Here is a 144,179-nt window from a genome sequence, read left to right as displayed (position 1 = left end):
CCTAGACTTGCAGTAGAGGCCCAATGGTGCCCCCTGGCCCTCCACCTAGGTGCCTCTGACACAAGAAAGCTCCCCAGGGGTCCACCTCTCTCCCTGGATTTGCAGGATAGGCACCAGGGTACCCCCTGGCCCTCCACCTAGTTGCCTCTGACCCCAGCAAGCTACCCAGGGGCCCACCTCTCTCCCTGGACATGCAGTAGAGGCCCCAGGGTGCCCCTTGGCCCTCCACCCAGGGGCCTCTGACCCCAGCAAGCTACCCAGGGGTCCACCTTCCTCCCTGGACTTGAAGTATTTGCCCCAGATTGCCCACTGGCCCTCCACTTAGGGGCCAAAGACCCCAGCAAGCTACCCAGGGGTCCACAACTCTCCCTGGACTTGCAGTAGAGGCCCCAGGGTGCCCCCTGGCCCTCCACCTAGGGGCCTCTGACCCCAGCAAGCTGCCCAGGGGTCCACCTCTCTCCCTGGACTTGCAGTATAGGCTCCAGGGTGCCCCCTGGCCCTCCACCTAGGGGCCTAAGACCCCAGCAAGCTACCTAGGGTTCCACAACTCTCCCTGGACTTGCAGTAGAGGCCCCAGGTTGCCCCCTGGCCCTCCATCTAGGGGCCTCTGACCCCAGCAAGCTACCCAAGGGTCCACCTCTCTCCTTGGACTTGCAGTACAGGCCCCAGGGTGCCCCCTGGCCCTCCACCTAGGGGCCTAAGACCCCAGAAAGATACCCAGGGGTCCACCTCTCTCCCTGGACTTGCAGTAGAGGCCCCAGGGTGCCCCTTTGCCCTCCACCTAGGGGCCTCTGAATCCAGAAAGCTACCCAGGGGTCCACCTCTCTCCCTGGACTTGCAGTAATGGCCCCAGGGTGCCCCATTTGCCCTCCACCTAGGGGCCTCTGAATCCAGAAAGCTACCCAGGGGTCCACCTCTTTTCCTGGACTTGCAGTAAAGGCCCCAGGGTGCCCTTCTGGCCCTCCACCTAGGGGCCTCTTACCCCAGGAAGCTACCAAGGGGTCCACCTCTCTCCCTGGACTAACAGTAAAGGCCCCAGGGTGCCCTTCTGGCCCTCCACCTAGGGGCCTCTTAACCCAGGAAGCTACCCAGGGGTCCACATCTCTCCCTGGACTTGCAGTATAGCCCCCAGGAGCCCCCTTGCCCTGCACCCAGGGGCCTCTGACCCCAGCAAGCTACCCAGTGGTCCACAACTCTCCCTGGACTTGCAGTAGAGGCCCCAGGGTGCCCCCTTGGCCTCCACCCAGGGACCTCTGACCCCAGCAAGCTACCCAGGGGTCCACTTTCTCCCTGGACTTGAAGTATAGGCCCCAGGGTGCCCACTGGCCCTCCACCTTGGGGCCTAAGACCCCAGCAAGCTACCCAGGGGTCCACATTTCTCCCTGGACTTGCAGTAGAGGCCCCAGGGTGCCCCCTGGCCCTCCACCTATGGGCCTCTGACCCCAGCAAGCTACCCAGGAGTCCACCTCTCTCCCTGGACTTGCAGGACAGGCCCCAGGGTGCCCCCTGACCCTCCACCTAGGGGCCTCTGACCACAGCAAGCTACCCAGGGGTCCACCTCTCTCCCTTGACTTGAAGTATAGGCTCCAGGGTTCCCCCTGGCCCTCCACCTAAGGGCCTAGGACCCCAGCAAGCTACCCAGGGGTCCACTTCTCTCCCTGGACTTGCAGTAGAGGCCCCAGGGTGCCCCCTGGCCCTCCACCTAGGGGCCTCTGACCCAAGCAAGCTACCCAAGGGTCCACCTCTTTCCCTAGACTTGCAGTAGAGGCCCAATGGTGCCCCCTGGCCCTCCACCTAGGTGCCTCTGACACAAGAAAGCTCCCCAGGGGTCCACCTCTCTCCCTGGATTTGCAGGATAGGCACCAGGGTGCCCCCTGGCCCTCCACCTAGTTGCCTCTGACCCCAGCAAGCTACCCAGGGGCCCACCTCTCTCCCTGGACATGCAGTAGAGGCCCCAGGGTGCCCCTTGGCCCTCCACCCAGGGGCCTCTGACCCCAGCAAGCTACCCAGGGGTCCACCTTCCTCCCTGGACTTGAAGTATTTGCCCCAGGTTGCCCACTGGCCCTCCACCTAGGGGCCAAAGACCCCAGCAAGCTACCCAGGGGTCCACAACTCTCCCTGGACTTGCAGTAGAGGCCCCAGGGTGCCCCCTGGCCCTCCACCTAGGGGCCAAAGACCCCAGCAAGCTGCACAGGGGTCCACCTCTCTCCCTGGACTTGCAGTATGGGCTCCAGGGTGCCCCCTGGCCCTCCACCTAGGGGCCTAAGACCCCAGCAAGCTAACTAGGGTTCCACAACTCTCCCTGGACTTGCAGTAGAGGCCCCAGGTTGCCCCCTGGCCCTCCATCTAGGGGCCTCTGACCCCAGCAAGCTACCCAAGGGTCCACCTCTCTCCTTGGACTTGCAGTACAGGCCCCAGGGTGCCCCCTGGCCCTCCACCTAGGGGCCTAAGACCCCAGAAAGATACCCAGGGGTCCACCTCTCTCCCTGGACTTGCAGTAGAGGCCCCAGGGTGCCCCTTTGCCCTCCACCTAGGGGCCTCTGAATCCAGAAAGCTACCCAGGGGTCCACCTCTCTCCCTGGACTTGCAGTAATGGCCCCAGGGTGCCCCATTTGCCCTCCAACTAGGGGCCTCTGAATCCAGAAAGCTACCCAGGGGTCCACCTCTTTCCCTGGACTTGCAGTATAGCCCCCAGGAGCCCCCTTGCCCTGCACCCAGGGGCCTCTGACCCCAGCAAGCTACCCTGGGGTCCACAACTCTCCCTGGACTTGCAGTAGAGGCCCCAGGGTGCCCCCTTGCCCTCCACCTAGTTGCCTCTGACCCCAGCAAGCTACCCAGGGGTCCACTTCTCTACCTGGAATTGCAATAGAGGCCCCAGGGTGCCCCTCTGGCCCTTCACCTAGGGGCCTCTGACCCCAGCAAGCTACCCAGGGGTCCACAACTCTCCCTGGACTTGCAGTAGAGGCCCCAGGGTGCCCCCTTGGCCTCCACCCAGGGGCCTCTGACCCCAGCAAGCTACCCAGGGGTCCACCTTTCTCCCTGGACTTGAAAAATAGGCCCCAGGGTGCCCACTGGCCCTCCACCTAGGGGGCTAAGACCCCAGCAAGCTACCCAGGGGTCCACATTTCTCCCTGGACTTGCAGTAGAGGCCCCAGGGTGCCCCCTGGCCCTCCACCTAGGGGCCTAAGACCCCAGCAAGCTACCCAGGGGTCCACCTCTCTCCCTGGACGTGCTGGATAGGCCCCAGGGTGCCCCCTGACCCTCCACCTAGGGGCTTAAGACCCCAGCAAGCTACCCAGTGGTCCACCTCTCTCCCTTGACTTGAAGTATAGGCCCCAGGGTGCCCCCTGGCCCTCCACATAGGGGCTTATGACCCCAGCAAGCTACCCAGGGGTCCACCTCTCTCCCTGGACTTGCATTAGAGGCCCCAGGGTGCCCCTGGCCCTCCACCTAGGGGCCTCTGACCCCAGCAAGCTACCGAGGGGTCCACCTCTCTCCCTAGACTTGCAGGATATGCCCCAGGGTGACCCTTGGCCCTCCACCTAGGGGCCTGTGACCCCAGCAAGCTACACAGGGGTCCACCTCTCTCCCTGGACATGCAGTAGAGGTGCCAGGGTGCCCCCTGGCCCTCCGCCTACTGGCCTTTGACCCCAGGAAGCTATCCAGGGGTCCACCTCGCTCCCTGGACTTGCAGTAGAGGCCTAAGAAGGCCATCTGGCCCTCCATCTAGGGGCCTAGGACCCCAGAAAGCTACCCAGGGGTCCACCTCTCTCCCTGGACTTGCAGTAGAGGCCCCAGGGTGCCCCCTTGCCCTCCACAAAGGAGTCTTTGACCCCAGCAACCTACCCAGTGGTCCACCGCTCTCCCTGGACTTGGAGGATAGGCCCCAGGGTGCCCCCTGGCCCTCCACCTAGGGGCCTTTGACCCCAGCAAGCTACCCAGGGGGTCCTCCTCTTTCCCTAGACTTGAAGTAGAGGCCCTAGATTACCTCCTGGCCCTCCACCTAGGGGCCTCTGACCCCAGCAAGCTACCCAGGGATCCAAAACTCTCCCTGGACATGCAGTAGAGGCCCCAGGTGCCCCCTTGCCCTCCACCCAGGGGCCTCTGACCCCAGCAAGCTACCCAGGGGTCCACAACTCTCCCTGGACTTGCAGTATAGGCCCCAGGGTGCCCCTTGGCCCTCCACCTAGGAGCCTCTTACACAAGAAAGCTCCCCAGGGGTCCACCTCTCTCCCTGGATTTGCAGGATAGGCACCAGGGTGCCCCCTGGCCCTCCACCTAGTTGCCTCTGACCCCAGCAAGCTACCCAGGGGTCTATCTCTCTTTCTGGACTTGCAGTAGAGGCCCTAGGGTACCTCCTGGCCCTCCACCTAGGGGCCTCTGACCCCAGCAAGCTACCCTGGGGTCCACAACTCTCCCTGGACTTGCAGTAGAGAACACAGGGTGCCCCCTTGGCCTCCACCCAGGGGCCTCTGACCCCAGCAAGCTACCCAGGGGTCCACCTTTCTCCCTGGACTTGAAGTATAGGCCCCAGGGTGCCCACTGGCCCTCCATCTAGGGGCCTAAGACACCAGCAAGCAACCCAGGGGTCCACAACTCTCCCTGGACTTGCAGTAGAGGCACCAGGGTGCCCCCTTGGCCTCGACCTAAGGGCCTCTGACCCCAGCAAGCTACCCAGGGGGTCCACCTCTTTCCCTGGACTTGCAGTAGAGGCCCTAGGGTACCTCCTGGCCCTCCACCTAGAGGCCTTTGACCCCAGCAAGCTACCCAGGGGTCCACAACTCTACCTGGACTTGCAGTAGAGGCCCCAGGGAGCCCCCTTGGCCTCCACCTAGGGGCCTCTGACCCCAGCAAGCTACTCAGGGGTCCACAACTCTCCCTGGACTTGCAGTAAAGGCCCCAGGGTGCCCCCTTGGCTTCCACCTACGGGCATCTGACCCCAGCAAGCTACCCAGGGGTCCACCTTTCTCCCTGGACTTGAAGTATAGGCCCCAGGGTGCCCACTGGCCCTGAACCTAGGGGCCTAATACCCCAACAAGCTACCCAGGGGTCCACAACTCTTCCTGGACTTGCAGTAGAGGCCCCAGGGTGCCCCCTGGCCCTCCACCTAGGGGCCTTTGACCCCAGCAAGCTACCCAGGGGTCCACCTCTCTCCCTGGACTTGCAGTATAGGCCCCAGGGTGCCCCCTGGCCCTTTACCTAGGGGCCTAAGACCCCAGCAAGCTACCCAGGGGTCCACCTCTCTGCCTGGACTGGCAGTAAAGGCCCCAGGGTGCCCCTTGGCCCTCCACCTAGGGGCCTCTGACACAAGAAAGCTCCCCAGGGGTCCACCTCTCTCCCTATATTTGCAGGATAGGCCCCAGGGTGCCCCCTTGCCCACCACCTAGTTGCCTCTGACCCCAGCAAGCTACCCAGGGGCCCACCTCTTTCCCTGGACATGCAGTAGAGGCCCCAGGGTACCTCCTGGCTCTCCACCTAGGGGCTTCTGACCCCAGCAAGCTACCCAGGGGTCCACCCTCCTCCCTGGACTTGAGGTATTTGCCCCAGGGTGCCCCCTGGCCCTCCACCTAGGGGCCTAAGACCCCAGCAAGCTACCCAGGGTTCCACAACTCTCCCTGGACTTGCAGTAGAGGCCCTAGGGTGCCCCCTGGCCCTCCATCTAGGGGCCTCTGACCCCAGCAAGCTACCCAAGTGTCCACCACTCTCCTTGGACTTGCAGTATAGCCCCCAGGGTGCCCCCTGGCCCTCCACCTAGGGGCTTAAGACCCCAGCACGATACCCAGGGGTCCACCTCACTCCCTGGACTTGCAGTAGAGGCCCCAGGGTGCCCCTTGGCCCTCCACCTAGAGGCCTTTGACCCCAGCAAGCTACCCAGGGGTCCACAACTCTACCTGGACTTGCAGTAGAGGCCCCAGGGAGCCCCCTTGGCCTCCACCTAGGGGCCTCTGACCCCAGCAAGCTACTCAGGGGTCCACAACTCTCCCTGGACTTGCAGTAAAGGCCCCAGGGTGCCCCCTTGGCTTCCACCTACGGGCATCTGACCCCAGCAAGCTACCATGGGGTCCACCTTTCTCCCTGGACTTGAAGTATAGGCCCCAGGGTGCCCACTGGCCCTGAACCTAGGGGCCTAATACCCCAACAAGCTACCCAGGGGTCCACAACTCTTCCTGGACTTGCAGTAGAGGCCCCAGGGTGCCCCCTGGCCCTCCACCTAGGGGCCTTTGACCCCAGCAAGCTACCCAGGGGTCCACCTCTCTCCCTGGACTTGCAGTATAGGCCCCAGGGTGCCCCCTGGCCCTTTACCTAGGGGCCTAAGACCCCAGCAAGCTACCCAGGGGTCCACCTCTCTGCCTGGACTGGCAGTAAAGGCCCCAGGGTGCCCCTTGGCCCTCCACCTAGGGGCCTCTGACACAAGAAAGCTCCCCAGGGTTCCACCTCTCTCCCTATATTTGCAGGATAGGCCCCAGGGTGCCCCCTTGCCCACCACCTAGTTGCCTCTGACCCCAGCAAGCTACCCAGGGGCCCACCTCTCTCCCTGGACATGCAGTAGAGGCCCCAGGGTACCTCCTGGCTCTCCACCTAGGGGCTTCTGACCCCAGCAAGCTACCCAGGGGTCCACCCTCCTCCCTGGACTTGAGGTATTTGCCCCAGGGTGCCCCCTGGCCCTCCACCTAGGGGCCTAAGACCCCAGCAAGCTACCCAGGGTTCCACAACTCTCCCTGGACTTGCAGTAGAGGCCCTAGGGTGCCCCCTGGCCCTCCATCTAGGGGCCTCTGACCCCAGCAAGCTACCCAAGTGTCCACCACTCTCCTTGGACTTGCAGTATAACCCCCAGGGTGCCCCCTGGCCCTCCACCTAGGGGCTTAAGACCCCAGCAAGATACCCAGGGGTCCACCTCTCTCCCTGGACTTGCAGTAGAGGCCCCATGGTGCCCCTTTGCCCTCCACCTAGGGGCCTCTGAATCCAGAAAGCTACCCAGGGGTCCACCTCTCTCCCTGGACTTGCAGTAAAGGCCCCAGGGTGCCCTTCTGGCCCTCCACCTAGGGGCCTCTTACCCCAGGAAGCTACCCAAGGGTCCACATCTCTCCCTGGACTTGCAGTATAGGCCCCAGGGAGCCCCCTTGCCCTCCACCCAGGGTCCTCTGACCCCAGCAAGCTACCCTGGTGTCCACAACTCTCCCTGGACTTGCAGTAGAGGCCCCAGGGTGCCCCCTTGCCCTGCACCTAGGGGCCTCTGACCCCAGCAAGCTACCCAGGGGTCCACATCTCTCCATGGACTTGCAGTATAGGCCCCAGGGTGCCCCTTGGCCCTCCACCTAGGGGCCTAAGACCCCAGCAAGCTACCCAGGGGGTCCACCTCTCTCCCTGGACTGGCAGTAGAGTTCCCAGGGTGCCCCCTGGCCCTCCACCTAGGGGCCTCTGACACAAGAAAGCTCCCCAGGGGTCCACCTCTCTGCCTGGACTTGCAGGATAGGCCCCGATGTGCCCCCTGGCCCTCCACCTAGTTGCCTCTGACCCCAGCAAGCTACCCAGGGGTCCACCTCTCTCCCTGGACTTGCAGTAGAGGCCCCAGGGTGCCCCTCTGGCCCTTCACCTAGGGGCCTCTGACCTTAGCAAGCTACCCAGGGGTCCACCTTTCTCCAAGGACTTGAAAAATAGGCCCCAGGGTGCCCACTGGCCCTCCACCTAGGGGCCTAAGACCCCAGCAAGCTACCCAGGGGTCCACCTCTCTCCCTGGACGTTCAGGATAGGCCCCAGGGTGCCCCCTGACCCTCCACCCAGGGGCTTAAGACCCCAGCAAGCTACCCAGGGGTCCACAACTCTCTCTGGACTTGCAGTAGAGGCCCCAGGGTGCCCCCTTGGCTTCCACCCAGGGGCTTCTGACCTTAGCAAGCTACCCAGCGGTCCACCTTTCTCCAAGGACTTGAAAAATAGGCCCCAGGGTGCCCACTGGCCCTCCACCTAGGGGCCTAAGACCCCAGCAAGCTACCCAGGGGTCCACCTTTCTCCCTGGACTTGAAGTATAGGCCCCAGGGTGCCCACTGGCCCTCCACCTAGGGGCCTAAGACCCCAGCAAGCTACCTAGGGGTCCACCTCTCTCCCTGGACGTGCTGGATAGGCCCCAGGGTGCCCCCTGACCCTCCACCTAGGGGCTTAAGACCCCAGCAAGCTACCCAGTGGTCCACCTCTCTCCCTTGACTTGAAGTATAGAACCCAGGGAGCCCCCTGGCCCTCCACCTAGGGGACTAGGACCCCAGCAAGCTACCCAGGGGCCCACCTCTCTCCCTGGACATGCAGTAGAGGCCCCAGGGTACCTCCTGGCTCTCCACCTAGGGGCTTCTGACCCCAGCAAGCTACCCAGGGGTCCACCCTCCTCCCTGGACTTGAGGTATTTGCCCCAGGGTGCCCCCTGGCCCTCCACCTAGGGGCCTAAGACCCCAGCAAGCTACCCAGGGTTCCACAACTCTCCCTGGACTTGCAGTAGAGGCCCTAGGGTGCCCCCTGGCCCTCCATCTAGGGGCCTCTGACCCCAGCAAGCTACCCAAGTGTCCACCACTCTCCTTGGACTTGCAGTATAGGCCCCAGGGTGCCCCCTGGCCCTCCACCTAGGGGCATAAGACCCCAGCAAGATACCCAGGGGTCCACCTCTATCCCTGGACTTGCAGTAGAGGCCCCAGGGTGCCCCTTTGCCCTCCACCTTAGGGCCTCTGAATCCAGAAAGCTACCCAGGGGTCCACCTCTCTCCCTGGACTTGCAGTAAAGGCCCCAGGGTGCCCTTCTGGCCCTCCACCTAGGGGCCTCTTACCCCAGGAAGCTACCCAGGGGTCCACATCTCTCCCTGGACTTGCAGTATAGGCCCCAGGGAGCCCCCTTGCCCTCCACCCAGGGTCCTCTGACCCCAGCAAGCTACCCTGGTGTCCACAACTCTCCCTGGACTTGCAGTAGAGGCCCCAGGGTGCCCCCTTGCCCTGCACCTAGGGGCCTCTGACCCCAGCAAGCTACCCAGGGGTCCACATCTCTCCATGGACTTGCAGTATAGGCCCCAGGGTGCCCCTTGGCCCTCCACCTAGGGGCCTAAGACCCCAGCAAGCTACCCAGGGGGTCCACCTCTCTCCCTGGACTGGCAGTAGAGTTCCCAGGGTGCCCCCTGGCCCTCCACCTAGGGGCCTCTGACACAAGAAAGCTCCCCAGGGGTCCACCTCTCTGCCTGGACTTGCAGGATAGGCCCCGATGTGCCCCCTGGCCCTCCACCTAGTTGCCTCTGACCCCAGCAAGCTACCCAGGGGTCCACCTCTCTCCCTGGACTTGCAGTAGAGGCCCCAGGGTGCCCCTCTGGCCCTTCACCTAGGGGCCTCTGACCTTAGCAAGCTACCCAGGGGTCCACCTTTCTCCAAGGACTTGAAAAATAGGCCCCAGGGTGCCCACTGGCCCTCCACCTAGGGGCCTAAGACCCCAGCAAGCTACCCAGGGGTCCACCTCTCTCCCTGGACGTTCAGAATAAGCCCCAGGGTGCCCCCTGACCCTCCACCCAGGGGCTTAAGACCCCAGCAAGCTACCCAGGGGTCCACAACTCTCTCTGGACTTGCAGTAGAGGCCCCAGGGTGCCCCCTTGGCTTCCACCCAGGGGCTTCTGACCTTAGCAAGCTACCCAGGGGTCCACCTTTCTCCAAGGACTTGAAAAATAGGCCCCAGGGTGCCCACTGGCCCTCCACCTAGGGGCCTAAGACCCCAGCAAGCTACCCAGGGGTCCACCTTTCTCCCTGGACTTGAAGTATAGGCCCCAGGGTGCCCACTGGCCCTCCACCTAGGGGCCTAAGACCCCAGCAAGCTACCTAGGGGTCCACCTCTCTCCCTGGACGTGCTGGATAGGCCCCAGGGTGCCCCCTGACCCTCCACCTAGGGGCTTAAGACCCCAGCAAGCTACCCAGTGGTCCACCTCTCTCCCTTGACTTGAAGTATAGGCCCCAGGGTGCCCCCTGGCCCTCCACCTAGGGGCCTAGGACCCCAGCAAGCTTCCCAGGGGTCCACCTCTCTCCCTGGACTTGCAGTAGAGGCCCCAGGGTGCCCCCTGGCCCTCCACCTAGGGGCCTCTGTCCCCAGCAAGCTACCAAGGGGTCCACCTCTCTCCCTAGACTTGCAGGATTTGCCCCAGGGTGCCCCTTGGCCCTCCACCTAGGGGCCACTGACCCCAGGAAGCTACCCAGGGGTCCACCTCTCTCCCTGGACTTGCATTAGAAGCCCCAGGGTGCCCCCTTGCCCTCCACAAAGGAGTCTTTGACCCCAGCAACGTACCCAGTGGTCCACCTCTCTCCCTGGACTTAGAGGATAGGCCCCAGGGTGCCCCCTGGCCCTCCACCTAGGGGCCTTTGACCCCAGCAAGCTACCCAGGGGGTCCTCCTCTTTCCCTGGACTTGCAGTAGAGGCCCTAGGGTACCTCCTGGCCCTCCACCTAGGGGCCTCTGACCCCAGCAAGCTACCCAGGGATCCACAACTCTCCCTGGACTTGCAGTAGAGGCCCCAGGGTGCCCCCTTGGCCTCCACCCAGGGGCCTCTGACCCCAGCAAGCTACCCAGGGGGTCCACCTCTTTCCCTGGACTTGCAGTAGAGGCCCTAGGGTACCTCCTGGCCCTCCACCTAGGGGCATTTGACCCCAGCAAGCTACCCAGGGGGTCCACCTCTTTCCCTGGACTTGCAGTAGAGGCCCTAGGGTACCTCCTGGCCCTCCACCTAGGGGCTTCTGACCCCAGCAAGCTACCCAGGGGTCCACCTCTCTCCCTGGACTTGCAGTATAGGCCCCAGGGTGCCCCCTGGCACTGCACCTAGGGGCCTAAGACCCCAGCAAGCTACCCAGGGGTCCACCTCTCTCCCTTGACTTGAAGTATAGGCCCCAGGGTGCCCCCTGGCCCTCCACCTAGGGGACTAAGACCCAAGCAAGCTACCCAGGGGTCCACCTCTCTGCCTGGACTTGCAGTAGAGGCCCCAGGGAGCCCCCTTGGCCTCCTCCTAGGGGCCTTTGACCCCAGCAAGCTACCCAGGGGTCCACAACTCTCCCTGGACTTGCTGTAGAGGCCCCAGGGTGCCCCCTTGGCCTCCACCCAGGGGCCTCTGACCCCAGCAAGCTAACCAGGGGTCCACCTTTCTCCCTGGACTTGAAGTATAGGCCCAAGGGTGCCCACTGGCCCTCCACCTAGGGGCCTAAGACCCCAACAAGCTACCCAGGGGGTCCACCTCTTTCCCTGGACTTGCAGTAGAGGCCCTAGGGTACCTCCTGGCCCTCCACCTAGAGGCCTTTGACCCCAGCAAGCTACCCAGGGGTCCACAACTCTACCTGGACTTGCAGTAGAGGCCCCAGGGAGCCCCATTGGCCTCCACCTAGGGGCCTCTGACCCCAGCAAGCTACTCAGGGGTCCACAACTCTCCCTGGACTTGCAGTAAAGGCCCCAGGGTGCACCCTTGGCCTCCACCTACGGGCATCTGACCCCAGCAAGCTACCCAGGGGTCCACCTTTCTCCCTGGACTTGAAGTATAGGCCCCAGGGTGCCCACTGGCCCTGAACCTAGGGGCCTAATACCCCAACAAGCTACCCAGGGGTCCACAACTCTTCCTGGACTTGCAGTAGAGGCCCCAGGGTGCCCTCTGGCCCTCCACCTAGGGGCCTTTGACCCCAGCAAGCTACCCAGGGGTCCACCTCTCTCCCTGGACTTGCAGTATAGGCCCCAGGGTGCCCCCTGGCCCTTTTACCTAGGGGCCTCTGACCTTAGCAAGCTACCCAGGGGTCCACCTTTCTCCAAGGACTTGAAAAATAGGCCCCAGGGTGCCCACTGGCCCTCCACCTAGGGGCCTAAGACCCCAGCAAGCTACCCAGGGGTCCACCTCTCTCCCTGGACGTTCAGGATAGGCCCCAGGGTGCCACCTGACCCTCCACCCAGGGGCTTAAGACCCCAGCAAGCTACCCAGGGGTCCACAACTCTCTCTGGACTTGCAGTAGAGGCCCCAGGGTGCCCCCTTGGCTTCCACCCAGGGGCTTCTGACCTTAGCAAGCTACCCAGGGGTCCACCTTTCTCCAAGGACTTGAAAAATAGGCCCCAGGGTGCCCACTGGCCCTCCACCTAGGGGCCTAAGACCCCAGCAAGCTACCCAGGGGTCCACCTTTCTCCCTGGACTTGAAGTATAGGCCCCAGGGTGCCCACTGGCCCTCCACCTAGGGGCCTAAGACCCCAGCAAGCTACCCAGGGGTCCACCTCTCTCCCTTGACTTAAAGTATAGGCCCCAGGGTGCCCCCTGGCCATCCATCTAGGGGACTAGGACCCCAGCAAGCTACCCAGGGGTCCACCTCTCTGCCTGGACTTGCAGTAGAGGCCCCAGGGTGCCCCCTTGGCCTCCACCCAGGGGCCTCTGACCCCAGCAAGCTACCCAGGGGGTCCACCTCTTTCCCTGGACTTGCAGTAGAGGCCCTAGGGTACCTCCTTGCCCTCCACCTAGGGGCCTTTGACCCCAGCAAGCTACCCAGGGGTCCACAACTCTCCCTGGACTTGCAGTAGAGGCACCAGGGTGCCCCCTTGGCCTCCACCTAAGGGCCTATGACCCCAGCAAGCTACCCTGGTGTCCACAACTCTCCCTGGACTTGCAGTAGAGGCCCCAGGGTGCCCCCTTGCCCTGCACCTAGGGGCCTCTGACCCCAGCAAGCTACCCAGGGGTCCACATCTCTCCATGGACTTGCAGTATAGGCCCCAGGGTGCCCCTTGGCCCTCCACCTAGGGGCCTAAGACCCCAGCAAGCTACCCAGGGGGTCCACCTCTCTCCCTGGACTGGCAGTAGAATTCCCAGGGTGCCCCCTGGCCCTCCACCTAGGGGCCTCTGACACAAGAAAGCTCCCCAGGGGTCCACCTCTCTGCCTGGACTTGCAGGATAGGCCCCGATGTGCCCCCTGGCCCTCCACCTAGTTGCCTCTGACCCCAGCAAGCTACCCAGGGGTCCACCTCTCTCCCTGGACTTGCAGTAGAGGCCCCAGGGTGCCCCTCTGGCCCTTCACCTAGGGGCCTCTGACCTTAGCAAGCTACCCAGGGGTCCACCTTTCTCCAAGGACTTGAAAAATAGGCCCCAGGGTGCCCACTGGCCCTCCAATTAGGGGCCTAAGACCCCAGCAAGCTACCCAGGGGTCCACCTCTCTCCCTGGACGTTCAGGATAGGCCCCAGGGTGCCCCCTGACCCTCCACCCAGGGGCTTAAGACCCCAGCAAGCTACCCAGGGGTCCACAACTCTCTCTGGACTTGCAGTAGAGGCCCCAGGGTGCCCCCTTGGCTTCCACCCAGGAGCTTCTGACCTTAGCAAGCTACCCAGGGGTCCACCTTTCTCCAAGGACTTGAAGTATAGGCCCCAGGGTGCCCACTGGCCCTCCACCTAGGGGCCTAAGACCCCAGCAAGCTACCCAGGGGTCCACCTCTCTCCCTGGACGTGCTGGATAGGCCCCAGGGTGTCCCCTGACCCTCCACCTAGGGGCTTAAGACCCCAGCAAGCTACCCAGTGGTCCACCTCTCTCCCTTGACTTGAAGTATAGGCCCCAGGGTGCCCCCTGGCCCTCCACCTAGGGGCCTAGGACCCCAGCAAGCTTCCCAGGGGTCCACCTCTCTCCCTGGACTTGCAGTAGAGGCCCCAGGGTGCCCCCTGGCCCTCCACCTAGGGGCCTCTGTCCCCAGTGAGCTACCAAGGGGTCCACCTCTCTCCCTAGACTTGCAGGATATGCCCCAGGGTGCCCCTTGGCCCTCCACCTAGGGGCCACTGACCCCAGGAAGCTACCCAGGGGTCCACCTCTCTCCCTGGACTTGGATTAGAAGCCCCAGGGTGCCCCCTTGCCCTCCACAAAGGAGTCTTTGACCCCAGCAACGTACCCAGTGGTCCACCTCTCTCCCTGGACTTAGAGGATAGTGCCCCCTTGGCCTCCACCTAGGGGCCTTTGACCCCAGCAAGCTACCCAGGGGGTCCTCCTCTTTCCCTGGACTTGCAGTAGAGGCCCTAGGGTACCTCCTGGCCCTCCACCTAGGGGCCTCTGACCCCAGCAAGCTACCCAGGGATCCACAACTCTCCCTGGACTTGCAGTAGAGGCCCCAGGGTGCCCCCTTGGCCTCCACCCAGGGGCCTCTTACCCCAGCAAGCTACCCAGGGGGTCCACCTCTTTCCCTGGACTTGCAGTAGAGGCCCTAGGGTACCTCCTTGCCCTCCACCTAGGGGCCTTTGACCCCAGCAAGCTACAAAGGGGTCCACTACTCTCCCTGGACTTGCAGTAGAGGCCCCAGTTGCCCCCTTGGCCTCCACCTATGGGCCTCTGACCCCAGCAAGCTACCCAGGGGTCCACCTCTCTCCCTGGACTTGCAGTATAGGCCCCAGGGTGCCCCCTGGCCCTCCATCTAGGGGCCTAGGACCCCAACAAGCTACCCAGGGGTCCACCTCTCTCTATGTACTTGCAGTAGAGGCCCCAGGGTGCCCCCTGGCCCTACACCTAGGGGCCACCTACACCTAGGGGCCTCTGACCCCAGCAAGCTACCCAGGGGTCCACCTCTCTCCCTAGACTTGCAGTAGAGGCCCAATGGTGCCCCCTGGCCCTCCACCTAGGGGCCTCTGACCCCAGCAAGATACCCAGGGGTCCACCTCTCTCCCTGGACTTGCAGTAGAGGCCCCAGGGTGCCCCTTTGCCCTCCATCTAGGGGCCACTGAATCCAGAAAGTTACGCAGGGGTCCACCTCTCTCCCTAGACTTGCAGGATATGCCCCAGGGTGCCCCCTGGCCCTCCACCTAGGGGCCACTGACCCCAGGAAGCTATCCAGGGGTCCACATCTGTCCCTGGACTTGCAGTGGAGGCCCCAGGGTGCCTCTTTGCCCTCCACAAAGGATTCTTTGACCCCAGCAAGCTACCCAGTGGTCCACCTCTCTCCCTGGACTTGCAGTATAGGCCCCAGGGTGCCCCCTGGCCCACCACCTATGGGTTTCTGACCCCAGCAAGCTACCCAGGGGTCCACCTCTATCCCTGGGCTTGCAGTAGAGGGCCCAGGGTATCCCCTTGCCCTCCATCCAGAGGTCTAAGACCCCAGCAAGTTACCCAAGGGTCCACAACTCTCCCTGGACTTGCGGTATAGGCCCCAGGGTGCTCCTTGGCCCTCCACCTAGGGGCCTCTCAGCCAAGCAAACTACCCAGGGGTCCACCTCTCTCCCTGGACATGCCGGATAGGCCCCAGGGTGCCCCCTGGCCCTCCACCTAGTTACCTCTGACCCCAGCAAGCTACCCAGGGTTCCAATTCTATCCCTGGACTTGCAGCAGGGGCCCTAGGGTACCTCCTGGCCCTCCACCGAGGGGCCTCTGACCCCAGCAAGCTACCCAAGGGTCCACCTTTCTCCCTGGATTTGCAATAGAGGCCCCAGGGTGCCCCCTGGCCCTCCACCTAGGGGACTAGGACCCCAGCAAGCTACCCAGGGGTCCACCTCTCTCCCTGGACTTGCAGTAGAGGCCCAATGTTGCCCCCTGGCCCTCCACCTAGGGGCCTCTGACCCCAGCAAGATACCCAGGGGTCCACCTCTCTCCCTGGACTTGCAGTAGAGGCCCCAGGGGACCCCTTTGCCCTCCACCTAGGGGCCTCTGAATCCAGAAAGCTAGCCAGGGGTCCACCTCTCTCCCTGGACTTGCAGTATAGGCCCCATGGTGCCCCCTTGCCCTCCACCCAGGGGCTTCTGACCCCAGCAAGCTACCCCGGGGTGCACCTTTCTCCCTGGACTTGCAGTAGAGGCCCAAGGGTGCCCCTTGGCCCTCCACCTAGGGGCCACTGACCCCAGGAAGCTACCCAGGGGTCCTCCTTTCTCCCTGGACTTGCAGTAGAAGCCCCAGGGTGCCTCCTTGCCCTCCATCTAGGGGCCTCTGACCCCAGCAAGCTACCCAAGGGTCCACCTTTCTTCCTGGAGTTGAAGTAAAGGCCCCAGGGTGCCCCCTGGCTCTGCATCTAGGGGCCTCTGACACTAGCAAGCTACCCAGGGGTCCACCTCTCTCCCTGGACTTGCAGTTGAGGCCCCAGGGTGCCCACTGGCCCTCCACCTGGGGGCCTCTGAATCCAGAAAGCTACCCAGGGGTCCACCTCTCTCCTTGGACTTGCAGTATAGGCCCCAGGGTGCCCCTCTGGCCCTCCATCTAGGGGCCTCTTACCCCAGGAAGCTACCCAGGGGTCCACCTCTCTCCCTGGACTTGCAGTACAGGCCCCAGGGTGCCCACTTACCCTCAACCTAGGGGCCTCTGACCCCAGCAAGCTACCCAGGGGTCCACAACTCTCCCTGGACTTGCAGTTGAGGCCCCAGGGTGCCCACTGGCCCTCCACCTAGGGGCCTAAGACCCCAGCAAGCTACCCAGGGGTCCACAACTCTCCCTGGACTTGCAGTTGAGGCCCCAGGGTGCCCCCTGGCCCTACACCTAGGGGCCTCTGACCCCAGCAAGCTAACCCAGATCTCCACCTATCTCCCTGGACTTGCAGTGTAGGCCCCAGGGTGCCCCTTGGCCCTCCACCTAGGGGCCTAAGACCCCAGAAAGCTACCCAGGGGTTCACCTCTCTCCCTGGGCTTGCAGTAGAGGCCCCAGGGTGCACCATTGCCCTGCACCTAGGGGCCTCTGACCCCAGCAAGCTACCCAGCGGTCCACCTCTCTCCCTGGACTTGCAGTATAGGCCCCAGGGTGCCCCCTGGCCCACCACCTATGGATTTTTGACCCCAGCAAGCTACCCAGGGGTCCACAACTCTCCCTGGACTTGCAGTAGAGGCCCCAGTGTGCACCCTGGCCCTCCACCTAGGGGCCTCTTACCCCAGCAAGCTACCCAGGGGTCCACCTCTCTCCCTGGACTTGCAGTATAGGCCCCAGGGTGCCCCCTGTCCCTCCACCTAGGGGCCTAAGACCCCAGCAAGCTACCCAGGGGTCCACCTCTCTCCCTGGACTTGCAGTAGAGGCCCCAGGGTGCCCCCTGGCCTTCCACCTAGGGGCCTCTGACCCCAGCAAGCTACCCAGGGGTCCACCTCTCTCCCTAGACTTGCAGTATAGGCCCAATGGTGCCCCCTGGCCCTCCACCTAGGGGTCTCTGACCCCAGCAAGATACCCAGGGGTCCACCTCTCTCCCTGGACTTGCAGTAGAGGCCCCAGGGTCCCCCTTTGCCCTCCACCTGGGGGCCTCTGAATCCAGAAAGCTACCCAGGGGTCCACCTCTCTCCTTGGACTTGCAGTATAGGCCCCAGGGTGCCCCTCTGGCCCTCCATCTAGGGGCCTCTTACCCCAGGAAGCTACCCAGGGGTCCACCTCTCTCCCTGGACTTGCAGTATAGGCCCCAGGGTGCCTCCTTACCCTCCACCTAGGGGCCTCTGACCCCAGCAAGCTACCCAGGGGTCCACAACTCTCCCTGGACTTGCAGTTGAGGCCCCAGGGTGCCCACTGGCCCTCCAGCTAGGGGCCTAAGACCCCAGCAAGCTACCCAGGGGTCCACAACTTTCCCTGGACTTGCAGTTGAGGCCCCAGGGTGCCCCCTGGCCCTCCACCTAGGGGCCTCTGACCCCAGCAAGCTACCCAGATCTCCTCCTATCTCCCTGGACTTGCAGTATAGGCCCCAGGGTGCCCCTTGGCCCTCCACCTAGGGGCCTAAGACCCCAGCAAGCTACCCAGGGGTTCACCTCTCTCCCTGGGCTTGCAGTAGAGGCCCCAGGGTGCACCCTTGCCCTGCACCTAGGGGCCTCTGACCCCAGCAAGCTACCCAGCAGTCCACCTCTCTCCCTGGACTTGCAGTATAGGCCCCAGGGTGCCCCCTGGCCCACCCCCTATGGGTTTTTGACCCCAGCAAGCTACCCAGGGGTCCACAACTCTCCCTGGACTTGCAGTAGAGGCCCCAGGGTGCCCACTGGCCCTCCACCTAGGGGCCTAAGACCCCAGCAAGCTACCCAGGGGTCCACAACTCTTCCTGGACTTGCAGTAGAGGCCCAATGGTGCCCCCTGGCCCTCCAACTAGGGGCCTAAGACCCCAGCAAGCTACCCAGGGGTCCACCTCTCTCCCTTGACTTGAAGTATAGGCCCCAGGGTGCCCCCTGGCCCTCCATCTATAGGACTAGGACCCCAGCAAGCTACCCAGGGGTCCACCTCTCTCCCTGGACTTGCAGTAGAGGCCCCAGGGTGCCCCCTTGCCCTCCATCTAGGGGCCTCTGACCCCAGCAAGCTACCCAAGGGTCCACCTTTCTTCCTGGAGTTGAAGTAAAGGCCCCAGGGTGCCCCCTGGCTCTGCATCTAGGGGCCTCTGACCCCAGCAAGCTACCCAAGGGTCCACCTTTCTTCCTGGAGTTGAAGTAAAGGCCCCAGGGTGCCCCCTGGCTCTGCATCTAGGGGCCTCTGACACTAGCAAGCTACCCAGGGGTCCACCTCTCTCCCTGGACTTGCAGTTGAGGCCCCAGGGTGCCCACTGGCCCTCCACCTGGGGGCCTCTGAATCCAGAAAGCTACCCAGGGGTCCACCTCTCTCCTTGGACTTGCAGTATAGGCCCCAGGGTGCCCCTCTGGCCCTCCATCTAGGGGCCTCTTACCCCAGGAAGCTACCCAGGGGTCCACCTCTCTCCCTGGACTTGCAGTACAGGCCCCAGGGTGCCCACTTACCCTCCACCTAGGGGCCTCTGACCCCAGCAAGCTACCCAGGGGTCCACAACTCTCCCTGGACTTGCAGTTGAGGCCCCAGGGTGCCCACTGGCCCTCCACCTAGGGGCCTAAGACCCCAGCAAGCTACCCAGGGGTCCACAACTCTCCCTGGACTTGCAGTTGAGGCCCCAGGGTGCCCCCTGGCCCTACACCTAGGGGCCTCTGACCCCAGCAAGCTAACCCAGATCTCCACCTATCTCCCTGGACTTGCAGTGTAGGCCCCAGGGTGCCCCTTGGCCCTCCACCTAGGGGCCTAAGACCCCAGAAAGCTACCCAGGGGTTCACCTCTCTCCCTGGGCTTGCAGTAGAGGCCCCAGGGTGCACCATTGCCCTGCACCTAGGGGCCTCTGACCCCAGCAAGCTACCCAGCGGTCCACCTCTCTCCCTGGACTTGCAGTATAGGCCCCAGGGTGCCCCCTGGCCCACCACCTATGGATTTTTGACCCCAGCAAGCTACCCAGGGGTCCACAACTCTCCCTGGACTTGCAGTAGAGGCCCCAGTGTGCACCCTGGCCCTCCACCTAGGGGCCTCTTACCCCAGCAAGCTACCCAGGGGTCCACCTCTCTCCCTGGACTTGCAGTATAGGCCCCAGGGTGCCCCCTGTCCCTCCACCTAGGGGCCTAAGACCCCAGCAAGCTACCCAGGGGTCCACCTCTCTCCCTGGACTTGCAGTAGAGGCCCCAGGGTGCCCCCTGGCCTTCCACCTAGGGGCCTCTGACCCCAGCAAGCTACCCAGGGGTCCACCTCTCTCCCTAGACTTGCAGTATAGGCCCAATGGTGCCCCCTGGCCCTCCACCTAGGGGTCTCTGACCCCAGCAAGATACGCAGGGGTCCACCTCTCTCCCTGGACTTGCAGTAGAGGCCCCAGGGTCCCCCTTTGCCCTCCACCTGGGGGCCTCTGAATCCAGAAAGCTACCCAGGGGTCCACCTCTCTCCTTGGACTTGCAGTATAGGCCCCAGGGTGCCCCTCTGGCCCTCCATCTAGGGGCCTCTTACCCCAGGAAGCTACCCAGGGGTCCACCTCTCTCCCTGGACTTGCAGTATAGGCTCCAGGGTGCCTCCTTACCCTCCACCTAGGGGCCTCTGACCCCAGCAAGCTACCCAGGGGTCCACAACTCTCCCTGGACTTGCAGTTGAGGCCCCAGGGTGCCCACTGGCCCTCCAGCTAGGGGCCTAAGACCCCAGCAAGCTACCCAGGGGTCCACAACTTTCCCTGGACTTGCAGTTGAGGCCCCAGGGTGCCCCCTGGCCCTCCACCTAGGGGCCTCTGACCCCAGCAAGCTACCCAGATCTCCTCCTATCTCCCTGGACTTGCAGTATAGGCCCCAGGGTGCCCCTTGGCCCTCCACCTAGGGGCCTAAGACCCCAGCAAGCTACCCAGGGGTTCACCTCTCTCCCTGGGCTTGCAGTAGAGGCCCCAGGGTGCACCCTTGCCCTGCACCTAGGGGCCTCTGACCCCAGCAAGCTACCCAGCAGTCCACCTCTCTCCCTGGACTTGCAGTATAGGCCCCAGGGTGCCCCCTGGCCCACCCCCTATGGGTTTTTGACCCCAGCAAGCTACCCAGGGGTCCACAACTCTCCCTGGACTTGCAGTAGAGGCCCCAGGGTGCCCACTGGCCCTCCACCTAGGGGCCTAAGACCCCAGCAAGCTACCCAGGGGTCCACAACTCTTCCTGGACTTGCAGTAGAGGCCCAATGGTGCCCCCTGGCCCTCCAACTAGGGGCCTAAGACCCCAGCAAGCTACCCAGGGGTCCACCTCTCTCCCTTGACTTGAAGTATAGGCCCCAGGGTGCCCCCTGGCCCTCCATCTATAGGACTAGGACCCCAGCAAGCTACCCAGGGGTCCACCTCTCTCCCTGGACTTGCAGTAGAGGCCCCAGGGTGCCCCCTTGCCCTCCACCCAGGGGCCTCTGACCCAAGCAAGCTACCCAGGGGTCCACAACTCTCCCTGGACTTGCAGTAGAGGCCCCAGGGTGCCCCCTTTGCCCTGCACCTAGGGGCCTCTGACCCCAGCAAGCTACCCAGGGGTCCACCTCTCTCCCTGGACTTGCAGTAGAGGCCCCAGGGTGCCCCCTTTGCCCTGCACCTAGGGGCCTCTGACCCCAGCAAGCTACCCAGGGGTCCACATCTCTCCATGGACTTGCAGTATAGGCCCCAGGGTGCCCCCTGGCTCTGCATCTAGGGGCCTCTGACACTAGCAAGCTACCCAGGGGTCCACCTCTCTCCCTGGACTTGCAGTTGAGGCCCCAGGGTGCCCACTGGCCCTCCACCTGGGGGCCTCTGAATCCAGAAAGCTACCCAGGGGTCCACCTCTCTCCTTGGACTTGCAGTATAGGCCCCAGGGTGCCCCTCTGGCCCTCCATCTAGGGGCCTCTTACCCCAGGAAGCTACCCAGGGGTCCACCTCTCTCCCTGGACTTGCAGTATAGGCCCCAGGGTGCCCACTTACCCTCCACCTAGGGGCCTCTGACCCCAGCAAGCTACCCAGGGGTCCACAACTCTCCCTGGACTTGCAGTTGAGGCCCCAGGGTGCCCACTGGCCCTCCACCTAGGGGCCTAAGACCCCAGCAAGCTACCCAGGGGTCCACAACTCTCCCTGGACTTGCAGTTGAGGCCCCAGGGTGCCCCCTGGCCCTACACCTAGGGGCCTCTGACCCCAGCAAGCTACCCAGATCTCCACCTATCTCCCTGGACTTGCAGTGTAGGCCCCAGGGTGCCCCTTGGCCCTCCACCTAGGGGCCTAAGACCCCAGCAAGCTACCCAGGGGTTCACCTCTCTCCCTGGGCTTGCAGTAGAGGCCCCAGGGTGCACCCTTGCCCTGCACCTAGGGGCCTCTGACCCCAGCAAGCTACCCAGCAGTCCACCTCTCTCCCTGGACTTGCAGTATAGGCCCCAGGGTGCCCCCTGGCCCACCACCTATGGATTTTTGACCCCAGCAAGCTACCCAGGGGTCCACAACTCTCCCTGGACTTGCAGTAGAGGCCCCAGTGTGCACCCTGGCCCTCCACCTAGGGGCCTCTTACCCCAGCAAGCTACCCAGGGGTCCACCTCTCTCCCTGGACTTGCAGTATAGGCCCCAGGGTGCCCCCTGTCCCTCCACCTAGGGGCCTAAGACCCCAGCAAGCTACCCAGGGGTCCACCTCTCTCCCTGGACTTGCAGTAGAGGCCCCAGGGTGCCCCCTGGCCTTCCACCTAGGGGCCTCTGACCCCAGCAAGCTACCCAGGGGTCCACCTCTCTCCCTAGACTTGCAGTATAGGCCCAATGGTGCCCCCTGGCCCTCCACCTAGGGGTGTCTGACCCCAGCAAGATACCCAGGGGTCCACCTCTCTCCCTGGACTTGCAGTAGAGGCCCCAGGGTCCCCCTTTGCCCTCCACCTGGGGGCCTCTGAATCCAGAAAGCTACCCAGGGGTCCACCTCTCTCCTTGGACTTGCAGTATAGGCCCCAGGGTGCCCCTCTGGCCCTCCATCTAGGGGCCTCTTACCCCAGGAAGCTACCCAGGGGTCCACCTCTCTCCCTGGACTTGCAGTATAGGCCCCAGGGTGCCTCCTTACCCTCCACCTAGGGGCCTCTGACCCCAGCAAGCTACCCAGGGGTCCACAACTCTCCCTGGACTTGCAGTTGAGGCCCCAGGGTGCCCACTGGCCTTCCAGCTAGGGGCCTAAGACCCCAGCAAGCTACCCAGGGGTCCACAACTTTCCCTGGACTTGCAGTTGAGGCCCCAGGGTGCCCCCTGGCCCTCCACCTAGGGGCCTCTGACCCCAGCAAGCTACCCAGATCTCCTCCTATCTCCCTGGACTTGCAGTATAGGCCCCAGGGTGCCCCTTGGCCCTCCACCTAGGGGCCTAAGACCCCAGCAAGCTACCCAGGGGTTCACCTCTCTCCCTGGGCTTGCAGTAGAGGCCCCAGGGTGCACCCTTGCCCTGCACCTAGGGGCCTCTGACCCCAGCAAGCTACCCAGCGGTCCACCTCTCTCCCTGGACTTGCAGTAGAGGCCCCAGGGTGCCCCCTTTGCCCTGCACCTAGGGGCCTCTGACCCCAGCAAGCTACCCAGGGGTCCACCTCTCTCCCTGGACTTGCAGTAGAGGCCCCAGGGTGCCCCCTTTGCCCTGCACCTAGGGGCCTAAGACCCCAGCAAGCTACCCAGGGGTCCACAACTCTTCCTGGACTTGCAGTAGAGGCCCCAGGGTGCCCCCTGGCCCACCCCCTATGGGTTTTTGACCCCAGCAAGCTACCCAGGGGTCCACAACTCTCCCTGGACTTGCAGTATAGGCCCCAGGGTGCCCACTGGCCCTCCACCTAGGGGCCTAAGACCCCAGCAAGCTACCCAGGGGTCCACAACTCTTCCTGGACTTGCAGTAGAGGCCCAATGGTGCCCCCTGGCCCTCCAACTAGGGGCCTAAGACCCCAGCAAGCTACCCAGTGGTCCACCTCTCTCCCTTGACTTGAAGTATAGGCCCCAGGGTGCCCCCTGGCCCTCCATCTATAGGACTAGGACCCCAGCAAGCTACCCAGGGGTCCACCTCTCTCCCTGGACTTGCAGTAGAGGCCCCAGGGTGCCCCCTTGCCCTCCATCCAGGGGCCTCTGACCCCAGCAAGCTACCCAGGGGTCCACAACTCTCCCTGGACTTGCAGTAGAGGCCCCAGGGTGCCCCCTTTGCCCTGCACCTAGGGGCCTCTGACCCCAGCAAGCTACCCAGGGGTCCACCTCTCTCCCTGGACTTGCAGTAGAGGCCCCAGGGTGCCCCCTTTGCCCTGCACCTAGGGGCCTCTGACCCCAGCAAGCTACCCAGGGGTCCACATCTCTCCATGGACTTGCAGTATAGGCCCTAGGGTGCCCCCTGGCCCTGCACCTAGGGGCCTAAGACCCCAGCAAGCTACCCAGGGGGTCCACCTCTCTCCCTGGACTGGCAGTACAGGCCCCAGGGTGCCCCTTGGCCCTTCACCTAGGGGCCTCTTACACAAGAAAGCTACCCAGGGGTCTACCTCTCTCCCTGGCTTTGCAGGATAGGCACCAGGGTGCCCCCTGGCCCTCCACCTAGTTGCCTCTGACCCCAGCAAGCTACCCAGGGGTCCACCTCTCTCCCTGCACTTGCAGTAGAGGCTCTAGGGTACCTCCTGGCCCTCCACCTAGGGGCCTCTGACCCCAGCAAGCTACCCAGGGGTCCACAACTCTCCCTGGACTTGCATTAGAGGCCCCAGGGAGCCCCCTTGGCCTCCACCCAGGGGCCTCTGACCCCAGCAAGCTACCCAGGGGTCCACCTTTCTCCCTGGACTTGAAGTATTGGCCCCAGGGTGCCCACTGGATCTCCACCTAGGGGCCTAAGACCCCAGCAAGCTACCCAGGGGTCCACCTCACTCCCCGGACTTGCAGTAGAGGCCCCAGGGTGCCCCCTGGCCCTCCACCTAGGGGCCTCCGACACAAGAAAGCTCCCCAGGGGTCCACCTCTCTCCCTGGATTTGCAGGATAGGCACCAGGGTGCCCACTGGTCCTCCACCTAGGGGCCTCTGACCCCAGCAAGCTACCCAGGGGTCCACAACTCTCCCTGGACTAGCAGTAGAGGCTCCAGGGTGCCCCCTTGGCCTCCACCCAGGGGCCTCTGACCCCAGCAAGCTACCCAGGGGTCCACCTTTCTCCCTGGACTTGCAGTAGAGGCCCAATGGTGCCTGCTGGCCCTCCACATAGGGGCCTCTGACCCCAGCAAGCCAAGCTATCCAGGGGTCCATCTTTCTCCCTGGACTTGAAGTATAGGCCCCAGGGTGCCCACTGGCCCTCCACCTAGGGGACTAGGACCCCAGCAAGCTACCCAGGGGTCCACAACTTTCCCTGGACTTGCAGTAGAGGCCCCAGGGTGCCCCCTGGCGCACCACCTAGGGGCCTCTGACACCAGCAAGCTACACAGGGGTCCACCTCTCTCCCTAGACTTGCAGTAGAGGCCCAATGGTGGACTCTGGCCCTCCACCTAGGGGCCTTTGACCCCAGCAAGATACCCAGGGGTCCACCTCTCTCCCTGGTCTTGCAGTAGAGGCCCCAGGGTGCCCCTTTGCCCTCCACCTAGGGGCCTCTGAATCCAGAAAGCTACCCAGGGGTTCACCTCTCTCCCTGGACTTGCAGTATAGGCCCCAGGGTGCCCTTCTGGCCCTCAACCCAGGGGCCTCTTACCCCAGGAAGCTACCCCGGGGTCCACCTCTCTCCCTGGACTTGCAGTATAGGCCCCAGGGTGCCCCCTTGCCTTCCACCCAGGGGCCTCTGACACCAGCAAGCTACCTCGGGGTCCACAACTCTCCCTGGACTTACAGTAGAGGCCCCAGGGTGCCCCCTTGCCCTGCACCTATGGGCCTCTGACCCCAGCAAGCTAACCAGGCGTCCATATCTCTCCATGGACTTGCAGTATAGGCGGCAGGGTGCCGCCTGGCCCTCCACCTAGGGGCCTAAGACCCCAGCAAGCTACCCAGAGGGTCCACCTCTCTTCCTGGACTGGCAGTACATGCCCCTGGGTGCCCCCTGGCCCTCCACCTAGGGGCCTCTAACACAAGAAAGCTCCCCAGGGGTCCACCTCTCTCCCTGGACTTGCAGGATAGTTCCCAATGTGCCCCCTGGCCCTCCATCTAGTTGCCTCTGACCCCAGCAAGCTACCCAGAATCCACCTCTCTCCCTGGACTTGCAGTAGAGGCCCCAGGGTGCCCCTCTGGCCCTCCACCTAGGGGCCTCTGACCCCAGCAAGCTACCCAGGGGTCCACAACTCTCCCTGGACTTGCGGTAGAGGCCCCAGGGTGCCCCCTTGGCCTCCACCCAGGGGCCTCTGACCCCAGCAAGCTACCCAGGGGTCCACCTTTCTCCCTGGACTTAAAATATAGGCCCCAGGGTGCCCACTGGCCCTCCAACTAGGGGCCTAGGACCCCAGCAAGCTACCCAGGGGTCCACATTTCTCCCTGGACTTGCAGTAGAGGCCCCAAGGTTGCCCCCTGGCCCTCCACCTATGGGCCTCTGACCCCAGCAAGCTACCCAGGGGTCCACATCTCTCCCTGGACTTGCAGTATAGGCCCCAGGTTGCCCCCTGGCCCTCCATCTAGGGGCCTAAGACCCCAGCAAGCTACCCAAGGGTCCACCTCTCTCCCTTGACTTGAAGTATAGGCCCCAGGGTGCCCCCTGGCTATCCACCTAGGGGCCTAAGACCCCAACAAGCTACCCAGGGGTCCACCTCTCTCTCTGGACTTGCAGTAGAGGCCCCAGGGTGCCCCCTTGCCCTGCACCTATGGGCCTCTGACCCCAGCAAGCTACCCAGGCGTCCATATCTCTCCATGGACTTGCAGTATAGGCCGCAGGGTGCCGCCTGGCCCTCCACCTAGGGGCCTAAGACCCCAGCAAGCTACCCAGGGGGTCCACCTCTCTTCCTGGACTGGCAGTACATGCCCCTGGGTGCCCCCTGGCCCTCCACCTAGGGGCCTCTGACACAAGAAAGCTCCCCAGGGGTCCACCTCTCTCCCTGGACTTGCAGGATAGTTCCCAATGTGCCCCCTGGCCCTCCATCTAGTTGCCTCTGACCCCAGCAAGCTACCCAGGGGTCCACCTTTCTCCCTGGACTTAAAATGTAGGCCCCAGGGTGCCCACTGGCCCTCCAACTAGGGGCCTAGGACCCCAGCAAGCTACCCAGGGGTCCACAACTCTCCCTGGACTTGCAGTAGAGGACCCAGGGTGCCCCCTGGCCCTCCACCTAGGGGCCACTGACCCCAGGAAGCTACCCGGGGGTCCACCTCTCTCCCTGGACTTGCAGTAGAAGCCCCAGGGTGCCTCCTTGCCCTCCACCTAGGGGCCTCTGACCCCAGCAAGCTACCCAGGGGTCCACCTTTCTTCCTGGACTTGAAGTATAGGCCCCAGGGTGCCCACTGGCCCTCCACCTAGGGGCTGAAGACCCCAGCAAGCTACCCAGGGGTCCACAACTTTCCCTGGACTTGCAGTAGAGGCCCCAGGGTACCCCCTGGCTCTGCACCTAGGGGCCTCTGACCCTAGCAAGCTACCCAGGGGTCGGCCTCTCTCCCTGGATTTACAGTAGAGTCCCCAGGGTGCCCCCTGGCCCTCCACCTAGGGGCGTGTGACGCCAGCAAGCTACACAGGGGCCCACCTCTCTCCCTGGAAATGCAGTTGAGGCCCCTGGGTGCCCCCTGGCCCTCCACCTAGTGGCCTTTGACCCCAGGAAGCTACCCAGGGGTCCACCTCACTCCCCGGACTTGCAGTAGAGGCCCAAGAGGGCCACCTGGCCCTCCACAAAGGAGTCTTTGACCCCAGAAAGCTACCCAGGGGTCCACCTCTCTCCCTGGACTTGATGTAGAGGCCCCAGGGTGCCCCCTTGCCCTCCACCTAGGGGCCTTTGACCCCAGCAAGCTACCCAGGGGGTGCACCTCATTCCCTAGACTTGCAGTACAGGCCCCAGGGTGCCCCCTGGCCCTCCACCTAGTTGCCTCCGACCCCAGCAAGCTACCCAGGGCTCCACCTCTCTCCCTGGACTTGCAGTAGAGGCCCTAGGGTACCTTCTGGCCCTCCACCTAGGGGCCTCTGACCCCAGCAAGCTACCCAGGGGTCCACAAGTCTCACTGGATTTTCAGTAGAGGCCCCAGGGTGCCACCTTGGCCTAAACCTTGGGGCCTCTGACCCCAGCAAGCTACCCAGGGGTCCACAACTCTTCCTGGACTTGCAGTAGAGGCCCCAAGGTGCCCCCTTGGCCCCCACCCAGGGGGCTCTGACCCCAGCAAGCAACCCAGGGGTCCACCTTTCTCCCTGGACTTGAAGTATAGGCCCCAGGGTGCCAACTGGCCCTCCACCTAGGGGCCTAAGACCCCAGCAAGCTACCCAGGGGTCCACCTCTCTCCCTGGACTTACAGTATAGGCCCCAGGGTGCCCCGTGGCCCTCAACCTAGGGGCCTAAGACCCCAGCAAGCTACCCAGGGGTCCACCTCTCTCCCTTGACTTGAAATATAGGCCCCAGGGTGCCCCCTGGCCCTCCACCTAGGGGACTAGGACCCCAGCAAGCTACCCAGGGGTCCACCTCTCTCCCTGGACTTGCAGTAGAGGCCCCAGGGTGCCCCCTGGCCCTCCACCTAGGGGCCTCTGACCCCAGCAAGCTACCCAGGGGTCCACCTCTCTCCCTGGACTCTCAGTAGAGGCCCAATGGTGCCCCCTGGCCCTCCACCTAGGGGCCTCTGACCCCAGCAAGATACCCAGGGGTCCACCTCTCTTCCTGGACTTGCAGTAGAGGCCCCAGGGTGCCCATTTGCCCTCCACCTAGGGGCCTCTGAATCCAGAAAGCTACCCAGGGGTCCACCTCTCTCCCTGGACTTGCAGTATAGGCCCCAGGAAGCCCCCTGGCCCTCCACCTAGGGGCCTAAGACCCCAGCAAGCTACCCAGGGGTCCACCTCTCTCCCTTGACTTGAAGTATAGGCCCCAGGGAGCCCCCTGGCCCTCCACCTAGGGGACTAGGACCCCAGCAAGCTACCCAGGGGTCCACCTCTCTCCCTGGACTTGCAGTAGAGGCCTCAGGGTGCCCCCTGGCCCTCCACCTAGGGGCCTCTGACCCCAGCAAGCTACCCAGGGGTCCACCTCTCTCCCTAGACTTGCAGTAGAGGCCCAATGTTGCCCCCTGGCCCTCCACCTAGGGGCCTCTGACCCCAGCAAGATACCCAGGGGTCCACCTCTCTCCCTGGACTTGCAATAGAGGCCCCAGGGCACCCCTTTACCCTCCACCTGGGGGCCTCTGAATCCAGAAAGCTAGCCAGGGGTCCAACTCTCTCCCTGGACTTGCAGTATAGGCCCCAGGGTGCCCTTCTGGCCCTCCACCTAGGGGCCTCTTACCCCAGGAAGCTACCCAGGGGTCCACCTCTCTCCCTGGACTTGCAGTATAGGCCCCAGGGTGCCCCCTTGCCCTCCACCCAGGGGCTTCTGACCCCAGCAAGCTACCCCGGCGTGCACCTTTCTACCTGGACTTGAAGTATAGGCCCCAGGGTGCCCACTGGCCCTCCACCTAGGGGCCTAAGACCCCAGCAAGCTACCCAGGGGTCCACAACTCTCCCTGGACTTGCAGTAGAGGCCCCAGGGTGCCCCCTTGCCCTCCACAAAGGAGTCTTTGACCCCAGTAAGCTCCCCAGTGGTCCACCTCTCTCCCTGGACTTGCAGGATAGGCCCCAGGGTGCCCCCTTGCCCTCCACCTAGGGGCCTTTGACCCCAGCAAGCTACCCAGGGGGTCCACCTCATTCCCTGGACTGGCAGTACAGGCCCCAGGGTGCCCCCTGGCCCTCCACCTAGTTGCCTCTGACCCCAGCAAGCTACCCAGGGGTCCACCTCTCTCCCTGGACTTGCAGTAGAGGCCCTAAGGTACCTTCTGGCCCTCCACCTAGGGGCCTCTGACCCCAGCAAGCTACCCAGGGGTCCACCTCTCTCCCTAGACTTGAAGTAGAGGCCCATCGGTGCCCCCTGGCCCTCCACCTAGGGGCCTCTGACCCCAGCAAGATACCCAGGGGTCCACCTCTCTCCCTGGACATGCAGTAGAGGCCCCTGGGTGACCCCTTGCCCTCCACCCAGGGGCTTCTGACCCCAGCAAGCTACCCCGGGGTCCACCTTTCTCCCTGGACTTGAAGTATAGGCCCCAGGGTGCCCACTGGTCCTCCACCTAGGGGCCTAAGACCCCAGCAATCTACCCAGGGGTCCACAACTCTCTTTCTGGACTTGCAGTAGAGGCCCCAGGGTTCCCCCTTGCCCTCAACCCAGGGGCCTCTGACCCCAGCAAGCTACCCAGGGGTCTACAACTCTCCCTGGACTTGCAGTAGAGGCCCCAGGGTGCCCTCTGGCCCTCAACCTAGGGCTCTCTGACCCCAGCAAGCTACCCAGGGGTCCAACTCTCTCCCTGGACTTGTAGCATAGCCCCAGTTTACCCCCTTGCACTCCACCTAAGGATATCTGACCCCAGCAAGCTACCAAGGGGTCCACCTCTCTCCCTGGACTTGCAGTATAGTTCCCAGGGTGCCCTCTGGCCCTCAACCTAGGGCTCTCTGACCCCAGCAAGCTACCCAGGGGTCCACCTCTCTCTCTGGACTTGCAGTATAGGCCACAGGGTGCCCCCTTAACCTCCACCTAGGGATCTCTGACCCCAGCAAGCTACCCAGGGGTCCACCTCTCTCCCTGGACTTTCAGTATAGGCCCCAGGGTGCCCCCTTGCCCTCCAACTAGGGATTTTTGACCCCAGCAAGCTACCCAGGGTTCCACCTCTCTCCCTGGACTTGCAGTATAGGCCCCAGGGTGCCCCCAGGCCCTCCACCTACGGGCCTCTGACCCCAGCAAGCTACCCAGGGGTACACCTCTCTCCCTGTACTTGCAGTAGAGGCCCCAGGGTGCCCCCTTGGCCTCCAGCCAGGGGCCTCTGACCCCAGCAAGCTACCCAGGGGTCCACCTTTCTCCATGGACTTGAAGCATAGGCCCCAGGGTGCCCACTGGCCCTCCACCTAGGGGCCTAAGACCCTAGCAAGCTACCCAGGGGTCCACAACTCTCCCTGGACTTGCAGTTGAGGCCCCAGGGTTCACCCTGGCCCTCCACCTAGGGGCCTCTGACCCCAGCAAGCTACCCAGGGGTCTACCTCTCTCCCTGGACTTGCAGTACAGGCCCCAGGGTGCCCCCAGGCCCTCCACCTAGGGGCCTAAGACCCCAGCAAGCTACCCAGGGGTCCACCCCTCTCCCTTGACATGAAGTATAGGCCCCAGTGTGCCCTCTGGTCCTCCACCTAGGGGACTAAGACCCCAGCAAGCTACCCAGGGTTCCACCTCTCTCCCTGGACTTGCAGTAGAGGCTCAATGGAACCCCCTGACCCTCCACCCAAGGGCCTCTGACCCCAGCAAGATACCCAGGGGTCCACCTCTCTCCCTGGACTTGCAGTTTAGGCCCCAGGGTGCCCCTCTGGCCCTCCACCTAGGGGCCTCTTACCCCAGGAAGCAACCCAGGGGTCCACCTCTCTCCCTGGACTTGCAGTATAGGCCCCAGGGTGCCCCCTTGCCCTCCACCTGGGGCCTCTGACCCCAGCAAGCTACCCAGGGGTCCACAACTTTCCCTGGACTTGCAGTAGAGGCACCAGGGTGCCCCCTTGGCCTCCACCCAGGGGCCTCTGACCCCAGCAAGCTACCCAGGGGTCCACCTCTCTCCCTGGACTTGCAGTAGAGGGACCAGGGTGCCCCTTTGCCCTCCACCTAGGGGCCTCTGAATCCAGAAAGCTACCCAGGGGTCCACCTCTCTCCCTGGACTTGCAGTATAGGCCCCAGGGTGCCCCTCTGGCCCTCCACCTAGGGGCCTCTTACCCCAAGAAGCTACCCAGGGGTCCACCTCTCTCCCTGGACTTGCAGTATAGGCCCCAGGGTGCCCCCTTGCCCTCCACCTGGGGCCTCTGACCCCAGCAAGCTACCCAGGGGTCCACAACTCTCCCTGGACTTGCAGTAGAGTTCCCAGGGTGCCCCCTTGGCCTCCACCCACGGGCCTGTTACCCCAGCAAGCTACCCAGGGGTCCACCTTTCTCCCTGGACTTGAAGTATAGGCCCCAGGGTGCCCACTGGCCCTCCACCTAGGGGCCTAAGACCCCAGCAAGCTACCCAGGGGTCCACAACTTTCCCTGGACTTGCAGTAGAGGCCCCAGGGTGCCCCCTGGCTCTGCACCTAGGGGCCTCTGACCCTAGCAAGCTACCCAGGGGTCCGCCTCTCTCCCTGGATTTGCAGTATAGGCCCCAGGGTGCCCCCTTACCCTCCACCGAGGGGCCTCTGACCCGAGCAAGCTACCCAAGGGTCCACCTTTCTCCCTGGACTTGCAATAGAGGCCCCTGGGTGCCCCCTTAACCTCCACCTAGGGGCTTCTGACCCCAGCAAGCTACCCAGGGGTCCACCTCTCTCCCTTGACTTGAAGTATAGGCCCCAGGGAGCCCCCTGGCCCTCCACCTAGGAGCCTAGGACCCCAACAAGCTACCCAGGGGTCCACCTCTCTCCCTGGACTTGCAGTAGAGGCCCCAGAGTGCCCCCTGGCCATCCACCTAGGGGCCTCTGACCCCAGCAAGCTACCCAGGGGTCCAACTCTCTCCCTGGACTTGTAGCATAGCCCCAGTTTACCCCCTTGCACTCCACCTAAGGATATTTGACCCCAGCAAGCTACCAAGGGGTCCACCTCTCTCCCTGGACTTGCAGTATAGTTCCCAGGGTGCCCCCTGGCCCTCAACCTAGGGCTCTCTGACCCCAGCAAGCTACCCAGGGGTCCACCTCTCTCTCTGGACTTGCAGTATAGGCCACAGGGTGCCCCCTTAACCTCCACCTAGGGATCTCTGACCCCAGCAAGCTACCCAGGGGTCCACCTCTCTCCCTGGACTTTCAGTATAGGCCCCAGGGTGCCCCCTTGCCCTCCAACTAGGGATTTTTGACCCCAGCAAGCTACCCAGGGTTCCACCTCTCTCCCTGGACTTGCAGTATAGGCCCCAGGGTGCCCCCAGGCCCTCCACCTACGGGCCTCTGACCCCAGCAAGCTACCCAGGGGTACACCTCTCTCCCTGTACTTGCAGTAGAGGCCCCAGGGTGCCCCCTTGGCCTCCAGCCAGGGGCCTCTGACCCCAGCAAGCTACCCAGGGGTCCACCTTTCTCCATGGACTTGAAGCATAGGCCCCAGGGTGCCCACTGGCCCTCCACCTAGGGGCCTAAGACCCTAGCAAGCTACCCAGGGGTCCACAACTCTCCCTGGACTTGCAGTTGAGGCCCCAGGGTTCACCCTGGCCCTCCACCTAGGGGCCTCTGACCCCAGCAAGCTACCCAGGGGTCTACCTCTCTCCCTGGACTTGCAGTACAGGCCCCAGGGTGCCCCCAGGCCCTCCACCTAGGGGCCTAAGACCCCAGCAAGCTACCCAGGGGTCCACCCCTCTCCCTTGACATGAAGTATAGGCCCCAGTGTGCCCTCTGGTCCTCCACCTAGGGGACTAAGACCCCAGCAAGCTACCCAGGGTTCCACCTCTCTCCCTGGACTTGCAGTAGAGGCTCAATGGAACCCCCTGACCCTCCACCCAAGGGCCTCTGACCCCAGCAAGATACCCAGGGGTCCACCTCTCTCCCTGGACTTGCAGTTTAGGCCCCAGGGTGCCCCTCTGGCCCTCCACCTAGGGGCCTCTTACCCCAGGAAGCAACCCAGGGGTCCACCTCTCTCCCTGGACTTGCAGTATAGGCCCCAGGGTGCCCCCTTGCCCTCCACCTGGGGCCTCTGACCCCAGCAAGCTACCCAGGGGTCCACAACTTTCCCTGGACTTGCAGTAGAGGCCCCAGGGTGCCCCCTTGTCCTCCACCCAGGGGCCTCTGACCCCAGCAAGCTACCCAGGGGTCCACCTCTCTCCCTGGACTTGCAGTAGAGGGACCAGGGTGCCCCTTTGCCCTCCACCTAGGGGCCTCTGAATCCAGAAAGCTACCCAGGGGTCCACCTCTCTCCCTGGACTTGCAGTATAGGCCCCAGGGTGCCCCTCTGGCCCTCCACCTAGGGGCCTCTTACCCCAAGAAGCTACCCAGGGGTCCACCTCTCTCCCTGGACTTGCAATATAGGCCCCAGGTTGCCCCCTTGCCCTCCACCCATGGGCCTCTTACCCCAGCAATCTACCCAGGGGTCCACCTTTCTCCCTGGACTTGAAGTATAGGCCCCAGGGTGTCCACTGGCCCTCCACCTAGGGGCCTAAGACCCCAGCAAGCTACCCAGGGGTCCACAACTTTCCCTGGACTTGCAGTAGAGGCCCCAGGGTGCCCCCTGGCTCTGCACCTAGGGGCCTCTGACCCTAGCAAGCTACCCAGGGGTCCGCCTCTCTCCCTGGATTTGCAGTATAGGCCCCAGGGTGCCCCCTTACCCTCCACCGAGGGGCCTCTGACCCGAGCAAGCTACCCAGGGGTCCACCTTTCTCCCTGGACTTGCAATAGAGGCCCCTGGGTGCCCCCTTAACCTCCACCTAGGGGCTTCTGACCCCAGCAAGCTACCCAGGGGTCCACCTCTCTCCCTTGACTTGAAGTATAGGCCCCAGGGAGCCCCCTGGCCCTCCACCTAGGGGCCTAGGACCCCAACAAGCTACCCAGGGGTCCACCTCTCTCCCTGGACTTGCAGTAGAGGCCCCAGAGTGCCCCCTGGCCATCCACCTAGGGGCCTCTGACCCCAGCAAGCTACCCAGGGGTCCAACTCTCTCCCTGAACTTGTAAAATAGCCCCAGTTTGCCCCCTTGAACTCCACATAAGGATATCTGACCCCAGCAAGCTACCAAGGGGTCCACCTCTCTCCCTGGACTTGCAGTATAGTTCCCAGGGTGCCCCCTGGCCCTCAACCTAGGGCTCTCTGACCCCACCAAGCTACCCAGGGGTCCACCTCTCTCTCTGGACTTGCAGTATAGGCCACAGGGTGCCCCCTTAACCTCCACCTAGGGATCTCTGACCCCAGCAAGTTACCCAGGGGTCCACCTCTCTCCCTGGACTTTCAGTATAGGCCCCAGGGTGCCCCCTTGCCCTCCAACTAGGGATCTTTGACCCCAGCAAGCTACCCAGGGTTCCACCTCTCTCCCTGGACTTGCAGTATAGGCCCCAGGGTGCCCCCAGGCCCTCCACCTACGAGCCTCTGACCCCAGCAAGCTACCCAGGGGTACACCTCTCTTCTGGACTTGCAGTAGAGGCCCCAGGGTGCCCCCTTGGCCTCCAGCCAGGGGCCTCTGACCCAAGCAAGCTACCCAGGGGTCCACCTTTCTCCATGGACTTGAAGCATAGGCCCCAGGGTGCCCACTGGCCCTCCACCTAGGGGCCTAAGACCCTAGCAAGCTACCCAGGGGTCCACAACTCTCCCTGGACTTGCAGTTGAGGCCCCAGGGTTCACCCTGGCCCTCCACCTAGGGGCCTCTGACCCCAGCAAGCTACCCAGGGGTCTACCTCTCTCCCTGGACTTGCAGTACAGGCCCCAGGGTGCCCCCAGGCCCTCCACCTAGGGGCCTAAGACCCCAGCAAGCTACCCAGGGGTCCACCCCTCTCCCTTGACATGAAGTATAGGCCCCAGTGTGCCCTCTGGCCCTCCACCTAGGGGACTAAGACCCCAGCAAGCTACCCAGGGTTCCACCTCTCTCCCTGGACTTGCAGTAGAGGCTCAATGGAACCCCCTGGCCCTCCACCCAAGGGCCTCTGACCCCAGCAAGATACCCAGGGTTCCACCTCTCTCCCTGGACTTGCAGTATAGGCCCCAGGGTGCCCCTCTGGCCCTCCACCTAGGGGCCTCTTACCCCAGGAAGCAACCCAGGCGTCCACAACTCTCCCTGGACTTGCAGTAGAGGCACCAGGGTTCACCCTGGCCCTCCACCTAGGGGCCTCTGACCCCAGCAAGCTACCCAGGGGTCCACCTCTCTCCCTGGACTTCTGGACTTGCAGTATAGGCCCCAGGGTGCCCCCTTGCCCTCCACCTGGGGCCTCTGACCCCAGCAAGCTACCCAGGCGTCCACAACTCTCCCTGGACTTGCAGTAGAGGCACCAGGGTGCCCCCTTGGCCTCCACCCAGGGGCCTCTGACCCCAGCAATCTACCCAGGGGTCCACCTCTCTCCCTGGACTTGCAGTAGAGGGACCAGGGTGCCCCTTTGCCCTCCACCTAGGGGCCTCTGAATCCAGAAAGCTGCCCAGGGGTCCACCTCTCTCCCTGGACTTGCAGTATAGGCCCCAGGGTGCCCCTCTGGCCCTCCACCTAGGGGCCTCTTACCCCAAGAAGCTACCCAGGGGTCCACCTCTCTCCCTGGACTTGCAGTATAGGCCCCTGGGTGCCCCCTTAACCTCCACCTAGGGGCTTCTGACCCCAGCAAGCTACCCAGGGGTCCACCTCTCTCCCTTGACTTGAAGTATAGGCCCCAGGGTGCCCACTGGCCCTCCACCTAGGGGCCTAAGACCCCAGCAAGCTACCCAGGGGTCCACAACTTTCCCTGGACTTGCAGTAGAGGCCCCAGGGTGCCCCCTGGCTCTGCACCTAGGGGCCTCTGACCTGAGCAAGCTACCCAGGGGTCCGCCTCTCTCCCTGGATTTGCAGTATAGGCCCCAGGGTGCCCCCTTAACCTCCACCGAGGGGCCTCTGACCCCAGCAAGCTACCCAGGGGTCCACCTTTCTCCCTGGAATTGCAATAGAGGCCCCTGGGTGCCCCCTTAACCTCCACCTAGGGGCTTCTGACCCCAGCAAGCTACCCAGGGGTCCACCTCTCTCCCTTGACTTGAAGTATAGGCCCCAGGGAGCCCCCTGGCCCTCCACCTAGGGGCCTAGGACCCCAACAAGCTACCCAGGGGTCCACCTCTCTCCCTGGACTTGCAGTAGAGGCCCCAGAGTGCCCCCTGGCCATCCACCTAGGGGCCTCTGACCCCAGCAAGCTACCCAGGGGTCCAACTCTCTCCCTGGACTTGTAGCATAGCCCCAGTTTACCCCCTTGCACTCCACCTAAGGATATCTGACCCCAGCAAGCTACCAAGGGGTCCACCTCTCTCCCTGGACTTGCAGTATAGTTCCCAGGGTGCCCCCTTGCCCTCCAACTAGGGATCTTTGACCCCAGCAAGCTACCCAGGGTTCCACCTCTCTCCCTGGACTTGCAGTATAGGCCCCAGGGTGCCCCCAGGCCCTCCACCTACGGGCCTCTGACCCCAGCAAGCTACCCAGGGGTACACCTCTCTCCCTGGACTTGCAGTAGAGGCCCCAGGGTGCCCACTGGCCCTCCACCTAGGGGCCTAAGACCCTAGCAAGCTACCCAGGGGTCCACAACTCTCCCTGGACTTGCAGTTGAGGCCCCAGGGTTCACCCTGGCCCTCCACCTAGGGACCTCTGACCCCAGCAAGCTACCCAGGGGTCTACCTCTCTCCCTGGACTTGCAGTACAGGCCCCAGGGTGCCCCCAGGCCCTCCACCTAGGGGCCTAAGACCCCAGCAAGCTACCCAGGGGTCCACCCCTCTCCCTTGACATGAAGTATAGGCCCCAGTGTGCCCTCTGGTCCTCCACCTAGGGGACTAAGACCCCAGCAAGCTACCCAGGGTTCCACCTCTCTCCCTGGACTTGCAGTAGAGGCTCAATGGAAACCCCTGGCCCTCCACCCAAGGGCCTCTGACCCCAGCAAGATACCCAGGGGTCCACCTCTCTCCCTGGACTTGCAGTATAGGCCCCAGGGCGCCCCTCTGGCCCTCCACCTAGGGGCCTCTTACCTCAGGAAGCAACCCAGGGGTCCACCTCTCTCCCTGGACTTGCAGTATAGGCCCCAGGGTGCCCCCTTGCTCTGCACATGGGGCCTCTGACCCCAGCAAGCTACCCAGGGGTCCACAACTCTCCCTGGACTTGCAGTAGAGGCACCAGGGTGCCCCCTTGGCCTCCACCCAGGGGCCTCTGACCCCAGCAAGCTACCCAGGGGTCCACCTCTCTCCCTGGACTTGCAGTAGAGGGACCAGGGTGCCCCTTTGCCCTCCACCTAGGGGCCTCTGAATCCAGAAAGCTACCCAGGGGTCCACCTTTCTCCCTGGACTTGCAGTATAGGCCCCAGGGTGCCCCTCTGGCCCTCCACCTAGGGGCCTCTTACCCCAAGAAGCTACCCAGGGGTCCACCTCTCTCCCCGGACTTGCAGTATAGGCCCCAGGGTGCCCCCTTGCCCTCCACCTGGGGCCTCTGACCCCAGCAAGCTACCCAGGGGTCCACAACTCTCCCTGGACTTGCAGTAGAGGCCCCAGGGTGCCCCCTTGGCCTCCACCCAGGGGCCTCTTACCCCAGCAAGCTACCCAGGGGTCCACCTTTCTCCCTGGACTTGAAGTATAGGCCCCAGGGTGCCCACTGGCCCTCCACCTAGGGGCCTAAGACCCCAGCAAGCTACCCAGGGGTCCACAACTTTCCCTGGACTTGCAGTATAGGCCCCAGGGTGCCCCTCTGGCCCTCCACCTAGGGGCCTCTTACCCCAAGAAGCTACCCAGGGGTCCACCTCTCTCCCCGGACTTGCAGTATAGGCCCCAGGGTGCCCCCTGGCTCTGCACCTAGGGGCCTCTGACCCTAGCAAGCTACCCAGGGGTCCGCCTCTCTCCCTGGATTTGCAGTATAGGCCCCAGGGTGCCCCCTTACCCTCCACCGAGGGGCCTCTGACCCCAGCAAGCTACCCAGGGGTCCACCTTTCTCCCTGGACTTGCAATAGAGGCCCCTGGGTGCCCCCTTAACCTCCACCTAGGGGCTTCTGACCCCAGCAAGCTACCCAGGGGTCCACCTCTCTCCCTTGACTTGAAGTATAGGCCCCAGGGAGCCCCCTGGCCCTCCACCTAGGGGCCTAGGACCCCAACAAGCTACCCAGGGGTCCACCTCTCTCCCTGGACTTGCAGTAGAGGCCCCAGAGTGCCCCCTGGCCATCCACCTAGGGGCTTCTGACCCCAGCAAGCTACCCAGGGGTCCAACTCTCTCCCTGGACTTGTAAAATAGCCCCAGTTTGCCCCCTTGCACTCCACCTAAGGATATCTGACCCCAGCAAGCTACCAAGGGGTCCACCTCTCTCCCTGGACTTGCAGTATAGTTCCCAGGGTGCCCCCTGGCCCTCAACCTAGGGCTCTCTGACCCCAGCAAGCTACCCAGGGGTCCACCTCTCTCTCTGGACTTGCAGTATAGGCCACAGGGTGCCCCCTTAACCTCCACCTAGGGATCTCTGACCCCAGCAAGTTACCCAGGGGTCCACCTCTCTCCCTGGACTTTCAGTATAGGCCCCAGGGTGCCCCCTTGCCCTCCACCTAGGGGACTAAGATTCCAGCAAGCAACCCAGGGTTCCACCTCTCTCCCTGGACTTGCAGTAGAGGCTCAATGGAACCCCCTGGCCCTCCACCCAAGGGCCTCTGACCCCAGCAAGATACCCAGGGGTCCACCTCTCTCCCTGGACTTGCAGTATAGGCCCCAGGGTGCCCCTCTGGCCCTCCACCTAGGGGCCTCTTACCCCAGGAAGCAACCCAGGTGTCCACCTCTCTCCCTGGACTTGCAGTATAGGCCCCAGGGTGCCCTCTTGCCCTCCACCTGGGGCCTCTGACCCCAGCAAGCTACCCAGGGGTCCACAACTCTCCCTGGACTTGCAGTAGAGGCACCAGGGTGCCCCCTTGGCCTCCACCCAGGGGCCTCTGACCCCAGCAAGCTACCCAGGGGTCCACCTCTCTCCCTGGACTTGCAGTAGCTGGACCAGGGTGCCCCTTTGCCCTCCACCTAGGGGCCTCTGAATCCAGAAAGCTACCCAGGGGTCCACCTCTCTCCCTGGACTTGCAGTATAGGCCCCAGGGTGCCCCTCTGGCCCTCCACCTAGGGGCCTCTTACCCCAAGAAGCTACCCAGGGGTCCACCTCTCTCCCTGGACTTGCAGTATAGGCCCCAGGGTGCCCCCTTGCCCTCCACCTGGGGCCTCTGACCCCAGCAAGCTACCCAGGGGTCCACAACTCTCCCTGGACTTGCAGTAGAGGCCCCAGGGTGCCCCCTTGTCCTCCACCCAGGGGCCTCTTACCCCAGCAAGCTACCCAGGGGTACACCTTTCTCCCTGGACTTGAAGTATAGGCCCCAGGGTGCCCACTGGCCCTCCACCTAGGGGCCTAAGACCCCGGCAAGCTACCCAGGGGTCCACAACTTTCCCTGGACTTGCAGTAGAGGCCCCAGGGTGCCCCCTGGCTCTGCACCTAGGGGCCTCTGACCCTAGCAAGCTACCCAGGGGTCCGCCTCTCTCCCTGGATTTGCAGTATAGGCCCCAGGGTGCCCCCTTACCCTCCACCGAGGGGCCTCTGACCCCAGCAAGCTACCCAGGGGTCCACCTTTCTCCCTGGACTTGCAATAGAGGCCCCTGGGTGCCCCCTTAACCTCCATATAGGGGCTTCTGACCCCAGCAAGCTACCCAGGGGTCCACCTCTCTCCCTTGACTTGAAGTATAGGCCCCAGGGAGCCCCCTGGCCCTCCACCTAGGGGCCTAGGACCCCAACAAGCTACCCAGTGGTCCACCTCTCTCCCTGGACTTGCAGTAGAGGCCCCAGAGTGCCCCCTGGCCATCCACCTAGGGGCCTCTGACCCCAGCAAGCTACCCAGGGGTCCAACTCTCTCCCTGGACTTGTAAAATAGCCCCAGTTTGCCCCCTTGCACTCCACCTAAGGATATCTGACCCCAGCAAGCTACCAAGGGGTCCACCTCTCTCCCTGGACTTGCAGTATAGTTCCCAGGGTGCCCCCTGGCCCTCAACCTAGGGCTCTCTGACCCCAGCAAGCTACCCAGGGGTCCACCTCTCTCTCTGGACTTGCAGTATAGGCCACAGGGTGCCCCCTTAACCTCCACCTAGGGATCTCTGACCCCAGCAAGTTACCCAGGGGTCCACCTCTCTCCTTGGACTTTCAGTATAGGCCCCAGGGTGCCCCCTTGCCCTCCAACTAGGGATCTCTGACCCCAGCAAGCTACCCAGGGGTACACCTCTCTCCCTGGACTTGCAGTAGAGGCCCCGGGGTGCCCCCTGGCCATCCACTTAGGGGCCTCTGATCCCAACAAGCTACCCAGGGGTCCACCTCTCTCCCTGGACTTGTAGCATAGCCCCAGTTTGCCCCCTTGCACTGCACCTAAGGATATCTGACCCCAGCAAGCTACCAAGGGGTCCACCTCTCTCCCTGGACTTGCAGTATAGTTCCCAGGGTGCCCCCTCGCCCTCCACCTTGGGCTCTCTGACACCAGCAAGCAACCCAGGGTTCCACCTCTCTCCCTGGACTTGCAGTAGAGGCTCAATGGAACCCCCTGGCCCTCCACCCAAGGGCCTCTGACCCCAGCAAGATACCCAGGGGTCCACCTCTCTCCCTGGACTTGCAGTATAGGCCCCAGGGTGCCCCTCTGGCCCTCCACCTAGGGGCCTCTTACCCCAGGAAGCAACCCAGGTGTCCACCTCTCTCCCTGGACTTGCAGTATAGGCCCCAGGGTGCCCCCTTGCCCTCCACCTGGGGCCTCTGACCCCAGCAAGCTACCCAGGGGTCCACAACTCTCCCTGGACTTGCAGTAGAGGCACCAGGGTGCCCCCTTGGCCTCCACCCAGGGGCCTCTGACCCCAGCAAGCTACCCAGGGGTCCACCTCTCTCCCTGGACTTGCAGTAGCTGGACCAGGGTGCCCCTTTGCCCTCCACCTAGGGGCCTCTGAATCCAGAAAGCTACCCAGGGGTCCACCTCTCTCCCTGGACTTGCAGAATAGGCCCCAGGGTGCCCCTCTGGCCCTCCACCTAGGGGCCTCTTACCCCAAGAAGCTACCCAGGGGTCCACCTCTCTCCCTGGACTTGCAGTATAGGCCCCAGGGTGCCCCCTTGCCCTCCACCTGGGGCCTCTGACCCCAGCAAGCTACCCAGGGGTCCACAACTCTCCCTGGACTTGCAGTAGAGGCCCCAGGGTGCCCCCTTGTCCTCCACCCAGGGGCCTCTTACCCCAGCAAGCTACCCAGGGGTACACCTTTCTCCCTGGACTTGAAGTATAGGCCCCAGGGTGCCCACTGGCCCTCCACCTAGGGGCCTAAGACCCCAGCAAGCTACCCAGGGGTCCACAACTTTCCCTGGACTTGCAGTAGAGGCCCCAGGGTGCCCCCTGGCTCTGCACCTAGGGGCCTCTGACCCTAGCAAGCTACCCAGGGGTCCGCCTCTCTCCCTGGATTTGCAGTATAGGCCCCAGGGTGCCCCCTTACCCTCCACCGAGGGGCCTCTGACCCCAGCAAGCTACCCAGGGGTCCACCTTTCTCCCTGGACTTGCAATAGAGGCCCCTGGGTGCCCCCTTAACCTCCACCTAGGGGCTTCTGACCCCAGCAAGCTACCCAGGGGTCCACCTCTCTCCCTTCACTTGAAGTATAGGCCCCAGGGAGCCCCCTGGCCCTCCACCTAGGGGCCTAGGACCCCAACAAGCTACCCAGGGGTCCACCTCTCTCCCTGGACTTGCAGTAGAGGCCCCAGAGTGCCCCCTGGCCATCCACCTAGGGGCCTCTGACCCCAGCAAGCTACCCAGGGGTCCAACTCTCTCCCTGGACTTGTAAAATAGCCCCAGTTTGCCCCCTTGCACTCCACCTAAGGATATCTGACCCCAGCAAGCTACCAAGGGGTCCACCTCTCTCCCTGGACTTGCAGTATAGTTCCCAGGGTGCCCCCTGGCCCTCAACCTAGGGCTCTCTGACCCCAGCAAGCTACCCAGGGGTCCACCTCTCTCTCTGGACTTGCAGTATAGGCCACAGGGTGCCCCCTTAACCTCCACCTAGGGATCTCTGACCCCAGCAAGTTACCCAGGGGTCCACCTCTCTCCTTGGACTTTCAGTATAGGCCCCAGGGTGCCCCCTTGCCCTCCAACTAGGGAGCTCTGACCCCAGCAAGCTACCCAGGGGTACACCTTTCTCCCTGGACTTGCAGTAGAGGCCCCGGGGTGCCCCCTGGCCATCCACTTAGGGGCCTCTGACCCCAACAAGCTACCCAGGGGTCCACCTCTCTCCCTGGACTTGTAGCATAGCCCCAGTTTGCCCCCTTGCACTGCACCTAAGGATATCTGACCCCAGCAAGCTACCAAGGGGTCCACCTCTCTCCCTGGACTTGCAGTATAGTTCCCAGGGTGCCCCCTCGCCCTCCACCTTGGGCTCTCTGACACCAGCAAGCTACCCAGGGGTCCACCTCTCTCCCTGGACTTGCAGTATAGGCCACATGGTGCCCCCTTGCCCTCCACCTAGGGATCTCTGACCCCAGCAAGGTACCCAGTGGTCCACCTCTCTCCCTGGACTTTCAGTATAGGCCCAAGGGTGCCCCCTTGCCCTCCAACTAGGGATCTCAGAACCCAGCAAGCTACCCAGGGTTCCACCTCTCTCCCTGGACTTGCAGTATAGGCCCCAGGGTGCCCCCAGGACCTCCACCTACGGGCCTCTGACCCCAGCAAGCTACCCAGGGGTCCACCTCTCTCCCTGGATTGCAGTATAGGCCCCAGGGTGCCCCCTGGCCCTCCACATAGGGGCCTCTTACCCCAACAAGCTACCCAGGGGTCCACCTCTTTCCCTGGACTTGCAGTAAAGGCCCCGGGGTGCCCCCTGGCCATCCACTCAGGGGTCACTGACCCCAGCAAGCTACCCAGGGGTCCACCTCTCTCCCTGGACTTGCAGTCTAAGCTCCTGGGTGCCCCCTGGCCCTCCACCTAGGGCTCTCTGACCCCAGCAAGCTACCTATGGGTCCACCTCTCTCCCTGGACTTGCAGTATAAGCACCAGTTTGTCCCCTTGCACTCCACCTAAGGATATCTGACGCCAGCAAGCTACCAAGGGGTCCACCTCTCTCCCTGGACTTGCAGTATAGTTCCCAGGGTACCCCCTTGCCCTCCACCTAGGGGCTTCTGACCCCAGCAAGCTACCCAGGGGTCCACCTCTCTCCCTTGACTTGAAGTATAGGCCCCAGGGAGCCCCCTGGCCCTCCACCTAGGGGCCTAGGACCCCAACAAGCTACCCAGGGGTCCACCTCTCTCCCTGGACTTGCAGTAGAGGCCCCAGAGTGCCCCCTGGCCATCCACCTAGGGGCCTCTGACCCCAGCAAGCTACCCAGGGGTCCAACTCTCTCCCTGGACTTGTAAAATAGCCCCAGTTTGCCCCCTTGCACTCCACCTAAGGATATCTGACCCCAGCAAGCTACCAAGGGGTCCACCTCTCTCCCTGGACTTGCAGTATAGTTCCCAGGGTGCCCCCTGGCCCTCAACCTAGGGCTCTCTGACCCCAGCAAGCTACCCAGGGGTCCACCTCTCTCTCTGGACTTGCAGTATAGGCCACAGGGTGCCCCCTTAACCTCCACCTAGGGATCTCTGACCCCAGGAAGTTACCCAGGGGTCCACCTCTCTCCTTGGACTTTCAGTATAGGCCCCAGGGTGCCCCCTTGCCCTCCAACTAGGGATCTCTGACCCCAGCAAGCTACCCAGGGGTACACCTCTCTCCCTGGACTTGCAGTAGAGGCCCCGGGGTGCCCCCTGGCCATCCACTTAGGGGCCTCTGACCCCAACAAGCTACCCAGGGGTCCACCTCTCTCCCTGGACTTGTAGCATAGCCCCAGTTTGCCCCCTTGCACTGCACCTAAGGATATCTGACCCCAGCAAGCTACCAAGGGGTCCACCTCTCTCCCTGGACTTGCAGTATAGTTCCCAGGGTGCCCCCTCGCCCTCCACCTTGGGCTCTCTGACACCAGCAAGCTACCCAGGGGTCCACCTCTCTCCCTGGACTTGCAGTATAGGCCACATGCTGCCCCCTTGCCCTCCACCTAGGGATCTCTGACCCCAGCAAGGTACCCAGTGGTCCACCTCTCTCCCTGGACTTTCAGTATAGGCCCCAGGGTGCCCCCTTGCCCTCCAACTAGGGATCTCTGAACCCAGCAAGCTACCCAGGGTTCCACCTCTCTCCCTGGACTTGCAGTATAGGCCCCAGGGTGCCCCCAGGCCCTCCACCTACGGGCCTCTGACCCCAGCAAGCTACCCAGGGGTCCACCTCTCTCCCTGGATTGCAGTATAGGCCCCAGGGTGCCCCCTGGCCCTCCACATAGGGGCCTCTTACCCCAACAAGCTACCCAGGGGTCCACCTCTTTCCCTGGACTTGCAGTAAAGGCCCCGGGGTGCCCCCTGGCCATCCACTCAGGGGTCTCTGACCCCAGCAAGCTACCCAGGGGTCCACCTCTCTCCCTGGACTTGCAGTCTAAGCTCCTGGGTGCCCCCTGGCCCTCCACCTAGGGCTCTCTGACCCCAGCAAGCTACCTATGGGTCCACCTCTCTCCCTGGACTTGCAGTATAAGCCCCAGTTTGTCCCCTTGCACTCCACCTAAGGATATCTGACGCCAGCAAGCTACCAAGGGGTCCACCTCTCTCCCTGGACTTGCAGTATAGTTCCCAGGGTACCCCCTTGCCCTCCACCTAGGGGCATCTGACCCCAACAAACTACCCAGGGGTCCACCTCTCTCCCTGTACTTGCAGTATAGGTCCCAGGTTGCCCCCAGGCTCTCCCACTAGGGGCCTCTGACCCCAGTAAGCTACCCAGTGGTCCAGCTCTCTCCCTGAACTTGCAGTATAGGCCCCAGGGTGCCCCCTGGCCCTCTACCTATGGGCCTCTTACCCCAACATACTACCCAGGGTTCCACCTCTCTCCCTGGACTTGAAGTAGAGGCCCCAAGGTGCCCCCTTGCCCTCCACCTAGGGGCATCTGACCACAGCAAGCTACCCAGGGGTCAACCTCTCTCCCTGGACTTGCAGTTTGGGCCCAGGGTACCCCCTTGCCCACCACCTAGGGGTCTCTGACCCAAGCAAGCTACCCGGGATTCCAACTCTCTCCCGAGACTTGTAGTATAAGTCCCAGGGTGCCCCCTTGCCCTCCACCTAGGGCTCTCTGACCTCAGCAAGCTACCCAGGGGTCCACCTCTCTCCCTGGACTTGCAGTAAAGGGCCCAGGGTGCCCCCTTGCCCTCCACCTAGGAGTCTCTGACCCCAGCAAGCTACCCAGGGGTCCACCTCTCTCCCTGGACTTGCAGTATAGGCCCCAGGGTGCCCCCTTGGCCTCCACCCAGGGGCCTCTGACCCCAGCAAGCTACCCAGGGGTCCACATCTCTCCCTGGACTTGCAGTAGAGGCCCCAGGGTGCCCCTTTGCCCTCCACCTAGGGGCCTCTGAATCCAGAAAGCTACCCAGGGGTCCACCTCTCTCCCTGGACTTGCAGTACAGGCCCCAGATTGCCCCCTGGCCCTCCACCTAGGAGTCTCTGACCCCAGCAAGCTACCCAGGGGTCCACCTCTCTCCCTGGACTTGCAGTATAGGCCCCAGGGTGCCCCCAGGGCCTCCACCTACGGGCCTCTGACCCCAGCAAGCTACCCAGGGGTCCACCTCTCTCCCTGGACTTGCAGTATAGGCCCCAGGGTGCCCACTGGCCCTCCAAATAGGGGCCTCTGACCCCAACAAGCTACCTATGGGTCCACTTCTCTCCCTGGTCTTGCAGTATAGGCCCCAGGGTGCCCCCTGGCCCTCCACCTACGGGCCTCTGACCCCAGCAAGCTACCCAGGGGTCCATCTCTCTCCCTGGACTTGCAGTATAGGCCCCAGGGTGCCCCCTGGGCCTCCACCTAGGGGGCTCTGACCCCAGCAAGCTACCCAGGGGTCCACCTCTCTCCCTGGACTTGCAGTAGAGGCCACAGTGTGCCCCCTAGATCTCCACCTAGAGGCCTCTGACCCCAGCAAGCTACCCAGGGGGCCACATCTCTCCCTGGACTAGCAGTATAGGCCCCAGGGTGCCCCCTTGCCCTCCAACTAGGTATCTCTGACCCCAGTAAGCTGTCCAGGGGTCCACCTCTATCTCTGTACTTGCAGTATAGGCCCCAGGGTGCCCCTGGCCCTCCACATAGGGGCCTCTTACCCCAACAAGCTACCCAGGGGTCCACCTCTTTCCCTAGACTTGCAGTCAAGGCCCCGGGGTGCCCCCTGGTCATCCACTCAGGGGTCTCTGACCCCAGCAAGCTACCCAGGGGTCCACCTCTCTCCCTGGACTTGCAGTAGAGGCCGCAGGGTGCCCCCAAGCCCTGCATCTATGGGCCTTTGACCCCGGCAAGCTACCCAGTGGGTCCACCTCTCTCCCTGGTCTTGCAGTCTAGTCCCCAGGGTGCCCCCTGGCCCTCCACCTACGGCTCTCTGACCCCAGCAAGCTACCTATGGGTATACCTCTCTCCCTGGACTTGCAGTTTAGGCCCCAGGGTGCCCCCTGGCCGTCCACCTACGGGCCTCTGACCCCAGCAAGCTACCCAGGAGTCCACCTCTCTCCCTGGACTTGAAGTATAGGCCCCAGGGTGCCCCCTGGCCCTCCACTTAGGGGGCTCTGACCCTAGCAAGCTACCCAGGGGTCCACCTCTCTCCCTGGACTTGCAGTAGAGGCCACAGTGTGCTCCCTAGCCCTCCACCTAGAGGCCTCTGACCCCAGCAAGCTACCCAGGGGTCCATCTCTCTCCCTGGACTTGCAGTATAGGCCCCAGGGTGCCCCCTGGGCCTCCACCTAGGGGGCTCTGACCCCAGCAAGCTACCCAGGGGTCCACCTCTCTCCCTGGACTTGCAGTAGAGGCCACAGTGTGCCCCCTAGATCTCCACCTAGAGGCCTCTGACCCCAGCAAGCTACCCAGGGGGCCACATCTCTCCCTGGACTAGCAGTATAGGCCCCAGGGTGCCCCCTTGCCCTCAAACTAGGGATCTCTGACCCCAGTAAGCTGTCCAGGGGTCCACCTCTATCTCTGTACTTGCAGTATAGGCCCCAGGGTGCCCCTGGCCCTCCACATAGGGGCCTCTTACCCCAACAAGCTACCCAGGGGTCCACCTCTTTCCCTAGACTTGCAGTCAAGGCCCCGGGGTGCCCCCTGGTCATCCACTCAGGGGTCTCTGACCCCAGCAAGCTACCCAGGGGTCCACCTCTCTCCCTGGACTTGCAGTAGAGGCCGCAGGGTGCCCCCAAGCCCTGCATCTATGGGCCTTTGACCCCAGCAAGCTACCCAGTGGGTCCACCTCTCTCCCTGGTCTTGCAGTCTAGTCCCCAGGGTGCCCCCTGGCCCTCCACCTACGGCTCTCTGACCCCAGCAAGCTACCTATGGGTATACCTCTCTCCCTGGACTTGCAGTTTAGGCCCCAGGGTGCCCCCTGGCCGTCCACCTACGGGCCTCTGACCCCAGCAAGCTACCCAGGAGTCCACCTCTCTCCCTGGACTTGAAGTATAGGCCTCAGGGTGCCCCCTGGCCCTCCACTTAGGGGGCTCTGACCCTAGCAAGCTACCCAGGGGTCCACCTCTCTCCCTGGACTTGCAGTAGAGGCCACAGTGTGCTCCCTAGCCCTCCACCTAGAGGCCTCTGACCCCAGCAAGCTACCCAGGGGGCCACATCTCTCCCTGGACTAGCAGTATAGGCCCCAGGGTGCCCCCTGGCCCTCCACCTAGAGGCCTCTGACCCAAGCAAGCTACCCAGGGGTACACCTCTCTCCTTGGATTTGCAGTAGAGGCCCCGGGGTGCCCCCTGGCCATCCACCTAGGGGCCTCTGACCCCAGCAAGCTACCCAGGGGTCCACCTCTCTCCCTGGACTTGTAGCATAGCCCCAGTTTGCCCCTTGCACTCCACCTAAGGATATCTGACCCCAGCAAGCTACCAAGAGGTCCACCTCTATCCCTGGACTTGCAGTATAGTTCCCAGGGTGCCCCCTGGCCCTCCACCTAGGGCTCTCTGAACCCAGCAAGCTACCCAGGGGTCCACCTCTCTGCCTGGACTTGCAGTATAGGCCACAGGGTGCCCCCTTGCCCTCCACCTCGGGATCTCTGACCCCAGCAAGCTACCCAGGGGTCCACCTCTCTCCCTGGACTTTCAGTATAGGCCCCAGGGTGCCCCCTTGCCCTCCAACTAGGGATCTCTGACCCCAGCAAGCTGTCCAGGGGTCCACCTCTATCCCTGGACTTGCAGTATAGGCCCCAGGGAACCCCCTTGACCTCCACTTAGGGGTCTCTGACCCCAGCAAGCTACCCAGGGTTCCACCTCTCTCCCTGGACTTGCAGTAGAGGCCCCAGGGTGCCCCCTTGCCCTCCACCTAGGGGCTTCTGACCATAACAAGCTAGCCAGGGTTCCACCTCTTTCCCTGGACTTGCAGTAGAAGCCCCAGGGTGCCCCCTGGCCCTCCACCTAGGGGTCTCTGAACCCTGCAAGCTACCCAAGGCTCCTCTCCTCTCCCTGGACTTGCAGTAAAGGCCCCGGGGTGCCCCCTGGCCATCCACCTAGGGGCCTCTGACCCCAGCAAGTTACCCAGGGGTCCAACTTTCTTCCTGGACTTGTAGTATAGCCCCCAGGGTGCCCCCAGGCCCTCCAACTACGGGCCTCTGACCCCAGCAAGCTACCCAGGGGGCCAACCTCTCTCCCTGGACTTGCAGTCTGGGCCCCAGAGGGCCCCCTTGCCCTCCACCTAAGGGGTCACTGACCTCAGCAAGCTACCTCGGGGCCCCCCACTCACCCTGGACTGGTTTTCTGGGACCCAGAGTTTCCCCCCTGCCATCTAACTAGTTGTCTTTAACACCAGCAAGCTACCCAGGGGCCCACCTCGCAATCTGGGCTCCTTACCCTTCACCTAAAGGGTACTTGCCCCCAGCAAGCTACCCAGGGGACAACCTCTCTTCCAGGACTTGCAGTCAGGGCACCAGAGGGCCCCTTGCCCTCCACCTAAAGAGCTCCTGCCCCTAGCAAGCTACCCATTGCCTACCCTCAATATCTGGACTTGCAGTCTGGGCCCCAGAGGGTCCCTTGCACTCCACCTAAGTGGTCCCTGCCCCCAACAAGCTACCCATGGGCCACGCTTTATCCCAGGACTTGCAGTCTGGGCCACAAAGAGTCCCTTGCCCTATACCTAAGGGGTCTTTGCCCCAAGCAAGCTACCCAGGGGCCAACCTCTCTCCCGGGACTTGCAGTCTGTGCCCCATAGGGCCCCTTGTCCTCCACCTAAAGGGTCCCTGCCCCCAGCAAGCTAACCATGGGCCATCCTTTATCCCAGGACTTGCAGTCTGGGCCCCAGAAGGTGCCTTGCCCTCCACCTAAAGGGTCATTGCCCCCAGCAAGCTACACAGGGGCCAACCTCTCTCTCTGGGCTTGCAATCTTAGCACGTTAGGGCCCCTTGCCCTCCATCTAGGGGGTGCCTTAAACCTGCAAGCTACCCAGGAGCCAACCACTCACCATGGATTTGCAGTCAGGGCCTCATAGGGCCCCCTTGCCCTCCTTCCCTTGGTCCCTGACCCCAGCAAACTACTTAGGGGCCCACCTGTCTCCCTGGACTTGCAGTGTGGGCTCTTTAGGGCCCCCTTGCCCTCCACCCAAGGGGTCCCTTGCCCCAGGAAGCCACTCAGGGACCATCCTTTCTCCCTGGACTTGCAGTCAGGGCACCTGAGGGCTCCTTGCCTTCCACCTACAGGTCCTCTGGGCCCAGCAAGCTGCCCACGATTCCAGCAACTCTCCCTGGGCTTGCAGTCTGGGTCTCTGAAGGCCCAGTTGCCTTCCAACTATTGGGCCTCTAACCCCAGCAAACTGTCCCTGGCATCAGCCACCCTCCCCCGGCTTGCAGTCTGATAATCTTGAGTGTTTCTTGCCCTTCACCTTAAGACTCTTCGACACAGTGAGCTGCCCGAGGAAACAGTTACCCTCCCTTGTTTATAGTTTGAGCTCTTGAGGGACCCTTGTCTTCCAGCTGCAGGGTCTCTGACCCAAGCGGTAAGCCCCAAGGGTCAGCCACTCTCCCTGGTCTTGCATTTTGGGTTCTTGAGAACCCCTCACCCTCCAGGTCTAGGGTCTCTGACCCCGGCGGGCTGCCCCAGGGGCCAGCCACTCTTGATGGACTTGCAGTCTGAGCTCCAGAAGGCCCCTTGCCTTTCACCTGCAGGTCTTCTGACCCAGGCAAGCTGTCCCTGGGGCCGGACTCTCCCTGCGCTTGCAATCTGGGCTATTGAGTGCCCTTTGCCGTCCACCTCAATGCTCCCTGGTACAGCGGGTTGGGTCTTCCTGGGTTTTCAGTTTGGTATCTTGAGGGCCCCTTGCCTTCCAAGTCCATGGTCTTTGACCCCAGCGACTGTCCCAGGAGCCAGCCACTCTCAATGGGATTGTAGTCTGGGCCATGAGGGCTCCTAGCCTTCCTCCTACAGGGCCTCTGACCCCAGCAAAGCTGTCCTTGGGGCCAGAGACTCTCCTTGGGCTTGCAGTCTGTGCTCTTGGATTCCCCTTGCCCTCCACCTAAAGGCTATCTGGACCAAAGAGCTGTCCAAGGGGCCAGACACTCTAAATGGGCTTGCAGTCTGGCCTCCTGAGGGCCCCTTGCCTTCCAACTAAAGGGCCTCTGATGCCAGTGAGCTGTCCCTGGGTCCAAACACTCTCCATAGGCTTGCAGTTTGGGCTCTTGATGGTCCCTTGCCCTACAGCTCCAGGGTCTCTGACCGCAGTGGGATGCCCCAGGGGCCAGCCACTCTCCCTCAGCTTGCAGTCTAGGTTCCTGTGGGACCATTGCCTTCCACCTACAGGTCCTCTGTGCCCAGCAAGCTGTCCCTGGGGCCACTCTACCTGGGCTTGCAGTCTGGGCTCCTGAGTACCCCTTTCCTTTCGACAACAGAGCCTCTGGTGCTAGCCACTTTCCCTCAGCTTGCAGTATGAGACTCTTAAGTGCTCCCTCTCCTCTACCTCAAGCCACTTTGGCCCAGGGAGCTGCCCCAGGGGCCAGCCACTCTCCCTGGGCTTGCAGTTTGAGGTTTTGTGGGCCCTTTGCCCTCCAGCTACAAGGTCTCTGACCTAGGGGGCAGCCCCAAGCGCCAGCCACTTTCCCTTGGATTGCAGTCAGGCTCCTGAGGGCCCCTTGCCTTCCACCTACAGGGTCTCTGACCCAGCAAGCTGTTCCTGGGGCAAGAGACTCTTTTTGGTCTTGCAGTCTTGGTTCTTAAGTGCCTATTCTGCCCTCGTAAGATTTCCCCTTCTTCAACTTGACAGATAGACAACTCTTTCCACTGATATATTGAACTGTAATATGGAATTTATTGTGACCACCACTTCCAATGTATATCGAACAGAGTAAAACTGAAATACAGAGAGAAAACAAACGTAACAAAATGGGAATTTAAGAAATATTACTGTACAATCGAAAGAAACGCACATACAGTAACACTATAATGATGTGGATGCTTGAACTGCTGATCAAAAGCAGTCTTACTAAGTAAATAAAATATGTCCCCAATATTAGTTTTTAATGCACACAAAATCCTTATGAAATATTTTGGTACTTACAGACAAAGCTTCTATAAGAGAATACAAAATGAATAGACAGATTGAGGTCTGAGAGACTGTGTGGCTGTCAGCATCGACTGAATGTTTCAAAATGGTTGGTGTTTAGGTGAAAGGTCACTTCTTAATATAATGATAAAATTAACAGAACACTACCACCAAGTGGATCAAAATGGTATAACACTGGAACCAGCACAGTGTCTCTTGCCCTCCACTTTAAGGCACTCTGGCCCAGCGAGCTGTTCTTGGGGCCAGCCACTCTCTCTGGGCTTGCAGTTTGGGCTCTTGAGGGCCCCTTGCCCTTCAGCTGCATGGTCTCTGACCCCAGCAGAGTGCCCCAGGGGCCAGTCACTCTCCCTGGGTTTGCAGTTGGGTTCTTGAGGGTCCTTTGCCCTCCTGCTCGAGGGTCTCTGACCCCAGCGGGCTGCCCCAGGGGCCAGCTACTCTCCCTGAGCATGCAGTCTGGGACTTTCACCTGCTACCTGCCATCCACTTCAAGCCTTTTTGGCCCAGCAAGTTGCCCCAGGGCAATCCACTCTACTCGGGATTGCAGTTTGGGCTCTTGAGGGCCCCTTGCCCTCCAGCTGCAAGGTCTCTGACCCCCACGGAGTGCCCCTAAGGTCAGCCACTGTCCCTGGTCTTGCATTTTGGGCTCTTGAGGAAACCTTGCCCTCCAGCTCTAGGGTCTCACCCCAGTGGGTTGCCCTAAGAGCCAAAAACTCTCCATGGGCTTGCAGTCTGGGCTCCTGAGGGCCCCTTGTCTTTTACCTACTGGTCCTCTGACCCCAGCAAGCTGTCCCTGGGGCCAGACACTCTCGCTGGGCTTGCAATCTCGCCTCTTGAGTTTTCTTGTGTGCTCTTAAATCAGAGGCTCTTGAGTGCCCCTTGCCCTCCACCTCAAAGCTCTCTGGCCCAGCGTGCTGCCCCAGGGGCCAGCCAATCTCCATGGGCTTGCTGTCTGGGCTCCTGAGGGACCCATGTCTTCCACCTACAGGTCCTCTGACCCCAGCAAGCTGCCCCAGGGACCAGCCACTTTCCCTGGGCTTGCAGTTTTGGCTCTTGTAGACCCGTTGCACTCCAACTCCAAGGTCTCTAATGCCAGTGGCCTGCCCCAAGGTTGCTCCAGGGACAAGCCACTCTCCCCCCTGGACTTGCAGTCTGGGCTCTTAAGTGCCCCTTGCCCTTCACTTCAAGGTGCTCTTGCCAAGTAGGCAGCCCTAGGGGCCAGCCACTTTCCTTGGGCTTGTAGTTTTGGCTCTTGAGGGCCCCTTGCCCTCCAGCTCCAGGGTCTCTGACCCCAGCGGGCTGCCCCAGGGGCAAGCCACTCTTTCTGGGTTTACAGTCTGGGCTCATGAGTGCCCCTTGCCTTTCATCTACAGGGCCTCTGGCCCCAGCAAGCTGTCCCTAGGGCCAGCCACTCTCCAGAGGCTTGCAGTCTGGGCTCTTGAGGGCTCCTTGCCCTCCACCTTAAGGCTCTCTTGCCCAGCAAGCTGCCCCTGGGGCCAGCCACTCTCCCTGGACTTGCATTCTGGGCTGTTGAGGGCCCCTTGCCCTCCAGCTCTAGGTTCTCTGACTCCAGTGGGTCACCCAAGGGGCCAGCCACTCCCCCTGGACTTGATGTTTGGGCTCTTGAGGGCCCCTTTCCCTCCAGCTCCAATCTCTGGCCCCAGCAGGCACCCCCAGGGGCCAGCCACTCTCCATGGGCTTGATTTTGCTCTTAAAGGCTCCTTGCCATTCACCTCAAAGCTCTCTGGCACATCGAGCTGTCCCTGGGGCCAGCCACTCTCCCTAAGCTTGCAGTCTGGGCTCTTGAGTGCCCCCTGCCCTCCACATTAAGGTTTCCTGGCCCAGCGAGCTGTCCCTGAGGCCAGACACACTCCCTGGGCTTGCAGTCAGGGCTCTTGAGTGCCCCTTGCCCTCTACCTCAAACCTTTCTGGCCCAACGAGCTGTCCGTGTGGCCAGACATTCTCCCTGGGCTTGCAGTCTGGGCTCTTGAGGGCCCCTTGCCTCCCACCTAAAGGCTATCTAGCCCAGCGAGCTGTTCCAGGGTCCAGCCACTTTCCCTAGGCTTGCAGTCTGGGCTCTCAAGTGCCCCTCCACTTTAAGGCTTTGCCCTGCACTTTAAGGGCTCCTTGCCATCCACCTCAAGGCTCTCTGGCACATCGAGCTGTACCTGGGGCCAGCCACTTTCCCTAGGCTTGCAGTCTGTGCACTTGAGTGCCCATTGCCATCCAGCTCAAGGATCTCTGGCCCAGTGAGTAGCCCCAGGGGCCTGCCACTCTCCCTAGGCTTGCAGTCCAGGCTCTTGAGGGCCACTTGCCCTCCAGCTCCAAGTTCTCTGACCAAAGCTGGTTGCCCAAGGGGCCAGCCATTCTCTTTAGGCTAGCAGTCTGGGCTCTTAAGTGCCCCTTGCCCTCCACTTCAAGGCTCTTTGGCCAGGTGAGCAGCCCCAGGTGCCAGCCACTCTCCCTGGGGTTGCAAATTGGGCTCTTGAGAGCCCCTTTCCTTCCAGCTGCAAGGTCTCTGACCCCAACGGGTTGCTCCAGGAACCAGCCACTGTCCCCCTGGACTTGCAGTCTGGCCTCTTGAGTGCCCCTTGCCCTTCACTTCAAGGTCGCTTGTCTTCCACTTACAGCTCCAATCTCTGACCCCAGAGGGCAGCCCCAGGGGCCAGCCACTCTCCATGGGCTTGCATTCTGGGATCCTGAGGGCCCCTTATCCACCAGCTCCAAGGTCTTTGAGCTCAGCGGATTACCCCAGGGGCCATCCACTCTCCCTGTGCTGGATTTGGGCTCTTAAGGGCCCCTTGCCATCCACATCAAGGCTCTCTGGCACATCGAGCTGTCCCAGGGGCCAGAGACTCTCTTTAGGCTAGCAGTCTGGGCTCTTGAGTGCCCCTTGCCCACCACTTCCAGACTTTCTGGCCCAGTGAGCTGCCCCAGGGGCCAGCCATTCTCCCTGGGCTTGCAGTTTGGCCTCTTGAGGACACTTTGCCCTTCAGCTCCAGGGTCTGGACCCAGCGGGTTGCCCCAAGGGCCATCCACTCTACCTGGGTTTGCAGTCTGGACTCCTGAGGGCCCCTTGCCTTCCACCCACAGGTCCTCTGACCCCAGCAAGCTTTCAGCAAGCTTTCACTCTCTCTAGGCTTGTAGTCTAGGCTCAAGAGGGCCCCTTGCCCTCCACCTCAAGCCTGTCTGGCCCAGCGAGCTATCCCTGGAGCCAGCCATTCTCATTGGGCTTGCAGTCTGGGCTCTTATGTGCTCCTTGCCCTACACTTCAAGGTTCTCTTGCCAAGCAAGCTGCCCCAGGGGCCAGCCACTTTTCCTGGGCTTGCAGTTTAGGCTCTTGAGGGCCCCTTGCACTCCAGCTGCAGTGTCTTTGACCCGAGCGGGTTGCCCCAGGGGGCAGCCCCTCTCCCTGGTGTTGCAATTTGGGCTCTTGAGGACCCCTTGCCCTCCAGATCCAGGGTTTCTGAGCCCAGCAGGCTGCCTCAGGGTCCAGCCTCTCTCCCTGATCTTGCAGTCTGGGCTCCTGAGGGCCCCTTGCCATCCACATTAAGGTTTCCTGGCCCAGCGAGCTGTCCCTGGGGCCAGACACTCTCCCTGGGCTTGCAGTCAGGGCTCTTGAGGGCCCCTTGCCCTCCACCTCAAACCATTCTGGCCAAACGAGCTGTCCCTGTGGCCAGACATTCTCCCTGGGCTTGCAGTCTGGGCTCTTTAGTGCCCCTTGCCTCGGTGCTCCTGCCACACATGTGCTTCCCTCCAATGCCATGGCTTTGCCTTCCACAAATGTATTTTCCTTCACTGCCATGGCTTAGCCCACCACACATGTGCCTCCCTCCACTGCCACGACTCTGCCTGCCACACATTTGCCTCCTTTCACTGCCACATCTCTGCGTGCCACACATGTGCTTCCCTCCACTACCATGGCTCTGCTCAATGCACATGTGCCTCCCTCCATTGTTACGGCTCTGCCCGTCACACATGTGCCTCTCTCAAATTCCCCTGCTCTGTCTGCCACACATGTGCCTCTTTGCACTGCCATGGCTCTGCCTGCCACAAATGTGCTTTACTCCACTTTAACAAAAATAAAACTAAGCTTGAAAAGTTGTCTCTAGCAGGGTTGTGTTGACATCACAGGCGAGCGCCCCGAGGGCATTGTAGTCTGTTTATAGCCTAATGTTTAGCTATTCAATTCTTGCATTTGCATTTAAGATCTAAAAGTGCTAAAAGTTGTATTTTCGTGTGAGGATTATCTGGCTGGACAAAACGTGTAAATGTAATAAACAGTGTTTGAACACAGAGCTTATTATTTGCAATCTTCGAAAAGCCTATGGGAAAATCCTTTAGGAATTTTATCGAGGTATTAGTTTTATGCTAGCAGCTGATTAGCCTACAAGGTGACGTCATAGTTCCTCCACTCTATATAGAATTTTGAGAATTTGAGGATACGTTTTGAGGATTTCATTCATCATTTGCAGTGTCGGTTTGAGAATTTGATTAATCATTTGCGATGTCAGTTTGAACTTTTTAATTCACCATTTGCTGAGTCAGTTTAAGGATTTGATTCACCATTTGCTGAGTCGGTTTGAGGATTTGATTCAGCCATTTGCTGAGTCGGTTTGAGGATTTGATTCAGCCATTTGCGAAGTTGGTTTGAAGATTTGATTTACCATTTGCCATGTCGGTTTAAGGATTTGATTTATAGTTTGAGCATTTGATTTATCAATTGATCTTTTAAACATTTGAATTTTCATTTTAATTTTGTTAGGAAAAAAATTCTATACAAAACGACTCATCTAGCAACAGGACACATTTGCTCCACATGTTTGTGACTCATTTAATTGCAAATAACAGACTTATTTTTCAATTCTGTAAGATTTATTATAGTTAATATTCAGATTCTTTAGGATATTTTGTCTCTTTGTGATTTTTTTAAACTTGTGAATCTGAAAAATGGATTTTTGAATTTAAAATACGTTTAATAGACGTCTAATACACATCTTAACATCATCGGCTTGACTAAAACAAGGTTAAATTTGGTCTGCCAAAGAAAATTTAATAGACGTCTAAAAATAGCCCAAAACTTGTCTAGTCTTCAAATGCACACACTCACACGGTAAAACCGAACAGTCAACTCTATCAAATTTAAATGAGTGTAGTGAAAATTAGTTCTACTTATTTGAAAAGAGTTTTGAAGTCAGTGTGGAAGGTAATGAGTTAATTATGTACCTTATTACTTAATACCCACCCTCTCTGTCTCTCTCTATCTCTCTCTCACTCACACACACACACACACACACACACATCAATGCTGATGGCTCATCGTGGGCTGTGCGGGTTTTTTCATGTCCTGGTGAGCACCAAGGAAGAAAGAAAAGCTGTGGAATAATACAGTCTGCCCTTTACTATGTGAGATCTTTTTTTATAATCTTCCTTGTTAAGATGTGTTCATGCTTTACCCTTTTTATAGTTTTATACTTACTTAATATGCCGGACGAATCATTCGGCGAGATGTTCACTTCGATGTTGAGCGTGAATCAGGCTGTTTCTGCAGAAAGAAAACTCATCGATCACTTAATAATATACATTGAACACGAGGCACAAAGACTGGAAGATATTAAACGGTAAGACAGCGACATATTCATTTATATATGAATGTATTTAAATAGGGATTCATTTTTTTAAATAATTTAATAATTTATAAATTTTCTTATTACTATAACAGTTGTTTGACAGAGCCATGCTTATACTTACAACAACAAGTAACATGATATCAGCAAATAGCGGACATCACGGTTGCCTTAAATTCAACCAAAAACTGTTCTTTTACTCGTTACTAACTTTCAAGTGGTTTAAAACTTTTATGAGTTTCTTAATTGAGTTGAAAGAAAACATTTTGAAAACTGGTATCTTCAAAATATCTTCGTTTGTGTTAAACGGAACAAAGAAAATCAAACAGGTATGTGATGTGTGATTAAATGATGACAGAACGTTTAGTTTTGGGTAGCTTGTTTCTTCCGTGAAACAAATTAATATACTTTAACAGTTCTTAACTGGGTCAAATAAATAAAAATGACAGAAAATTTAAATGTCTGACACTGGAATTTATACTATACTTGATATGCGGTGTGTACAGCAATACCTGTTCTGTTATTGCCATTAAAACCATGTTATTGTTTAGTAATTAATGTTATTAATTAAAGATGTTATTAATTAAAATAATAGATATCCATTTGACCACCCCTATAATGTTACCATTGTGATTAGCATAATTCAGTCTATGTGAGAAAAAAAAGTAACTCAACAGTCTAAATCAGCAGATTCAGAGCACTTGTACACACTGTAAAAGTTCACAAGGCTTTTTTTCTCATGAAATATTGTTTGTTTCTACATATAGCCTAAAAGTAAATTCAAATTAGATGAATTTGTATACCCTGCTGGAAAAAAAACTGCTTAAACCAGCCCCGGCTGGTTGGCTGGTTTTCGCTGGTTGACCAGCCTGATTTTAGAGTGGATTTTGCCAATTTCCAGGCTGGTTTCCAGCCATTTCCAGCCGGGTCTTAGCTAGTCAGGCTGAAAAATGACCAGCTAAATCCAGCTAAAACCAGCTTGACCAGCCTTGTTTAAACTAGAAATGGTTTTGGCTGGGCTACCAGCCTTGCAAGGCTTGTCAAGCTGGTTTTAGCTGGTCATCTCCCAGCATGACCAACTAAGACCATGCTGGAAATGGCTGGACACCAGCCTTGAAATGGCCAAAACCCCTCTAAAACCAGGCTGGTCAACCTGCCTAGGCTAGTTTAAGCTGTTTTTTTTTTCAATAGAGTAGTTTGGCCTAAAGTAAGCTAAAATAGCTAATCAGGTCAGAATACACTAAACAGCCTATCCCACAAAACATTGACAACTTAATTACATTTATTTATTTATAAATCATCATAATACATTCATTTATTAATAAATTAGGTGTTACTTAAATAAATACATACATTTGATTCACTGAAGCATGCATCACACAAACTGACATTACTGAAACATTAATTGTTTCAGTTTTAATTCTTCACATTAAGAAATAAATAGTTCTTTATAGAACTGTTGACAAAGCAAAAAACGTTTTTGTAACCTTTATTTTCTTGCAGGTATTTAAAAGTAATCATTACTTATTTGAGTGATTATGTGATAATATCACCTTCAAATAATTTGTTTATGTTTTTTAATGATACATTTTTGTTTCATGTTTTCAACTACTGTACACCACCAACAGTGAAAAGTGTCCCCTTTTTTAATTTGGTTGATTTAAATTTACACGCATTTAAATTTAATAATCCCTTTTCAGGTTCTTTTCGAGAGTCACATCATTGCATGATGGGATATACAACGAGCCATCAGATCCCATAGCCAATCCAATTGCTGCATTTAAACTGGTCAAAAGACTTAAATCCGAATGGTTGAATGTTGTCCATAGCACTGAAGCTGAAGAAAACATTAAAGGTAGTTTGCAGATCTTCACACACTAAATCAAGTGAAAGCTTTTCCATACTTTACTTTGGGCTTGATTTGCTCGCTTCACAACCCCCATGTACTGTTTTTGTAAGTCCTTAGGGAGGACTACAGGAGGATGGAAAGCAGTTTGCCCAAACTGGAGGACCTTCGGGGGGCAGCGCATGGGCTGATGAGACTTCAGGATGTGTACAATCTGCACGTAGAGAGCCTTGTGCGAGGTCACTTCCAGCAAATATCTGATCCTGTTGACTTTTACAAACTCTCTGTGTCCGATATGCTCTCCGGGGATGATTGCTTTCTTGTTGGAAAGGTAAGTGTTGAGAAAACACTAGCAGTCATGCTCTGAAAGTTTTGTGAATCTCTGGGAAAGCCTCTTGAAAAAATGTGGTCCCGCTTGAGCACTTTTACTGATGTAGATTCCATAGGCCTACTGCTCAATTTATTTAGTGACTGATGCCTTTTTTTTTTGCATTCTTGTATTAAACAACATCTGTTCATTTCACCACTGTTCAGTGCAACTACTAAGTAAAATGGGCCATGTTAAAAATCATTTAAGTGACAGACCAATTTACTAAAACTTTAACCTAAATGAATATTCATTTATTTGTTCATTCATTCATTTACTTTTTGGCTTAGTCCTTTTATTAATCAGGGCTCGCCACAGCGGAATGAACCAGTGACTTATCCAGCATATGTTTTACTCAGCGAATGCCCTTCCTGCTGCAACCCATCACTGGGAAACACCCGTACATGCTTGCATTCACACACAATTTAGCTTATTTAATTCACCTACAGCATATGTTCGTGAACTGTAGGGGAAACCGGAGAACCTAAAGTGAACTCACACAAACACGGGGAGAACATGCAAACTACACACAGAAATGACAACAGACCCAGCCAGGGCTTGACCCAGCGACCTTTTGCTCTGCTGCAATTCTGCTACCCACTGCGCCACCAAGACGCCCCTTAAATGAATAAGAAAACTGAAAATGTTGATATAAAAATATTGTTTAAAACTATTAATACTGCAGTGACCCAAATCCAAGTAAAAATCATAATCTAAAATGGTAACATCTGAATTAGCTGCTTTTATTTTCTGCAGAAGGACTTGTTTAACATCATTCAAGGGTTAGTTCACCCAAAAATGAAAATTCTATTATAAACTACTCACCCTCATGTTGTTCTAGTTCTACCAGAAAGACTCTAGGAGGCAGACAAACGTTTGAACATTTATTGTGAATTGTTTGCATGAATGAGAGTTCGTTACAGTCCTTTCATAAAGTTCTTTGGCATAAGCCCCGTCTATAGTGCAGAACTCTGGATGAGCTGGCAGATCCTGCCTGAAGATGAAGGCAGGGCGAAGCCAACCCCCTGAGTGGAGACGAGGCCAACCTGGTGGTGGTGGTGATGGGGAGGATGGAGGGAAACTTCCGCAACGTCACCTGAATACAGCGAAACAGATTGTTTAGATGAGCTTTTATACATGGCTTGCTTGGTTGTTATAGGCTGACGAGATAATTATTATGAATGACGTGACATCTCAGTCTTCCTGGTAGAACCTTCGCTAAAGCTTTCATTTCTACCAGAAAGACTCTAGGAGGCAGACAAACGTTTGAACATTTATTGTGAATTGTTTGCATGAATGAGAGTTCGTTACAGTCCTTTCATAAAGTTCTTTGGCATAAGCCCCGTCTATAGTGCAGAACTCTGGATGAGCTGGCAGATCCTGCCTGAAGATGAAGGCAGGGCGAAGCCAACCCCAAAAAGGCAAAACTGTATGGTTCAGTTTTGTAGCAATCCTAAAACAGAATGACAATAGATGAGATATCTTACATTGTATATTCATGCAAATCGCGCAAGGTAAAAATGGAGATTAAATAGTGCCCTGACGGGCAGAGAGGTATATAAGAGATCCAATATGAAGATAAAACGAAGCACGCGATTAGGCTAATAGATGCTAGAAGCCCTAATGAAGATAAGAGAGAGAGAGAGAGCATACCCTGCCGGGTAGAGGAGAGAGCATGCCCCGACGAGCAGAGGAGGGAGAGAGAGAGAGATTGCCCCGATGGGCAGAAAAGAAGAAGCGTTCCCCGACAAGCAGACGAGAGAGTGCGTGCCCCGACATGCCAAGGAGGGAGAGAGAGAGAGAGCCCCAACAGGCAGAAAAAAGCATGCCCCGACGGGCAGAGGGGGAGAGAAAGAGCCCTGACGGGCAGAGGAGAGAGAGAGTGCCCCGACAGGCAGAGGAGAGAGAGAGAGTGCCCCGACGGGCAGAGGAGAGAGAGAGAGAGAGAGAGAGAGAGAGAGAGAGAGAGAGAGAGAGAGTGCCCCGACGAGCAGAGGAGAGAGAGAGAGTGCCCTTAAAGCAGAGGGGGAGAGAGAGAGAGCCCCTACGGCAGAGGAGAGAGAGGTTGACTCGACCAGCAGAGGAGAGAAAGATTGCCCCAACGGGTAGAGGAAGGAGAGCGTGCCCCGACGGGCCGAAGACATTGAGAGCGTGCCCCGATGGGCCGAAGACATTGAGAGCATGCCCTGACGGGCCGAAGACATCCGGAGTGTTCCCCCACGGGTCGAAGACATTCAGACCGTACTCACACTAGGTACAGTTGCCTTGAACTGGGCCAAAGCACGATTGACCCCCTTCCCGTCTCTCCCGACAGCCCGCACTCACACCACGAACGGGCCTCGGCACACTTACGTCATCGCTGCTGCGCTGTTCAGTGAGAAGCGCTCTCACTCAGCCACACAGAGGAGATTTCTCTAGTTATATTGTGTCAGTCGTTTGATATGCAGTGACATCCAGTCAAATATTTCACCAAACAGTCCTTAGGGATGCGGAGACACGCAGTCAGATATTTTGCCGAACAGATCCGCCACTTTTGGCGCTCAGAAACAATAATAAGGCTCTCGTGCTGCTGCTGCAGGAATGAGGTGGTCTGCTGAAGGTGCAGGGCTGTCGTGCAGTGAGAAGTTTGCGTCTTTAATAAATCTACTGCAGTTTGCGTTCACTGAACAGTAAGATTGAATAATAAATCCATATGAAACAATCACTTAAAAGTCGCGTCTCGTTTTCAGTTTCTGGCTTTGGCGCGTTTCGCACTCACACACAAGCGTACCGCGCCAAAGCCCAATGAACCGCACTCAGGCCCACCTCTTCCAACCGGGCCAGGGCCAGCCAAGTGAACCGTGCTTGAAGCAGATTCAGCACGGTTGGCATAGTGTGAGTAGGCCCTCAGAGCGTGCCCCGACGGGCCGAAGACATTGAGAGCGTGCCCCGACGGGCCGAAGACATGAGAGCGTGCCCCGACGGGCCGAAGACATTGAGAGCGTGCCCCGACGGGCCGAAGACATTGTGAGAAGGAGCCCCATTGGGCTTGCGGTGCGAGAAGGAGCCCCATTGGGCTTGCGGTGCGAGACGGAGCCCCATTGGGCTTGCGGTGCGAGACGGAGCCCCATTGGGCTTGCGGTGCGAGACGGAGCCCCATTGGGCTTGCGGTGCGAGACGGAGCCCCATTGGGCTTGATCGGGGTTACCTTGTATGAAACCCATGAAATTAAGGATCTATTGTGATTTACGACAATTAATGTCTAGCTGTTTAGAAAATCTGAGTAAATATTGAATCCCCTGAATTATGATTGGGTCCTGTCTGGGGCTAATAGTAGGCAATGACTACCCCCAAAAATAAAATATCCAACAGTTAAGATTTTCCTTGTTGGGATTTTTATATAGACGATAAGTTGTAGCGCAGCCCTGTCCTGCTGATGTTTTTATATGGTCGATTACATTGCTTTCGTTCTTCTAAAAATGTGATAGCAATATCGGTTAGCTTACTCTGCAGTCACATTCTACACGCTGTTGTACATAAGAGAGCAGAAACAGCAGTACGTTGAGCTAAACAGAACTTGGGGATTTAGGTAATGAAAATTTCAGTATGGTATAATTTAGAGCTGCACAATCAATCGAAAGAATTTGAGAGAGTGTGCCCCGACGGGCAGAGGAGGGAGAGTGTGCCCCGACGGGCAGAGGAGGGAGAGTGTGCCCCGACGGGCAGAGGAGGGAGAATGTGCCCCGACGGGCCGAAGACATTCAGAGTGTGCCTTGACGGGCCAAAGACTTTGAGAGCGTGCCCCGACGGGCCGAAGACATTGAGAGTGCCCCGACGGGCCGAAGACATTGAGAGTGCCCCGACGGGCCGAAGACATTGAGAGTGCCCCGACGGGCCGAAGACATTGAGAGTGCCCCGACGGGCCGAAGACATTGAGAGTGCCCCGACGGGCCGAAGACATTGAGAGTGCCCCGACGGGCCGAAGACATTGAGAGTGCCCCGACGGGCCGAAGACATTGAGAGTGCCCCGACGGGCCGAAGACATTGAGAGTGCCCCGACGGGCCGAAGACATTGAGAGTGCGAGACGGAGCCCAGTTGGACTTGCCGTGCGAGACGGAGCTCCGTTGGGCTTGCTGTGCGAGACGGAGCCCTGTTGAGCTCAATTAATCGGAAAGAAATTGCGATCTCAATTTGACCACCAAGACTTTTAATGCAGCATTTCTACGATTCTGCCAAACCTATTTTCAAATTTAGGAGAGAAGCAAAGGCGGCTGCACAAGTCTTTTCATTGTTTCACACACGTTGCTCAGCGACATGGACACCTCCGAATTCTGGGAATCACACATGACGCGAGCTGCTGATTGTGCGGTTGCATGCCCTAGTTAATGATTGCCGTGCATGCATCTACTTTATTGAACGAAACTACATATGCTGTGAAAAACGGGTAATAAATTTGTAAATAATATTCAGTTTGTGGCACAGAGTGATCGTTTGAGAGCTGCGAGCGAAGTACGAACAGCACTCAGCAGTGAAAATGAAACCGAAAGTGCACATTATTTAAATAATCATATTGCATTTTAGAGTTATGATTGCGACAAGTCTTTTTTTTTTTTTTTTTTTATAGCGAACGCCGTTTTGCATGAAAATAAATTCATTCATTAAGAGACCTCAATATTTCTGTAAGTGAACATGACAACGAAAGCAGCTAACCTCTTGAAAGCATGTAGCAAGTATGGCACCTGTAGCCTACCTTCATTCTTGTTAAATAAGGATTAGAGAGCTTAGGTGCATGCATACACAGATCAAGATCAATTACAGTGATACAGCGCTAAATCACATTATATACGATGATACATAAATTAATCGAATTATGCTTATGTAAGGAAAGTTAAATTGTGATGATACCGAAATTGCAATATTGAACAGTTATGTCCATGAAAAAGTGCTACTTTAAAGGGTCACATTAAATGCAGATGAAAGGCAACGATAAGCCATGGTTAAAGAGGCCGCAATAGACCTAGCTATATGGAAGAACCCGATGGACCATAGAAACTGGTAATCCGAGATGTCATGTAACGCGAAGTGCCATAAAACCCAACTGGACCACCACCACCAGTAGCTGTAACATCTTGGTTTATTGAAACAGCATATCTGCTCAAGGAGTGAACTTGCACTGGTCTTACGGTTCGTTTGCAATTATGCCATCGATTTGGTTCGACCCGATACTATGGTACGTCAGGGTGCATTGATGATGCTTTCCACACGATTATATTTTAATTCATAGCACAAGAACAGTATAAAAAGATTTGTATTTGTACGTATTATTAGTAATACGAGTTGTCATTTAATACGAACAGTCGGAACTGTACTCTAAAAAAAAAACAAACGAGCATGTACATGGCAACATTAGCATTCATAGCAAATAAACGAAAGCGTATGTCCTGCTCGCTTTAAACTTTAGCGAGTGAATTCGCGGTTTTTTTTTTTTTTTTTTTTTTTTATAATAAATATATGTACACACACACACACACACGTATATATTAAATAAAGAGTTTGTAAAAGACGTTTTGGCCCCAACGTTCTTCCATACTGGCTCAACGCGTAAACTGTCCTCGACGGAAAGGGCTGCGATTGGTTCTAACGGCTGGCGCTGTTCGCCAATGAGTGACACTGATAAAGTTTAGCGGCGATTACAGCAGATCAATGATAAACACGGAGAAAACTCGCTATGTTATGGATTCACAAGTAAAGCTCTTTAACGGCCGTAAGGAGAGGAAACGTCACGTTAACAAGTCAAAGGGCAACAGTCTGAGAAATGGAGTTTATTTCTCAATCGCAGTGAAATGGAGGCTGCAAGTTAACGTTACCTGTAACTCCGCGTCAGCGAAGGACTGCCCAGCAGACACTCGTCTCGCACGGTAAATGATGCTCAATTTCTGTGTTTTAAGTTGCAGTGTTTTACAGAAGCTCTCGTTCGTCTTCCTACCATAGTATCCTACCGTGACAATGATAGGTTTTGATTTAACGTTCAAGCTGAACCGATACCGTATTGTCTGCGTCTGCATCACGGCTCTAGCTTTATGGTATAAGACTTGTTTAAAAATGTGGATTCCAGCTAGGAAAACATTTAGAACGAAATGATGAGAGGCCATAACGTTAGATATGTGCTCTTTCAGACATTAACTTGCATATCATAATTCAGTGACTTCATATGACGTTAATGAAACAAGAGTTAGACTTACCTCATGCAGACTATGTATACACGTAACGATTTAAGGTAATAAACAGAGTATACCGAGATGGAATGGCAGATGAAGATGGCGTGAAATCCCAATGAAGCAGATTGAGAGTGTTTAACCTGGCTGTTTTCGGTGAAATTCCATGTTCATTTTGGTCTCCAGCTAACTTATGAGGTACATTTTTGCGAGTAACGTTAGGAGCCAACGTTAGAAGTGCTAAAAGCTAGCAACCCCAACCCGATGCAAGGACATTTAAATGTACGATCGGCGGATAACGAAAGCGAAATGGTGAAATCAATCAATGGCGAAAATGAAGTGATTGACGAAGCTGTTAACCTTCAACTTTGAGTTGTTACGTGAACACGAACAGAGAAATGAACAAACTTGTGAGACGTAAACGACGTTGGCAGTCCAAACTTCCGCACCGTGACCGAAACTTCCGCAACGTCACCTGAATACAGCGAAACAGATTGTTTAGATGAGCTTTTATACATGGCTTGCTTGGTTGTTATAGGCTGACGAGATAATTATTATGAATGACGTGACATCTCAGTCTTCCTGGTAGAACCTTCGCTAAAGCTTTCATTTCCCTGAGACTTAAGATATTTTAGATGACATCTGAGAGCTCTCCAGCCTCTAGAGCCAGCAATGATTTCAACATTCCATATGACTTCAATAGCCCCTTTCACACATACAGACCTTTCCGGAAAATTGCCGGCAATTTTCCGGAAAGGTTGTATGTGTGAACAGGTCCTTTTTGAAAATACCGGTAAATTCGTTCTGGCTATTTTCCGGAAAGAGAAGTTGTAACATTACCAGCAATTTGCCGGAATGCTGCGTTGTGTGAATGCAGAAGGAAGATTCCCGTAATAAGCGCATGCACGTCTAGAGCGTGCTGACGTGAGACGTCTGCTTTAGCCAATCACAACAGTCAGACGCATTTGGGCCAAGATGGCGTCGCGCTAAGCAGATGCGAATGCACCTCGTGAGGAAAAAAAGCCGATAAAGGGTCAAATTATGTCCAGTTGGTGGAATGTGTAACGATATTAATCAACTACAGAGGCTGATGTGAATCCACCTTTAAATATTTAATGGGCAAGAAACGTACTAAAAGGAACCTGCATACCTCGTGGAATCTGGAAGGACGCCTGTCGAATGATTCATTAGACAAAAACATGGATGAATCCGAACACCTGGACTCTTCACTTGTTGCACATGATTACGATAAGAACTTTAACGATCCTTTATTTGCAACTCCCAGCAAAAGTCCACCGGGAAAGAAGAAAAAAGAGAGTGATGATGTGTCCCTTGCTGAGATTTTCAACGCCATCCAGTCCTTGAATTCTAAGCAAGATTCGGTTATTCAAAAGATTACTCAGATTGAGAGTTCCATTGAAATCACTACGGCTGCGGTGAACTCTTTATCTGACACTGTTAATCGACTTTTGTCAGATGTTGCCTGTCACGGTGAAAAGATCGGTAAGGCTGAATCATCAATACACCACATGCAACAGGAAAATACTTCTCTAAAGCTAAGAGTTGATGACCTGGAAAGATACAGTCGAAGATGGTGTTTGAAATTACTCGGGGTGAAAGAACGCGAAGAGGAAAACATTAGAACGACAGCTATTGGTCATCTGGCAAGGGTGGTCCCGCGGATCAAGGACAAATTGGAGGATGCTGTGGATGTGGTTCATCGTGTAGGCAAACAACGATCGGATGGTTCATCGCGTCATATCATTATACGGTTCGCGACAAGGAGACACCGCGACATAATTTGGATGGAAGCCAAAAGCTCCATATACCTCAGAGAGAATGGCCTACACATCAAAGAATTCCTCTCCAAATCGGACATTGAAAGTCGGAATAAACTCTGGCCTCTCGTCCAGGCGGCTCGAAAAGAAGGGAAGAAAGCCGGCTTTAGCGGTCCCTTTGCTGTCATTAACAACAAGAGAATCACTGCTAATCCAGCCGAATAAACTACAGCCTATTTGAAATGACACTCCGTTCTAATTGCACTGCAGGTTCGAATGTTTAAGCATATAATTGCCAGGTTTAAAATGTTGCCATTATTACAAGGGCTAATCGACCCATTTGACGTTCAGTTAATTCTTGTATTAGGTACTTATAGTAGCAGTTCTTAGCTAAGTTATTAACGTATTTTGAGTTTTCATTTTCTTAGCTTTTCTATAGCTATCTAGCTTAATATTATCGTTATTTTATTTGTGTTGTTTATTCAGTTATTGCATAACTTATGGACAAATTTAATTCTTTAAAAGTTATCTCATTAAATGTGCGGGGCTTAAGAGACATTACCAAACGAAAAGGTATATTTCTGTTTTGTAGACGTTATAATGCTGATTTTATTTTTTTACAAGAGACACATTCTTCAGATGATGACACAAAATTTTGGAAAGCCCAATGGGGTGATAGAATATTCTTCAGTCATGGATCAAATAAATCTGCTGGGGTTCTTATATTAATTCATAAGTTTAAAGGAGAAATTATTAATTCCAAATCTTCTACTAATGGTAGATGGATTATACTGACTGTTAAATCAGAAAATACCATATTCATCATCTGCAATATTTATGGATTTAATTGTCATACCGCGAATAGTTCTTTTTTTATTAATATTTCTGGTATATTAGAAAATATGCTTAGGACAACTCCAAATGCCAAGTTAATAATTGCTGGTGATTTTAATGAAGTTCCTGATAATGTTATGGATAGATTTCCACAGAAAACACAACATTGCTTTCAAAGTGGTAATATTATCGATGCACTATGTAAAAAACTTTGTTTAGTAGACTCATGGCGTTACTTTAATAGCAATGTACATGAGTATACATGGAGTAATGCTTCCAAAACCTTAAAATCAAGAATTGATTTATTTCTCATTTCTTCTGATTTATTACAATATGTTCAGGACATCTCTCATCACTATGTACCTTTTACAGATCACCTTATGATTAACATGTCTCTACAGACAGCTCGTAACTTAAATAGCCTTCGTGGGTACTGGAAACTTAACAACACACTTTTAGAAGATAATATTTTTATAAGAAATATTGAGGCTCTTGCCACTGATATATTTAATTCAGGGATGGGAAGCTTTGTCTCTAAATGGGAACTATTTAAATTTAAATCCAGACATTTAGCTATCAAAAGAAGTAAGGAAATAAAAGAGGCCAAAGACCATATGGAATCAGAATTGTTGGACAAAATTGATAATCTTTGGAAAGCACAAGCTCTTTCCCCGACTCAGGAGAGTGAACTATTTTCTTTACAAACAAAACTTGATGATCTATATACTAATAAGGTGAATGGGGCTTTTGTACGTTCAAGAGCTAAATGGATAGAAAAAGGAGAGAGAAATACAGCTTATTTCTTTGCCCTTGAAAAAAGAAATTTTAAAAGAAAATCTTTATCTGCATTGCGCATTAATAATATATTATGTGAGGACCCTAAAATAATTTCAGACTATGTTAGCACTTTTTATGAAAAACTGTACCAATCAGATCTAAATTTGGATGTAGGTAACTCGTTTACTAGCAATATAGAAAATTATATTCCTGTAATAAATGATGACTTTAAAAATATATGCGATTCTGATCTTAAGAGAACAGAATTGCAATTAGCTCTCCGACATTTAAAAAAAGGCAAGAGTCCAGGGCCTGATGGACTTTCATGTGAATTTTACCAACAATTCTGGTATATTTTAGAAGAGCCAATTTTATTAATGTTTAATGAATGTATTAAAAAAAAGGAATTAACCACAACTATGAAACAAGGCTTAATCTCCCTAATCCCTAAACCAGATAAGGATTCTTTAGAGATTGATAATTGGAGACCCATTACCCTGTTGAATATAGACTACAAATTAATTGCATTGGTATATGCCAAAAGATTAAAATCAGGGCTAAACCAAATTATACATGAATCTCAAACGGGCTTTATGAAAAACAGACATATCAGTAACAATATTCGTTTTATTTTTGATCTCCTTGACTATTCGGACCAAATTGATTCAGGGGCTCTAATATTGTTTTTAGACTTCTGTAAAGCCTTCGATACAATTGAACATGGCTTTCTTCTTCATTCACTGAAAGTATTTGGATTTGGTAACAATTTCATTGATATTATAGAAATGTTTTATAAAAATATTAATAGTTCTATCATTTTAAATAAAGGAACCTCTAAAAGATTTGAAATTTGTCGTGGTGTACGCCAAGGCTGTCCAATCTCACCTTTTTTGTTCCTATTAGTTGCTGAGCTACTTTCTATTCAAATTCGAAATAATCAAAATATTAAGGGGTTAAAGATATTTGATAGAGAAATCAAACTTTCACAATTGGCAGATGATACAGCGTTGTTTCTGAAAGATAAATACCAAATTAAAACAGCCCTAGAATGTATTTCCAAATTCACAAAATCGTCTGGTCTAAAATTAAATCTTCACAAATGCGAAATCTTATTCATACATAATTCTATGGACTTATTTATTGAAAATATTCCTGTTAAAGACTCTGTGAAATACCTTGGAATCTTTATTTCTAAAAATAATACTGCTTGTGAACAACTTAATTTTGTGTCAAAAATTCAGAAAACTAAATTTATTTTAAATAATTGGCTGCAAAGAGATCTTACAATTTTTGGAAGAGTTTTACTATCCAAAGCTGAAGGCCTATCTAGACTTGTTTATCCTGCTCTTTCTATGCATGTTAGTGATGACATTTCCAAAAATATTAACAAATCCTTCTTAGATTTTATATGGAAAAATAAACCACATAAATTAAAAAAGGACGTTATATCAGGTAAAAGAGTAGAAGGTGGATTAGAGATGATAGATTTTTTTGATATTAACAATACATTTAAACTTAATTGGTTAAGAAATTGTCTAAAATATGAAAACTCGATGTGGTTCTTTATACCTCAATTTATCTTTCAGAAGCTTGGAGGGCTGTCTTTTCTCCTGAGATGCAATTATCTTCCTGGAAAATTGCCACTCAAATTGTCCAAATTTCACCAGCAAGTATTATTGGCTTGGAAAATTTGTTTTCAGCATAACTTTTCTCCTCATAAAGTTCTCTTATGGAATAATTATCTCATTACCTCTAGAAACAAATCTTTATTTTTACATAAATGGTATCAAAGAAACATATATTTTGTTACAGATTTGTTCTATGATAATGGAAACATACTATCTTATGAAGATTTTATGAGGATACATAACTTTCCAATTCCTTTTAAAGAATTTCACCAAGTGGTTAAGGCTATTCCAGCTGGCTTAATACAACTAATTAATAATCACCTTTCTTATGGAGGCGTTAAAAAGATACTCCCAGAATTAAAAATTGACGGTGTTGACATACTTTCTCCATCATATAATAATAAAAAAATTAGACAAGTCTTTCAATCTAAACACAAAATATCCCCTAGAGGGAAATATTATTGGAATGAAAAAATTATTAATATTAATTGGAAAGCTACCTGGTCAATACCCTTTAAATTTTGCCTTTTAAATAAGGTTAAAGAAGTGCACTTTAAAATACTTCACAAAATGTATCCTTGCAAAGCAACTTTATCTAAATTCATGGATATTGAGAGTACTTGCACATTTTGTAATATACACGAGGAAGACTTATCTCATCTTTTCTATAACTGTGATGCCTCTCGTAAATTTTGGAATGATGTTAGTGACGTGTTATTTGGGCAAAGAAATGTTAATTACAGGCTATCTTTAAAGGATGTGATTTGCACTTTTTCACACACAAAAAGAACATTCGAGTATGTTGTTAACTTCTACATTTTACAAGGTAAATATTTTATACATAAACAGAAATTTGCGAAATGTGTACCAAAATGTAATATTTTTTTATTAGAAATGGAAAATCTGAAAAAGTCTCTAATGCAAATTAAAAACAAAAAGAATGATTTAATGTTAGTTTTCATGAAGGAATTTTTTTCTAGTTCTGATCCCCCGCTGTAGTCGATGAGTGTATCCTAAGTTATTATTTTATTTTATATGTATAGAAGTATTTTGTAATATTTGTTTTTTTTTATCTTATTTATTATTTTTTTATTTATTTTTTTTTCTTTTGCAATTTTTTATATATTTTTTTTTCTCCTGTTATATATTACTTCATTACTTTTGATTATTGTAATTATAGTAATGTTTATGGATATAATATATATCTCAGTTGTTGTATTTTTACTTTATGTAATGTTTCAAAACTATAATAAAAAAAAAAAAAAAAAAAAAAAAAAAAAAAAAAAAAAAAAAAAAAAAAACAGTCAGACGCATTTACGTCCGCGCGGTTTGTGAGGATAAAAGCCTTTGAATATTTTTCCAGACACATTTAGCTGCTAGAAGTTAGTCAGATCACGTTTATATGTTCTTCTTAATGCCAACTGTGTAAATAATCATCGATGAGATGCTTATGATAAGCCGTTGTTTGTTTACCTTCAAGCTTTGCGTGTGCCTGTGAAACAGCCTGTGAGCGCCTGCACACGCACATATTATGAACATCTCGACATGCGAAAGTGATCCTGCGAAAGTTGTTCACAATATTGATCATCCACAGAGTCTGTAATTTAGTCAAATGTTTACAAATACAAGCGCAGCCGTTTAAAGCTCATTTGTGGTGAATGATGTCAGAATTTACTGGTATTTTGGAATGGATGTGTGAATGCTCTTTTCTGGAAAATTTCCGTAACGTCCTCGCCTGTGTGAACAGTCGTTCTGGAAATTTTCCAGATATTTACCGGTATCACTGTGTGAAAGGGGCTAATGGCTCAAATAAAATCATTCAAAGCACCAAGTTGTATTGTTTTGCTAATAAAACACTAAGGATAAATACTAAATAAAGTAAATAAATACCACAATACACTCATCGGCCACTTTATTAGGTACACCTGTCTATGTCAATCAACTGGCAGCAACTCAATGCATTTAGGCATGTAGACATGGTCAAGACAATCTGCTGCAGTTCAAACCGAGCATCAGAATGGGGAAGAAAGGTGATTTAAGTGACTTTGAACATGCCATAGTTGTTGGTGCTAGTCGGGGCTGGTCTTAGTGTTTCATAAACTGCTGATCTATTGACAAATGTCTTGTTGATGTCAGAGGTCTGAGGACTACGGCCAGATTGCTTCGAGCTGATAGAAAGGCAACCGTAACTCAAATAACCAATCGTTACAACCGAGGTATGCAGAAGAGCATCTGGTGGTGTAATGGTGTGGGGAATATTTTCTTGGCACACTTTGGCCACATTAGTACCAATTGAGCATCGTGTCAACGCCACAGCCTACCTGAGTATTGTTGCTGACCATGTCCATTTCTTTACGACCACAGTGTACCCCTCTTCTGATGGCTACTTCCAGCAAAATAATATGCTATGTCATGCAGTGCAAGTCATCTCAGACAGGTTTCTTGAACAGGACAATGTAGTCAGTGTCCTGTTCACTGTACTCAAATGACCTCAACAGTCACCAGATTTCAATCCAATAGAGCACCTTTGGGATGTGGTGGAACAGGAGATTCCCATTATGGATGTGTAGCCGACAAATCTGCAGCAACTGCGTGAGGCTATCATGTCAATCTGGACCAAAATCCCTAAGGAATATTTCCAGTACTTTGTTGAATCTATGTCATGAAGGATTAAGGCAGTTCTGAAGGCAAAAAGGGGGTCCAACCTGGTACCTAATAAAGTGGCTGGTAAGTTTAATGTCAAGTGTATTATTAAATACACTGTATTTATTATAATTTTACAGCATTTTGTTAACGAATGCTTTAGCATACTCTCTAAAACAAATGCTGGTTTGTATTAACCCAACAAAAATGACACAACAAAAAAATTACCCAACAGTTGGGTCTGATAATATTTGACCCAATGTTGGGTTAATAATTGTGGAATGTACTTAAGTAATAACTATTGTGAAATGAAACTATTTTAAACACTGAAGTATACTTTAGTTTTTACTACAGTAAACAGTGTGTTTATTGTACTTTGTAATATATAGTTGTAGAAAACATACAGTATTGGGCTTAAATTCACAATAGTTGTTTAGAAACTATAGTTCTACCAGAAAGACTTTGGGAGGCAGATAAACGTTTGAACATTTATTGTAAATTGTTTGCATAAATGCGAGTTCGTTATGGTCCTTTCATAAAGTCCTTTGGCGTAAGCCCCGTCTATAGTGCAGAACTCTGGATGAGCTGGCAGATCCTGCCTGAAGATGAAAGCAGGGCGAAGCAAACCCCCTGAGCGGAGACGAGGCCGACCTGGGGGTGGGGGTGATGGGGAGGATGGAGGGAAATTTCTGCAACGTCACCTGAGTACAGCGAAACAGATTGTTTAGATTAGCTTATGTATATATGTCTTGCTTGGTTGTTACAGGCTGACGAGATAATTATTATGAATGATGTGACATCTCAGTCTTCCTGGTAGAGCTATAACTAAAGCTTTCATTTCTACCAGAAAGACTTTAGAAGGCAGATAAATGTTTGAACATTTATTGTGAATTACTTGTTTATATGCAAGTTCGTTACGGTCCTTTCATAAAGTCTTTTAGCGTAAGCCCCGTCTCCAGTGCAGAACTCTAGATGAACTGGCAGATCCTGCCTGAAGATGAAGGCAGGGCAAAGCCAATCCCAAAGGACAAAACTTAGGGTTCAGTTTTGTAGCAATCCTAAAACAGAGATTGACAATGGATGAGATAGCTTACATTGTAAATTCATACAAATCGCGCAAGGCAAAATAGAGATTAAACAGTGCCCTGATGGTCAGAGAGGTATATAAGCATAAAGATAAAAACAATTAGGCACAATTAGGCTAATATATGCTAGAAGACCCAATAGTGATAAAGAGAGCATGCCCTGACGGGTAGAGGAGAGAGAGCATGCCTCAACAAGCAGAAGAGAGAGAGCATGCCCCGACGAGCAGATGAGAGAGAGATTGCCCCAATGGGCAGAGGAGAGAGCGTGTGCCCCAACAAGCGAAGGAACGAGAGAGTGCCCCAACGAGCAGAGGAGAGAGAGCGTGCCCTGACGGACAGAAGAGTGAGTGCCACCACAAGCAAAGAATAGAGTGCACCAAAGGGCAGAGGAGAGAGAGAGTGACCCGACGGGCAGAGGAGAGATAGTGTGCTCCGACGGGCAGAGGAGAGAGAGCATGCCTTGACGGGCAGAGGAAAGAAAGCGTTCCCTGACGGCCAGAGGAGAGTGTGCCCCGATGGTCAGAGTAGAGACAGCGTGCCCGGAGGGCAGAGGAGAGAGAGTGTGCCCCTATGGGTAGAGGAGATTGAGAGTGTGCCCCGACAGGCCGAAACTTTCAGAGTGTGCCCCGATGGGCCAAAGAGATTAAGAGTGTGCCCAGACGGCCGAAGAGATTGAAAGCGTGCCCCAGTGGACTAGCTGTTTGGGCGGAGCCCCTGCGGGCTTTCTGTATGAGACGGAGCCCTAGCAAGCTTGCTGTGAGAGACGGAGCCCTGGCGGGCTTGTTGTGCGAGACGGTGCGGGCTTTTATTACTGGCGGGATTATTATTCGAAATGAAAGGAAACGTTTTAAACTTAAAATTTTGTAGTGGACTTACATGTTAGGACTATGTACATGTAACAGCTTGGTTCATTGAAACCGCATATTTGCTCTTATGCCATCGATTTGGTTCAATTTGATATTACAGTGCATCAGGGTGCATTGACGATGCTTTCCATACACGATTATATTTTATTTCATAGCACAATAAAAAGTATAAATAGATTTATATTTACATATATATTACTTGTAATACACGTTGTCATTTAATACAAACAGTCTGAACTGTACTCTACAAAACTTGAGCATGTACAGAGACTAACATGAGCATTGATAGCAAATAAACAAAAGTGAATGTCCTGCTCGCTTTATGAGCTGTATAGAGTGAATTCTTAAGCTTGGTTTATACTTCTGCACACTCTTTCTGTTGCTTTCTCCGAAACACTAGTTGGCAGTGAGGTGTTAATGTTCCTCTGTGTCGAGTTTCTTCACTGGTGTTCTGCTTTTTCTGAACGCTTTTTATGTTCAAGTGGCTCAAACTCGCTCATTTTGAGGCAGAAACTGACGGACGTGCAACAACTTTAACCATGAGTTAAACACAAATCAAAACTTTCCATCCGGAGCTCCTTCACGGGACTCCACACTTGTAAACAATCGCTCCATCGGGCTCGTGCGGCTCTCTGTCCTGCCCAGACTCGTCAGCGCTACCAGGCCGACCAATCACAGAGCTTGTGCTGCTCGTCGTTGCGATGTGTATTTACGTTTTTTGAGAGGTGTGCGTCAGCTACGCCGTCGGCCTTGGCGTAGAGCTATTCGTCAACGCATAAGCGTGCGCTTGACGCAGAAGTACAAACCAGCCCTTACACTCCTATGATTGGTTGACGCTCGACAGAAAGGACTGCAATTGGTTCTAACAGGCTGGCGCTGTTCGCCAATGATGGACACTGATAAACTTCAGCAGTGATCACAGCTGATCTATGATAGACACAGAGAAGAAAAACTCGCTATGCTATGCTATCCACAAGTAAAGCTATAACAGCCGAGAGGAGAAGCAACAACACATCAACAAGTCAAAGGGCAACAGTGGGAGAAATGAAGTTTACTTTCATAATCTCAAATGCAGTGAAATTGGCGTTGTACCTGCTGTAACTTCCGTGTTAGTGGAGGACTGTCCAGCAGACACTCACACTGTAAATGATGCACAGTTTCTGTGTTTTTAAGTTGCAGTGTTTTAAATGCTCCTGGTCAACACACTCACCATAGTATCCTACCACAACATAATAATCGGTTATGATGTAAAGCTTGTAGGGATGGTATACAGTTTAACCCAAAGAATGACTAGTCTGTTCTGTGAGCTGGAGTCAGAGATTTAAATAAATAAATGAAGTTAGTTTGCAGTTTCATCAGCAAAAGCCAGCTTCAACACTCCAATGAGTTCCTAGGCCGATCTGCTTACAATCACCAATCAATAACAATTATACTCTCACATAACGTCATTAACTGCGTCATACATATAGTTGTTCTAAACTGATTGGCTAAAACACAGATAGACTAGGAAAATTTCCATGTAGGGTTTGTGTGCACAATTTTGAACAATATCTTAAGCATAAACATCAGACATCCAATAGACTGTTTAGAGCTGACTCCAGACCTGTGAAACAGATCCACAGTCAAATAATAGAACACACACACTTTAAGTATAATCTGTTTCTTATGAAAGGCTTAGTGTACTCTCAGCCGTCTTTATCAAAACTGGTTAAAAAAAATGGAACAATCTACATTCAGGCAGTTATATTATCCTTACTACACAAAGACTATCTTGAATAAAAAGTAGAATCACTTTAAAATAATTAACCATAAAAACAGCAAAATCACTTTAGACATTTTAGATAATATTATTAACTCATAGAAATAACAATAGAAACAGTTGCTTCCAGTCCTCAGCCCTTAGTTCCACTCAAGGTCTCAGTGACCTTTGACCTAGTTTGCTGGCTCCTGAAAAAGTTACACAGACAGGCAAATGCACTAAACATTCTTACATAAAGTAGTGTATTTAACTTATTCATTAGTTAAAATACTTTCAAAGTTAAATACTTATTAAAATTATTATAGTTAATAAAAATAATGAGAAACAAGATGATGAGGAAAGGATAAACTATTATTCATGATGAGACGGATTGGAAGGCGAAAATCCGAATCCTTCAAGCTGAACCGATACCGAATTGTCCGCGTCTGCATCGCGGCTCTAGCTTTAAGGTATAGCATTAGACTTGCTTATATTATGTGGATTCCAGCAAGGAAAACATTTAAAACGAAATAATTAAAGGCCATAGATATGTGCTCTTTCAGACATTAACTTATATATCATGATTCAGTGACTTCATATAATGTTAATGAAACAAGAGTTAGACTTACCTCATGCAGACTACGTATACACATAACAAATTTAAGATAATAAACACAGAATAAAAGATCACCGAAATGGAATGGCTGATGAAGATGGCGTAAAATACCAATGAAGAAGATTGACTGTGGTTAACCGGGGTGTTTTCGGTGAAAATCCCATGATCATTCTGGTATCCAGCTCTAGGTTGTTTAAAAGGCAACATAGTAGTTTGCATATGATTACTGTTCGATTTCGGCATTGTTAAAGGGCCAAAACACCCCCCACTTTCGGTTAAAGTCTACTTCAGAATTTTTTCAAAAGATGCATGATTAATGGGCGTGGAGCTCCGCGAGCATAAGGCAGGAGTGGGCGTAGCCAGCAGGGGAGAACGTGAGCGAACGAGGCTAGCTCACTAAATGAGACAAACCGTGAGGAGACGCATGAGTTTATAGTTTACAAAGTTAAAATGCAAAGAAATGAACATTCGTAATTCGTAATTTCATATACACATAACCACAATTTATATCATTATAAAGATACGTGTGTTCATGTAAACCCTATAAATGAGGACTTCTCCCTCAATCCCCGTATCCAGCAGACTCAGTGCAGCAGGTCTTCTGACCATTAGCCCTGCTGGTAATCTGGAGGATTTAGGCAAACACAGCAGCACAGTGATGTGTTTGAATCTCGTGCTGCTCTCCCGACAAAAATGCTAGCAGCACACACACAGCTTTGCTGTATGATCGGCCCTGACAAGATCGCGGGGGAAAACATGCAACAAATCCCATGGATCATGGAAACAAACGCATATGAGCCTTCATGAACAGCTAAATACTGTGTGCCCGTGCCGTGTCTCACAGCTCAGTCTTGACTCTGGCAGGTCTGGCAGGTCTCATGAATAATTAAGCAGCCGGCTCTTCTTATAGAATAAGAAAACTCCGATTTGAATAATAATGAGATACCGACACGTCATCATTGCACTTGCAGTTCTACGCTACGTTGCCGATTTTGATCCCGCCCAAAAAATCATTTTAAACCTGGAAGCTGAAATTAGCTGACAAAAGCTCAAAATTATCCAGTTTTCCCCACAATTAAAGCTGACAGGTGTTAACATTGTCTTAACTGATGCTCAACACACACAAATCTGTTAATATAAAAAAAAAAGTTATCCAGGGTGTCCTGAACCTTTAAATTCATAATCACATAAGGTACATTTTGCGAGTAGGAGCTAACGTTAGAAGTGCTAAAAGCTAGTAACGTTAACCTTATGCAAGGACAATTAAATGATCGGCGGCTCGGCGAGTAATGAAAGCGAAATGGCTAAATCAATCAATAGCGAAAATGAAGTGAATTGACAAAGCTGTTAACCTTCAACTTTAAGCTGTTACACGAACACGGACAGAGAAATGAACAAACTTGTGAGACATAAACAACGTTGGAAGTCCAAACTTCTGCACCATGACCGAAACTTCTGCATCCTCACCTGAGTACAGCGAAACAGATTGTTTAGATGGGCTTATATAAATGGCTTGCTTGGTTGTTATAGGCTGATAAGATAATTATTATGTATGACTATTACTATAGTAATGTATTGTAGTATTATAAATGACATAGTAGGTAGGAACACATCAAATAACCAGTGACAATTGTTTGGACTGAAATGTGTAAAACAAAATAAAGTTAAAAAAAGAGCACATGCTGGATGTCATCATCTATTTTCAGCTTTATTTTTCAGTTTCCATGTCATTTTGTGTGTGTGTGTTGTGCTACATCTTCAACAGCTTTATGCTTGTAGGTGGCCTATGATTTGGAAGATTACTACCATTCTGTGCTGTGGTTTGAGGAGGCCGTTCGACTCTTCCGAGGAACCGAATGGAGTCCAGAAAATGAAGGCACGCTTGAAGATGCCCTGGACCATTTGGCTTTCTCTCATTTCAAGGTATGTCACTAATTACAAAACAAATATGATTTTAACCGAGACCCTGTGTTAACATCTGCTGTTGATAAGGTCTCTTTTGGGTGATCTAAACTAAGGTGTAAATTGGCACAAAATGTTGGTATTGTTTTTGTTTTTTTGTTTTTTTGTTAAATCTCATTTGGTAGTAATCAGAAATGCATGCGGTTGAGTTTTATAATTGTTGCCAGTATATTGATGTGTTCCAGAGAGCAGTGGAAAAATCTACCCATTCAGCCACTGCAGACCAACAAAACAACACAATTTGTGAGCAGATTAAAAGTTATTTAGTATTTAGATTTTTTGTATTTTTTTAAAGCTATCTTTAAAAAAAAATCAATAGAGTGGAGGGATTGGGCAAAAAAAGACTAATCAATGGTTCACACATGATTTACTTACAATATGGGGTTTTAAACTTGTATTTCATGACGTGTAGTATCAGCTCTTTTTCAATCATACCACAGGCAAAAATTAGACTTAGACTTAGACTTAGAAAACTTTATTTATCCCGCAGGAAATTGCTTATGTAATGACTGCCATAACACACAAAACACAGAAACACAAAACCACAAGACAAAATAAATAAATTAAGTAAGTGAAATAAGTCACATAAATCCAACCAATCTATAAAAGGAAACAGCCACAATACATAAGTATACAAACTATTATATAAGATATTACACTTAAAAGAATCAGTGGTAACTAATACTAATAAGTCATATATCAAGTAATGAAAATAATATTAACCAAAACTAATAATATTACACATAAAACAATTACACATACAATAATTCAAGTAGTAAAGGCATTCAGCACTCATTTAAAAAACAAAGATATTGCACTAAAAATATTTAAGACCCAGTAAAAAAACGTACAAATATTGCACCTAATAGACTATTGCACATCATAGAACATAATGCACAGACTTCCACACACTAAAACCCGTAATAATTAATTAATATATGGCACGAGCAGCAAGGTATTGCATAGATTACTGTAAGGGTAAGTGACTGAGGGAGACGTTATGAAGTCTGATAGCAGTGGGAAGGAAGGATTTTCTGTGGCGTTCAGTGGAACACTTTAAGCTGGTAAGTCTATGACTAAAGGTACTTCTCAGCTCGTCAACCACATTATAAAGAGGATGATCCACATTGTGCATAATTGACCGAAGTCTGCACAATGTTCTCTTTTCGGCCACAGTTTCCATATTGTCCAATTCCTCACCCACCACAGCGCCAGCTTTCCTAATCAATTTGTTAAATCTCTTCATATCTGCCACTTTTACACTACCACCCCAGCACACCACAGCATAGAAAATGGCACTGGCCACTACAGACTCATAGAACATACGCAACATGGTGTTGCAGACTCTAAAAGATCGGAGTTTACGTAGGAAATACAGCCTACTTTGACCCTTCTTATATGTGACCAGAGAGTTCTTGGACCAGTCCAGCTTATTGTCAATATACACACCCAAATATTTATAGTCCTGAACAATCTCCACATCCACCCCTCTAATGGACAAGGGAGTAACTGGAGATCGCCGTGATCTTCGCAAGTCCACCACCAGTTCTTTGGTCTTTTGGATATTAAGCTGCAACTGATTCAGCTCACACCAGTCCACAAAACTGTCCACAGCCATCCTGTATTCCAAGTCGTCCCCCCCCTTAATACATCCGACTATTGCTGAATCATCTGAAAATTTTTGCAGGTGACAGCCCTCTGTGTTATATTGGAAGTCAGATGTATACAGTGTGAAGAGAAACGGTGACAAAACAGTTCCCTGCGGTGCTCCAGTGCTACACAGTACCGTATCAGACTTATTCCCCTGTAGCCGTACGTACTGTGGCCTATCAGTCAGATAGTCCATAATCCACGCAACTAAGGGAGCATGAACCTGCATAGCAGACAGTTTGCTCCCTAGCCGGGCTGGCTGAATAGTGTTAAAGGCACTGGTAAAATCGAAAAATGTAATCCTCAGGGATGCACTCGGTTTGTCAAGATGGCTGTAGGCACGATGTAACAGGTAAATGATGGCGTCTTCCACTCCAATCTTGGCCTGGTAAGCGAACTGAAGAGAATCTTGCGCTGACCTCACTAGGGGGCGGAGAGTGCCCAGGACCAGCCTCTCAAAGACCTTCATACTGTGTGAAGTAAGTGCTACTGGCCTGTAGTCTGATGGAACACTAGGTCGCGCCTTCTTGGGTACCGGAACCAGACATGATGTTTTCCACATCACAGGAACTTTCTTAATACTGAGGCTCAAATTAAAGATCCTCAGCAGTACTCCACTTAACTGAGAAGCACACAGCTTAAGTACTTGTGTGGTTAATCCGTCTGGACCCGGTGCCTTAGCAGGATGGAGTCTGCATAATTCTCTCCTCACTTGGTCCTCAGTGATGATCATAGGTGGTTTATAAGAGTCTGAGACACCAATGAAAGGAGGAGAGGCGATGGAGGCTTCAGTTGGTACGATGGTGAAAGAGGAGGAAGGAGAGGGCGTGAAGTAGGGCAAAATGCTGCAATTTGACGTGACACTATTGGGGGGGAGCAGATGCACTAGGTGCAGTAAGGGCTGTGTCAGAGCTGGAGAGAGGCCTACTGTCAAACCTATTGAAAAACATATTAAACTGATTGGCCCTATCCACATCACCATCAGTTCTAGGGCTGCTGGTCTTGAAGCCAGTAATGTTCTTCATGCCTCTCCACACATACCTACTGTTGTTCTGTTTCAGCTCTTGTTCCAGCTTTTTCTTATATCTCTCCTTACCCTCCTTTAACCTCACCGACAAGCGCCTCTGTACTTCCTTAGCTGCTTCCTTATCACCTGACCTGAATGCCACCTTCTTTTCATTCAGAAGGGCTTTGATATCTTTAGTGACCCATGGCTTGTTGTTAGGAAAGCAGCGTATGGATTTCAATGGTACAGTACTATCCACACAGAAGTTGATATACTCAGTGACACAGTCTGTGAGGTTATCAATGTCCATACCATGTGGCACGCACAGAGCATCCCAGTCCGTAGTCTCCATGCAGTCTTGCAGGGCTGCACTGGCCTCTTTTGACCACTCCCTCACTGTCCTAACAGTAGCTGGCTGCCGCTTTACCAGTGGTAAGTAGGTGGACTGAAGGTACACAAGATTGTGATCCGATCTACCTAGAGGTGGAATGGCTATACAGCTGTATGCCTCTTCCACATTAGCATACAGTAAGTCCAGAGTCTTATTTTCTCTGGTGGGGCATTCTACATACTGTGAAAAGGTGGACAGTGTCCTGTTTAGTGAGACATGATTAAAATCGCCTGATATTAAGACGAACGCGTCCTGGTGCATTGTCTGGAGTCTAGCAGTAGCGGAGTGAATGACGTCACATGCCGTCGTCGCATTGGCCGATGGAGGAATGTAAACAACAATGGCGATCACATGTGAAAACTCTCTGGGCAGATAGTATGGACGTAGCCCCACTGCTAACAGTTCAATGTCCGGGCTACAGATACGTTCCTTAATCACAATGTGATTCGGGTGGCACCATCTTTCATTAACAAAAACAGCAAGTCCACCCCCCTATATATATATATGTGTGTGTGTGTGTGTGTGTGTGTGTGTGTGTGTGTGTGTGTGTGTGTTTGTATATATAAGCCCTTCTGTGATTTTTTTCAAGGTATGTCCTATAGTATTGTTTATTTTGAAGAAAGTCTTATTTGTTTTATTTTGGCTACAATAAAAAGCTGTTTTAATTTTTTATTTTTATGTTTTACGGTCGATATTATTAGCCCCTAAGCAATATTTAGTTTTATTGTCTAAAGAACTAACCTGTTATGCGTGTGACACTCATGCTGCACTCTCCGTACCACCAGAGGAAACACTCACCTAAGTACTGACACAAACTAGGGATGGGAAGATTAACCGATATGTATCGATACGCGGTCATGCGCGTGCACGATGCGAGTGCATCGGTTGAGCAGCTGAGGATGAATGAAATTTTGGAAGCAAATCGAGATGCATCGGTTTTTGTGAGATGCAACGATTTTTCCGAGATACAGCTTATATTTTTAATATAGAATGTATTTTTTATTTATTAACAAGTGTTGTCAACCTGTTTTTGGCGCATAATTTAATCGACCTACATAAAGTAAGCCTTAGCAACGGATTTGCGGATGTGCACACACTACAACTCAGTGTATCAGGTGTGCGGATGAAGCTAGTGGTGCGCCCTCAGAAAGCGCGAGAAGCAAAACGAACATATTCCCCACTGAGTTTTAAATCTAAAGTATGGCAAGCAACATTATGGATTTAAGGATGGACGACATGACAGGACAGATGCAATTTGCAAAATGTGCCGCGCATCTGTAAAATACGCGGGCAGTACGACTAATCTGATATCTCACTTGAAGCGGCGCCACGGTGTTGTTGTGGAAGCATCTTCCAGTGTTTCTGCATCCCCGGCTTTCGCACTGCTTCAACCAGTTCCAAAAGTGGTGAGAAAAGCATTGCAAGTTTTTTTTCCATGCGCAACAGTTCTGCTCGCTCTACGCCAATAACGAATGCTATTGCATTGTTCATCTGCAAAGATATTCAGCTTAGTGTCACGGAGAACGAAGGTTTTAAACACCTCCTCCTGTTAATTTTTATTTAATTATAATAATAATAATAATATTAATAATAATAATGATAAAAATAATTGGGTGTCACGGTGGCACAGTGGGTAGTTTGACCACCTCACAGCAAGAAGATTGCTGGTTTGTTATATTTTTATTAGCCTGTTGTTTACAGTGACAGTGATGTTTCAAAGCAGCATAACACTGCTAGTTCACAACCTTAAGTTTTGAATAATCAGTGGCAAAATATATCTTTGTAAAACTTGTTTTCATAGTTGAAAAGTTAAATCACAATTCTTGTTGTGCAATGCTAAATTTATTTATGTTGAAAGAGTGCAAATATATACATATTTTTTTATATATATATTGCACTTATACATTCTGTTTATCTTGAAAATACTTAAATAATATGTGCTATATGTTCTAAAATGGCCCTCTACTGTAAACTGACACTCTGGCTCTGAGAGAAGAGCCAGTTTGTAAAAAAAAGTCTTGGTTTTGCTTGGTTTATAAATAATCAAACTCATTCAATGGCACAGCATCCTCTTTCACATCATCTCATAAACATAAATCTAATTAGTTAGTGCTGAAATATCGCATCGTATCGTGATATGGGTGTGAATCGTATCGTGTTGCATCGCAATATGTCACAAATGTATCGCTAATATATCGGATCGTATTCTTTGTATCGAGATGCGTATCGGATCGGCATTATAGCTTAGATGCCCAACCCTAACACAAACACAAACTTCGTTACACATCAGCCCCCTTACAACGTACTGATTCAGCAACAGCTGATACCCATCACACACTTTATCCTGGTTTGAATTTCCTGTTTCTACTTCTGCCTGCACCCATTTCTGATTGTTTGCCGCCTGCCCCGACACCTAGCCTGCCTCTTGTACTTTGACTGTTAGCCGCCTGGCCCGACATTAGCCTGCCTGCCTATTCTTAGTCTGTATCTGCTGCTTCCTTCTAATAAAACTGCAAATGGATCCTCAGTCTCCAGAGTCTTTGTCACAGAAGACTTCACCACAAAGTGATCCAGCAGCGTTCATGCAGATCACAACAGAGCTCTCGGCCCAAGCCAACTAGCTCATTATTCGCCAGCAACAACTTACCTACCTGACATCACTCACGGAGGAACTGGTCAAAGTTCTACAGGGAATACGCCTTTCACCACCAGAGGCCGCTGCTCCACCAGTTATGAACATTGCTGCACCCCTGTCACCATCAACTCTCACGGTAAGCCCCCGGCTAGCGTTTCCTGAAAAGTTTGAAGGTGACCCTGCCAAATGCAAGGGGTTTTTGTTACAATGCTCCATGTTTGTCAACCAACAACCCACACTTTATCCTATGGATGCCAGTCGTATTTCATTTGTTTGTACCCTCCTCACGGGGAAAGCATTGGACTGGGCCACGGCTGTTTGGAAGGAGGATGGGATGGCGTTTCCCACTTTCTCTGCGTTTCTAAAAGACTTTTGTGCTGTGTTTGAACATGATGTTGGTGGAAAGAGCGCTGGTGACCAGCTCCTCACACCCACACAGGGACAGAAAACTGCCACGGAATATGATTAGCATTCCATACTCTTGCGGCTCAAACGAACTGGATCGAAGACACTTTAAAACTCCTCTTCAGGAAAGGGTTAAATCCGGAGCTGCAATCCGAGCTAGCATGCCGCGATGAGGGCAAGTTATTCTCTAAATTTATTAAACTAACCATCGAACTGGACAATGTAATTCGAGCATGACGCCCTACACGGTCAATGCACTACCCGTCTGTTGTCAACACCACTCAAGGAGACTTGATGCAGCTCGGAGTGACGCACTTGACATCTGAGGAGAGAAATCTGTGTATGTAATGTGGACAAGCCGGTCATTTAAAGATGTTATGCCCTACTCGTCCAATGACACAATCAGTCAGTGAGTTTGATTTTAAAAATAGTCCAGCATCTAATGTGCAGATACCAGTAAAATTGGCTGTTCAGGGCCTAACTATGCTTACGATGGCACTTTTGGATTCGGGAGCTGCTGGCAACTTTATGTCTGAAAAAATTGCACGGCAGAATAAGCTTACACTGATTCCCTATACCTCTTATTTAACAGTGGAGGCACTCAATGGCCAACCCATAGGAGGAGGGAGGATAACTTTTACCACCGACGAGCTCACCATGCAAACGGGGGCTCTACATTAAAAAAAAAAACCATAAAATTCTATGTGCTTAACTCATCAAATTATACCATTATTCTGGGCTTCCCATGGCTGTCCAAACACAAGCCTGTAATTTCCTGAAAGTTCTGGAGTGCCAGATCCCCCAGTGGGATTCTAGTTGTCATGCACACTGTCTCATGCCAGTAAAAACCCAGTCTGTGTGCTCCAATAACATGAATAGTGATGAAATATTCGATTCCTAATGAATACTCTGACCTGATTAAAGGTTTTAGCAAACCAAAGGCCCATCAGCTACCCCTCATCAGCCTACAGACTGCGCTATCGACTTACTAGCTGATACTACTCCCCCAGAGGCCGAATCTTTCCATTTTCACGCCCAGAATCTGAAGTCATGCAAAAATACATTGACTAGGAGTTAGCCAAAGGTTTCATTAGGCCATCAACCTCACCCGCAGCAGCTGGCTTCTTCTTTGTAAAAAAAAAAAAAGATGAAGAACTGAGACCATGTATTGATTACCGTGGCTTAAATGATATTACAGTAAAATTCTGATATCCATTACCCTTGGTTCCTATTGCCCTAGAACAGCTGCGCAGAGCTAAATATTTCACCAAATTAGACCTACACACCTTCTTGGTGTACTTCATCAGCCAGGAGGGAGTGGCTATGGATGAACAGAAAGTCAGGGCAGTGGTAGAGTGGCCCCTTCCTAGGTCAATCAAATAACTAAAGTGATTTTTGGTCTTTGCAAATTTTTATTGACGATTCATTTGAGGATTTAGTAGCATCACTGCGCCACTCACTTCCATGACAAGAAATTCAAAAGCAACCCTTATATGGTAAACCGAAGCAGAGTAGGCTTTTCAGAATCTAAAAACTAGGTTCACCACAGCGCCCATACTTCATCACCCTGATCCTGACAGACCCTTCATTGTAGAGGTGGATGCTTCTAACACGGGCATCAGAGTGATACTGTCTTAACGTCAAGGTACACCCCCCAACATGTTCCCATGTGCATATTATTTTAAGAAACTTACCCCAACTGAACAAAACTATGATGTCGGAAAGCAGGAACTCTCGGTCAAGGCAGCATTAGAGGAGTGGAGACATTGGTTGGAGGGGGCTAACTTCCCTTTTACTGTTTTCACCGACCACAAGAATTTAGAATATCTCAAATCCGCTAAATAATTGAACCCCAGGCAGGCGAGATGGGCTGTGTTTTTCACTCGCTTCCAGTTTACAGTAACCTACAGACCAGGTACCAAGAATACCAAAGCCGATGCCCTGTCACACCAAAATCACCACCTAAGTAGCTTTCAGTCTGAGGCAACAGTTATTCCCATCAACCTCCTGATTGCACCTGTACAGTGGAATATAATTACTCTGATCCAACAAACCAATCAAATTACCCACCTACAAAATTCTCAGGGACACACCGCTATCTTCACCATCATCGGCTGTTTCTCGAAATCCTGTCGACTTGTACCCTTGACCAAACTCCCCACTGCCTTTTAAACCACAGAACTCCTGTTTAATAATGTGTTTCGGTTTCACGGACTTCCTGAAAACATAATGTCTGATCGGGCACCCCAATTTACCTCCAGAGTATGGGCAGAGTTTTTTAAACAATTGAACATCAACATCAGCTTGACTTCAGGCTATCACCCAGAATCTAATGGACAGACAGAAATTTAAATCAGGAGATCATCCAGTTCCTTAGAATTTACTGTCATCAGAATAAGGCAGACTGGAGCAGATTTTTGATGTGGGCAGAATATGCCCAAAACTCTCTGCAAAAACCCTCTACTGGATTAACCCCCTTTAAACGCACGCTGGGGTACCAGCCACCACTATTTCCCTGGTCAGGTGAACCATCTAATCTTCCTTTGGTTACCGATTGGCTGCAACGCAGTGAGGAGACCTGGAATCGTGCTCACATCCATCTTTAACGAGCCACCTGAAGTCAGGAAAGACAGGCTAACCTGCGTAAGCAGTGCCAACCTGATTACACTCCAGGACAGTGGGTCTGGCTTTCTACTAGGGACATTCGATTGAGACTACCCTACATAAAACTCAGTCCCAGGTATGTGGGTCTTTCTAAAATTCTCAAACAAATCACAGCAGTTTCATTTTGTTTAGAATAACCCACTAACTACCGTATTTACCCCACGTTTCATGTGTACCCTCCTGAATCCGGCGAGTGATCCGAGAGGAAAGCAAGAGACGACGGGCTAAGGGTGCTCTCCTCCTCCCCTTCTGGTCGATGGCCAAGAAGCTTACCAAGTTCGAGAATTGCTCAACTCCAGGCGCCGGGGCAACATACTCCAGTAAATCGTGGATTGGGAGGGATATGGCCCAGAGGAACGTTCATGGGTCCCTGCAGGACATATCCTTGACCCTTCACTTACAGAACAGTTCCACCAATCTCATCCAGAGAAGCCCCATCCTCGACCCCGAGGGAGACCCCGGAGTCGTCAAACCCCTCACATCAGGAGCCGTTCGCAGGGAAGGGGCTCTGTTATAAGCGTGACACTCACGCCGCCCTCTCTGTACGACCAGAGGGACCACCTACCTGAGAACTGACAGGTACCGCCTGCCCCAACACGTAGCCTGCCTCTCGTACCTCGACTGTTAGCCGGCTGCCCCGACATTAGCCTGCCTATTCTTACTCTGTATCTGCTGTTTCCTTCTAATAAAATTGTAAGTGGATCCTCAGTCTCCAGAGTCTTACGCTTGTTTCACACCAAACGCGTCAGTGCCGCGTGAGCAGAGCGTGAGCAGCGCGTGTGTTTTCGGCATCCATGTTAACAAATTAGAGCAGCGCGTCAGAGCGAGGCATGAGCGTCGCCAAAGCAGCAGGGCAGCGATAGTTTTGGCGCTGGGTCTATTTTTGACGCGCTGCTCACGCTCAATTAAAGTGACAGTGCATTGATAATGACCAAAACACATTGAATAACAGTAAAAAAGTAGCAATTTTACCCAATAAATGCGTTACAGTTTTTTTGGATTGCTTACACACTAAAATTAAAAGTAGTACACTATTAGCAAAACCTTACACACAAGTATCAAAACATCAGCCCATATTTGCACAACTATAAGCACATTGTCAGCCTCACTGTAGTGGAGTTAGCTGGTTTTTAGGTGAATTTGATCGTCGCCATGGAGTGCCGGTAAGAACACGGAGACTTGAATCCCATTTAAAGCTCTTTATTGTCCATCACACTTTGTGTATGTGTTTGGTGTGTGTGTGTGTGTGTGTGTGTGTGTGTGTGTGTGTGTGTGTGTGTGTGGTTTCTCATCATTGACGCACACAAAACTGACTGGAATTAGGCGGAAAGCAAAGCATGCAACCTTTCTCTCTGTCTGATCAGAATGAAACCAGTTAACAGTCTCCATGTACAGCAGACCTAAGCTGTGTTTTGATTGGCTGCCTGTGCTCGTGATCAGCGCATGATCAAGTACGAGCTCTATAGGAGTCTGTTCGTGATGTCACAGCATGCACGCGTGAGGAGAGAGCACAGCTAGTGTCCAGCTCTGGGCTCAGCCCACCGACCTCTTTTACAGCCGCCCCTACATTTGCTATGCAAATGTACAATCATCCTTTGCCATTTTAGTCCGTTGTAGGGTTATCATCTGGAATAGAAGGCAGAGTGATAAGACGAGCCACAGGACGATGATATTGTTTGTTTTTGACTTCTATCGTTGCTGAACGAACACGACCATCCAATCCGAGGTATGTGGTAACAACTTTGCCGACAGGCCACAAGGCTCGAGGAAGTTGGTGATCTATTATCATCACGACTGTTCCAGGTGTGAGGTTGCTGGTGTCTGTCATCCATTTCTGACGTTGTTGCAGGGTGGGTAAGTAATTCTTAATGAAACTCGTCCAGAACTGGTCGGCCAAGACCTGTGAGTGCCGCCATCTTTTCCGACTAAGGATCTCAGATTCTGGGTAGATGACTTGTGGTAGTGACACATCTGGCCGCCCCATCAACAGGTAATTTGGGGTCACAGGATCTGGGTCAGCAAGGTCAGAAGAAACATAACCCAGTGGCTTTGCATTGAGTATAGCCTCAACCTCTATAAGGAGTGTTCTGAGTACTTTCTCTGTGAGAGTTTGGGGTCCTATTATGGTGCGTAAGGCTGCTTTGACTGAGCGAATTTCTCGCTCCCACATACCTTCAAAATGTGGGGCATTTGGAGGATTATAATGGAACTGGATTTTCTGTTTTGCTAACTGGGCTTGGAGATCGGGACTCATGGCTGTAAACGCAGTTTGTAATTCTTTATCTCCTCCTCGAAAATTGGTGCCCTGATCTGCCAGTATTTCAGAGGGAGTTCCTCGTCGAGCAACCATGCGTCTGAGAGCCATTAGAAAGGAGTCTGTGTCCATGTTGGCCAGAAGATCTAAGTGCACACAGCGTGTTGTCATGCACTTGAAAATAATACCCCATTTCTTTTCATTGCTCCTTCCTCGTTTTACCAGGAATGGGCCAAAGCAATCTACTACCGTGGAAAAGAAAGGCGGTTTCATGAGACGAAGTCTGGCTGGTGGCCAATACGGGGCATGGTAATTTTTGGAAGATGATTCAGTTCGGCCTCCCAATTCTGCCAGGCCTGCAGCAGTTCTGATGGTAGAAGGGGGTCATCCCATTCTCGTTCTTTTGCCCACAGTTGACGTACAATGATTTTGGCCCTTGTTGTGAAGGGTATGATGTAGCCTAGTGGGTCATATTGGCTGGCAAGGACACGATAGATATTCCTCATTGTTACCTCCTGGTAGGGCAGCGGGCGGCGATGGTAATGTAGGGTGTCTGGTACACAATGCCAGCTAAGTCCCAGTGTCATTTCATGGGGGTCTGCCTGACTTTGAGAAATCCACAGCTCAGTATTCTCTGATTTGGCCTCTTTAGGGAGATGTCTGACCACTGTGGCCTCATTGCTTGCCCACTGACGGATTTCGAAACCCCCTGAGGCTAGTATGGACCTTAGACCATCAATTAGTTCACGGGCTTCAACTGCAGATGAAGTGCTTTGTAGGCAGTTGTCGACATAGAAGGAATGTTCAACTGACTGTCGTAGCTTGTCACCCTGTTGGCAATGGCTAAAAACGTGTCGCTGAACGGCAAAGGTTGCACAACAGGGGCTACAGGTTGTGCCGAATGGAAGGACTTGCCACTCATACACATCAGGTGGGTTTTCAGGGTTTAGGTCCCGCCACAAGAACCGCAGAAGGGGTTTATCTTTGGGGAGCAGACGGACCTGGTGAAACATCCCTTTAATGTCTCCACTGATGGCGACTCGATGTTCTCTGAAGCGAATTAACACTCCAAGGAGAGTGGGGCCTAATGTTGGTCCTGGCAAAAGCTGCTTGTTCAGATTTTCTCCATTGTATGTATAAGAGCAATTGAACACCACTCTGTGCTTTCCATTGTGTGTCACAATGTGGTGGGGCAGATACCATGACTCTGTAGATTGGGCTGCTTCTTGAGGTGGTATTTAGTGGCATAACCAGCATTCTCCAGTTTTTTGATTTCCTCTTGATATTTGAGGGCTAATGGTGGGTCCTTTGTCAGACGGCGTTCAGTGCTACGGAGATGGCACATTACAGCCTCTTTGGGGGCATTGAGTAAAGTCATTTTTTTGACTCTTAAAAGTGGGGTGGCATATCTGTCAATTCCATCCACTTTCACCTGCACTGTTTGTGTCTCGAGCATGTTCAAGGCTTTTTGATCCTGTTGTGACCTTACTACAATTTTCTCACTTCGGTACGGCAGGATGTCCATCTGCCATAACTTTTCAATCTGATGATAAAGTTCTGCGGATGGAGAACAATTAGATGTGAACAGGCACTGTGAAATTGGGAGTTGTTCTTGTACATGTTTGGAGGGGCCTTGCAAAGCCCAGCCAAGGCGAGTTCTGATTGCTGCTGGACCTCCAGGTGGACCCAATAACACTGGTTCAGTTGGTGTGATGAGCTCAGTGTGATCTGAACCAATGTGCAGCAGGGGACAAGCTTTGTGCAGGGGTGGTATGGGAACGCCCCTGAGGTGTCTGTACCTTTTCTGCAAGGAACTCACTGGATAAGTGTGTTCTGCTAATCCAAACTGCTCTGCGGTAAAAGCCCCGTGAATGGCATATCTCTTACCAGGGTTACTTGGAGTGGATATACAGAAGGATACAGATGTGCCATGTAATGTCCTGATATCTTGGTGTACTGTCCGTAAGTTCAACTGTTCTGGTTTGCCCTTTAAACCAAGGTGATTTGCAGCGGTGGCAAGCAGAATGGTGCGCTCTGAGCCATCGTCAAGTATTGCAAATGTGTCCAGAGCCTTTTGTTGGTTATGAAGTGTAACCTTGACAACCTTTAGAAAGACTTTGCCCCCACAGCGTGGCTGGTCTAGGTACAGAGTCTCTGTGGTTGAGTTATACAAACTACTGCTTTCATTGGTAACTTCAGCTTTCCTTTGATTTATGTCATGGAGCACAGAGAGATGTTTGGCTTGACACAGGTGGCAAGGCTTTTGAAGGTCACAGTCTTTAGCCATGTGTAAACATGCACATTTCCAGCATCGTTTATTCTCTTTAATCCAACCCACAATCTGCTCCTTAGTTAATGTATTGAAGGCGGTACACTGGCTGAGGTAATGTTCCGCATTGCAGTATGGACAGACAGGTTTGTGTTTGTTAGGTGCTTTCTGCTGTATTATGGTGGGTTTGGTTACCTGTTCTGTAGTCTGTCTTTGATTAACACCATGCAGTATGCTGGTTTGCCTGGTTTGTTGTCGAGTGACTGCTCTTTGATCTCGATTTAGAGTTCTGGTGGTATCAGTTGGGTCAAATTCTAAGCAGTTAGCTTCCAGCTGCAGCCAATCTGCAAACTCAAGGAGAGAGAACTTTGTCTTATCTGGGTTTCTCTTGAGATGATGCCTCCTGAATTGAGTTTGTTGTGAACGAGGAAGACGGTTTAACAGTCGTTTAACATTTGACCCACTGTGCAGTTCCTCAATACCATCATCCTTGAGGGCTTTAAGCATGCCGACCATTGCTTGGACTCTGAGAGAAAACTCATCGAATGCCCGCTCATCACCAGCACGAATAGCTGGGAGGTTCTCCAATGTCTCTATTTCTCTCAGCACAAACTGGTAGGGCCTGCCATACCTCCTGTCGAGGGCTTGCAGGGCATTTGTGTAAGGAGTGACTGATTTTGCATGTGCTAACACTAGTCTGTGAGCATTAGGTACCTTCACATGCTTCAGGAGGATGGAGTACTTATAATTCTCGGGTATTTGAGGGTGGAGCAAATTATCCAAAGCCATCCTAAGTTCCACATACTGAGCTCTGTCCTCTTTGTAAAAATCTGGAAAGGTGGGCCCTTCCACTGTTGGACTCCAGTATGAGGGAGGAGGAGGTGCATAGGGTACAGTGTTAGCCCTAAATTGAGATGTAGCTTGGTATGACGTTTGTGGCATTGGCTCAGTCACTGAAACGAACCGGCTGTGTACTGGGTGGACAGCTGCAGGTGGTATGTTATAGAAATGTGGCTGGGTGGTTTGGATGTGTTGCTGTCCAGGGAGAGGAGGCAGTGGTTTAGTCCATGGCTCTGCTTGGTTGTGCTGATGGGTTCTAATTTGGTCTAATGGAGAGCTGCTATAGGGTGTGGCATACTGATGTGACGTTAAGGTGGTTTCTCTGCTTACAGGTGGAGGTGACTGGAAATAGGTGTCTCTGAGGTGGGTTTTCCTCAGCGACTGAGAAAGCTCTTCCACAGTTGGGGGATTATTAGGCAGTGGCCAGGGAGAGGACTGTATTCTAACAACATCAGGGCTTACTTCAGATGTCGGCTGTCCCTTTTCCACTGATTGCAGGATTCGGGTCCGAGGTGTCTGATGCCGTGATGATGCTCGTGAGGAGGGGGTGGATGCTTGAAGGCTACTGTGTAGCAGGACTTTCTCCAAGAGCTCTGTTTGGCGCCTTGCTGTCTCACTTTGCTGTTTTGTAATCTCCATCATCTGCTGCATAAAGTCCTCTGATGAACCAGCAGTTCCATATGATTGACTAGTAGTGATGGGGGTTGACGTCATTATTGCTTCCTCTTTAGGTCCAACTGGATGGCTAGATGGGTTTCCAGCATAATTGACTATGTAGTCATCTAAGTAGGCAGGTCTCTGGATCACTCTGTGTGGACGTCGAGAAGAGGATGGGGCTGACTTTGGGGTTGCCATGGTAACGACCAGCTCCGGCTCGAAGGACCAATTTTGTAATGGAGTTACGGTAAGAACACAGAGACTTGAATCCCATTTAAAGCTCTTTATTGTCCATCACACTTTGTGTATGTGTTTGGTGTGTGTGTGTGTGTGTGTGTGTGTGTGTGTGTGTGTGTGTGTGTGTGTGTGTGTGTGTGTGGTTTGTGTGTGTGGTGTCATTGACGCACACAAAACTGACTGGAATTAGGCGGAAAGCAAAGCATGCAACCTTTCTCTCTGTCTGATCAGAATGAAACCAGTTAACAGTCTCCATGTACAGCAGACCTAAGCTGTGTTTTGATTGGCTGCCTGTGCTCGTGATCAGCGCATGATCAAGTACGAGCTCTATAGGAGTCTGTTCGTGATGTCACAGCATGCACGCGTGAGGAGAGAGCACAGCTCGTGTCCAGCTCTGGGCTCAGCCCACCGACATCTTTTACACTCACACTTGTTGCAAAACTCTACACACAGTGATTTGCAAAACACTAAACACACTTTTCATACATTACACACTAAAATCTATCATAAAGTCTCTTCCTTGCAATAACAAAGCACTGACTGTGAAATTACTGCACCGTCCAACCAATTGGTTCAACACAGTCGTCAGGTGTGCAAACACTTGTTTGATTAATTGTAGACAAACAAATCAGGTGTTTAAGCACTATAAAATGTAAGTTTCAATGAAAACCATCAGGTCTCAATATCAACACACACACCATAAAAAAAAAACATATTCAAATGAAGCAAATTTATTGAGTGCCTTTCGAACACAATTTTGAAAGGGTGAAAAGACTGGCATGATTATGCAGAGTTATGTATTCACTTGTGATCTGGCATACTGTCTCATAATCTTTTACTGTACTATAATACTAGATCTACACTGAATATACAATTTTGCCTGACACTGTTCTTCAGGTAGATTTACGATTAGATGAAGAGGAGATCCAGCATGAGTTCATTTACGTAGATGATGGTGTGTTCAACCTGACGAGAACACAGAGTAGAAGAAATCATTGGCCAAAGGGCTATAGTCAATGTCCCAGGGCAACGTGGGGGAAATATACAGTAACACTCTGTGCAGCCTTTACAAAGAATAGGGTCCTCCAATTCCATGACCATATGGGCCCTTACAACACAGCACATATACTTACATTCTTGGACCAATTGCACAACATAATAGCAGGAAATCAAATCGGTCATATGCAATACATTGTAGTCTGGAACAATGTGTCTTTCCACCGTTCTGCTCTGGTTCAGAACTGGTTTCAGCAACATCCACATTTCACGGTCCTATATCTTCCAGCATACTCCCCATTCCTCAACCCTATAGAAGAGTTTTTCTCGGCATAGTGGTGGATGGTATATGATCTCCGTCTTCAGGCTGAGGTACCCCTCATCCAAGCCATGGAGGAGGCCTGTGACCAAATGGAGGTAGCAGCAATACAAGATTTTACATTCAAGACACTTCTTTCCAAGGTGTCTTGCTAAGGACAACATTGCAATGTTGATAATTCTCATGCCAGATTCAGCTAGGCGAAGAGACAGTGTCTACAGTAACTTACAGTTCAATACGTAAAGTGACATGTTACAGTACTTTGAATCCTAATGCCAACATGTTGGACATGTTGAGGAATAAATGAGTTTCTTCAGTGTGCAGCATTGTTCTTGAGTAGTGTTTGGTGAATTTAATTTATATTTGTACTTTGTTGATAATAGCCTACTCTAATCATAGGGACGTAGAAGTGCTAAAAGTGTTTTAGGTTTATCACAGCAGTGTGTAACTCATGCAAACAGTGTATAGTAAATGTGAAAATGTGTGTTTCTTATGGTAAAAAAGTGTGGTTTTTAAACATAAGTCTATAGTTTTTATAAGAGTGTTTAATTATGCAAAGGATCTGTAGTGTTTTGGTAATTGGGTGTGTGGTTGTGCTAGATGTGTGTGCTGTTTTGAAAACACGGGCCCTGTTTTGAAAATTGTGCTTAAGCAATCCAAAAAAACTGTAATAATGTCAAATGGTTTATATATAGTCATTCAAATTAACTTAAAACGATTAAAAACGGCAACAAACATTTATTTAGGCCCGAACTACAAAACCAAATGTAAAACAATTTTAGCATCAGTTTTGCTTAAGTTGCACACTAGTGTTGTAGGAGAGGGGAAATAGAATATTTACGGGATTTGTAGTCCATAGCTAAGTGTATTGTGGGTAGTGTAGTTCGACACGCATGCTGGATGATGTTAACTCGCTGTGTTCTGTGCAGCTGAGCAGAGGAAAAAAGTTTTAATCGGCTTTGTTTTATGTTTACTCGAGTTATTCCTACCGGGAGCTGTTTACACTGTGAATCTGACAACACGAAAATAAGTAAAAGAATGACATGCATTAATTACTTTTGTCCGTCTCATCATCTGCACGAGCATGAATTAACGAGCTGTTATTCTGCCACTGGACATCACTGAAGCGGAGAAAGTAACACTAGTTTGATCATGTATAAATATCATTATAAGTATATTGTATAAATATTATTATAACTAGGTCTACTGCAACCTGATAATCAAAAAACAAATGACATGATGTCACAGGCGATTGTCTTCTGACTGTAGACACTTCTCATATAATTTAGCTTGAGAAGCATACAGTACTATTTGATCTATAAAATTTGTAAAATAAACATTTGCAGGTTAAAGAAACAGCATAGGATGGGCCTTGGTGCAGATAAAAAGTTTAAAAAGTGTATTTGTATATAGAGACATGGGTAACTAGATAGAATAGACAGAGATAGGTTGATCTTTGCAGCAGCTGCCGAAGAGCTGTGCGCTGCAGACGCAGCTGGTGTGAAAGGCAAACGCCTGCGTGCTGCTACTGCTCGACATACGCGCTGCGCACGCGCTGCTGACGCTTGCGGTGTGAAACAGGCTTTAGTCACAAAACCATTGTTATACAATGACTTGTCTAATTACCCTAACCTGCCTAGTTAACCTAATTAAGTTAAGCCTTTAAATGTCACTTTAGGTTGAATAAATGTTGAATACTAAAAAATGATCCTCAGCAAAATAGCCAGGAAAACACATTTCAGCAGCCAGAATCTCCAGACCCACAGTCTCTGTCACCAGACACATTCTCATTGTCACCTTGCTTGTCTCTCTTGGATTTTTTAAAAAAAGATGGAGGAACTGGCATATGCTGTAACTAAACTTTCACACACTATTGCCGCAAGCCGCTAGTTACCAACCAAAAAGCGGCTTGCTCCACAACCACCCATGAGCCCTCCTGGAAGAGCCCTCCGACCTCTGCCACACTGCCAGGGCCCAAACAACAACGCCCCATATTCAGCTGGTGAACACAACAGCTCTCTGTCTGTAGCTTTCTCTACGCAGATGTGTTGTGTTACGTGACAGAAAACCAAAGACTTCTTCAGGCCGTATAGCAAATTACTCAAATCTTGTGTCTATTACATGTAAATATGAGACTACTGTAGTGAAAACAGCTAAAACTGTTAATTTAGCACTTTTAAACATTAGATCACTTAACAGTAAGTCACTTTTTGTCAGCGATTTTATCAACACAAATTGCCTTTGTGCTTTTAAATGAAACTTGGCTAGATGACAGTTGTAGTGCAGCAGTTCTGAATGAAACAGCTCCTTTAAACTTTGATTTTTTGAGTGTGCTCACTGCCCTGTTTAACGATGTCTATGAGTGTAAACAAGTGTCATTTGGTGAATATTTGTCTTTTGAATATCTGAGTATAGCACTGAAAAGGGCTCCACGCATCTTACTGATAATTATCTACTGATAATTAACCTCCAAAATATTCTCCAGCTTTTATTGATAATTTTACAGAGCTATTATCAATAGTAACCTCTGATCTTGAAAATTTTACTCCTCTTCTTCTTCTTCTTTGACGTTAGTCCCGTATGGTTGCAGGGTCGGCTTTTTGGAACAAGCCATTTTAGACTTGTCCATATGATACTGACTTTTTTACACATTCCGGCCGGCCTGTCATCTGGGCCTATCACCCTTATACAGTCATACACTACGGAAAATTTAGGCTACCCAATTCACCTGCAGGATGTCTTTGGACTGTGGGGGAAACTGGAGCACCTGGAGCAAACGAGGAAACCCACATGAACGCAGGGAGAACATGCAAACTCCTCACAGAAATGCCAACTGAGCTGAGGATCAAACCAGCAACCCAGCGACCTTCTTGCTGTAAGGCGACAACATTACCTACTGCGCCACTGCTTCGCCGAATTTAACTATTTTTCTATTGCTGGAGATTTTAATATTCACATTAATAATCCAGAAATCAATGCTGTAAATAACTGATTACTGTTTTTAACTCTTGTGATCTGACTCAGCATGTTCAAGGACCCACACATAATCTTGGACACACTCTTGATCTACTTATAACTAAAGGTTTACACATATTATGATTCTCTAGAGTAATGTCTAAAGTGATGACATGGTGATTTTGCTGACATTTTGAGATTTTAAGGGTGAATGGCGTGAAATGCCATCCGTCTACAGAGATATCTCCCTATAGTATTAAAGTCTAAATTAATTCTCTGTTGCTATCGGGATATCTCAATAATTAACTACGAAAAAAGCAGCGCAATCACTAGTTTCCTGTTGTGTTTGTGAAAAGGAAAAATGCTAGACACATGCAGGCATTTCTTCCGTCTTTCTGCCAACACAACACACATTCCTGATATACAATTCCCATCTCACACTCAGTACACTACAATTATATGGTATAAGTACAGCACTACAACATACAAAAGACAGGGATCAACTAAGAATATCAGTTACCAGTATAATAATGATTTGATCAGCAGTAGTTAGAAATTACGCTGTATTTTTCTCCTCTAAGAGCTTATGATGTGGTCTCTGTCACCATTTTGTGGATGGATAACGCTAACCGTCTTTGCTCAGTATGACAGGCTAATGGCCGCTGCTTCTCAGAAATTCTAAATATTTTAAATGGGAACTATCCTGAAAGTAAACTGCTTAGTTGCAATCTAAACAACTATGTTCTCACCTAAAACAGCAGGAATAAACACATGGAAATAGAAAAAAGTTAACTAATTGAAAAAAACACTTTAATCAAGTTTAAAACACATTTGAATTTACGGAAACGAGCCGCAAATAGCACAGACTACAACAGAAATGTGTTGGAGACACCAAAAAGTGACAAAACATTCCTGCTTCCTGTTTAGTCATTGGCTGTTTCACAATTCCAAGAATGCAGAGAACAGACTTGCGTTCTTTTGAAGACCGGTCTTGTCAGGTCACCTCGGAGCAACGAACTCTGAAGAACATGAGAACAGACAATGCGTCCTGTGAGAAATGAGATGCTGCGTTCTTCCTGATGGTCACGTGACCTTCACGCATTTTTTGCTAGGGGGTGTTCATTTGCAGTGGTGGGCTCAAGACTTTGGAACAGTCTGTCTTAACATGTTAGAAAGGCCTACTATCTGTTTTAAGTCTATGTGTCAGAGCTGTTTTTTAAGCTTATTTTATTCATGATTTTTATTCCATCATAATATATTTCATAATGTTTTATTATTTTATTGAGCTCACCTGTACAGCACTTTGGTGAACTACTGTTGTTCCTAAAAAAGTGCTTTATAAACCATAAAGATCGACTGGTAGCAGTTAGATATCAATCTTAGTTAGATAGATATATATAAGTCCGGTGTTCTGTCGATTTGTCTAACCTTGTGAGATTGTCCTACCTCCCATTCAAAAAGTAGGTAGCACATTTTGATAACACAATATGCCACCCATCAGAATTCGGTACCAGAGTAGATGTGATTGGGGAATAGTGTGATATGAAGCTGTAATATACCCCTTACCTACTAAGTCCCTAACCCCAATATCAGAACCTTTCAAATACAGTGTTGGTAGCATAATCTGATAGGTAAAATAAAATGTCAGGACACCTGTTGACTAAAGACCCAATTATGTAATGCATTTATGGATTAAGCGTTTAAAAGTCAGTGAGTGGGTGTACTGTATGTATTCACAGGAAATCAAAAACCAACTCAAAACTTGGATAACAAGTCCTCACAGGAGATGCTTTTTCCAAGCAGATCTAAACAGCAAGGTATCTTGGCTGATCACATAAGACTGATCACGCAAGATTTGAACACATGGTGCAAATGGGGCAAAATATTTTTTTACTGATGTATTTTGAAATACAGTGAACATTTTAGACTTGTTGAGTAACATTTCTAGGTTTTGTTTTGTTTTTGTTTTTTAGACAGGAAACATATCCCACGCCCTCAGTCTCTCCCGGGAACTATTGCTTCATGGTAATCTTCTGCAGTCTTCTAACAGACACTAGCAATAAGTGACATAGTGAGAAACAAAATAAAACAAATCCATTTATTTTACTTGTTTCAAAACTTCATTTGTAAAATTAAATAATCTGGGAGATTTTTCAAAAATTAAAAATCACAAAGTAATGTTGTTTTCAAGATCCCATGAACAGAAGGGTACACTTCAATGTGGAGAAGTACGAGAAACTCCTAAATGAAAATCTACCTGCTACTAGCAGTGGTTTGACTTTGAAAAGGCCCGACGGCATTTATTTGAGAACCAGGAATGCCTATGAACAGCTCTGCCAAACCAAAGGATCTCAGGTACCATTTCACTTTTATATTTGTTGTACCTTATGATTCAGGGCAAGATGATTTATTTCACATTTATCATGAATTGTTCTATTCAATACCATATGTTAAAAATGTTAAACTGCCCGGCTCTAGACAGTCTGCAACATAATCAAGAATCCACGCCACCAATCGAATAATTCAGAAAAGGAAGAATTATTAAAGTAATTAAAGTAACAAGGTCACATAAATAATCTTTTAAACGAAGAAAAATGCTGGTGCTGGAGGAGACCGATCAGGCACCCTAAATCAAGGCAACAACACAAGCTTCTCTCGATAGAACAAATGAGGAATCCTTTTATCATGCGTTTATAACTGGCAACGCAGCACAACTGTAATCCACTTCAACCTGCCCACATAATGGAACAATTGACCACAAAACAATAGTGCCATATAGTAAACATCCCATCACCAGCAAAAGAAACGCAAAAACAAACCAGTAACAAAAATATTTGTGCATGTATTAAACTGTTAAGCGTTTATGATAGCACATACTGCTATAGAAAATAATAATAATAACAATCATAAGGCAACACGGTGGCACAGTGGGTAGCTCTTTTGCCTCACAGCAAGAAGGTTGCTAGTTCGAGCCTTGGCTGGGTCAGTTGGCCTTTCTGTGTTGAGTTTGTATGTGTGTGAATAAGTGTGTATGGGTGTCTACACACAGAGAGAGGGAAATTGTACCACAGAGAGTCTCGGAGTCTCATCCGAGAGTCTCATCCTAAAGACAGCACTCACTGAGCAGTACAGAGTCCCCATCATTATACTGGGGCATTAGGACCCACACAGACGACAGACCCCCCCTGCTGGACTCACTAACTCCACTTCCGGCAACATACTAGCTTTCTCATGTGGTCTCGCATCTAGGTAATGACTGGCACCGCTCTGTTTACCTTCAGTGGGCAACCATATGAGAGTTACAGACAGCTAGCTGCCGGTATTATGAGACAACTCGACAATTCGTAGTTTCTCTGTATTTAATGGATTTATTACTCTGTAAAAAAAAATCAGGGTTCCACACAAAATCTCCATGTTGTCCCATCACAAATTCACAAATTAACTTAATCGTTTTTACAAATTTAAGTGATCTGAATATAAAACAAGTAAGCTTTCCCCCTCCTTAAAAAAACTTTGTTGTTTTAACAGATTTTAAGTAAGTTGAACAAGCAGCAAAAATCATTTGAGTCTACACTGTAAAAAAGATGCCTGCAAAATTGTTGGAAACAATTTAAATGTGTTTAATTTAAAAACTTTTTTGTTTAAATTTAGCCCAAATAAATTGCTTACAACCACTTAACCTTAAAAAAAAAAGGAAATCCAAGGAATCAATTATGAATTATTTTTTTTCAGTGTAGGAGGGTTAAATATCATTTCCTCAAAATGTCCAATATATAATATAAAAGTTTAGTCAATTAGATCATAAATCATTTTTCCCAAGAATTTTTTTTTTAATTGTAGTGATAGATAATCATTGATAAACATTCAGGTTTTTTTAATATTCTGATGTTAAAGCATTGGTATTTTGTTTCTAAAAATTAATACACAATATCTGGGATTGTACATAGCGCTTATATTATATAGAAATGACAAAAGCTTTATATAAAATTTGTAGAATTGCCATCAATGTATATACTATAATTTATAAATGTTTGCCATTTTCAAGTGGTGTATTTTTTTTTCCATAGCTGTAGTAATTGAAAAGAATTCAGACATTATTTCAAGAATAATTGCTATTTTTGATATGGCCTCCATATGAATAGGAAAACAAATTGAAAAAGTACAAAAACACAAAAGCCGCAAAAAGAAAAGAAGTGAAAAGAAGAAGAGTTATGGCAGATCCTGTGTGGATCTTAGTTAAATTCCTTATGAGATCAACTGAGAGAATTTCCTGTACTTAAAATTATATGGCCTGAATTTTGGACCATGGAGAAGGTCTTATAAAATAAGGAGCTGTTGTAAATCTTAAGTATGTAATTTCTAATGACACTTAAAGGAAATTCAATCTGTTTGTTTTGGCTGCTTAAATCAACTTGCTCAACCACTAATATCAATCTGGTATTTGTTTTTGAATTTTGTTTGTGTATATTCTGTACTTTCTGCATTACTAATAATAATTTATAACAAATTAATTTCAGTTTACACTTCTCTATTGCTTTGCACTGTTTAATGAGCAAATAATTTCATTTTAGTTTATTAGGATTAATTAGTTATAAATCAACTTAAAAGAATAGTTTATAAAAAAAAACTAAATCTGCAGTTAAATTACTCACTCTCAGATGATCCAAGATGTAGGTAACTTTTTTGTTCACTAGACTAGAGCATTAAAAAAAGATCACAGACTGAAACTGTGGTTCTTGCTGATTGTAAAGAGTCAAGGACAACGGAGGTGAAGATCACAAAGGTTACTAAAGTAACCCTTGTTCCCCGAGGAGGGGAACGGAAATGCTATTAGTGGATTTGATTTTAGGAAAATCCACGAATTGGGAGGATTCGGTTCAGAAGCAGCTTGTCTGAAAGAGTATGGAACAGGCCAATGAATGCCAATGAATTGGCAGCGTAAGCTTGCGCAAGTGTGCTTTATTGCCAATTAACCCAGCATATAAGCCCATGTGGAGCATGCAGACGCCATCCTTTTTAAGCTGAAGAGACTTAGCTAACAGCTAAGGGACAGTCATTATGGCGATGGAAAATAGCATTTCCGTTCCCCTCCTCGGGGAACGAGGGTTACTTTAGTAACCTGAGCGTTCCCCTTCGGGTGGGGAACTCCAATGCTATTAGTGGATTTGATTTTGGGAAAATTCACGAATTGGGAGAACTATGGAAAACGTCATAATGACTGCACCTTACCAACGCCTCCAATGAGAGGATAGTCAAGCAAGCGTGACACACCCACATCATGGGAGGCGCGGTCCTCCAACGTGTCCCTGGCCCTAACTTATCCCACTTCAACGGAAGTTTTACGGATTTAGGTATATTTTTTGGGAGTCGTGAGCATCTAGATAATTCTAGGAAATACGATAGTACGTTGGGAAGCGTGCAATCCTGATAGGTCAGTGCTAGGGGCCATGGAGGAATCTGCAGGGCTCACCTGACGGGGAACTTACTGACAGATAAGAAGGCGCACATATCTCCGTGGGTATACACCCTGCCGAGTTGTTTCCTCAATCACCAAAGGGTTACCTAATATCCTTGAGGAAACTGGCTCCACTCGCAGATTGTAAAACCTAGCAAATGTGTTGGGTGTCGCCCAGCCCGCAGCTCTACTGATGTCTGTTAGAGAGGCGCCGCGTGTACGCGCCCAAGAGGATGCAACGCTCCGAGTGGAGTGTGCACGCACTCCCGGGGGACACGGCTCACCTCTGCTCGAATAAGCAAGTGAAATGGCCTCAACAATCCAGTGGGATAATCTTTGTTTCAATACGGCACTTCCCTGCTGCTGACCGCCATAACAGACAAAGAGCTGCTCAGATGATCTAAAGTACTGAGTACGGTCCACATAGATGCGCAGAGCGCAAACTGGACAAGGTAAGGAAAGGGCTGGGTCTTCCACCTCCGGGGGCAGCGCTTGCTGGTTTACTACCTGATCTCTAAAGGGAGTGGTAGGAACCTTGGGCACATAACCCGGGCGGGGTCTCAGGATAACGTGAGAGTAATCCGGCCCGAATTCCAGGCACGAGTCACTGACCGAAAATGCCTCCAGGTCCCCGACCCTCTTAATGGAGGCCAACGCAGCCAGCAGAGCTGTCTTCAGGGACAGAAATCTTAAAGATAATGATTCAAGTGGCTCAACGGGATCTGTGCGCAAGCTCGTGAGAACGAGGGCGAGATCCCCAGAGGGCATGAGAGGGGGACGAGTTGGATTAATTCGCCTAGCGCCTCTGAGGAACCGGATGATGAGGTTATGCTTTCCCACAGTGCCGCCAGCTACCGCGTCATGATGAGCGGAGATGGCAGCCACGTAAACCTTGAGAGTGGAGGGCGACAGCCTGCTCTCCAGCTTCTCTTGAAGGAAAGAGAGCACAACACTGATCTGACAGGTTCGGGGGTCTTCTCTGCGAGAGACACACCATTCAGTGAATAGACTCCACTTCAGGGCATAGGCACGCCTTGTGGAGGGGGCTCTAGCCTGAGTGATGGTATCAACCACCGCACACGGTAGGTTACCTAAGTCTTCCTCGCGTCTAAGGACCACACGTGGAGGTTCCAGAGATGGGGGCGAGGGTGCCAGATGGTGCCCTGTCCCTGAGAGAGTAGGTCCTCTCTTAAAGGGATGCGCCAGGGGAGGGCCGTCGTGAGGAAGGAGAGCTCTGATATCCAGGTCCGGTTGGGCCAGTGGGGCGCAACTAGCAGAACATGTTCCTCGTCATCCCTAACCTTGCACAGTAACTGCGCGGGCAGGCTCACTGGGGGAAACGCATACTTGCGCATGCCCCGAGGCCAGTTGTGGGCCAGTGCGTCCGTGACGAGAGAGCCCTCAGTCAGGGAAAAGAACAACTGGCAATGAGTGTTCTCGGGGGAAGCAAACAGATCAATCTGGACCTCCCCGAATCGTGCCCATATCAGCTGAACAGACTCGGGGTGGAGTCTCCATTCTCCGAAGTGTATTTGCTGCTGTGAGAGCACATCGGCTGCACGGTTGAGCATACCTGGAATATGAATGGCACGCAGCGATTTCAGCCGCGGGTGACTCCAGAGGAGCAGACGGCGGGCGAGCTGAGACATGCGGCGAGAGTGCATACCCCCCATACGGTTGATATACGTTGCCCCCACCGTACTGTCTGTCCTGACCAGCACGTGTTGCTGCTCCAGCACTAAAAAAAAGTGGTGGAGAGCGAGGAACACTGCCAACAGCTCTAGGCGATTGATATACCAATGCAACTGGGCACCCTTCCATAAGCCCGCAGCTGCATGCCCGCAACACACGGCCCCCCAGCTCATGTTGGAAGCATCTGTTCAACAACATGACTGGACGCCTGTCGTAGAGGCACATTGGCCTGCAGGAACGAGGGGTCGTTCCAAGGGCTGAGGGCGCAGCGACACAGCGCAGTGACAGAGACTCGGTGTGTGCCCGCATGCCATGCGCGTCTTGGGACTCGATCGCGAAGCCAGTGCTGAAGTAGTCTCATATGGAGTAATCCGAGCAGCGTTACGGCTGCTGCGGATGCCATATGCCCCAGGAGCCTCTGAAAATATTTCAGTGGGACCACTATTTTGCTGTCAAGCTCTCTCAGACAGTTCAGCAACAGGCGAGCGGCGCGCTACCATGGTGACCGAGTCCAGCTCCATCCCGAGAAAGGAGATCCTCTGCACAGGGGCGAGTTTGCTCTTTTCTCGGTTGACCTGCAACCCCAACAGGTGGAGGTGCCAGAGCCCCTTGTCTCTGTGCATAATCAATTGCTTCTGCGAGTGGGCTAAATCAGCCAGTCATCGAGATAATTGAGTATGCGGATGCCCACGAGCCGAAGGGGCGCTAAGGCACCCTCCGCGAGTTTGGTGAAGACCTGCAGAGACAGAAAGAGCCCGAAGGGGAGGACCTTGTATTGCCACGCTCGACCTTTGAACGCAAACCGCAGAAACTAGTGGTGGCATGGAAAAATGAAGACATGGAAATACTCGTCCTTCAGGTCTATGGCTGCAAACCAATCCAGAGGACGAACGCATCGGAGGATGCGCCTCTGTGTGAGCATTCTGAACGACAGCTTGTGCAGGCAACGATTCAAAACGAGCAGATCTAGGATTGGCCGTGACCCACCGCTCTTTTTGGGTACGATGAAGTACAGGCTGTAAAACCCACTCTCCATCTTGGTTGGAGGGACCGGCTCGATTGCACCCTTTTTCGTGGCACTGAAAAGTACCGTTGAAATAGGGGCCCCGCCCTTCAGCGTGGAAAGAGCAAGTTTCCTCTTCTCCGGATGGCCTGTCTCAGGGACGCTTCGCGGTCAGTTTACAGGACTTAACGGTGCCCTGGGCAGGGGGGTCTGCCGGCTTTCGAAGTGCTCGACGCGCTCTCTTCGCCGGAGGCGTGTGCGGGGCAGCTCTCGTAGGCGGGCGCCCTTGGCGAGGAGCAGCGGAGGTGGATGGCTTGGCGGGCGGAGCGGGCTTACAGTCCCGCCGATAGATGACATTGCCCATCGCATCCGACTGCTCTCTCACCGCCTTGAATTCCTGGGTGAACTCACTGACGGTGTCGCCGAACAGGCCAGCCTGGGATATGGGCGAGTCAAGAAAGCGAACTTTGTCGACATTGCGCATATCGGCCAGGTTTAGCCAGAGGTGGCGTTCCTGGACACCTAGTGTGGACATCGTCTTCCCCAGCGCACACGACTTAGTAGTCCGAAGAGCATAGTCGGTCGCGGTGCGCAGCGCGTTTAAGAAGCCTGGGTTAGACCCGCCCTCGTGCAGCTCGGCCAGCGCCTGCGCTTGGTAGCGCTGGTAGGTGGCCATCGCTTGCAAGGCGGAAGCAGCCTTGTAAGCTCTGGCTCCAAGGGAGGCAGATAACCTACAGGCTTTAGACGGGAAACCGGGCGGACCCTGCCAAGTAGGGGCGCCACAGCACGCTCCACTGACAGAATCGCTTCATACCCCCTGGCAGCTCCACCGTCAAGGGCGGTGAGGGCGGAGGGACACGCAGCGCGTGCAGAGAAAGGTGCCCTCCAAGACTGCGTGAGCCAACTGTGCACCTCCGGGAAGAAGGGGACGAGAGGCTTAGAGGGCTTCACCTTCTGTTCCTCTACGTAACACCCATCTAGTCATTCTGGCCGCGGAGCTGGGGGATGAACCATCTCCAACCCCACGGCCGAAGCAGCCCGGGAAAGCACGGCTAACTTGTCCGCTTCAGGATCCGTCTTGACGGCGCTCGCCTGCCCGGAGGGGGCGAGCAGGTCTTGATCCTCGTCGGACAGTGAAAGCCCACCCTCCGATGCCTCGGAGGACATCTGATCTCCAGTGTCAGCGAGCGTGAGAGCTACCATCTGATTAGACGGATCACTCCCAGTGCCCAAAGCTTGGATGGAGCGCTTGGAGGAGCGGGAGGTCCGCAAGCCCTTGGGCGGCGGTTTATCTCCCGCTGAGACCCTCAGATCTGCCCGAGTGCAGTCGCAGTGACGACATGAACCGCCCACGAGCACCACATTAACATGCTGGACCCCCAAACATGTAATGCAGTGATTGTGTCTATCATCTGGAGCCAGGAAACCCCCACAACCAGAAACGCACAGTCGGAGCGCCATCCTGAAAAGGACGTGCTGCACGACTGTGTTGCTCTTTTAGAAAAAATAGAAAAAAAAGAACGCCAGGCAAGGGAGAATCCCAGTTTGACCGTCTGCCGCCGCGTATACCCACTCTGGACCGGGAGACACTCGTTCGCTCGGAAGTCGCTGCAGTCAGCAGGAGGAACCCTCATCGACTCGATCAGAAAAGTCTCTGAAGCGAAAAGGATGGTGTCTGCTTGCTCCACGTGTGCTTATATGCTTGGTTTATTGGCAATAAAGCACACCTGCGCAAGCTTACGCTGCCAATTCATTGGCATTCATTGGCCCGTTCCATACTCTTTCAGATAAGCGGCTTCTGAACCGAATCCTCCCAATTCGTGGATTTTCCTAAAATCAAATACACTAATAGCATTGAAGTTCCCCACCCGAAGGGGAACCACGAGTAGCTTTATTAAACAAAGTCAGGCAGGCAAGGGCTAAAACAGGAGCAAACTGTAACATTCAGGCAATCCAAAGCATAGTCAGAAAAACAGGCGAATGGTCAGGACAGGTGGCCAAAAAAAACATAAAACCATAAGCAAAGCGAAGGAAAAAAAACACACAGTAGGCAGGACAGTGAAATGCTTTAAAATGCTCTCTTACAAATAAACAAAACTCAGCAAATTGTGTGAGAATGTGAAATGTGTAAATAGTCTAAGTAATGAGTCTGTCATGAGCTTCAGCTGTGTGTGTGTATGTGTGTTGTTGTCTGAATGATTGTCATCTGTGGCAGGAGTGATGAGTTGTAGTTCATATCAGTGGCCGGTGTGTTGTTCTCCAGTGATCTGCACTAGCTATATTGCTGGTGATCGTGACACTGATTTATTAAATGCAAGTCAGTGGCTACTGTCGGAAACATTTGGCTACTGATGATGTGATTTGTCTTCTTCAATCCACAGCCTCGATATTTTATTTTCCTGCAAAGTAAATATACTGTTTTTACACATTTAGACATTAGTTTGTCAATTAAACCTCTTTTCATATTAATAAATTTCCTAATGTTTATTTGATGACCTTTTTTCTGGATCATTGTTGATATATGGATGCTTTATTCATTCATTTTCTTGTCGGCTAAGTACCTTTATTAGTCCGGGTCGCCACAGCAGAATGAACCACCAACTTATCCAGCAAGTTTTCACGCAGCGGATGCCCTTCCAGCCACAACCCATCTATGAGAAACGTCCACACACATATTAACACACACACTATGGACAATTTAGCCTACCCAATTCACCTGCATATCTTTAGACTGTGGGGGAAACCAGAGCACCCGGAGGAAACCTACACGAAGATACAAGGAGAACATGCAAACTCCACACAGAAACTCTAACTGAGCCGAGGCTCGAAACCAGCAACCTTCTTGCTGTGAGGCGACAGCACTACCTACTGCGCCACTGCTTCGCCCATGTATGCTTTAGAGCTCTGTAAATAAAACACTAATGTACTTTCTTTCTTTCTTACAGCCAAAGCATTTTGAGAATCCCAGTTTGTTCTGTGACTATTTCACCAACGGCAGCCCTGCTCTATTTCTGCAGCCAATCAGACGAGAGATAATCAGCCTGCAGCCCTATGTGGTGCTCTTCCATGGCTTCGTCACCCAAGCTGAAGCCAAAAACATCAGAAAATATGCAATGCCAGGGGTAAGTGTACAGTTTGCTTTAAATATAGTTTAGCCAAAAATCAAAACTCTCTGTATTTTTTTTCTCCCATAAGTAATTCTAAACCCTTATAAATTTATTTTTTTCTGCTGAACACAAAAGAAAAGATCCTGTGGTAAGCTGAAAACCATTGACATCCATAGTTGCAACTTACGGTTCTGACAACAAAGGATCCAATTGCAGAGTCTTTATTAAAGAGCCTCGATTATGCTTAAAAAAGGTAATATTTTGATTTCGGGGGTCTCCAACAACAGGCTAATATGCATGCAAGTTAAAAAACACTTTCATTGTTTTATAATATGTGTTTATTTTTACCTAATTATCCCAGCAACTGCAGTATGATTCGTTCAGCAATTTATTTGTTGCCAAACCCCTCCTTAGCACGAAGCTTATCTGCGCTGATTGGTCTGATATCCCAGTCTGTTGTGACTGGTCAACTCCGTTCATTGTGAGACAGAGAAAAATGCCCAGTAAGGCTTATCAACAAGTAGCCAGTATGTGTGAGCCCAATGCAGGAGTGCATTAAAGCAATGCAGTTTAGCACCAGCATATTGCTTAACCAAGTGTAAAAGCAGTGACACCCATTCAGTATTAATCCACACAGTGGCAAAACTGGACTATTTTTAAACTTGACCGCCACACGTGTACAGCTGATGGTGGCCATAGCACAACAAACGGTAGTAAAACACGAGCTCACAAATACATTTAAATATGTAAAAGCATCACATGTTGCGCTTTTCAGCATGGTTTTAGACGCAATATGATAATACAGAGTTAACTAGATACAGTAAAGCGGTTATAAGTAACAAAACACAAATAAATGCATAACTTGCAAGCTAGAGAAATCAAGGAGGCAACCATTTTTATCGCACTTACTTACACTTGTGAAATGGAAGAAGGAACTGATCCATGACCCATCCCATACATCAATAGTCCTTTCTGATCCTTCCTTTAACAAACGGCTAAAGAATGCCCCATTGTAAGAATGTGTACATTGCTGAAGCACTCATCAGAAAAATTAACACAGCGCAAGCCTGGCGCTATAATGCTGAGGTATTTTTGCAAAAATAAACTTGAAAGAACTAAACTAAAAAGAAAACTAAAAGAACTGAATCTTCACAGCCTCAGGTTTGGGTAGGGAAAATAACACAAACTTTTCCTCAGACTTCAGAGCTCAGTGTCTTCGGGATCTGCTACAGTGTTTGTCTTCTTCTTTGTACAGTGTTTGTGGGTGTGGCTGGAGTTTCAATTTTCCTGAGTCTGCGCGTGCAACAAATGGGCAAGGCTTGAGTTCCGTATCGATGTCACGCTGGAATGGCTAAAGACTCGTTACCGCTGCGATTAATTTGAACCACTATGAGTCGACTCTTTTCTAGATGTATCAATAGTTTTAAACATGGTGCACTTTCAAATTTAAACCTTAGCTGGACAGTTCACTTTACTTAGAGCTGTTACACACTTCATGGAAGGTAATTTTCAAAAACCCATAATAGGGGCTCTTTAAACAAAAACAGGCACTGGTCAATCACAACGAGCAAACAGTATCATACAGGGTAATCCAAATAATGATGGATGACGTGAAACTGAGATTTTGACACAGTGTCAAGATCCCGAAGTGCAAGTGTTTCAAAACACTGCACCGAAGCATGATCTGAAACACCCAGGTCATGTGACTAAAATGTTTCGAAACACCAGGTCACGTGACTAATGCGATTCAGAGCATCGGTCATTTCAGAAACGTTTAGAGATCTATGTTTAGAGTCCTGTATGCTGGTAATAGTTTGATTGGGATTACTTCAATAATGCCACTAATATCTACATACTCCACATGTCCTGGTTCCATTTCTGTTTAGTTCAGTTATGACTTTAGTAGGATTAATCAAAAATCGCTGTTTACATGGTAGAATTAGAGTATTGTCTTAATTGTATTAAAATCGTATTAAAGTATTGTTGCCCATGTAAACATACTCAATGTTCGACTCAACCACACTGTCAGGGCTCTGCAAACTTGGCTTTGCGTAGCAGCATTTTCTGTTTGTACGTACATCAAAAGCAAATATGCTATGTCGCAAGTGAAATCGGACAAACTTGGGGGGCGTGTGTCCTAAAAGTTTGAAAACCTCTGGTCTAGTGGACCGTGTGTGTGCACAATGAAACTGTGCTGCAAATGGCTTGAATTTGAATCCTGACTTGTAAATACTCTGAAGTTATGACTTGATGCATTTTAATGATGTTACTGTTTTATGATCAAAACAGTGTATTTATTGACAAAGTGTTCATTCAGATTTCAGACCAATGTTAAAGCAAAACGTTACAAGAACAGAGCATTTAAAAACTAGCATCTATCGCTGCATCACCCTGGATTGAAACCCATTATCTCTGCATAGTCAGGAACTCTCACCGCTTCACTAAATCACTTCAAGCCTCAATTCGTGGGGTTTAATACTTCAGTTTGCTGAACTATTTCTTTGTTAAAGCTGTTCCAGAGCAATGACCACTGGGTGACACTGTAGAAAAGGTTTTTAAAATGTTTTGAAGCTTTGACACATTTGCTTCAACTGTTTCAGTGTTTCATGTAGCCTCACTTTGCGTACCACTAAATCCAAAAGAATAGTTGAGTCACAGGTGAAGAGATCGGTTCAGGCAGTAAAAAATCAATAAACAAGGTGAGGGTCTATAAACACAGCACTAAAAAATATGACAAACGAAATGCTTCGTAATGCTACAAGGTAAACAAGACATGTGTATAGAAATGAGAGGTGTCTTTATAGTCCAGGTTATGAATAAATGATGAGCTTCAGCTGTGTGTCTGTGTCATAAGGGAGAACCAGAACAGGTGTGTGTGTGTGTGTGTGAGGTGCTTGACAGGATTTATAGTTCTCTAGTGATCGGCAGTTGCCAGATCGCTGGTGAATGTAACAGTAGTTGGAAAAAACAAATACAAAAAAGTCAATGTTTTCAGCTCTCTTCAAAATATCTTTTGATATGTTAACAGAATAAAGAAACTCATAAAGATTTGAAACAACTGGAGAATGAGATGATGACAGAATTTTCATTTTTGGGTGAGCTACCCCTTTAAGACTTGATGTGGAAACACAGAATTGGGTATGCAAAAATAGAAAGTCATGAAAGAAAGTCATTACAAATTAAACAACGCATCACTAATTCAGCAGCAGGAATTATTTTATTTTTCGTCCAGAGCTCTGGGAAAACCTTGATTTTATAGGATGGATTTGGATGTTATTGTATTCTTGGATCGTTTTAGGGTTTTTTTGGAGGGGGGTTGAGACAGTTCCAGCTTGGCTAAAACTTGAGCTTCCATATGTTGCCAGTTCTCAGCTAAGTTTGTTCTACTTTTTTCTTTATTTAATTTGACTTTTCCAACATATTTCACCATGCTCAGAGAGACTGTATTCAACCCTGAGAGACAGATCAAAGTGTTCATATCAAGCCATTTTCTCAAGAGAGACTTAATGTTGTGTGCAAGGTTTTCTTTTGGAGACACATTAAATCAGAACTTAAGCTTTGAGCGGAGCTGGAGAGAAGATGAAGATTACATTACGTGAATAAGTCATGCGGTCGGAAACAACAGTGTTCACTGCCCGTCACTTATTCCACCCACTGTGGGTTTTTTTCTTTCCTTGTACTGTGTGGGCAGACTGAGTATTGAATCCGTCACTTTTTTTCCTGTTTAAATATTTTATTCCTGTCTGGATTTTTCACACATCAGAGATTGCATGTAATTATTTTGTTTTGATCATATTTGATTGTGTTTTTTCCTTTAGCTCAGAAGATCAGTGGTGGCATCAGGCATGAATCAGGCCACTGCTGAATATCGCATCAGCAAGAGGTACTCTTTCATTTTTCTCATCAAGTCACTTTAAGTGGCCATGGGCTGCATTTTTTAAATTCTACTTATCTCTGAAGTTCACTTAGGCCAAGGATATCCAAACAAAGTCCTGGAGGGCGGGTGTCTTAAAGATTTTAGCTCCAACTTGCCTCAACACACCTTCAAGGATGTTTCTAGAAAGCCTAGTAAGAGTTTGATTAGCTAACCCTGGTGTGTCTGATTGGGGTTGGAACTAAACTTTCCACTCCTGGACCGAGTCACCCCTGACTTAGGCCATGTCTACAAGTAATTTTATAAATGGGGTGATCCCTGCTTTCCTGTAAAAAAAGCAATCTCTGTCTACATTCAAATGCAAAAACGCACTGTGACGCATGTAAAGGGCACGCCGAACCAACAAGTGGCAAGAATGACACTTTTATGCTGGATTTACACCAAATGGGGAATAAATGGGCCCCAAATTTAACCATTTTTCATGATTTAATGTAAGTATTTTGTGTCTCCAGAATGTATCCATAAAGTTTCAGCTCAAAATACCCATCAGATTATTTATTTTATCTTTTTTTAATCTGGGAAATGTGAGCTGTTTTAACATTGTAGCTGTTTTTGTTGCCTGTGCCTTTAATGCTAATGAGCTTATTTACCCTGCCCACCATTCCCACATGCATGTCAGGCTCCGATTACACTAGTACGTTTTAGTTTTAAAACGGCGTTTCAGAATGAAAACGATCCGTGTCCACACTAGCGTTTTACCCAGCGTTTTTGAACAATTCTCCATCTATATTACACAACTAAAAGTGCACATCACGAGACGACACACACACACTCTCTAGCATGCGCTGCAGCATATCTGCCCAGATCAGAGCTGTGTTCATTGGACTGTTCATCAAGGATCTACCGCTTTATATAATCTCACTATATTTGTTAAACGTAATCTTGTTGTCTATATCTAACAACAGACTTTGGTCTGTTGAATCTATTACTTGTTCTCAGGTAACGTGTTTTGGCGCAAAGATAAGTTAATAATAAATGTAACCACGTACATTCTATATAATGACTGTTTGCTTGCCTTTATTTCCTATAATGTACGTTATGCTGTTATAATGGCCATTATTGATTATTAAAACTGATATTCAGCAAAAGAGAGAGTATGTTTCGTATTTTCAATTAAAATGAAAGGAGGCCATGATGTTATAGGCTCAGTTTTGTTATAAATATGCATACAATAGGGATGTAACGGTATCAGAATTTCACGGTACGGTAATACCTCGGTATGAATGTCACGGTACGGTATTTATTGAATCATTTACAGGAAAAAACAAAACTTATGAAAATACTCCAAAAAAGTGCCAAAAGTGTCAATGACATACAAATTAGCCATCTATCTGTAAGCTTTGAAATAGGAACTTCAATTTTAATAACAAAAAAATATTAAACCATGTAAAAAAATAAAGTTTAAATTTAGTATTGTTGAAAACTCATCACATTCAACATTTAATCACACTCAGCCCATCTACCCAGATGAGAGCTCTGCTAGTCGGACTTCTCATCAAGCATCTCCCGCTGGATCTAATCTCACTATATTTATTAAACGGGATATTTCATTCATCTTGTTGTCTTTATCTAACGACATATTCCCTGACTTTGGGCATTGGAATCTATTACTTGTTCTCAGGTAACGTGTTTTGGCAGAGCGCAAAGATAAGTTAATGATTAATGTAAGCACGTACATTCTGTATATTGACTGATCGCTTGCCTTTATTTCCTATAATGTATAAACTTATTGTATGTTATACTTTTAAAATGGCCATTATCGATTATTAAAACTGATACTCAGCAAAAGAGAGGCTGTGTTTCGTATTTTCACTGAAATTGAAAGGAGGCAGTGTTTTTATCGGCTCCGTTTTGTTATAAATATCCACACAGTGAAGATGACGCTCATCTTATGCAGCACGACGCCTCAACATGTCTGCTGTCTAAGTTGCTAATATTAAAATGAAAATAGGCAGTTCCTTAAATCATGTTTACATTTTATTGTTGAGAAAGTGAAACAACGAAGCCAGGGTGATGTGAATGAAGTTATAAAGTACACTGTTCCCTTTGAAGATTTACCCGTGTCCTCGGTATAATCTGCTTTTCCATATCAAACTGAGAAGAAGAGACAGCAGCCTTGATCAAACTTGCGAAGTCTGAACTTACACGGAGAAGATGCAGGACTGAACTGTGCGTGTTAGGCTACTTAATATTCAGGAAAAGCCCCAATCAGAGAGGCGAATGTCTGCAGCCCCGCCTCCGTTTTCAGATGTACATGACAGTTTATAAGTATCACACACCAGACGCGCACATTCGAATGATATTTAACATGAAACTAATCAGATGGCGCTCTGTGGCGCGGCTGAAAAATGAACTGCGTCCTGAGCCGTCGCCGGGCGCCGCCGACTTGCGGCGCCGGTGTGTGTATCCTGATAGAAACCTATGTTTAGAATTCTAAAATACATGGCGCTCGCCGCTTCTGGTGTGCGACCTGCTTTAGAGTTTTCCAGCTCTTTTCATCCCCGCTTCTAGCAGCACACTCCATTTCCGCATTACTGGATCTGTAGCGACAACAGACCGCAAGGGATGATGGTCAAGCATGGGCTGATGGCAATTGTAGTTTTCGCTATCTCCCGTTCGCTTCATTCGCCTGAGCAAATTTTCTCAGAAGACCTATAGTTTTACCGAGTCATGCGACTTCGGTAATATCGAAAAAAATTAATATTGCGGTATGACGGTATTTACAATACCGTTACATCCCTAGCATACAATGAAGATGACGCTCAAATAAATATATAGCTACATGATGCCTCAACATGTTTGGTGTCTGTTAAGTTGCTATTATCAAAATTAAAATAGGCAGTTCTTCGCATCATGTTTTAATTTTATTGTTAAGAAAGTGAAACAACGTAGCCAGGGTGATATGAATGAGGTTATAAAGTACCCGTGTCCTCAGCAGTTTGCTTTCCATATCAAACTGCGAGGTCTGAATTTACAAAGAGAGGATGTGAGACTGAACTGTGTGTAGGCTACTTAATATTGAGGGAAAAGCCTCAATCAGACTGGCAAATGTCTCCAGCCCTGCCTCCGTTTTCAGATGTCTCCATTTTCCTCCATCCATACTAACACAGAGCAGCAGTGTTTTAGAATGAAAATGACCTCTCTAGCGTTTCCAAAATGCTCAATTTTCGGCACTCGAAAATTCCAGCATAGTGTGGACAGATGGCGTAACCATAGCAAAACTTAAGCTTTTTAAAACTAAAACTTATTAGTTTGTAGGCAGACAAGAATGAAGCAGATCTCCCTGACTACAGTAAAAACTTTCACAGCAGTTATTTGATGTATTTGTTGTGGAGTTAATTTAAGCCTTTTTTCAGCAATGAGTCACACATAATGTCGCACATAATGCACACACACTCAAACACGTTAGCTTTGCACTGTTTTTGTGCGGCAAATATGACAGGATACACGTTAATATCCACTGCTGTATGGACATTGATATGTGAGTGTACAAAATAAACCTGATTTAAGTCCACAAACCGGGATTGAAGCATTTTCTTTTAATTGTATTGATGCTATGCGGCTGTGGTTTTTCTTTATTACAAACATGCACTGTTTCAAAAACATTTTAAACTTGTGAAACTCATTCTTGATAACATTTGATGAGGATTGAGGATCACAAGGCGCCAGTGGTGTAAAGTAACTAATTACAAATACTCAAATTACTGTAATTGAGTAGTTTTTCGCAGAAATTGTAATTTACTAAGTAGTTTTAAAAATGTGTACTTTTACTTCTCCTTGAGTACATTTTTAGTGCAATATCTGTACTTTTACTTCACTACTTTCCTTCTACCTGCAGTCACTACTTTATTTTTTCTTGTCTATGGGAATTACAAAAATAAGTCTTGTCATTTCTGTCCAATCAAATCACACATAGAAGGTAAATTGCATCATAATAAACTACTTAAAGACATGTGCACTTTACATTGCAGCAAACTGTTTGGAAGCTTTAAAAGTGTCCCCTAACCCTAACGTTGTGGAGATGCTGCATTTTGTTTGGAAATGGAAATCGGGTTCACATCAGAGCTCAACGTCAGCCCGATATCAATGTCCAACCTAAAACCAACGTCTAATGATGTTACAGCTTGTCGTTGTGTCGACTTTACCACTATGACATCTATCAGACGTTGAATTTTGGTTGCCATAACTGATGAATATTTGACGTCAATAGAATGTTGGTTTAAAGGGCACATAGTTTACCCCTTTTTTAAGATTTAATATTAATATTATGGTTCTTCTGAGTGTGCCAGTTTAGGTTCAGTTCAAAACACAGTTAAGATTTTTTTTGTTATTATTATGTGTTCAAAAGTGTCATATTGGGGACGTGTACACAGCTTGCTGTTTTAAGGGGTGTGTTGCTTCACATGAAAATTATTTTCAAATTTCCGCCCAACGTAACAAGGGGGCGGAGCCAAGAGCTCCCCCGCTCTGTGTTTGGCAACAGACAGGCAGACAGAGAGAAGCAGCATGAGTGATCCGTACATGTACGACTCGGACACAGACCAAGCAGAGAGTACAAAATCATTTGTGTCTTTTCATAGTTTTACAGCCAACTGTGTGCTATAAAGTTAGAGCTTGTGCACCGAGACTAATAACCACGCACACTGAATTAACTTTGACTGTGGCACGCACATTCGCATGTTATTTATAATGAAACAATTCAGATGGAGCTCTGTGGCGCGGCAGAAATATGAAGTGTCCCAAATCATGGCTGGGCGCCGTGGACAGCTGCCGGCTGGAAGAACTGTTGTGTGTTCACTGACAGAAAGCTCGCACTTTCCAGCTGCACCTAGTTAAGATCACAGGGAGCTTCTGTGATTGCGAGAAAAAAAATCTCTTCCGTGCTCCTACGTCAAGTTGCGGTCGATCTAAAAGCAGCTCCAATTGGTTTTATGTTGTTAAATTGAAAAAAAAAAGGACTATGTGTGTTTATATCACCCCAATATGATGCACTATACACTATACCTACACACATCCAAAGCTTGAAAAGTAGATTTTTCACCACAGGTGCCCTTTAAGATGTTGTCTCGACATTGGATTTTGGTCACTTTCTAACAACCTAAAATTAACCAAATATCAACGTCATTTGATGTCATTATTGGACATCAATATAATGTTGTCCTTAGACGCTGGCTAGACATTGAATTTTGGTCACCTGACATCACAACCTAAATCTAACCTAATATTAACATCTTATGACATTGTGTGCCTGCTGGGCAATAACTAAATGCACTACAGAATGTTACATTAACACAAACACATTCACAAATTACATGTAAATGCATCAACTTTTAACAGCATAATACTTACTACTCATGAGTACTTTTAAAGGGGCTACTTTTTCTCCTACTTTGAGTAATATTTACAAAAGGCATTTTTACTCTACTAACACTACATTATTAGGCAAGTAATGGTACTTTTACTTAAGTTTACTTTTTCAGTACTCTTTTCACCACTGCAAGGCGCTGAACAGATCTTTTAATCCCGGTTGCTTTGCTCACGTCCTGTCTTGTTGATATGATTACGCATTACTACCGAGTCATGTTAATGCGTGTCTGTTGATTAATTCGGTCGGTGGGGAAACCGCACTCCTACGTCAAGTTGCAGTCAGCCTCAAAATGGGAGGAATTTGGATCTTATTTTAACATCAGGAAATTATTAAAAAGAGACTTATTGTGTTTCTATCTCTCCGATATGACTGTGGACACACTTTACCTACACACAGTTCTGTCCAAACAGCTTACAGAAAAGTCCCTGACCCCAGCAAGCTACCCAGGGTCTAACCTCTCTAACTATAAAAATAAACAGGGGGCTAATATTTCTGACTTCAACTGTCTATGTGCATATATGTACATATACTATAGGAAAACGGCCAATTTTATACAAGTCACATATATTGAAAATTTATGTCAAAACCTATATTAAAACATATGTCTATATAGGTTATTTCCATGTGGGACAGAGATATAGAAGCAGGCATTAATCTTTGTCTGTGGAGGTGGAGTTTAGCCAAACCATGAAAATGCTACAATCACTGCACAACCTGTCATTTTGGAAGAGCAGCTTCAATGAAAGCTGTTTTTAGACTAGACCAGAATGTTTTATGAGATGTTTTTAATATCTCAGTGAAATCTCACAAGAGATCAAGGGAATTTTGATTGATTGATTTGATTGATGAAACTAAAATCTACTTGTAGGGTTTGATGAAGAAACAAAGTGAAACATTTGGTTAAAAGCATTAACAGATTTTTAAAGGCTTATCTAGCTGTATATGCATTTCGTCACCTTGGAATTATAAGGTTCTATCGGCGTACTGAATGATTTTGTGATATTTGAAGTTTTTGCATTCCATAGCAAACAGTATTGTGAAATTTGTTTTTTTAAATAAAAAGTCTTAAAATGGGAACAACTTACAAAAAAAATATCCCATAATGTAAATAAGCTGTCCTTTTATATGAATATGTCAATAACATAATTTTGACAAAAAATGTAATTGAACCTTATAATTTCTTAGGTGACGATTTGTAAAAGTTTTCCTTTCCGACTAAAAATTTATATCTGGAGACATTTTCGATAAATCATGCAAGGTGATTTGCTAAGCTTTACAGTTGTTGCTTTACTAGAATTTGCTGTATTATTTAATGGCAAAACCTAATATTTGCTTATTTTTGGGCAGATTCTACTCACCTTTTGATTATTCTTCTTGTTTGTAACTCTATGCTGCTCTTGTTAGATTATCCAGCCCAATCGAGGAAATGTAACTATTCTAAATATTACTATTTACTATCATGAAGTGGCTCTACTTTTGAATCTTTTTGTCAATGGTCTTTTTAGCGCATGGCTGAAAGAGTCGGCCCACGAGGTTGTGGGTAAGCTGGATCAACGCATCACCTTGGTAACTGGACTGAATGTGCAGCCTCCTTATGCCGAATATCTCCAGGTTGTAAATTATGGGATTGGAGGACACTATGAACCTCATTTCGATCATGCCACAGTGAGTAATTGTCTGTCGTCATCTATTTACCTTTTGAACATTCTACATTTTTTTCTATTTGGCTTTTCCCTCAAAAATAAATATTCGCTGTTTACTGTAAATATTGACTCCCATAGTATTTGCTTTTTCAACTATGGTAGTTTTCCAGCTTTCTTCAAAATCACATCTTTTGTGCTCAACATTAGAAAGAAACAAAAACACACCGGCACTGGTTTTAAAACAGCATTTTGTGCTGTACAGGCATCGGTTCTGCCCTGTAATAACAACTATAAGCAGATGATCCAATATAAGTAGACCTTATTAATTAGCTTTTTTATAGGTGCCATTTCAGTTCAGGGTGATCGGGCGAAAATTGACCCCACAAATAAAGGTTTATAACTCTTTGAACCTGCCCCTTTTAAGCTTTGATCCAAATTGTGCCATTTTGGTCGCTTTAAATTAAAATGAGATTGTGCTTTTTTAAAAAGAGGGCAGAGCTACAAATGCCTGTGCATCCGCATAGCAGCAGATTTAAACAAGACTAACTTTCTATGCTAATGAGGGAGAGATGGTCACTAATGTGCAGAGCTTCCCCCATTTGATGACAATGAGAATGTCAATCAAAGTGTTTTTGCAAACTGTTTCTATCAAGTGAGATTATAAACAAATAAAAATCATGAATATTTACCATTAGAAGCTTCACTTATAAAAAATATCTATTTTTGCATAATAGTTCCCATTTAATTCAGACATAAGAGATCCATTACCAATAAACTTAAAAAAGCTTCAACATCAGTCCTTGTGAGTGGCTTAGGACACCCCTAAAGGCTATATATATATATATAAATATATATATATATATATATATATATATATATATATATATATATATATATATATATATATATATATATATATATATATTAGGGATGTAACGGTATCAGAATTTCACGGTACGATGTTTTTTGAATCATTTACAGGAAAAACAAAACTAATGAAAATACCCCAAAAAAGTGCCAAAAGTGTCAATGACATACAAATTAGCCATCTATCTGTAAGCTTTGAAACAGGAACTTCAATTTTTAAATTTTAATAACAAAAAATTATTAAACCATGTAAAAAAATAAAGTTTCAATTTAGTATTGTTGAAAACTCACCACATTCAACATTTAATCACTCACTCACTTAGATAGAGATGGGTTTTAAGGAAAATTATCATATAACTATAATCTGGTAAAAGCTGGTATCTCTGGGCATTTACAATGTCCCCTGCAACAGAAAAAAACCCTCTCATTTGGGACTGAGGTTTCTGGGACAGAGATATGGCTTGGCCCAGGTTGACAGCAGTGGGTAACGTTGTGCATTGTCTTTCCCCCACTTGAGAGGACAAGCCATGAGTGAGATAGAGGTCTCTTTGCGGTACAAGTCAATGTCTGCATCAATTTGAACAGTGTGCTCTGTTTCTGCAGTCCCCATGACTGTTATCAGTCGTATTCCCCAACTTGCAGGTACGTGAACACATAGGGCTCAACCTGTTCAGTGCACATGCCCTTTTTAGTCTTGGATAGAAAGTGCCCTTCCAAAATGATCAAAAACACCCCCGCGACGCGACACACCCTCCGTCCCACCCTTCAGTAGACGCGCGACAACACCGCTATTATGTGCGTATAAAGTTGAAACTTCACAATAAGAGCAACACAGTCGTGCAGCACGTCTTTTTCAGGACGGCGCTCCGACCGTGCGTTTCTGGATGCGGTGGTTTCCTGTCCCTGAATGATGGGCACGAGCTCTGCGTTGCATGTCTGAGGGTCCAACATGTTAATGCGGTGCTTCCGGGCATTTTATGTCATCATTGCGATGCCATGACTGTTGCGCAGTTAAGATCGCGGCTAGCCTTTGCAAAAGGGCGAACCACCCCAGCTGTCCCCTGCACTGCAGCGGGCACTCGAGCAGATCTGAGGGTTCCAGTGGGAGATAATCCGTCGCCTCCGGGCCCGCGGACCTCCCGCTCCTCCAAGCGCTCCATCCAAGCTTCGAGCGGAGGAAGTGATCCGTCTAAACAGATAGTAGCCCTTACGTTCAATGACACCGGGGAGCCCTCACCACTCCTGACGGTGGAGCGGCCAGGTTTCGACCGCGATTGTGGTCAATCTTTGTCCGCGTGGTGCCTCTTCTTGGCGGGGTCCCCCTCGTCTCCTGCCCAAAGCCTGTAAGTTATCTTAAGTTATCTGCTAGAGCTTACAAGGCTGCGGGCCAGGCTGCTTCTGCCTTGCACGCGATGGCCACCTACCAGCGCTACCAAGCGCAGGTGCTGGCCGAGCTGCACAAAGGTGGGTCCAACCCAGGCTTGTGAGCTTCTCACCGCAACCGACTATGCTCTTCGCACCAATAAGTCCGCTGTGTGTGCGTTGCGGAGGACGATGTCCACATTAGTGGTCCAGGAGCGCCACCTCTGGCTAAACTTGACTGATATGCGCGAAGTCGACAAAGTCCGCTTTCTTGACTCCCCCATATCCCAATCTGGCCTGTTCGGCGTCACCGTCACCTAATGTCACCTATCAGCGGGACCGTAAGCCCGCTCCGCCCGCCGAACCATCCATATCTGCTGCTCCTCGACGAAGGCGCCCGCCTACGAGAGCTGCCCCACACACGCCTCCAGCGAAGAGAGCGTGTCGAGCACCTCAAAAGCAGGCAGCCCCCCTGCCCAGAGCGCTGCTAAGTCCGGTAAACGGACCGCAAAGCGTCCCTGGGACAGGTCATCTGGAAAAGAGGGAACTTGCTCTTTCCCCGCTGGAGGGTGGGGCCCCATTTCCAACAGCACTTTTTACTGCCATGAAAACATCAATGAAAGAGCACTTTTCCACTTACCCAGATGTGACAGCCCGAAATCTGCCAGTGTCGGAAGCTATGCTTCTAGCTCGCGGTTCGGTGCGTTTCGCCAGTGGCTGACGAGCGCTGGGAGGACGGTCTCCTTTTTCCCACCCCTTGAGCCTCCCCTCTAGAGTTTGGGTGCGGAGTGAGAGCAAATCTCTTGCCTCCAGCTCTTCCGCGGGACCCTTGCGCTTCCCGGATCAGCACACCCACTCCGCGCTGCCCCACTGCTGGTACGTCAGTGATTGTAGTGATGAATCCCTTAGCGAGAGCTCTGCCTGCCTGGTTAGCGCGGACAGCCCTTCGCGGTGGCTCATACGCACAATCAGACTCGGCTATGTGGTTCAGTTCGCAAAATGGCCCCCCTTGTTCACGGGTGTGTATTTACCAGGGTCAGCCCCCTGTCCACCCCTGTCTTGCGAGAGAAGATTCCTGTCCTCCTGGCGAAGGATGCAATCGAGCCGGTCCCTCCAGCCGAGATGGAGGGTGGTTTTTACAGCCTGCACTTCATCGTGCCCAAAAAGAGCGGTGGGTCACGGCCAATCCTAGATCTGCGTGTTTTGAACCGCTTTCTGCACAAGCTACCGTTCAGAATGCTCACGCAGAAGCGCATCCTCCGGTGCGTTCATCCTCTGGATTGGTTTGCAGCAATAGACCTGAAGGACGCATATTTCCATGTCTCCACTCTTTATCGCCATCGTCAGTTTCTGCAGTTTGCGTTTGAAAGTCGAGCTTGGCAATACAAAGTCCTCCCCTTCGGGTTCTTTCTGTCTCCACGGGTCTTCACCAAGCTCGTGGAGGGTGCCTTAGTGGCCCTTCGGCTCGCCGGTATCCGCATACTCAATTATCTCGGCGACTGGCTGATTTAGCCCACTCTCGGGAGCAATTGATTATGCACAGAGACAAGGTGCTCTGGCACCTCCACCTGTTGGGGTTTCAGGTCAACCGAGAAAAGAGCAAACTCGCCCCTGTGGAGCTGGACTCGATCACCATTACAGCACGTCTCTACAGAGAGCGCGCTCAGCTGATGCTGAACTGTCTGAGAGAGCTCGACAGCAAAATAGTGGTCCCAGTGAAATAATTTCAGAGGCTCTTGGGGCATATGGCATCCGCAGCCCCTTTCACGCCGCTCGGATTACTCCATATGAGACCACTCCAGCACTGGCTTCACGATCAAGTTTCCCAGACGCGCATGGCACGCGCGTGCACACCGAGTCTGTATCGCCGCGCCCTCAGCCCTTGCAACGACACCTCATTCCTACAGGCCGGAGTGCCTCTAGGACAGGCGTCCAGTCATGTTGTTGTTTCAACAGATGCTTCCAGCACGGGCTGGGGGGCTGAGTGCTGCGGGCATGCGGAAAGCAACCCAGTTGCATTGGCATATCAATCGCCTGAAGCTGTTGGCAGTGTTCCTCACTCTCCACCATTTTTTTTTCCGGTGCTGGAGCAGCAGCACGTGCTGGTCAGGATGGACAGCACAGCGGCGGTGGTGTATATCAACCACATGGGGGGTATTCGCTCTCGCTGCATGTCTCAGCTCGTCCTCTGTCTGCTCCTCTGGAGTCATCCGTGGCTGAAATTGCTGCGTGCCATTCACATTTCAGGCAAGCTCAAGACCAGGCAGCCTTTACATTCTGGAGAAAGGAGACTCCACCCCAAGTCTGTTCAGCAGATATGGGCGCGATTTGGGGAAGCCCAGATCGATCTGTTTGCTTCCCCCGAGATTGCTCAATGCCAGTTGTTCTTTTCCCTGACCGATGGCTCTCTCGGCACGGATGCACTGGCTCACATCTGGCCTCGGGGCATGTGCAAATATGCTTTTCCCCCAGTGAGCCTGCTCGCGCAGTTACTGTGCAATGTCAGGGAGGACGAGGAACAGGTTGCTGGCTGCGCCCCTCTGGCCCAACCGGACCTGAATGTCAGAGCTCTCCCTCCTCGCGATGGCCCTCCCTGGCAGATCACTTTGAGAGAGAGGACCTACTCTCTCAGGGACAGGGCACCATCTGGCACCCTCGCCCCGATCTTTGGAACCTCCACGTTTGGTCCTTAAACGCGAGGAAGACTTAGGTAGCCTACCGATTGCGGTGGTTAATACCGTCACTCGGGCTGGAGCCCCCTCGAGCGTGCCTATGCCCTGAAGTAGAGTCTATTCACTGAATCGTGCGTCTCTCGCTGAGAAGACCGCCGAAATTTGCCAGATCAGCAATGTACTTTCTTTATTCCAAGAGAAGCTGGAGAGCAGGCTGTCGCCCTCCACACTCAAGGTTACGTGGCTGTCATCTCCGCTCTCATGACGCGGTGGCTGGCAGCACCGTGGGAAGGCATAACTTCATCATCCGGTTCCTCAGAGGCACTAGGCGAATTAATCCACCCCGCCCCCCTCTCATGCCATTTTAGGATTTTGCCCTCGTTCTCACGAGCCTGCGTCAGATCCCTTCGATCCTCGACTCAGTATCTTTAAGATTTCTGTCCCTGAAGACAGCTTTGCTGGTCGCGTTGACCTCGATTTAGAGGTCAGGGACCTGGAGGCATTTTTCGGTCAGTGACTCGTGCCTGTAATTCGGGCTGGCTTACTCTCATGTTCCTGAGACCCCGCCTGGGATATGTGCCCAAGGTTCCTACCACACCGTTAAAGACCAGGTAGTGAGCCTGCAAGCGATGCCCCTGAAAGAGGCAGACTCAGCCCTTTTCTTACTTTTTCCAGTTCGCGCTTTGCGTATTATATGGACCGCACTCAGAGCTTTAAATCATCTGAGCAGCTCTTCGTCTGATATGGCGGTCGGCAGCAGGGAAGCAGAGGTTGGCCCACTGCATAGTGGATGCCATCACCCTCACTTACCAGAGCCAGGGCAAGCCATGTCCCCCGAGAGTGCATGCACACTCCACTCGGAGCATCGCATCCTCTTGGGCGCGTGCATGCGGCGCCTCTCTAACAGACATCTGTAGAGCTGTGGGCTGGGCGACACCTAATACATTTGCAAATATGTGAGTGGAGCCGGTTTCCTCAAGGGTATTAGGTAACCCTTGGTGATTAAAGAAACAACTCGGTGAAGGTGTTGAAACACGCTTGCTGAGCCATTCTCCCTAACACGGAGATACATGCGCTTTTTCATCTGTCAGTAAAGTTCCCCGTTAGTTGAGCCCTGCAGATTCCTCCGAGGCCCCCAGCACTGACTCAGCAGAGGAGTCACTCGCTGGCCCATTACGTTGTAGGTCTGCCCGCTGGTCTGCCCGCGTTTTGGGTATAGGTGCCCACTATGCGTGATCCCCACTAGGCGATCCCATATGCTTATTTAGCCATGGTGCAGTCCCCCCTTACGGGCTGTGTCTTCCCTCTCTGCTAACCATCTTATTATATGCATACTCCCCCTTCTCAGAGCTAGTCCATATATTTTGCCATCATATCTCCCTATTGGGTAGCAGGTGGCCTCCGCAGCGTCCTCCCTATCGGGACTGCACGCTTTCCCAACGTACTGTCGTATTTTCCTAGAATTATCTAGACGCTTGCGACTCCCAAAAAATATATCTAAATCCGTAAAACTTCTTTGAAGTGGGATATGTAAGGGCCAGGGATTACGTTGGAAGACCGCGCCTCTCTTTGATGCAGGAGCGCTTACACTATGCCTGGCTATCCTCTCATTGGAGGCGAAGGTAAGGTGCAGTCATTATGGCGTTTTCCAGACATTTCCCTATTCGTGGATTAAATAAATCCACTAATAGCATTGAAGTTCCCCATCCGAAGGGGAACGCTCTGGTTACTAAAGTAACCCTCGTTCCCCGAGGAGGGGAGCGGGAATGCTATATAGCATCGCCATAATGATTGTTCCTTAGCTGTAATTGTCAGTCTCTTTAGCTTATATGCTGCAGCTCTTATATGCGGAGCTAATTGGCAATAAGGCACACATGCGCAAGCTTACACTGAAAACTCATTTGGCATTTCATTGACCCGTTGTATACTCTTTCAGACAATTGGCTTTCTAAAACAAAATCCCCATTTGTGGATTAAATAAATCCACTAATAGCATAGGAAAGTAAGCAAGTTTTACCAGAGGTGGCAGTAACGCAACGAAAATTTGTCGAAAACTTGTCTGTGTTGTCGAATACCGTAAAACAGGAAGAAGAAATAATCATTCTCGCCATCATATGGATTTACTTTCAAGGGCTAGACACCGCTCTAACAGCTCCTTGAATGTCTGCCATCACTTATTGATCCGTGATTGGTAAATGTAGCTTGTGTGGATGTTACTGAGCTACTTGACTAATAAAATATCTTCGCTACTAAAAAGCTATTTGATTTAGAAAGCAGCAACGCTACTGGGTACTGAGAAATGTAGTAAAGCTATTAGCATCACTAATTGTAGCGACACTGCTGCCCAACACTGCATTAAAGGGTTCCTAGGTTACCCCTTTTTTTAAATTTAATATAGGTCTTTTGCGTCTCTAGAATGTGTATATAAAGTTTCAGCTCAAAACACCCATCAGATTTTTCATACCTTTTACAAAATGCTGTTTTATACTGATTTCCACCCGGGGGTGGTTTTGTCGTACTGCGCCTTTAAGACGAGCCTTTCCCGCCCACTGTTTCTACGTGCTTTCCCGCGTGCTTTAATCTCCTCCCTCGGCTGCGTCAGACAACAGACAGACTTAAAGGAAGAAGGTCTCATGTAGCGTTTGTGAGAAATACTACAGTAAGAACTAATCTTTACTAATCAGTATTGTGAAGTTGCATTGATGAATCACACACAATATCATTACAAAGTTCACGCATGCGCGCGCACACGCACACGTGCACACACACACACACACACACACACACACAGACACAGACAGAGATACACACGCACACCGCAGCTGATACACACACACACACGCAAACAGGCAGGCAGACAGACAGAGCGCGCTTACCTAAGCACAGTTTGTGCACTCATGTGACAGGAAACAGGCTAATCTCCAGTGCTGTGTGGATATCTATTATGCTAATGTACAAAATAAACCCTATTTAACTTCCACAAACCGGGATTGAAGCGTCTTCTTTTATAATTGTTCTGACACGCGGCTGTGCTGATGAAGTAAAGCTGAAGTGAATCGCTGTAATTAATTACACACGTGCACTGTTTTAAAGCACTTTAAACATGTGAAACTTACTCTTAATCACATTTGATGGTGATAGCTGATCCTAGCAAACAGAACAGACCTTTATTCCCGGTTGCTATGCGTATGTCTGCCTGGTCTTGTTGACATATACACGTGACTACCGGAACATGTTAATGCGCGCAGCTGTCAATCAATTCGGTGGGTGGGGGGACCGCACTCCTACGTAAAGTTGCGGTCGGTCTGAAAACCGCTCTAATTGGTCCACCGTTTTTATGTTGTTAAATTGAAAAAAAAAAGGACTGGGTGTGTTTGTATCACCCCAATATGATGGTCTATACACTATATATACACATATGTTTATCCAAATAGCTTGAAAAGTAGATTTTACACCATAGGTGCCCTTTAAAGATTTTATTTTTTTAATAATCATTTAAACCTTGAGTCTTGGACTTGAAACTCAGAGAGGAGTTGACCATGACAACAGGGTTCAATTAAGGCGAAGAATGTTTTCAGAAAGAAGATAAGTCAAAAACAGAAGCCAAAAAATAAAATAAACAAGTAAATAACAGGGTGAGAATGTGGTAAAATCTGTAAACGTGGTAAAAATCAGGTGAGGGCTTTTCTGGATTGGTTTTGAAAACTTGACGGAAAACTTGGGTTTAAAGAAGTGGGTGGGCGCTGCTCAATCAGTGCTTTTGAAAACACTATTGGTTGGGTTTAGGGAAGGAGAAGGGTGGTTCAGTCAATCGGTCAGTCATTCAGTCAGTCGACAGCAACCTCTGGTGGATTTATGTGAGAAAAACAAGTGCTAATGGCACTAGCAAAGAAATTAGAGATCTGAAAAAGTGTTCACAGTTGCCTCTAATGAATTCGGGAAAACAAAAGCTGTAAAATAATAATAATAAATTTAGCTCCTGGGAGGTATTTGACGCTCTCCAGAAATGTACACAGTGGTATGTTTTCAGAATGAGCCTGGGTTGAACTTATTCCTTTAGTTTTTCCAAAGTTTTTTTCAAACACGTTCTCCTTGTATGGATCATATAGATATCTACAGTTGTACCTGTTATATTCAACTCAAATCAAATGTGGCGCTGCACAAACTGTTTGCTCAAGTCTTGAAAAATTTTATGTGCCAGCTGAAATCATGGTGCGTGCATTAAAGTGAACCTCTGCCGATGACATCACATTCGCAGCATGCACTCGTATAAAGCGTATAAATCAGCCTTAAGAAGGCAACTAAAGATAGATTGGTCGTCTTGTTATACTATGGTAATCAGTGGTATCTTCAAGACAGACTTATTTTATTTCAGAGAGAGAGAGAGAGAGGAAACTGATTTGAGTTTAAAATCTGATGTTTACAGAAACTGAATACAACCACATATTTACTTTTTTGTTGTTGCTGTTCTCTCTCTGAATTTTACACAGTAACATTCTGGGTTAGTTTGTAGGAATCCCATTATGTGGAAGTTTAAAGGCTAAAGTTTCATTTACTCTTGTTGTTCTTTATAATCGTTTGAACATTTATGTCTTTTTCTTTGTTTTCTATCAATGTCAGAGGTATTCGTGATATCTTGAAGAGAAAAGCTTTATTTTACATTTACATTTAGTCATTTTGCAGACGCTTTTATCCAAAGCGACTTACAAATGAGGACAAGGAAGCAATTTACACAACTATAAGAGCAACAATGAATAAGTGCTGTAGGCAAGTTTTAGGTCTGTAAAGTCTAAGAAGGAAAGCATTAGTAATGTAAGAATTATTATTATTATTTTTTTTTAGTACAGTTAGTGGTAGAGCTAGAGAGGCAATTGCAGATTTGGAAGTGAAGTGGAGACTAAATAGTTGAGTTTTTAGTCGTTTCTTGAAGACAGAAAGTAACTCTGCTGTTCTGATGCAGTTAGGGAGTTCATTCCACCAACTGGGCAGATTGAAAGCGAGAGTTCGGGAAAGTGATTTCTTCTCTCTTTGGGATGGAACCACGAGGTGACGTTCATTCACTGAACGCAAGTTTCTGGAGGACACATAAATCTGCAGACCTGAGAGCAGATAAGAAGGAGCAAAGCCAGAGGTCGCTTTGTAGGCAAACATCAGAGCTTTAGTAGAGAGTTGCAGTAATCCAGTCTGGAGAGAACAAGAGCTTGAACAAGGAGTTGAGCTGCATGTTCAGATAAGAAGGGTCGGACCTTTCTGATGTTATAGAGTGCGAATCTGCAATATTAAGCAGTTCTAGAAATGTGATCAGAGAAGTTTACTTGGTCATCAATCGTTACTCCAAGGCTTTTCACCATTTTGGATGCAGTAATGGTTGCCCCATCCATCTGGATTGAAAAGTTATGGTTCAGAGTCGGTTGGCAGAAACTTCAAGCATTTCCGGTTAAGCTGAAGATGATGATCTTTCATCCTGTGTGAAATGTCCCACAGGCAGGCTCAGGGTCAGGCCCAGAATCATCAGGGTGAAAAGAGAGGTATAGCTGGGCATCATCAGCATAGCAGTGGTAATTTGCATACCAGTGGTAGTTTTTATATTTTAAAGAAAATTTATATTGTAAAGAAAAATGTGTAGATTTTTGTTTGATTCAGGAAACGCACGCATGTTCTTCAGATGCAGTATTTTGGAAAATCCAGTGGGGAAAACAGATCTGGTTGTCATTTGGTAGTAACCGCTCAGCAGGGGTTGCGGTCTTACAAGATAAATTTACAGGGCAAATATTAAAATTTGAAAAGAATGATTGTGGTACAAGGATATTACTTGTTTTAGACAAGGATAATGTACAATTTATATTAGTCAACTGTTATGCAACTAATAACAAAGTGAATAATAATGTACTTTTACAAATATTGAATCTAGGATTCAACACTTAATTTTCATATATCCTTCAACCAAAGTAATTTGGGGAGGAGATTTCAATACAGTGTTTAATGAAACCATTGATAGATGGCCTCCTAAAACTAAACCCGGTCCTTCCACTGAATTAGATAATGTATGCTTAAGATTAGGTCTTACTGATGTGTGGCGACATAAGGCAAGGAGGAATTTACTTGGTGTAATAAGGACTTGCCTCTTCATTTTGTATTGAATATTGGTTAGTGTCTAATGATTCAATTAATAATTAAATATCTGTGTCGATAGAACCTTGCATAATGACGGACCATAAAGGAATTTACATTAAAATAAATTTGGTACAAGATAAATTTGTTAAAAAACATAATTACTGGAAATTAAATAACAAATAGCTTAAAATGAAAGTTTACAGAAAAAAAATTAAGCGTATTATTGAAAAATATTGTACGGTTGCAAATTTAGAGAATTCAAATGAAAAAAATTTGGGAATTAATAAAGTTTGATATTAGAACGGTATTTATTAATCAAGGAAAAGTGGAATCAAAAATAAAAAGGAAAGAAAAATCGATTATTGAGGATATTTTAAATTTATGTGAAACGAAAAAGGAAGCTTTGACAGATTGTGAGTCACAAAGATTAGATTTATTACAAATCGAATTAGATAACATTTATGAGGATAAAGCTAGAGGAGCTTTTATTAGAACTAGACTTAAATGGTTAGAAAAAGGGGGAAAAAAATACAAAATATTTTTTTAGCCTTGAAAAAAGAAACAGTGATTTTGCCTCAGTCTCAAAATTAATGATTAATAACAAATTAGTGGAAAATCCGTTAACTATTTCAAAATTTGTTGCTCAGTTTTTAAGTAATTTGTATTGTTCTACATCAACTTCCTTAAACATTGATACTTTTTTAAACAATTTGGTGAGGGATACCAAAAAAATAGGCCAGAATTTTTAGAATATTGGTGATAAAGAAATAGATATTGAAGAGTTAAAAGAATGTATTAGTTTATTAAAAAACAATAAATCTCCAGGCAACGACGGATTAACTGGTGAATTTTATAAGACTTTTTCCAAAGAACTTTCACCCTTTTTACTATTAGTATTTTTAGAAACTATACAAAATGGCAAATTGCCTCTTTCTTTAAGACAAGGAGTTATAACATTGATTCCCAAACCTAACAAAGACAAATTATTTATTGAAAATTGGAGGTCTATTAGTTTGCTTAATAATAACAGTAAGTTGTTGTTTGATATGATTTTTGCCAGATGACTAAAGCAGGGATTAGGTGAAATAATTGATTTGGAACAGACTGGGTTTATGCAAGGCCCTCATATAAGAAATAACATCAGGCTGATTTTAGATATGATTGATTACAATCACTTTATCGAGGATGATAGTTTTATTTTATTTATTGATTTTTATAAGGCTTTTGATACAGTGATTCATAATTTTATTTTCAAAGTTATTAAATTATTTAGTATTGGAGATTTGTTTTTGAAAGCAGTTAGAACATTGTATACTGGGTGTAATAGTTCTGTCAAACTTGCGCATGGTACCTCCCAAAGATTTTAATTTCATTGTGGTATTAGACAAGGTTGCCCTCTCTCTCCTTTTTTATTTTTATTAGTTACTGAAGTTTAGCACTGCATATTAAAAGAAGTCAATATAATGGAATCACTGCTTTAGGAGTACAATTTAAACTTAGTCAATTTGCAGATGATACAGCAGATTTAAAATACAAAAATTATTATATATATATTGAGGAATTCACTAATGTTTCAGGCCTTAGATAAATCTGTATTATTTTCCTTTATAGAATGCTCCTCTATACAAATAGAAAATATTCCTGTTAAACATAAATTAACCTATTTGGGTGTAATAATTTGTAAAAATTAAAAACTAAGAAGTCAATAAAATTTTGAGCCAATTATTGAGAAAACTAGAAAAAAAATGTAATATGTGGTTAATGAGGGACATCTCAATATTTGGGAGAGTATTGTTATTAAAGGCAGAAGGAATATCTAGATCTGTATATACATCATTATCGTTAGATGTGCCTCCCAATGTTATTAAAGAACTGGATAAGATTTTCTATATCTTTATTTGAAGAAATAAACCACTTTATTTTAAAAAAGAGGTTATTTGTAATCCTAAAGAGCAAGGCGGTTTGGAGGTTTTAGATTATAATACTCTTAATGAAACTTTTAAAATTAAATGGTTGATTGAATTTATGAAGAACAGAGAGACAATTATTACAATGTATTTCCCAGTTATATATTCAATACTCTGGGTGGCATAGACCTTTCGTTAAAATGTAAATTAAAATGTTAAATTGGCCAGTTTTCAAAGGTAAGCCCTCCTATCATGGAAATTGATATATATACACAATTTATCACACCACAATTATTCTATATGGAATAACAAGGATATTTTATTTAAAAACAAATCTTTATTTTGTCTGAATTGGTTCAATAATGGTATTATGTTAGTGAGGCAGTTAATTAACCCTCTGGAATATTTGTTATCTTATACTGAATTTCTTAAAAATTTTAATTACCAGTTAAACCGAGAGAATTCGCTATTGTTTTGGATGCAATTCTCAAGGGTGTGGTCTTGCTTTTAAAAAATAATATTTCAGAAAAGATCTACATAGGGAATCCTTGTGAAAACATTTTCATTGAAAGTATTGATGTATTAAAACAACAATGTAACAATAAGGTTATAAAGAATGCTCTCCGTTCGTTGGCTCTACCTACAGCAAGACATTTTTGGCTTTCATTATTTGCTAATATTTCTTGGAGTAAAGCTTGGAAGTTAACAGATAAGTTTTGCTTAAATAACAAGATCAAAGAAGTGTTGTACAAAATACTCCATAGAATTTATCTTGCTAAACATGTTTTGGAAAGATTTAAACTCAATATTTCAGGGCAATATATTTTTTATTTATTTGTTTTGTTAGGAAAAGGCCATATTCATAAGAAAAAGTGGGCTCAATGTAAACCAAACTTTGCCCATTTTGTGAATGACTTTAAAGTATATGTAAATCTTTTAGAACAATCACAAAACAAAAAAGCACTGAAAACATGTAATGCTCTGAAAACTTTTAATTTCATGTAAATGTAATTTTATATATATATATATATATATATATATATATATATATATATATATATATATATATATATATATATATATATATATATATATGTATGTATGTATATATATATATATATATATATGTATATATATATATATATAAAATATAAAAAACATTTGTTTGTTTTTCTTTTTCAGAAATATGTGAAATGTAATACCTCTCGTTCTTGTGACATTGAGTTAATAAAAAAAAGTATAAATCAGCCTTAATAATGTCTTGTATACAATAGAAATCATGTTACTTTTAAAGCACATTAATGTTTAAAACCTTTTAATCTATTTTTTACAGTCCGACTCTAGTCCATTGTACAGACTAAAAACTGGAAATCGAGTGGCTACAATCATGATATATGTAAGTTAATGCTTTCTTAATCAAGCACTTTAATGTCTTTAAAGTGTAGTGTAGTGTAATTTCTGAAGCATTACAGTACCAACAGCCAGAATTAATTTGAAGAAATGTGTGCTTTAATGTATTTTTTTCTCTTTAGCTGAGCCCTGTGCAAGCTGGAGGATCCACAGCCTTTATCTACGCCAACTTCAGTGTTCCTGTTGTGCAGGTATAGAGTTACATACATCATCCTCACTGCCAGACTTCAGCTCTACAAACACAGGCTGAGTGATAGCAGTCTGTTTTCTATTGAGCTCAGACATTTCACTGGATATCCCGTTACAACAAAAGCTTTGGTTTTGGGAGTTTGCGTTGTTTTAAATGAACTTTTGGTGAAAACCCGACAGATAGCTTTTGAGAACTCTGCACTTTTACCTCTAGGCGCTCAGGGATTTACCAACCACTAACAGGATTTCATTCAAACACAGCCTCTCAAAAAAAGGGAAAAATAAGCATTAACCCGAAATTCATACCATCCCTTTTAGTCATTAAAATTTACAGCAACCTTCTTAGTATTTCTTAGTCTCTATGTTATAAACATTTATTTTATATAAAAAAAAGTGTATAGGGTCACTAGTGACCCAAGGTATGTAATAGTGTTGCTAAGTAGTGTAAGTTTGATTTCAATTAGGATGAATACTCTCCTGCAAAGATTACCTGATTGAGGAGTAAATGGTAGTTTTATTTGGTGGTTTAAAGATTTCCTTTTAAATCGTCCGCAAAGAGTAGTTTTTAACGATATGGTGTCTAAAACAGTGTTTGTAAATGCAGGAGTTCCACAAGGAAACATTTTATCATTCTTACTTTTTTCTCTTTACACAAATGAACTTAAGATCTAGGATTTAGGTTTTAAATTATTTAAATATGCAGATAATATCGCTCTTGTTGGCCAGTCAACTCAAACAGCAGAGTGCATGTTTGAAGTTGTAGTCCATGAAATGTCATTTGTAGTCCATTAGTGATAGTGCATGTTTTCCAGCGTTCTAAGCAGTGAAGATCGCTGGTGATCATGACACCCATATCATAATTGGCTTCATCACTCTGTCTCCTCTCCACCAATCAGCTGGTGTGTGGTATCTGGCGCAATATGGGTACTGTCGTGTTATCCAGGTTGATGTTGCACACTGGTGGTGGATAAGGAGATTTCCCCCACATGTGTAAAACACTTTGAGTATCCGTATAATCCCTATATAAATATAAGGAATTATAATTATTAATTATAATTTTATATAAGTATAATTTCTCAAGCTAGCACATTCTGGTCACATGGAATTTATTTAGGGCAGGCATTTTTGCCCTGAATTCGTTCATTCATCATGATGTTAGCAAACACCCATCCGTCAATAATCCAATTGGTTCCCAAATAAAGTAATTATTCATCATCTTACTTTTTTTTTTATTTCCTGGATTTCTAATTTCTGGATCATTTAAAGTGGATGTACGTCACAAAAGTGGAAATAAAGGACAATCTTAACTTTTGTTCATTCTGCAACTTCAATTTCATGCTGTAAACTCTAAGCCAAGCGTTTTTCAATCTCTAAATCTAACAATTGATATTTTTTGCACTGTAAAATAAACCACTACAAAATAAAGTGTCTATGTTGTGGGATATACTATGAAAAATGCATTAAAAGTAGTGTGTTTGTAACTATCTTATAGCAATTTTTTACTTTTTGATGTAGTCGCTAATTCGTATGAATTCTTGCGATTTGCTCATCCTCCAATGACGTTAAGGTTTAGGGGCGAAGCTGGGGCTGGGGGGCATGCATCCTTTTTAAAATCGTACATTTTCATACCACTGAACTCATACAAATTAGCCACTTAACTGCTAAAACCCAAAATAGTTTCCTCAGATTAGGCTGGATGTAAAATACATTTCAACTTTTTTCCAGAATGCTGCTCTCTTCTGGTGGAACCTGCATAAAAATGGCCAAGGAAATGTTGATACTCTTCATGCTGGCTGTCCTGTTATTGTTGGCAATAAATGGGGTATGTTTAAAAACAAAAACTTTCATAAAGTAACCTGCACGGCAGTTACAAACATAGTTCACCCAAAGATTATCATTCTGTCATCATCTACTCATTCTCCACTTGTTCAAATCCTGTTTAAGTTTTTTTCTTATGTTCAACACAATAGAACATATACTGAAGAATGGTGGAAACCATTGTTGTATATTTTGTATTTTGATTTGTACAATGGATGTCAATGGCTCCTGTTTTTCAACATTCTTCAGAAAATCTTGTTTTGTTTGCATCCAAAGAAAGAAACCCATAAAAGTTTAGAATTATTTTAGTGTGAGTAAATTTTCTTTTTTGGTGAACTATAATGTTATGGTGTACATTTGATCATTGATATATTGTATATGATTATGATATATAGTTTGGCAGGATAAGTTCTGATTTAGACATTTAATTATTATCAATTACATACCTATTTTTATTAGAATAATTACACCAGTGGAACATTGCCCCTGTGATTTTTATTTCGAGTTAGTGAGTGGTGTTAAAATGTGGTGTGTCCAGGGCCAGATTATAGTACCAGTCAGCCTCAGTGTTTGATTTGATTGGGCAGCCCCTATGTGCTGTGAGTAGATTGTTAGCTTTAAGATAGTTACCAGATAATCTTTGCCAAGATCAAAACCAACCAACCTCCTGGGCAAGATTTGTAATTGCCTGAAAGGAAATCAGGGATAATTTGACTTCTACTCCTGTTATGTGAGCCTGGCTCTGGAAGAGAAACATGGAAAATTAAACAAAATGAAGCCACAGAGTATTAGGATATAATTGAGCTTTAATAATATAGGAAAAATAATAGTTCTGCATTTTATTTACCTGTTTGATTTAAACAATGATCAAAGATGTCCTTCTGTGAGCTTTACCGCAAATTAAGGCTGATTTATACTTGTGCGTAAATTGAATGCTTATGCTCCAGCGCAGCCTTGCGGTGGTTGCATAGCCCTTGCCGTGGCCATCGCTGACGCACACCTCTCATAAAATGTAACTACACGTCACAATGATGCCTAGCACAAGGTTTGTGACTAGTCGGTTCAGGAGCGATGATGAGTGTGGGAGGGACTGAGAGCTGCGAACCCGTTGGAGCGAGTGTTTACAAGTGTAAAGGAAGGAAACTCCAAATGGAAAGTTTTGTTTTTACCTTATGATTTAAGTTGTACTTTCATCGGTTCCCACCTCAAAATGAGCAATTTAGAGCTACTTCTACATTAAGGTAGCGTTCAGTAAAAAACAAAACACCAATCAAGAAACTCGACACAGAAGAACATAAAAAACAGCTAGTGTTAAACGTAACAAATAGCATACAAACAAACACCGCAACAAACAGCATACAGAAGTATAAATGAACGACTACGCACTAGGCAAGTTCTGTGGGTCACACCAATCGCTTGACACAGAAGTATAAACCACTATAAATCATGACAAAAGGCATTTTTGCAAGTAACAATAATATCAAAGACTACATAGACTACAGTTTCAACTTTAACTTTATTTAGTGTCTAATGTGTCTTTTAGAGCATAAAAATCATCAGCAATGTTACAATGCTCAAAGTTTAATGCAAAGGGAGATAATGCCTATGACAGATCTCTCTTTGGAAGGCCTACAGCACATGGCTAATAGGTACTGCAATGGGCTTATGACATCAAAAACCCTGAAACTGATATAAATCACACCCCCGGTTGTAGATATGTCTACACTAATTGTGATAAATTTTAAAAATGTGTTTTCCCGACCAGAGATCACGTGACGTTTTGGCTGCAGATTGCTAGAGCTTCTGACACGCTTCCTCGTTTGATAAATGTTCAACAGGTTTAATTTTTGTAAACTGAACATTCTATAGGGGCGAAGCAGTGGCGCAGTAGGTAGTGCTGTCGCCTCACAGCAAGAAGGTTGCTGGGCCGCTGTATCGATCCTCGACTCAGTTGGCGTTTCTGTGTGGAGTTTGCATGTTCTCCTTGCGTATGCTTGGGTTTCCTCCGGGTGCTCCGGTTTCCCCCACAGTCCAAAGACATGCGGTTCAGGTGAATTGGTTAGGCTAAATTGTCCGTAGTGTATGAGTGTGTGGATGTTTCCTAGAGATGGGTTGCGGCTGGAAGGGCATCCGCTGTGTAAAACTTGTTGGATAAGTTGGTGGTTCATTCCGCTGTGGCGACCCCAGATTAATAAAGGGACTAAGCTGACAAGAAAATCAATGAATGAACATTCAAAATGTAAATAATAATGTGAGGATTGTAGGTCTTGCACTGAATCGCGAGGGAGATGACGCGATTTGTTTTCTCAGAGAAAAACTTCCAACTTGGATCCCCTCACTGGCAAATAAAAAGGTCGAGATTGAGCGAGCTCACCGCATCTACGGGCAGCAGAGAACCACAGAGATGGGCCGCACTATGATCTTTAAAGTTCTGAGATACCAACACCACCAGGCTATCTTAAATGGGTCCAGAGAAATTAGCAAGAACGGGCCGATCCTCGATGGCAAAAACCAGCTGAAATTTTCTGCTAATTACAGTGGCTACACTTCACAAAAAAGGAGAAGCTTTGCGGATACACGGAAGGAGCTGCGAGCAGCAGGAATACAGTCTTTTCTGATTTACCCAGCCATACGTGTTATGCATAATGGCAAGAAATTGTCCTTCTCCTCACCAGAAGAAGCAGAGGAATTTCGACCATAGATCGCAGATGCATCACGAGCAAGACGGCAGCTGACTTTTGCGGATGTCCAGGCCTGGATTAAGAACTCAGGGGCCCCTGGGCACATTGTCTTGTTAGGCCCCCTACCCCGCTGCATCAGTATAGTTGATTTAAAAAATAAGAATAATATAATAATTTTTAAAAAAAATTAATCTATAATTTGTTGGCCACATGTGTGTATATATATATATATATATATATATATATTTATTTATTTATTTATTTATACATTTATATATATATATATATATATATATATATATATATATATATATATATATATATATATATATATATATATATTTATTTATTTATTTATATATTTATATATATATATGTATATATATATATATATATATATATATATATATATATATATATATATATATATATATATATATATTCTACAAAGATTTAACTTATTTTTCAAAGCATTGAAAAAAATACAAATAAAACTAGTGAAAATTTATGTTTTTTAGTATACTTGTTCAAGTTCAAGTTCACTGAAACAACACTATATATAATATAGTATTAATATATATTTATTTTAAATTTTTCTAAGGGTATTTTTAATGGATAACTTTTACAAACGAATTAAGCATATTATTGGCATGGCATATAACACACAATGCTTCTCCAATCCAGTTCTATGAATCTGTCTTTCATAATACACACAATAATTATTTACTGTCTCTCTCCTCCACTCCCTGTATTTTCTCTACTCTCCTTGTGATGAAGAGTATAGGCAAACAGCATAGATCAACTTAATTATAAACCTAAAAGTATCCGAAATCACACACACTATACCTCTTCTCCTCTTCTGTATTTATCTTTCTCCATCTCACTCTCCTTTTTCTGTCTGTCTCTCTGACATGCTGTTAGCCTCCTCTGCCTGGTTAATGCTAGCTTACTCATCTAACTTTACCATAATGTCTTCTTCTATACCCTCATTCTCTTGATCATTGGTCTGTTTAAAGAAGGTGTGTATGGAACATGCCTCAGTAAAGATGCCTCCTCTCCTCTTTCTTTAGCGTTTCTCTCCATCTATTACAGGGATTCCCAAACTTTTTTATTCTGGGACCCACCTAGGCAAGTAATTCAATCTCAAGACAGACCATGATATTTTAATATGGAAAAATGGGTAAAAAAATGTATCCATTCAAAGTAGTCAAAATATTTGGTGTGGATCTTTTTGGATTTTGCGATTTGATATGCACAAAATGAGGCTCGAAAGTGCTTTTTGTGGGATGCTGATTTTTTTTAAAGGGGTGGGGCTACTCTGTCCCACCTTCTTATGTTTTAGTAAAACATCAGATAAACAAATGCACATTTTAAAACACTTAACAGGACCTTTAGTGAACGATTTCAAAAACATGGTATTGTTTCCTTCTCAGTGTGGACAGAATACTATGGAAAAAAAATGTGTTTTTAAATGAAAATGTATTACAGTGGGAATGGCATTAGAGCACTAGCCAATTATAACACATTAGGGCAGCTGACCAATCAGAGCCCATCGCCTTTTTTTTGCACCCCATTATTAAAATTCTCTTGAAAAAGAACTGTGGAGCACCCCTTTAAGCTCAATTCACGACTCTCTTTTTCCAGTTGCCAATAAGTGGGTTCATGAGTATGAACAAGAGTTCAGACGTCGATGTAGCCTTAATCCCGAGGAGTGAAAGAAGCAAGAGCCCTCAATGGTTAACATTCATCAATGACGAACATTTGCAAGTGAGGGAACAAAAAGCTGAAAACCACAGACATTATCAACAACCACATGCCTTCAAGTGAACTGCGACGGCAGCATTGTGAAGAGAGGATGATTCTCATGGATGTCTGATGGGCGCAGTTTGTGTTAAGAGAGTGGGTTGGAATGCAGCCTACAGCCTTAAGGTCAGACTGACCTCTTGTTCCTGCTTATGAAGATGAACACCAGATTGTTTGATGAAAATCAAATTTAAATATGTTTACAAGAGTAATGAATAAAAATTAGCAATCTTGTTGTGTTCTGACAGCAAACAATGTTTTTCTTTTTTTATTACTTCACAATAGGGATAAATATCAATCAACATTTAGATGTTTGTTAGCTTTGATATACTGCATGTGTTTAAATCTCAGTGGTAATTTTGGAGGAACCCGTGTGCCTCAAAATTGTGGACTCTGCAGATGCTGCACTTTTTTTATTCCAAGAACTGACCACAAATTAGGAAACCAGGGAGCTCAAAGAAGCAGGCTGGCTCATTTCACAAAAAAAAAAAAAAAAAAAACACCACACGACTGCTACATCTTTGACTCCAAACGGATCTGCCTCTTGAAATCATGTGCGACTTCATAGTGTTGGTCCTGAAATAGCACAGAAGAGAAGTCTTTGCAACCACATTGGACTTGGAAACTTCAAAGTCATTCAACCTTTAAGTTGGAGTTCCATCAAGATCATGGCTTTTTCATTTTTGTTAACCCTATAATGCTTTTGAGGCTTCTTATTTTCAGTCTATTCATTTCACTCCACAACTCTTTTCAGAAATGGTTATATGCTTTGTATAGAATTGGCAATGTTAGGAAAATAACCATCAAGAGGAACTGTTTGACTTGCTTAATTCCCTGAAATCCCTTGATCTAATAAAGATCAGGTCAGAAAGAAGTTTTTATTTTCTCCCCGAGGTCTTCGTATTGCTGACTGATTTGTTCTTTTAAGGTACAGTTCACCCAAAAATCATTTACTTATCCCAAACTTGTTCCAAACCTGTTTGTCTGTTCTTTAACTGGTAATCTTTGAATTCCATAGTAGAAAAACCAAATCTATGGTTTTCAATATTCTTTAGTATACAGTTAAAGTCAGAATTATTAGCCCCCCCTAAATTATTAGCCCCCTATTTATTTGTTTTCCCCAATTTCTATTTAATGGAGAAAAGGTTTTGTTTAACACATTTCTAAACAAAATAGTTTTAATAACTTATTTCTAATAACTGATTTATTTTATCTTTGCCATGATGACAGACACTTCTTCACCTCAAGACAATTCTATACAGCTTAAAGTAACATTTAAAGGCTTAACTTAGTTAATTACATTAACTAGGCAGATTAGGGTAATTAGCCACGTTATTGTATAATGATGGTTTGTTCTGTAGAAAAAAAATTGCTTGAAAGGGCTAATAATTTTGACCTTAAAATGGCTTTTAAAAATTAAAAAACTGCTTTTATTCTTGCTGAAATTAAACAAATAAGACTTTCTCCAGAGGAAAAAAAAATATTACACATACTGTGAAAATTTTCTTGCTCTGTTATACATAATTTGTGAAATATTTAAAAAAGGAAAATCAAAGAAAAAAAATCAAAGGGGGGAAAATCTGATTTCAAGTGTATATACTATTGTGTTTAACAAAACAAACAAAAACTTACTTGTTTGGAACAAGTTGAAGATGAGTAAATGAAGATAATTTTCATTGGGTCTACCATTTGTTTTACAATTTTGAAAGATTGGATGAATTTTTATTAATTTCTTTTGCTCCTTAAAGGTATAGTTCAACCAAAAATGAAGATCCGGTCATAATTTTTAAGCCTTTATCAGTTTCTTTATTATGTTAATAAAAGGAGAAATTTTGAAGAAAAAAAAGTCTCATAAACCTTCTATTGTGTGCGTTTTTCCTTTTATAGATGTCAATAGTTACTGGTTTTGAGCTTTATTATTATTTTTATTCAGAAGAAACTTAAAGCGTTGGAATCCATTGAGATTGTGAGTAACTTTTATTTTAATGCATCTGTAAAGTTTCAGGTCAAAATATCCATCAAATAATTTATTATACCCTCCCGAATGTGTCCATATTCGTGTCTGAGTACAGCATAGCTGTTTTTGTAACCTGTGGCTTTAATTGCAAATGAGCTGCTTCTCCCTGCCCACCTTTCACATGTGCATGTCTGCTTCTCCTGCGTTACATCAGATAAACAGTAGTCAGTGACAGAGAAAAAGCTGAAATACAACTCAGTCACAAATGCCAGGTAAGTTAATTTGATTTAACTGTGGTAGGGTTTATTCAAGCCTTTCGGAAATGAGTCTCACACTAGTGTCATATGCAGTACATACACACATATTTAGCATTTACTGACACTATGCATGATGATAAATATAATCACATGGTGATTATAGCGGTTAAAAATTAGATA

At 49.2% G+C, this 144,179-nt stretch overlaps 1 protein-coding gene across 46 annotated transcripts; it reads left to right on the top strand.

The window, feature by feature from the left end:
• The first annotated feature begins 56,824 nt into the window (after positions 1 to 56,824).
• Positions 56,825 to 143,641, top strand: p4ha3 (prolyl 4-hydroxylase, alpha polypeptide III). 46 transcript variants are annotated; one of them, XM_087283788.1, is made up of 15 exons: positions 56,825 to 56,870; positions 56,988 to 57,141; positions 58,848 to 59,002; positions 59,114 to 59,324; positions 79,300 to 79,443; positions 100,500 to 100,577; positions 100,734 to 100,785; positions 100,952 to 101,115; positions 109,856 to 110,032; positions 113,836 to 113,900; positions 120,825 to 120,984; positions 135,218 to 135,280; positions 135,417 to 135,485; positions 137,209 to 137,305; positions 141,627 to 143,641. In XM_087283788.1, exons 4-15 carry the CDS (start codon positions 59,130 to 59,132, stop codon positions 141,695 to 141,697), a joined length of 1,335 nt encoding a protein of 444 aa, XP_087139914.1. In that variant the 5' UTR covers positions 56,825 to 56,870; positions 56,988 to 57,141; positions 58,848 to 59,002; positions 59,114 to 59,129; the 3' UTR covers positions 141,698 to 143,641. The 46 variants fall into 46 exon arrangements, 36 of the variants coding, with proteins under 36 accessions (XP_087139914.1, XP_087139919.1, XP_087139917.1 ...); XR_015509147.1 differs by lacking the exon at positions 100,500 to 100,577 and adding an exon at positions 110,153 to 110,270 and having other exon boundaries at positions 56,825 to 57,141; positions 59,107 to 59,324; positions 109,928 to 110,032; positions 141,627 to 142,659; XR_015509143.1 differs by lacking the exon at positions 100,500 to 100,577 and adding an exon at positions 110,153 to 110,270 and having other exon boundaries at positions 56,825 to 57,141; positions 59,107 to 59,324; positions 141,627 to 142,659.
• Positions 143,642 to 144,179: the final 538 nt, after the last annotated feature.

This window comes from Danio rerio, chromosome 15, assembly GCF_052040795.2.
Source record: "Danio rerio strain M-AB ecotype USA chromosome 15, GRCz13ab, whole genome shotgun sequence".
Lineage (NCBI taxonomy): Eukaryota > Metazoa > Chordata > Actinopteri > Cypriniformes > Danionidae > Danio > Danio rerio.
This window is presented reverse-complemented; position numbering and strand designations above follow the sequence as displayed.

What these genes read in the sequence shown, in the direction of transcription:
- p4ha3 (XM_087283783.1), top strand. Translation starts at nt 56,960, where the DNA reads ATGTGTTCATGCTTTACCCTTTTTATAGTTTTATACTTACTTAATATG. An exon ending in AGCTGAAGAAAACATTAAAG is followed by an intron (nt 59,003 to 59,106) that starts GTAGTTTGCAGA and finishes TGTTTTTGTAAG; the next exon opens with TCCTTAGGGAGGACTACAGG. An exon ending in ATTGCTTTCTTGTTGGAAAG is followed by an intron (nt 59,325 to 79,299) that starts GTAAGTGTTGAG and finishes TTATGCTTGTAG; the next exon opens with GTGGCCTATGATTTGGAAGA.